At 42.8% G+C, this 117011-nt stretch overlaps 4 protein-coding genes across 7 annotated transcripts; 2 read left to right on the top strand and 2 right to left on the bottom strand.

Annotated features, from left to right (window-relative positions):
* Positions 1-7155: 7155 nt before the first annotated feature.
* HSDL1 (hydroxysteroid dehydrogenase like 1) lies at positions 7156-33686 on the bottom strand. Its single transcript, XM_020989268.2, has 5 exons — positions 33593-33686; positions 13677-13909; positions 11715-12160; positions 11307-11534; positions 7156-8675 (listed from the first exon to the last, which is right to left on the bottom strand). Exons 2-5 carry the CDS (start codon positions 13894-13896, stop codon positions 8577-8579), a joined length of 993 nt encoding a protein of 330 aa, XP_020844927.1. The 5' UTR covers positions 13897-13909; positions 33593-33686; the 3' UTR covers positions 7156-8576.
* Positions 33687-33700: 14 nt separating this feature from the next.
* On the top strand, positions 33701-75626 carry DNAAF1 (dynein axonemal assembly factor 1). The gene is given in 14 exon segments (XM_020989267.2): positions 33701-33838; positions 34327-34458; positions 58668-58803; positions 59856-59947; positions 64181-64402; positions 64521-64687; positions 65315-65436; positions 66166-66332; positions 68013-68201; positions 68204-68281; positions 69525-69625; positions 70147-70209; positions 72053-72413; positions 74294-75626. Coding segments are annotated over 13 exon segments (1929 nt in total). The 5' UTR covers positions 33701-33838; positions 34327-34334; the 3' UTR covers positions 74401-75626.
* A 10401-nt stretch (positions 75627-86027) lies between these two features.
* On the bottom strand, positions 86028-96379 carry TAF1C (TATA-box binding protein associated factor, RNA polymerase I subunit C). Of its 3 annotated transcripts, none has more exons than XM_020989263.2 (15): positions 96031-96379; positions 92611-92788; positions 91892-91985; positions 91429-91526; positions 91245-91334; positions 91067-91140; positions 90420-90658; positions 89991-90107; positions 89732-89849; positions 89581-89652; positions 89278-89413; positions 89020-89163; positions 88715-88889; positions 88486-88623; positions 86028-88368 (listed from the first exon to the last, which is right to left on the bottom strand). In XM_020989263.2, exons 1-15 carry the CDS (start codon positions 96351-96353, stop codon positions 87239-87241), a joined length of 3126 nt encoding a protein of 1041 aa, XP_020844922.2. In that variant the 5' UTR covers positions 96354-96379; the 3' UTR covers positions 86028-87238. The 3 variants fall into 3 exon arrangements, with proteins under 3 accessions (XP_020844922.2, XP_020844923.2, XP_020844924.1); XM_020989264.2 differs by having other exon boundaries at positions 96037-96379; XM_020989265.2 differs by having other exon boundaries at positions 95780-96124.
* An 8858-nt stretch (positions 96380-105237) lies between these two features.
* On the top strand, positions 105238-111967 carry ADAD2 (adenosine deaminase domain containing 2). Of its 2 annotated transcripts, none has more exons than XM_020989462.1 (12): positions 105238-105490; positions 105879-106100; positions 107401-107544; positions 108552-108692; positions 109156-109203; positions 109544-109669; positions 109937-110087; positions 110170-110337; positions 110485-110708; positions 110970-111207; positions 111386-111506; positions 111642-111967. In XM_020989462.1, exons 2-12 carry the CDS (start codon positions 105902-105904, stop codon positions 111744-111746), a joined length of 1665 nt encoding a protein of 554 aa, XP_020845121.1. In that variant the 5' UTR covers positions 105238-105490; positions 105879-105901; the 3' UTR covers positions 111747-111967. The 2 variants fall into 2 exon arrangements, with proteins under 2 accessions (XP_020845121.1, XP_020845122.1); XM_020989463.2 differs by lacking the exon at positions 105238-105490 and adding an exon at positions 105541-105731.
* The last annotated feature ends 5044 nt before the right edge of the window (positions 111968-117011 follow it).

Below are 117011 nucleotides of genomic sequence, written 5' to 3'. Positions count from 1 at the left end.
AGTGAGATAATATAGATAAAGCGCTCTGCAAACTTTAAAGCGCTGTGTCAATATTGTTAGCCATTATTGTTAGCCCAGGAAATTGTGGCAGAATTCAGTTGGAGCTTCTCCCACAGTCCTAATTTTCCAATATTTCCAATATTTTCCACTGATCTGCTGTGTCAACCATTAATCACAAAAATATTTGCAGAACTGTTCTGGGTTAAGTCAAATATATGATTTCTTTAACTTTTTTTTTGTTAAGGTCAACCTTTATTTCTGACCCCTTAGGCCAAATGGTGAAGCCTATGGACTCTTTCTCACAATAATATTTTTAAAGGCATAAAACACAAGTGATTACAAAGGAAGCCAATTATAATGAAATAGTTATCAAAATGTTTAAAGAAAAGGCTGGGAACCTTCCTCCTACTCTAACTCCCCTAAACCTCACAACTGGTAAATTATTCAGATTCCTTAAGAAGTTACTCCATTCCTACCTTTGCAGGCTTCTTACACCTAATTACCAGACATTTATATTCTTTGATAAGGTGACACTGTCCTAGTTTCATGGACAAGACATTCCATCTCTTGTTTCTGGGAATTTTCTCTGGCCCTCTCCCACGCCTGGAATGCTCTCCTCTGCTCAGGACTGCTGACCTCCATGGTTTCCTTTAAAGTTCCAAGTAAAATCCCACCTTGATTCTAGTGCCTTCCCTCTTTTATTTCCTATTTATCCTGCATATAGCTTGCTCTTGTCTCCCCATTAAGACTGTAAGTTTCTTGAAGGCTTGGCCAGTCTCTTACCTGTTTTTGTATCCCCCAGTGCTTAGCACAGTGCTTCCAACATAGAAATCGCTTGAGAAATGATTATTGATTGATTACAAAGGATCCTTATTCCCATTTACAGGTAAGAAAACCTGAGGCTTAGACTTAGCTCAGTTAAGCAGCCCATCAGAAAGGGAGCTGGGATGAGAATCCAGGTTTTCTGACTTCCAAGTCCAGCACTATTTTCTACTCCACCAAAACGTTTTAGTTTTCAAGAGCAGCACATCTTCCACAGCCCTGGCTGGGTCTGAATTTGGCAGCCTGAATCAGATCCTAATAGAGAGCCAGACCTTTGGATACAGGTGTCCATCAGGATTTTAGGTTTGGGTTTTGTTTTTTAAGCATCACCATATTTTATAAGGGTCCTAAGAAGGGGCTCCAGCAGAACTGTGGCTGGTGGGGAGATTGAGAGACCATGACAGTAACTGCAAAGTGAGGAACAGGATTTGGGGGGAGGGGCAGGTTGATGATTTCAGCTGCTAGGGTACCTTACTTGCATTCACAGGATGAAGGAATTGGGCAACTTCTTCCTCTTTCCCTGCAACCACGTTTAAAAATAATAACTGACACTTACAGAGTGCTTGCAAAGCACTTTACAAATATCTGATCTTCACAACATGCCTGGGAGGCAGGCACAATTATTATCCCCCTGTTACAGATGAGGAAACTGAGGTAAAACAGAGGTTAAATGACTTGCCCAGGGGATCACCCAGCTAGTGAAGTGTCAAGAGGGCAAATTAGAACTCAGGTCTTCCTGACTCCAAGACCGGAATCCCTCTGCTCCCACCTGGCCTTGCTAAGCCACTTGTTTCCACCAGGGTTTCTTTTTTTCACACCCCCTGGAAAAGATTCTCTAACATCTTCCCTCTTATCACTTACTATGTGCCAGGTACTATACTAAGGACTTGGCTAGGGTCCTAGCCCTTAAGTAGCTCACAGTCTAATGCAGGAGGCATGCCAATAACTATGCACATTCATATATCAGAGAGAAGCACTAGGACTGGGACTGGGAAAGGCCTCTTGCAGGAGGTGTGATTTGAGCAGTCTTGAAACCCTTCTGCTTATATCATTTTTCCCCTTCCCAATCTTGACCTTATATTAACCAGGTCGGTGTAACACTATATGCTCTGCTGTCAACTCTTTTATCGGCTTGTCCCATGGGTGGCCAGGCCTCGCCAAACCCCATCAGCCTCCTTTGCTTCTTTCATGTCCTGCTGAACAGAGCTGGCAGAACTTATTGCAAACTGTCAACTCTACTACCACAAGGTAAACCTTTTACTCTTTCCCAATTGATTGTTTCACTCTCCCCAACGGCCTTTTTAAAGCTCTTCTCACCAGCCTCCTGCACCTCCGTTCACAACTTTGCCCTATACTTCACTAAGAGGCCTTTCAACCTCAGTGCCTTCTTCCCCCCATACTAACATTTCAAAACCCCTACCCACTCTGTCGTTTTTATAGCCTCAGATGATGTAGCTCTTCTCAACAAGACAGACTTCACCCTCTATTTGTACTCTTCTCTCCACCCCAGACATCCTGGGGTGCCTTGCAGCTGACCCTCTCCCCAGCTAAGTATAGCACCCTCTGGACCAGAGTTTGAGACAAGATGTGGGTTAATCTGATCAATTTTAGAATTCAAGGCAGGGGTGGAGCTATCTAGTCTGCCCCAGAGCATGCTTCTCACATACATACCCCATCATCCTGCTGCAGCTATCTGCCCTGCATCTGCATGCATGCCTTCAGTAAAGAACAGCATTTATATGGTGCCTACACAGCTAGGCACTGTGCTAAGTGCTTTGTAAAAACAGAAAGGTAATCAAATCAACACTATGAGAATAGGGTGCTCTATGAGTCTAAGCTCCATTCCTATGACTTCTCAGTCCAAAACTCCCCTACATGGCCACTACTTCCCCTACCCACCTTACCCATGTTGATTCCCCAATTATCAATAAACATTTATCAAATGCTTGGTGTCCAACAAACATTGTGCTATATGCTTGGGATAAAAAAAAAGTAAAACCATTGCTGCTCTTGAGGATGTATATGGTGTGTATGTATATAGTGGTCAGCAGAAGTTTCAGAGGAGAGAACGTGAAGGAAATCAGACACAAGGAGGTAGAAATAAGGAGAAAGGGTATTCTAGGCATGGGAGGAGGCAGTACAAAGGCATAGAGAAAGAGAATAGTGTTGTCAAGATTGGTCAGCAAACGTTTATTAAGTGCCTACTACGTGCCAGGTGCTGTGCTAAGTGCTAGGGATAAAAAGAAAGGGAGAAGCAGTTCCTGCCCTCAAAGAGTCTGCAATATAAGGGAGGAGACAACTTGGAAAAAACTATGTACAAGTAAGATAAGTATGAGATTAATCGGAGAAAGGTCCAGAGGGAGGGCACTAATATTAAGGAGGACCACTGTTATGTATGAAGAACAACAAGAAAACCAGTTTGGCTGGAATCTGGAGTTTGGGAAGAGAGTAATGTATAATAAGGCCAGAAAGAGTGGGGGCAGCTTGTGAAAAGCTTTAAATGTGAGAGTTTACATCTGACTATAGCGGCAATAAAAAACTAGTGGAATTTATTTACAAGTAGTGACATTGTCAAACCCGAACTTCAGGAAAATCATGAGCAGTTGTGTGGAGGATGGATTGGGCTGAGGAATGTGAATGGGTGCCCAATGGGAGGCTTTTGAAATATGAGAAGTGATGGAAGACCTGAACCAAGGTGGTGGTCCTGAGTAGAGATACATATTCAAGCTATGAAGATTTAGCCACCCATTTCATGTGAAGAAGTAAAGGCAACAAGCATTTATTAAGCAACTGCTAGATGCCAGGCACTGTGTTAAGCCCCAGGGGATACAAAGAAAGGCCAGAAAAAAAAAAGAAAGAAAAATCATCCCTGCTTTCAAGAAGTTCACAGTCTAATGGGGGAGACATGTAAAACAACTTGCACATGAGATACAGACAGATAAAGTGGAAGTGATTTCAGAGGGAACATACTAGAATTAAGAAGGATCAGTAAAGACTTCTTACAGAAGGCAGAACTTTACCTAGGGCTGGTAGTAGACAGGAGATGGAGATGAGGAAGATGAGCATTCTAAGGATGTGGGCAAAGAGCCAGTGAAAATGCAGAGAAAGCGAGAGAGAGAGAAACGGGGCCAGTGTCACTGAATTAAAGATGTGAAAGGAAGGTGAAAAGTAGGAAGGAGATGACATATGATGGGCTTTAGAAGACAAATGGGAGATTTTCTATTTGTACTTGGATGCAATACGGAACCACTGGGCAAGAGGCGGGGAATGGTTTGGTGTTTGACACAGCCATATCTGTGGTTTAGAAACATCAATTTTATAGATGAGTGGAGGATACACTGGAATGGGGAGAAGACCAACCAGATGGCTATTGCAATAACCCCGAGAAAATAACTGAATCTATAGGAGGTGATGAGATCACCAAACAAAATCGTATAGAGGATAAAGAGGGTAAACAGGAAGCTATCATTGGGGTATTGCCATTTTGGGGGGGGCACAACTTTGATAAAGATCCAGCAAAGGATGCAGAAGGAGCAATCAGACAGGTAGCAGGAGAACCAAGGCAAAGCAGTGTCCCAAAAACTTAGGAAAAAAAATATCAAGAAAAGGGTGATCAGCAGTGTTAGGCTGCAGAGAAGTCAAGAAGGATAAGGACTGAGTAAAGGCCAATGGATTTGGCAATTAAGAGATCACTGGTAACTCTGGAGAGGGCAGTTCCAGTTCAGTGATGAAGGCGGAAGCTAAACGTTTTTTGTTTTTTTAAAGGAAAAAGGAAGGCAGCTAAGGCGGCCTAGTTGAGATGTTTTTTCTCAAGGAGTTTAGCCATGAAAGCTTTGGAGGAGAGATATAGGATGATAGCTACCAGACACAGATGGATCAAATAAGGATTTTCTGATGATGAGAGAGACAGGGGTATATTTGTAGGCAGCAAAGAGTAGGCCAGTCAACAGGCACAGATTGAAAATCAGTGAGAATGGGAGTGACAGAATAGGCAACCTGCTGGAGAACAGTGGATAGAAGGGATCACTTGTGCACAAAGGGGTGCCTTGGTGAGGATGAGGGCCATCTCTATCGTGAAGGAATGGAAATAGATAGTGGCAGAAGGCATTCGAGTGACGTGAGATGAGGATGGAAGAGGGAACTCCTGGCAAATGGTCTTTTCTAATTTTTTTAATTGAAATATGAGGCAAGGTTCTCAGCTGAGAGAGGAGGGGGAGTCATAGGGCTTGAGAAGGGATTAAAAATTTTGGTAAAGTCAGGGGAGAGTGGAAGAGGCAAGGCAAAAGCCAAGGTTGTAAACCTGGATGACTAGAAGAATAGTGGTATCCTCACCAAAAATAGGGAAGTTCTGAAGAGAGGTGGGTCTGAGGAAACTGCTTCATTTGTATTTGTATCCTGGATTTCTGGCAGTTCTTGACTCACGATGGGCACTTAATTAAAATGCCTATCATTCATTCATTCCCTGATGCCTATAAACATGATCGGGTCTCCACCCACCCCTAAAAATGCCTCACTTGATCCTCCTTCCTTCCTTATTCCTCCTCCCTTTCTTAACCAACTTCCTAGAAAAAAGTTGTCTAGTTTACATCTGCCTCTCATTGCTCAACCCGTGTCAAGATACTGTCCTCTCTTGGTTCTCTCTGCCTGCCTATCTGATGATTTTTTTTCAGTCGGCTGAACCTTCCTCCTGTTTCCTACCTTGTATAACCCAAAGCTCTTCTCATCTCTCTCTCCACTTTCTTGCTGATCTCATCAGTATCCATGGGTTCAGTTCTGTGTGTTTGGGGGGGGGGGCAGCCATCATCTCTCTTGATCTGTAGTACTGCAAGACTAGCACATATTTCAAATACTCACTCAGGACTCAAAATACCCCAAAATGTCTGATTATCTTTTCCCTGAAACCTAAGCCCTCTTCCCTCCTGGTTTCTCTCAAAGCTACCATTTCTCTAGTCACACCCAATTTCTTATTCTCTCTCCCCCCATATATCCAATCAGTTACCTCCACAAAATCTCTCCATGCTGCTTCTCCACTCTACAGCCAGGTCCTCACCCTGGTTCAGGTTCACATCATTGCTGGCTTGGATTACTGCAACAGCCTTAGAATTTATCTCCCTTCCTCCAGTCTCTCCCCTCTCCAATCCAACCTCCTTCCCGCTTCTACAGTTACAATCCTAAACTTGAGGTCTCACCATGTTACTCCTCTGCTCAATAAACTCCAGGGGCTCCCTATTTAATCTTTAGGATCAAACACAGACTTCTCTGTTTGGCATTTAAAGCCCTGGCTCCCACCTACCATTTCCAGGCTTATTATAGAATACTTTCCTCCGTGGACTCTGTGATCCGGGTGTGCCTTCTTTCTCGTCTTTATATACTACATTCCGTAGCCCCAGTCTTTTCTATTAGGCTGTCCTCCATGCTTGAAGGATGTCCTTACTTCCCCTTAGAATCCTCTCCTCACCAAAAAAGTTACCTTGTATTTGTTTTGTGCGTACTTATGCAGCGTTTCAAAAGTCTTGGTACAGTTTTGTACTATTAAAACTTAAAACCGCAAAACGACTTTTGGGACACTTTGTATATGGACGAGTTGTTTTTTCCAATAAAATGTAAACTCAAGGACATCAGCTTTCATGTTATGCCTTTGTATCCCCAGCACCTACGTAAAACAACAGGCACGTGGTAGGTGCTTAGCACATGAATAAATAAATAGTAGCTGCTTTTTGCTTGTAGTAACTAAGATGTAAAATGATCTCACCTTGTTCCCCTTTCTCCTTCTTCTCCTAGGTCCTATAGAAAAAGACCAACCCTGCACATAGGTAATAATTGGTGAATTAACAGAAGAACTGGGGGTCAGAGGGAGAACAGGGGAGGTCTCAGGAAAAGGGAGACAGTGAGTGTCATAGAAGCTTCCAGTGGACCTGGACTGTAAGAATTAAGGAGTGGGAGATCAGTATCAGATGGCAATGGTCCAAGGCAGCTCTTCAGAAGAGATACATCCATGTGTATGAATAGGCAGAGAGAAGGTGCAACTTAGAGCCTTAGGCTATGAAACAGATAGCACGAAAAGGTTTATCTGTCCAGGGTCACACCCTCTATAAGTCTCAGGCAAGGCTTGAACTCAGGTCTCCTGGTAACAATTATTACCCTGTACAGCAGGTATATGACCTTTTGCCTATATATGCACATATACTTATGTGTACTTATAACTTCATATTACTTCATGAGAAAACAATTCCACAAGAGTCATGATTAGTAAGTAATTTTGTATATATGCATGTGTGTGTGTGTATACTTGATTGCATATTACTTCATGAGAAAAGAATTCCACAAAACTCATGATTCTTGAATAATTTTACCAGGCTTATGAATACTCAATATACACCTGCACTGGAGTCACAGAATGAAACGCAGAATTATCAACATGTAAATAATAACAACACCTCGCATTTGTATCGAGTTGCACAGTTCTGACAGTACTGGATAGTTCTCACAAGAGTTTCCAAACAAGACACTGTGATCTGAACCCAAAACATCGCGCGCACACAGTATCTCAGAACTAACCCTGCCTAAGCAGGTTAGTCATTTTCACTCCGACACAATTGTTCATTTTATTCATTACAATCATTACACAAACTAAGATTACACTTCTAAATCTGTTATTATTTCATCAGATACAATACATAGTACATAATTACTCCACATTTTAACTACCTCAGCAAACAATTTTGTTTATACCAATAAATGCCATTGGAACTATCACATAGAAAATTGTGAGATAATTTTCTTTCTAAAGGGCAAGATTTAAGTTAAAAAAAATGACACACTAAAAATAAGTGTATTATCCAAAAGAATTGTATAAATTTTAAAAAAATGCTTGAAAAACTTCATAATGTATTTGCAGCTCTGGCAAAGGGTTAGCTCTAAAGTAGGTAAGAACTTAACAGAAAGTAATAACTTGTACTGCTAAACTATGGAGGATCACAAAACTAGAGAGGCTTTTCTTTTGGGTTGGATTTAAATACTTTTTAAAGTCCCATGAAGCTCTCACTCAAAGCCATTTTACATATATCTTTTAAAAACTGACTTGCCCATTAGTTATAAAGTTGCTCATACAGATCTCACCATTTTCTAAATATGATCAACTTTCAAATTTGTCTAATACAAGTCTGTTCTTGGATGGAAAAGCAGCATTTTCATCAAAAGAGATTCAAACTACAAGATCTATGTAATACAATACACACAGGGAGTTGGATTTCTACAGCTACTAACACCAGCCATTTTTAGCTTCAAAATAGTTTTTTAAACACACCTTTTCCAGTTATTTTTTTAGAAGAGAAATTACAATTCTTCAAAGGAAACACATGACCACTCTTAAAAGAAGATTTAAAATTAAAAGACCCAACAAATCAAATTGTGAGTACATTTCAATTTCAGTTCATCTTGGTTCATAGCACAACACTGACTCACTGACATAGTTTTTCCAGTAGCTTATGTTAAAAAAAAAGAATACCCAATTCTAGGCTTCCTAGATCAGTTCTCATCACATTCAATATTAACCCTGTGTCAACGCCTTCAGGCAACTCCCCAACAGATTCTTTAAAAGTACCATGTCTGTTTTATCAATGATGCAACAATAAGGTGCCAGCAAAATAGTTAAGAGCAAATACACAATTAAAATGAAATGCTGTTCTTCCAATGCTCTGAATACTGTAGGTTCACATAATTTGGCAACACTTCCTAAGGTGGTATATCCAGGTTCACAATCTATGGGATAAGGCCTCATGACGCAATGAATTGTTGATAATATTTGCTCCCCATGCCCAGAGCCACTCTGGCATATACTGCGCAAAAAGAAACTAAAAAGAAAAAGGAGGAAAAGTTACTAACAATACTAGAACCCCACTCCCCCCCAAAAAAATACATACAAATACTAATCATACAAAATACTGTAAAACAAAAAGCATTTCCAGAAAATACTGATCAATCCTGCAGTTCTGTGCTCAATACTGATGGTCACCTAGGATCATCACTACCTAGAACCTGGAACATCAGGGGAATCTCACTTAATTGAAAAGTTTAATCCTTTATTAACATCCTACTTTGATGCCTCAATGTGATATATTAATGACCCTGAGTTATCAAGTTTATGCCAATCAATTTTAAAAAGTGGCAGCTCTGAAGCTAAAGAGGCTTCTGGTATGAATTGGCATTAGACTGTGTGTCTGTCTTCTTAGGATCAGCTCAGTTAGCTAAGGGCAGAAATATTCTTCACTGAAGATATGGCCATTACATGACGGACCCTGGGGGCAAGAGCAACCCATTACACCAAGTAAGGAAGTGGTCTGCAAATTTATTTTTGCTCCCAGTACAGTCTTCTTTGAACTACAAGGAAAGGAGGTTCACTGAATGTTTACATTCAGTTTACATTCGAAGTCAAAACACTAGCACATGCAAAGTTTCTCTTTAATAAGAGAGGCCATTTTTGCTGAATTCTTCCCCACCCCCTTTTTTTTTGCTAGGCAATGGGGTTAAGTGACTTGCCCAGGGTCATACGTGTAACAGGAAAGCTATTTATTTTTCAAATATTACACTTACCACATTATATATGTAAGGTAATTAAAATTTATATTGAACAAAAATATTTATAAATTTTATCTTTTCTGCATTAATAGAAATTTCAGGTTTTCATGGCACACCCTTTGAGAATCACACATATAGAAAAGTGGCCGACTACATGAGTAGAGAGCTTACTCACATGATAAAATTATGAATCCTCAAAAGTATTAAATACTGAAGTAAAAAGCTTAATATTGACCCCATCGATGAAAAACAGAATACACACATCTTCCTCTAAAATATCTGGGACCAAGTGGATGGAAATATATACAAGTTCAAAATTGAATAAACATTTCTCCATCCTGCTCTGCCAGCCTGTCCTAACTAAAGCGTGGTTTTGGTTTTTCAACTACTAATACATGGTGGCACCATTTCCTAATTTTTATAGTAATTAACCCTAGGAAAGGTATTTATTAAATTAATTTGTTTTTCAATCAGTTCCACCCCAGAATGTGTCTGGTATCTTTTATTAAATGTCATAGATGGAAAGCTCGTAATGAGAAGGCTGCTCTTTTCCTGCCAAACTGGTAGCATGTTCTGAGGCTAAAAAATTTTAATAGCTACAATGGGTAAAATGAATATTGTTTCCAAGTATGAGGAGAAATGCTTTCCAAACCAATATTAATAGTCTGACAGTATCAATGGTAATAATTCTTGCACACTCCCTTTCTATCTGCATTGCAGGCTAGAACCATTTTTCCACTTTTATCTGGACAGCTAATATAGCACACAAAAAACCAGGCTGACACACTAGAATGCTGAAGCCCTAAAAGTCAAATACAACCATGATTGATATATCTCTTCTAATTCTGCTTCTATTTAGAACATTATATCCACCATAAAAGCTAAAGATATTTGGGATGGAAGAAAGTTTTAAAGAACTTGGTTCCCTCTTTACCTAAAAGAACCCTGAAAGCATGGTATACTTACACATACTTGTTTGAGAAATCCAAGCCCATAATAAAACCATGCATGTGTCTTTCCCAATACTTTAATTAAATTCTCAACTATTTCACTAAGCTATTTACAAAGATATCAAAAGATTTAAGTATTTTAAGCATGTTCCAATATGTAATTTTTCATTCTTTACCTCTTAAAAATGCCACAATATATTGTGCAATTTCATCATTAGGCATAAAAGTCTTCAGAAATAAAGAAATATTTTGCAGGTTTACATTGTTCAGATGACCCTGTAAGCTCCAGTACCCACTTGTATAAGCATTACCAGTTAGTGGTTACTAGATTTACCAGTTAGATGCCAATGAAGGTATTTAGCAATTTTTACAATTATGCTCCAATACTGCAAGAATCTGAGATTTCATCAATGTGAGTACTCCCTTTCCTGATGTAGATGACAATTCCTTTATAATTTACAGACAGGCCTTAAGAGTCATTGTGTCTTTTAAAACTCATCACCTTGTGGACAAACCAGTGATGAGCCCCTGCAGGCATGGATGGACTCTCCTTAAGATGACTGACATTCAGCCAGTAGGCTTATATTCAAAACATGTCCATCTTTATAGGAACTGCCTGGGTGTGCAATGCCCTGGCATAGTCTTTTGAGAAACAAAAGAGCACCTCTACACAACAATCTGGTATCGAATTAAGATGTGTTTTCTGCTGTCACTTGCATTTATGTAAATAAGTCCTTCTCATCTTATATCCATTTTAATTTTCAACAATTTTAATGCAAATATTAGTGAAAGAGAAGCTTCTGTGACAACCAAAAACACTGAGGAAATCAATGTAAGAATCAAAACTTTCTGCTTCTCAACATTAGCCTTCACTTAAATTTAAAAAAAATTTAAGAATCATTAAAAAAAATTAAGGTTATGCTGACTTAGGTGAGATAAAGTTCCCAATATTTTTACCTGAATTGAATGAAACCAGTACCCTGTGGTCCTTTTTGAGATTCCAAGAGTAGCAATTGCATGATGTGCATATACTTTTGGTGATGGCACCAACCAAGAACAGCCATATAGAAAGCTACTGCATGCTTTCGCATTTGTAGCTACAGAGAATGGGATTAAGCTCTGCACAAAAATTCCTTTAGAAGCATATTCATATTGCAATGCTCTGCTGAAGTGGTCTAAGTAAGCCTGTTTAAACAGAAGAAAAAAAAAGAAAACATTAATTTATCAGTTTTCATTAAGAGAAAAAATAGTAGTTTAGAGTACTCACAGCTGCAGTCAGAAGGACAACAAGGTTTTGCAATCCAATCAAATATTACAGTGTATTTTTATGCTAGGGCTCTTTTCCCAACCCACAATGATCATCACCTTCGACGCCGAGTATGCAGTCATCTGGGGAGTGGGTTTGCAGCAGGAGCCAGAGGAGATATTCACAATCGCACCCTTCCTCCTTGCCACCATCCCTGGCAATACTATATGGACCATCAAGCTGGCAGCTGCAATGTTTACATCGATAATGTCCCACAGTTTGTCCTCAGAGACTTGAGTAAAATACTGTGGGTAGGGATAAAACACTCCAACGTTATTCACCAAGATACCAATGTCTCTGTCTTGTAGGGCTTCTCTAATAAGTAAGTAAATTCCACGGCCATTGGAGAAGTCCGCAACTATAATCTCTGTTTCAACTTTGTAGGTCTCAGCTAAGGTCTTAGAAAGCTTATGCAGCTTCTCTTCATTCTGGCTGATGAGAACAATGTTGAGACCCCGGCTTGCTAACTCTTCTGCATACGCTTTTCCAATACCATCTGTGGCACCTGTGTTAGAAATAGAAACGGTAATACAGAATCTGAGTATCTTTATCTTGTGATGTGCATCATTTGGCCTTGGAACCATCCAACAAGGATATCAAAGGAAATCATGTAGGTAAAAAGAGAGAATAAGACCTGAACTGCCTTATCTCACATGTTACCATAAAGTGATGATGTGCTAATAAAAAAAGGTGGGTCAATATGCTGAACAATACATGACTGGAACAAAATTGTAAAATTACAAAATTTTGATAAAATGTATTTAAAGCTATTTAAACTGACTGTGTAACACTGAATATTTCTATATTTTTTAATTTTTAAAAAACTTCAATAACTCATCCTTGAAGGGCAGCTAGGTGGCACAGTGGATAGAGTTCCGGCTTGGAGGCAGGAGGACCTGAGTTCAAATGTGGTCTCAGACACTTGATACTTACTAGCTGTGTGACCCTGGGCAAGTCACTTAACCCCGACTGCCTCACCAAAAACAAAAAACAAACAAAAAACCCCCAACCCTCATCCTTGAGTGTGTATATCATAAGAAGGATCTTTCCCACGTTGCAACAAAGTGACTCTACAAAGGTATAACTCCCCAAACTCCAAATTTCATAAAGCTGAGGCAGTAGCCAATAGCCATTTCAGAAAATGAAAAGAATCAGGATAAAAAAGGAAGAATTACATGAGAAGTAGCATGGTACCATGGGAAAGCGCATAAGACAAGGAAGGACTGAGGACGTTCCCCTTCCATTCTAGTTCTGTTTCTTCAGCCATCTGGCAGCTGGGTAACCTTAGGTAAGTTTTTTCCCTTCTCTTAACACAATGTTCTCAGCTGTAAAATGAGAGAACTGAATGAGGTCATTTCTGAGGTCCTTTCCAGCTTTTATATTCCATGAAAATCTTTAAAAAATTTTTCCTTCTAAAAATGGAATAGAGGGGGATATATAAAAGAGAACAATATGCATGTAAATATACATGACTTTTTAAATAGCATTTTCCCATTAAAGTACCAAAATTAGTTAAAAATAGCCGTCTAAATAAGATAAAGACTGACTCTTGATTTCATTGGTCTAGGGCAGTGGTGTCAGACTTAAACAGAAACAGATTAAATTGACTTAGAAAACCATAAATCAATGTTATCTATATTGTAGTGTATTTTTAATTCATTTTGTTAAACATTTCCCAATTACATTTTAATCAATTTAATCCCAAAGCCACTTGGGAATGAGTTTGACACCTATGGTACAGAGAACTCCTAGGTAAGCAAACTCCCTTTACCAATTAGGTTGATCCCTTCTCTGCATCTTATGGTTTCAAAGTTCCCTAGAAACCTGAGAGATTAAGCAGTTTGCCCTGGGTTACACAGCCAACACGATACGTCCGAAAAAGAACTTCAACTTATATTTTCCTGACTTTAAGGTCAGCTCTTATGTCATACTTAAATAATACTTATAATTTAAAATTAGATATTAAGTTGCTACTTGGATTTTAAATGCAAAGTCAAAGTACTGAGAATTTAGTTTCTTACCACTGACAACTGCCCATCTTCCATACTGCTTAATGAGATCTGCTCTGCTCACCAATCTAGGAATGAAATGCAGTCTGATCAAGCTGTAAAAGTCACATATGATGGTGATGCTTTTTCTGGCAGTGTACCAGGCTCCAACCAAAGCTAAAGCTTCCATGTAGCAATTGCAAGACCGGGCAATTTCCCTGTATAAGAGGTAGAAACTGTCGACAGCAGCCATGGCTAACAGAACCCTGAAAAAAGAAAAAAAAAAAAAAGAAAAATGGCATCAATGAGAAGCACACCTCTGCCTGATAAATTAATACCATATATGTTTCAAACAAGAAAGATATCTTCTGCTTCATGGGGAAAATGAGAATGTGATTCTTTGGCATGAAAGTAACAATGACTTTTTAAGATGTACCTAGCCCATGCAGCCAGTTCATTTAGGGCATGATTGCTTCATAATTAGTGTTTTAAATGTTTCTCCTTCCTCAGAGGCAAAATCATTTAAAAAGTTACTTAAGACTGAAAGAGTGAAGCCTACTGCAGCACCCCTTCTCCCAAAAACAGTGAATGAAGGGATAAAGACCCTTGCTCTGGAGTGTGGCATGAGGAAGAGGAAAGGGGTGGTTACCCTCATTAGAAAAACTGTACAAACCCAGTGCAATTTTGATTTACTTGATGAAATGGCATTATTGTCCTTTGACTAGGGAAGGCAATGTTATTACTGGAAATAACAACTCAAACTTACATTGCATTTTCTGGCTTAGAAAGACCCTTTCTCACAAGAACTCTAGCAGAGCCATGGTACAACTGCTACTGACCCCATTTTACAGAACAAATAGAAGAAAAGTTGACAAGATTGATCAAGGTCACCAAGTCTCAGAGCAAAGATGTGGAACCTAGACCTCTCCTGACTTAAAATCTAGCCCTGTTTTCATTCCCACTCCTACTCCTCATCCAAAAGTGCTACACTTGGAGCCAAAGGGTCTGAGTTTTAATCCCAGATCCACATCTACCTGTGTGATATGATGCAAGTCACTTAACCTCTTTTGACCTTCCAAGCAATCTATCTGTAAAATCAAAGGCAAGGCTAGGTACTTTCTGAGGTCTCTTCAAGCTTTAAAACCGATGATCCACAATTTAATAGCCTCCAAAAGTACATTTGTAAATATATACAGTCATCTAAAGAATTTCAGAACAAAAGCATAATTAAAATCATACTTAGAATTGAATACCTAATGGAATGATAATTTTCTGATAAAATATTACAGTGTCAGTGAGAAACAAACTGGCAGACTAGACATTTTATTCTATCTCCATGACCTCTCAAATCTCTCCAAAACAAAAACGATGCTTCAAACAGAAGGCAACTTCAGCTATTTCAATGCTCTAGGACACTCAAAATCCAAAACAAGGTTAAAAAAAACCCCAAAAACTCCGCAAGCGCAAGAACTGGCACTCACTGACCTGGCCTAAGCTCATTCAGCACCTCTCCCCTACTTCCCATGCTACAATAGCAGACTCAAGAATGTGACCCAAGCTTACAACAAAACCCACTTCTATCATATCCCCTCCATCCTTCCAGTGCCATGGAGACCTAAGCTCCAGGTTGTAGAAGTTTACTTGGGCCTTGACAGCCAACTTGGCCACAGCCTTTCAGAAGCAAGAGCCTGCTGAGGGCGGCACCCTGAAAGTACAAGTGCTGCAAAGTAATGAACTGCTGGTACAAGGGAGTGGGGCAGGTCACCAGGACAGCACACTGTGCACGTGAGAATGTATGCAGCACTTTACCAAGGCTATGGGAAAGAGCACAACACCCAGCTAGGGCCAGTTCTAACCACCTAAAAGTCACCTGGGGCAGAGACTGAGGCTGGGGTACCATAAGTTGTAGAATTCGAGGAGAACATGGAGCACAACATACTGTTCCTGAATGGTTTAAAAGAGAATGAGAAGCATGAGAGCAGAATTTATGTCCTACACAGCCAAAATAGTGAGCAGAATCCCAAAACTGTAAGCTGTAATGGCAAGTCTCACCAACGAAACAAAAGAAGGAACAACAGCTTGGGCATGCGAAAACAAAAAGTAAAGGACAATCCAGAAGAACAGAAGAAAAAACAGTAACATGAAAAGAAAACACGTTCACCATGCAAGCAAAACATACCGATCTTGGGACAGCTAGGCGGTGCAGTGGATAAAGCTTTGGCCTTGGAGTCAGGAGGACCTCAGTTCAAATGTGACCTCAGACACTTGACACTTACTAGCTGTGTGACCCTGGGCAAGTCACTTAACCCAGACTGCCTCACCAAAAAGCAAAAAAACAACAACAAAACATACTGATCTTAAAGGGAGTACTGTGTACAGACAACCTAAGGATTATAAGTCTCCTAAAAGAAAATGGTAAGACAAAAATTCTTAACACCATAATGCAGGAAATAATAGAAGAGAACTGCCCATGAGTTCTGAACACAGAAAATGAAACTCCAATTGAAAATATTCAGACTGTCCCCAGAAAAAAAATCCAAGACACCCAGTGGTTAAATTTAACAATTCAACTCAGAAACTACAAGTTCTGAGCCATCAGGAGAAAGACCTTCAATCACAAAAGAAAGGGCATTTGAATAACGTGCCCGATCAGTGCCCAACAGAAAAAGAAGGAGGGAATGGAATAACATGTTCCAAAGAGCAATGCAGCCCAGAGTGACCATACAGGACAAATAAAGGATGGATGTTTAATAATAAAGAATGTGAAACACTCATAGCAAGAAAATCAGAACTGCTTATTGAACACACACACACACACACAAAAGCAGGAAGAGTGAATAAATGGACAAAGCAACAGCAACAGGGTCACAACAGAAAGACTTCTAAGTGTACAAAAGGAGACAGGTGAAGGTGAAAATCTAGTGAAGAGTCAGACAGGGCATTATGAAGGGGACCTAGTGACACCCTGCCTTCAGGTGAATGCTTCTTTTGTGGAACTACATTATAAGATGAGAGGGTACCTAAAAAGGGTGGGAAAGGGAGTGGGGGATAGAGAGAGAATGTGATGCACCTGGGTCTTATCAAGGGTGAGCAGTGAGAGGAAGGAGACTCCTCTGGTCTCTGAAAGGGAAGAGTCTACAGGTAAGTGAGGGAAGAGGAGGAGGGAAAAAAAGGAAGCCTTACTTTTGGAGGTGGGAAGGGGGTTTCACCGATGAATACTCCTATGGGTAAAGAGAGATGGTTTTTGAGGGTGATGAGGATTTTACTCTGGATGAGGCCTAGAAGATTTGGTGCTTGAAGATTTGGGCAAGGGAGGGGAGAAGTTGCAACCTCTTGGGGAAACTGGCACCTGGAAGAATGGGAAGTTTTCCAGGCAAATGTCGGGGGAGAGGGAAGGTCAACCAGAAAAGGTATAAATCAGTGGTAGGGGAGGGACTCTACATGGGGTAGTGTCTTCTCTGACACTTATACTAATTGGCATTGTTTTGGGAATAAGGCACTATGGAAAAGGGAAATCCATAGAATAAGCCCTACAAGGCAGTGACAGAAAGTGCCTAGAAAAGAGAACCTAAATGGATACCCTGGAAGGACTGGTTGCATGAAGAACACAGAGAAAAGAGAAACCAGATTGATACGGGTTATGAATCAGAGAATAAGGGTCTAGAGAAAACAGAAAGAGAAAATGGATAATGAAGAGAGATAAGTCCTTTTTGGCAAGTGGTGCATAAAAAATGAAATTTTAAAAACTAATGAACAGGGCTAGCCAAAGGAGAGGAGAGGAAGAAAAAAAGAGAAGGAAGAAAAATATCCAGACAAAAGGAGGAGAGAAAAAGGAACTAATAAACAAAACCCTAAAGGGAAAAAGGTAACAAATGAGGGGATCAGGAGTGTTAGTGGGAACAGTGCCACCTTAAAAAAAGATAAAAATAAAGTAACTGAATGAACATAATAACTGTGCTTACAGAAGGAGGGGGAAAAACGTCAAAAAAATTATAGAGACTGATGGAAGAAAATAAAAAACTAATTCATAACTTTAAATGTGAATGAATTAAACAATCCAATAAAATGAAAAAGTGACAGATTAGATAAGAAAACAAAACCCTATGATCTGTTGCTTACAAGAAATATGTTTTAAAAAACAAAGATATACACAAAATAAAACTGAAGGTATGGGAGGAAAATTACTATTCATCAAGTGAATCCAAAAAAGCAGGAGTTGCCATCATGCTATCAGATACAGCAAAAACATTCAAAAAATAAAAATGGATAAACAAGGAAATTACATTATAATGAAAGGAACCACAGACAAAGAATCAACTAGCAGTAATAAACATGAGTTCCACTGTGTCCAAAGGGCTAGAAAAACGTGCATACCCTTTGACCCAGCAATAGCACTTCTAGGGCTACATCCCAAAGAGATCATACAAATGGGAAAAGGATCCACATGTCCAAAAATATTTATAGCAGCTCTTTCTGTAGTAGCAAAGAATTGGAAATTGAGGGGATGCCCATCAACTGGGGAATGGCTGAACAAGTTGTGGTATATGAATATAATGGAATACTATTGTGCTGTAAGAAATGATAAGCAAGCAGACTTCAGAAAAACCTGGAAAGACTTGTATGGTCTGATGCTGAGTGAAGTTAGCAGAACCAGGAGAACATCGTACACAGTAACAGCCACATTGTGTGATGACTAACTTTGATAGACTTAGCTCTTCTCAGCAATGTGAGGATCTAACACATCTCCCAAAGTCTCATGATGGAAAATGCTATCCACATCCAGAGAAAGAACTATGTAGTTTGAATGAAGATCGAAGCATACTATTTGCTCCTTTTTCCCTCTTCTGTTTTGTTTTGTTTCTTCTTTCTTGTGGTTCTTCCTATTGGTTCTAATTCTTCTTTACCACATGACAAATGTGAAAATATGTTTAATAGGAATGTATATATAGAGCCTATATCAGATTGCATGCGGTCTTGGGGAGAGAAGCAGGAAGGGAGTGGGAGAAAATCTAAAACTCAAAAGCTTATGGAAGTGAATGTTGAAAAGTAAAAATAAATTAATTAAAAAAAATAAACTTATGAGTTCCAAATGCCTTACCATCCAAATTTATAAAGGAAACATTATCTGAGCTTTAAAAAACTCAAAGACAGACAAAGACAGTAACTCAATATCAACAGGAGACTTCAATATCCCTCTATCAGTTTTGGACAAGCCTAACAGAAGGATAAACAAAAGGAAAAATATAAAACTAAACAAGTTTCCGGAGAAGTGAGAGTTAAAAGACTTATTGGCATCTTCTAACTGGAGCACAAAAGAATATATATTTCATTTCATTGCATGAAAATTTTACAAAAATTGATTACGTATATTGCAAACAAATGTAAAAAGACAGAAATAGTCAACACATCCTTTACAGACCATGATACAATAAGAATAGAAATCAGTTTGGGGACCACAAACAAGAGACACATATTCCAAAGAGACTTAACAATGAAATCTTAAATAATAAGTAGGTCAAAAAACAAATCACAGAAACAATAACTATATAAGATAAAATGATAATGATATAAAACAACATACCAAAATTTCTGGGATGTAGCTAAAGCAGTCCTCAAGGGGAAAATCATATCCTTACAATCATACATGAACAAAGTTGAAAAAAAAAAGAGGATTAATGAACTGAATATGCATTTAAAGAAATCAGAAAATCAACCTAAAGAACCCTAAAATAAACATAAAAGGAGATATTAAAAATTAGAGAGAAAGTACATAAATTGGGAACAAAAAACATAAAAATGATAAAACTAAAAGCTGGTTCTTTGGAAAGACTAATAAAATTGATAAATCCTTGGCTAATTTCATTAAAAAGAGCAGAAAATCAGACCAATAAAGTAGCAAATAAGCAAAGTGAAATCACAGCAAAATCAGAAGAAATAAAAAGAATAATCAGAACATATTATACACACTTACATGCTAACAATACTGAGAATAGAAAAGGAACTGAGGAATACCTTTAAAAATATAAAATATCCAAACTACCAGAAGACCAGATAGAGATGTTAAATAACTTAATCTTGGAAAAAGAACTAGGTCTAGTTATATAGGATTACTAAATGGAAAAAAAAAACCCAACTCCTAGTTCTTATGGATTCACAGCAGAATTCTACTAAACTTTTAAAGAACACTCAGTACCCACACTTCACAAATTATTCTCAACAACTGAGAAAGAAAACACCCCACAAGAATCCTTTTGTTAGATAAATATAATTCTAATACCAAAACCAGGGAAAGATAAAACATAGAAAAGAAAACTATAGGGCAATATCATTCATGAACAGTGACTCAAAAATGCTAAAATTCTATTAAACAGACTACAGCATAAGACTGGGAAGATAGGAAAGAACAAGGAAATGAAGGACTTCAACATCAAAACTGAGGATTTTATATTTGATCTTGGAGGTTATAAGGAGCCCCTGCAGTTTACTGTGGGGGTCCTGTGACGTCCCTCTTCCTAGACTGCCCTTTACATATTACTCCTTAATGTGTCTCCCCTCCCTCATCATATGACACATGTATGAAAATGGCGGCTGTCTCCTCCCATGGGGTAAGTTAATATGCATGAGGCTAATTAAGCATGTGTGTTAGTGAAAAGTCAGTGACTGTCCCTTGAGCCTGACCAGCTTGAGCAATTTATTCAAATCATTAACCCAATTATCTAAATCATTAGGTGACAGAGGGAGTCTGGATGTGGTAACGTGGAGCAAAGAATAGTCTACCTTCCCCACTGTGAGAATAGTGAGTTGTGAGGTATGAGCTAAAGTCAAGTCAACAAGCACTCAAGAAGTTCACACTCTAATGGAGAGACTACATTCAAACACGATATAGACATGATAAACTAGAGATAACTTGATAGGGAAAGCACTAGTATTAAGAGGAAACAGGAAAGGCTTACTTACAGATGGTGATTTTAGCTGAGACTTGAAGGAAGCCAGAAGGCAGACATAAGGAAATAGAGAATTCCAGACACAGAGCACAGCCTGTGATTTTGTATAGCATGTTTTGTTCCAGGAACAGCAAGGAGGCCAGTATCTTTGCCAAAGAGTATATGGAGGTGGAGTGAGGAGTAAAATGTAAGAAGACTGGGAAGACAGGAAAGAACAAGGAAATGAAGGACTTTAACATCAAAACTGAGGATTTTATATTTGATCTTGGAGGTTATAAGGAGCCTCTGCAGTTTACTGAACACAGCAGGTAGGTGACATTGTCAGACAGGAGCTTTAGGAAGACCAATTTGACTGCTGAGTGGAGGATGGACTGGAGTGGGGAAAGACTTGAGGCAAGAAGATTAACCAGAAGGTTACTTCAATAGTCTAGGCATGGTGATGAGAATCTACTCCAAGGTGGAAACAGTGTCATTGATGAGAAGGGTACAAAGATGAGAGATGTTGCAAAGATAGAATTGACAGAATTTGGCAACAGATTGAACATAAGAAGCAGACTAGAGAGAGTTGAGAATTACACTTCAGTTGTAAGCTTCAGTGACTGGAAGGATGGTGGCACCCTTCACAGTAATAGGGAAGTTAAGAAGAATTTTCTCAATGAATGTCAAAAGCGTAAGAAAAGGTTTGGGATGAAAAAATATATGTTAATTATAGAGTAGGCATTCCAGAGCTTGTAGTGGAAGGGTGTTAGGTAAGTACACTGTGATGGAACTTTGGGCAAGGGAAGTTAAGGCTGAAGTAGATGAGAGTAAAGGAGTGTGTAGCTAGGGTTTGTACATATGCATCTAAGGGGCTCAGTATAATCAAATACGGTGAGTATAAGCAAATAGTATATTCAAAGGACATAGATAGTCTAGAAATAAAATAAAAACCCCACCAGACAGGGATGTCCCGTCTGTCCCTCACCAGTGGATGAAAGGGAGGGTGGGACAAGGTGGGGTTAAAGCTAAATAATCCTGTATAATCGACTGTTCTGCTTCTGTACGGATGCCTGTGGGTCCTGTGACGTCCCTCTTCCTGGACTGCCCTTTACATATTACTCCTTAATGTGTCTCCCCTCCCTTATCATATGACACATGTATGAAAATGGCGGCTGTCTCCTCCCATGGGGTAAGTTAATATGCATGAGGCTAATTAAGCATGTGTGTTAGTGAAAAGTCAGCGACTGTCCCTTGAGCCTGACCAGCTTGAGACAGTTTCAGCCTGGGACCCCTTCAAGAGGAACTTACAGAATTCTTCCAGCTATATGATTGGAAAGGGTTGTTCTACCCTCCCTTTCATCTGTTTCATACATTTCTGCATGTCCTGTATTCCTACCAAATATGTAGGAACCAAACTGTTAGCATTTCTCACATAGGCAAAGACATGGTTTGTTGATTCATTTAATTATTTTATGAGACCCTGATCTACATGATGCTATGAACGAAATTTGTAAAGAAAAAGTTAGAGTGAGAAAACCATAGGAAAGGGATGAGATATGTTGAGAGTACATCTTTTAGTAGGGGGAAGATGGATTATCCTAAACAGCAGGAAGAACAGAATCATGTGCCACTTAAGTTTCTTGAAAGAGGGGCTGGTTAAATTTGAATGTTTCAAAAAGATTAAAAATAATAACAACTAAGAAAAGAAGTTGGAGCTCAAGAAGTAATAGGGTGACTTTAAATGGCAGTTTTAGTTAACAGTGTGGGAGACAGAAGCCAAATTCCATAGTTTTCCTGAGATAAACTGGAGATGGTATAAACTAAGTTTCACAGCTATTTTAATCAAGGGAAAATGTCTTAAGGCAGGAAAGACCCGTGTGTATTTGTAGATAATGGTGTCATACTGTTACAATAATCAGCTAACTTTAGTGTTAGGGACAATATAATGGCCCCAAAGGTCCTTGAGGTTCTCTCCTCTTTGGCATCAGGGAATTATTTTATTTTATTTTAAGGTTTAGAAAGGACTTTTTAAAAAAATTTTTTAATTTATTTTGAATTATTAACAATCACTTCCATATGCTTTTGAGTTTAAAATTTTTCTTCCTATCCCTCCCCACCACCCTCCCCAAGACGGCACACAATCTGATATAGGCCATATATATACATTCTTATTACACGTATTTTCACATTAGTGATGTTGTAAGAATTAGAAACAATAGGAGGAACCACCATAAAGAGGAAACAAAACACAACAGAAGAAAATAAATAGCAAATAGTATGCTTCAATCTGCATTCAAATTCCATAGTTTTTTCTTCTTTATGGATAGCATTTTCCATCATGAAGCCTTTGGAGATGTCTTAGATCCTTGTATTAATGAGAAGGGTTAAGTTTATCAATATTAGTCATCAATGTGGCTGTTATTGTGTACAACGTTCTCTTGGTTCTGCTCACTTCACTCAGCATCAGACCATATAAGTCTTTCCACGTTTTGCAGAAGTCAGCCTGTTCATCATTTCTTATAGCACAATAGTATTCCATTACATTCATACACCACAACATAGTTCCAAATTGTTCTCCAAAATGGTTGGATCATTTCACAACTCCACCAACAATGAATCAGTGTTTCAATTTTCCCACATCTTCTCCAACATTTTCCTGTTTTGTCATCTTGGCCAGTCTGATAGGTTTTGATTTGCATTTCTCTAATCAATAGTGATTTACAGCATTTTTTCATATGACTATATATAGATGGCTTTAATTTCTTCATCTGAGAACTGCTGTTCATATCCTTTGACCATTTATCAATTGGGGAATGGCTTGTTTCTTATACATTTGACTTAATTCTCTATATATTTTAGAAATGAGGCCCTTATCAGAGAGTGGTTGTAAAAATTCTTTCCCAATTTTCTACCTTCCTTCTAATCTTAGTTGCATTGGCTTTGTTTGTGCAAAAACTTTTCAATTTAATGTAATCAAAATTATCCATTTTGCTTTTCATAATGTTCTCTATCTCCTGTTTGGTCATGAATTCTTCTGTTCTCCATAGATCTGATAGGTAAACTATTCCTTGTCTCCCAGTTGCTTATGTATCAGCCTTTATATCTAAGTCATGAACCCATTTTGACTTTATTTTGGTATATGGTGTGAGATTTGGGCTATGCCTAGTTTCTGCCATACTCTTTTCCAGTTTTCCCAGCAGTTTTTTTCAAAGAGTGGGTTCTTATTCCAGAAGCTGGGGTCTTTGGGTTTATCAAATAATAGATTACTATAGTCATTGACTACTGTGTCTTGCATATTTAACCTATTCCACTGATCCACCATTCTATTTCTTAGCCAGTACCAAGCAGTTTTGATGATTGCTGCTTTATAATACAATTTAAGATCTGGAATGGCTAGGCCACCTTCCCCTGCATTTCTTTTCATTAGTTCCCTTGATATTCTGGACCTTTTGTTCTTCCAGATGAATCTTGTTATTATTTTTTCTAACTCTATAAAATAATTTTTTGGTAGTTTGATTGGTATGGCACTGAATAAGTAAATTAGCTTAGGTAGAATCATTATTTTTATTATATTAGCTCAGCCTACCCATGAGCAACTGATGTTTTTCCAATTATTTAGATCTGACTTTATTTGTGTGGAAAGTGTTTTGTAACTGCGTTCATACAAGTTCCTGGGGTTGTTTTGGGAGGTAGACTCCTAAATATTTTTCAGGGAATTATTTTAGATGAACAACTATAAGTTTAATCACAATTGCTCCTAGTAAGGAAGATTCCTAACATTTAGGCGAAGATTGGGCACTCTCCTTAAATTTACACTTAAATCTACCTCTCATTAATCTCTGACCTCTTCATGGTTGCATCAAAAAGTTTACTATAACCATTTGGGTAATGAAACAACACATTATACTATAGAATCTGTAGACAGACAGCAACTTGGAGGGAGTTTCCCTGAGAGTCTTCTTGGCCCTGGTCTTCTATTCTGAAATGTCTGCCAATTGCCTTCTCTGTCTCTCTTCCATGACACAGCTTATTCCTACCTTTGCTCTTCAGGAGTGTGCTGCAATTGCTCAAACTTTCCAATTCCAGCTAACTCAATGCTTTTAATACACAACTCAGAGGGTGTTGAAAAAACTCCTTGCCCACACTTCTTGTCTGGTTTCATTTCACGTCATTAAATGTCTTTCAAATACTTCATCTAAGGTCTATGAGTAAGACTCATTAATTGGTCATCTTATCATTTATTCTAAGTGGTTCAAATCCAGCCTAAGTATGAAGAAAGGATAACAGATGAAAGCCCTGGGAGATGAAGAAATAGAATGAAAAACTTGGGGTGGGCGGGGAATTATCCTTGGAAAGGAGGAAGAACACTTCTTTCTCTAAGAAAGGAGGCTGGGGAGAAAAAAGTGAAGATAAATTAAATTTCTGAGGTGGTGAGGTTGATGTGGCTGGATTATGCGATCCTTCAAAGCCACAGGGAGTCTGATTTTCACAGAATTATAGAAATCTACAACTGGAAGGGATTTAGACTCTCATTTGATAGATAAGGAAGCTTTCCTTATCTATTAAAGGATACTTGGCTATGTTAAGGAGCCAGACAATCTTCATCATGTTTGAAGGACACCATCTAATTCAACCCACACCAGTGCTGAATCTCCTCTACAACAGCCCCAATCACTGGTCATTTAGCCTTTGATTGAAGAACTCCGGGAAGGGTGACACTACTTCTGAAGACAGTCTGTTCTGCTTGGATAACTTTAATTGTCGTGAAGTTTTTCTAACCTCAGAAAAAAATCTGCCTCAAGAGGTAACTTCTACCTAGTGCTCCTGGTTCTTCCCTCTGGGGCTAAACAGATGAAGTCAAATCTCTCTCTAAATACACAAAAACAGCTATCACAGCCCTCAGGTCTTCTTCAGGCTAAACGAGTCCAGATCCTTCAGCAGATTTTCACATGGCATGGTCACAACAGTGGCCAACGTCCTTCCCAAAACTGAGCACAACAACTACAGGTGAGAAGGGCAGAATACAGAGTGGTTATGGTGTAGCAGTTAAGGTGCTCACGTTAAAGGTAAGACCTGTTTTCAAATACCTCTTGGGATTTATCCATTAAACATGCTGGGGAAAAAAAGGCAAGAAAAATAAAGTGAAAAAAGTATTCTTCAATCTGCACTCAGAATTCTTCCATTCTCTCTGGAGGTGGATAGTATTTTTTTATCATGGATCCTTTGGAATTGTCTTGCAATGTTATCTTGATCAGAGTAGCTAAGTCTTTCACAGTTGATCATCCTTACAATATTGCTATTACTGTGTACAGTGTTTTTCTGATCCTGCTCAATTCAGTTTGCATCAGTTAATGTAAGTCTTCACAGGTTTTTCTGAAACCATCCTGCTCATCATTTCCTATGACACAACAGTATCCTATCATAATTATATACCACAACTTGTTCAGTCATTCCCCAAATGATACAGTTTCCAATTCTTTGCCACCACAAAAGAAATGCTATAAGTATCTCTGTACAAATAGGTCTTTTCCCCTTTTATTTGATCTCTTTAGGATATAGACCTACGAATATCTAGAATCTTTTGCAATAAATGGAGATGGAAGCAAAAATACTCACTCTCCCTACTATTACTTGATATAGTTTGGAAATGCTAATAATAGCTATAAGACTAGAGAAAGGAATAAATAAATCCTTACTTGCTGATGATATGATAGTTTACTTGGAAAACCCCAGCAAATCAGCAAAGATACTAATTGAGACAATTAAAAGCTTCAGCAGGCTACAAAATAAATCCTCAAAAATCAAAAGCATTTCTATATAATAATTGCAAACATAAGAAGCAATAACAGAAAGGGAAATCCATTTCCAAATAACTGTAAAATATTTCAGAAACAACATTCCAAAACACACAAAAGACTTATACAGAAATAGAGAACAACCTAAGTATCTGGAGAAACATTCAGTGCTCATGGCTAGGCTGTGTTAATATAACAAAAATGACAATACTACCAAAATTAATTTGCACTTTAGATGCTATTCCAATCAAATTACCAAGGGGACACTTTATAGCATTTGATGGGGAAAAAAAATAGTAAAATTCATTTGGCAAACAAAGGTCTAGAATACCAAGGGAAATGATGAAAAGAAGTAAGGACAAAGGGGAAATAGCACTTCCAAACTTCAAACTATATTATAAAGCAGCAGTTATCAAAACCAATGAAACAAACTAGACAAGGAAGATTCTGAAAACAGAATTCAATAATCCAGTGTTTGATAAGGTGCAAAACACAAATTAGCTAGAAAAAACTTCCTATCTGATAAAAATTGTTAGGAAAACTGGAAAGCAGTCTACCAGAAATTGGGCTTAACTCAACATCTTATAACACACTCCAAAATACATTCTAAATGGATACATGACCTTACTATTAAAGGTCATACTATAAAAAATTGGAAGAGAAACAGATCATTTACCTCTCACAGTCACAACAGATGTAGTCTTAACCAAGCAAGAGATAAGGCAATTACAAAGGATAAAATAGATAACCTTGATTTCTTAAAACTGAAAAGCTTCTGCACAGATAACATTAATACATCTAAGAAAACAAAGGAAGTGGGTGAATGGGGAAAAAAATCTTTGTTATCAAATATTATGGTGTCTTGCATTTTTAAGTGTTTCACATCTGTCTATAAGCTCCCTCACAGCACGAGACTGTATTTTTTTTTCTGTTTCACTATGACCGCTAACACACAGAAGCTAAATTGAATTACGTGCTAAATTGAATTATGCAAATATACTAAAAATTAGTGGTTAAAAAAATAACACAGCAGTTGAAGCCTGAACATATTCTGGAATGTATTATATGAAAAAAGATATAGATTCCTATGACTTAGAGTTGGTAGAACTCTTAAGAGAACATCTAGTTCAACCTCACTTGTAGATTTTTTTTCCTCCATCCTCCACTCTTCTTAACTTCTCTTAAGCTTTTTGACACTGCTAACTAGCTCATCCTCCTCTCACATACCCTAACACTGTTCTTTTCTGGGTCCTCTACATCTCGTCTGACTGTTCCGTGTCAGTCTACAAGTACATCCCAGGTTTCTGTTTCAGCGGCCCTCTTCTTTTCTTTCTTCATATTCTCTCTCTTGGTTACCTCATCACTCCCATGGCTTCAATTATCATCTCTCTGTATATGACTACTACAATCTACATACCCAGTTCTCATCTAGTTCTTGAGTTTCAGTTCTATGTTACTTACTACCTACTAAATGGTTCCACCTTGAAGGTCCAGGAGAATCTCAAAGTCAACAGAAAGTCCAATATGGTATTCATTATTTTTCCCTCAATCTAACTCTTCCTCTTAAATTCCCTATTTCTGTTGAGGGCACAAGCATCCTTCCACGGTCACTTAGTTTCACAACCTTAGACTAATACTGAACTCTTCATTCTTATTCACCCTGCCTCCCAACAGCAGTGGGTCTCTACTAGAACTCAGGGATAAAAAGCTCTACAGAGAATCTTGTAAGAGCAATTTCCAATTTACTGGCTAGACTGTCATTTGGAATTAGAATTGTTTTCCCATAGAAACATGGAAAGACAAAGTTGCCTTAAAACATAGTCATTTTTGTTTGAAGTAGAATAGTATTGCAAGTCATAACCACTACTAGTAATTAGCATTTTTATAGAATCTTAAGACTTGCAAAGAACTTTACAAATATTGTCTCACTTTAACTTCACAATAACCCTGAGAAGTGGATACTATTATTATCATTCCCAATTTTTTTTTTTTGCTTTCTGGTGAAGCAATTGGGGTTAAGTGACTTGGCCAGGGTCACACAGCTAGTAAGTATCAAGTGTCCAAGGCTGAATTTGAACTCAGGTCCTCCTGACCCCAAGGCCAGAGCTCTATCCACTATACTACCTAGCTGCCCCATCATCCCCATTTTATTAATGGAAAGTAATGTCAGACAGTTAAATGCATAAATACATTTGCAAAAATGAAGATTTGCTCAGGGTCACATAGCTAGTATGTGGCTGAATCTGAATTCAGATCGTCCTGACTCCAGATCCAGCCCTTCTACAGTACTACCTAGCAGCCTACAGAACTCAACTACCATGTGTAACAAAGTTTGTGTGGAAAAACATGTTCAGACTGCCACCTAGAAATAACCTAGCAATCAGTGTTGAGTGGATCGATGAACTGAATCAAATGCTAGGGAAAACAATTTTAAACTATGTGAGAAAAATTATGAAACTGTTCATATCCTTTGACCATCAATGACTCTCCCATGTACTCCCAAGGGTGAACAGCAAACACAAAGAGCATTTTAAGATTTCCAAAGTGCTTTACATAAAGTATCTCATTTGCCCCTCAAAACCTTCCTGTGAAGTAGATATTAGAGGCTTCTTACACCCCTTTCCTTCATCGAGGAAACTGGAGCTGAAAGAGAATAGGACTTGTGCTGGGTCCTACAGCTCAAGACCCCAAGTGGGCTCAGCCTTAGCTCTCACCTAACTCCAGTGAAGTTCCCTATCAAAGCTAAGCCTTTCATGCAGCAGCACATGAAGAAAAATTAAAACCTGGTCTTAATCAAAAGGAAATATCCATTATGTCTAAATCCTGGAACAACACATACTTTCTACTAGGATAAAAGACAGACCCCTTGCCCATAGATGACACAGCAAGCATTGTTTTAGTTCACTGTATTTCTTTGCAAAGACAGTGTTATAACTCAGCATTATTTAAAATAGTAAAAGAGCAAGAGAAAATCCTGGTCACTAATGGAATATAGTTGTATTAAACTAGTAAGCAGCGTGATTTTTTTGTTTTCTGGTCTATGTTATGAAAATAATAGCAAACAGCCAAATAATTTACAGAAGATGAAAGAAATTATTAATACCAAACCAAGCATGATAAATAAAAAGGTTTTTTTAAAAACCTTATGATTTAATAGAATTTAGACCTTAGAGATGCTGTCCAGGCCCCTCATTTTACAGATGAGTAATCTAAAGGCTAGCTAGAGAAAAAAAATGACTTGCCAAAGATCACACAACTAGTTAGTAGCAGAACTTAGTTACAAGAATCCAGGGATCTTAACTCTGAGTTCACTGGTCTATCACACCCTTCACAGATTATTTTTTTCCCTTACAGAGAGCAATACAGAACTATATTTCATCAAGTTTACAGGTTATGTGAATAGAGAAAAATGTAAGGATCATGACAAAGTCTACAGGTAGGAAAGCCAAACTTCCTAGAATCCCATTACTCCCAGCTTGTTGTTTACTTGGCTATCTCTCAGCTAAGCAAGGTATAAAGTAGATAAAGTCAATACAAAATCATGTGGGATAAAATTCTGGAGGAAGAATCACTGAACAAATTTATTGTACCAAAAGGAGTGAAAAAAATTGAACAGCAAAGAGGCCAAGAAGGAAAAGGGAATTAAACAATGACTATTTTCAAAAACTTTTTAACACTTGTATTAAACTGAAGAAATTTGGAAATGATTTGATGGCCCCATCCTTCAAATTCCTCATTTACAAGAGAACAAAAGAAAAGGAAAAAAAGGGGCCTTATCTTAATTAACCCAACAAAAATTATTACAGAGGGTAAAGAATTAAAGGAAAGAAAAACTGTAAATATAATATTTCTTAGAATCCTTAAATAACTAGAACCCTCAACTGTATTCAAAATAGTGAGTTTTCAATGCACTTGGATGTGAAAGGTTCCAGGGTTGAAAAAAATAATAATAAACCAGGAAAAGGAGGTAAGGCCGTCATAGCAAGAACAAGGAACAAGTTATGTTCTTCACTGTATCCACACTAGAAGAACTTACTCTGCACGGAGGGGAACTAACACCTCCCCAGGAAGCCCATTCCACTTTGGGCAGCTCTCAATGTTACTGTATCCTGACATCAAACTTAAATGTTCCTCTTTATAACTTCAATCTGCTGCTCCTGGTTCTGACCTCTTGGGCCAAGCAGAACAAATCTACTACCTCCCCCTCCACATGCCAGCCCTGAAATAACTGAACACAGCAATCGTGGCTCCCCTGAATCTTCTCTTCTCCAGGCTTAACATGCCCATTTCCTCCTCTGCTATGACATGACTTAAGGCCCGTCACCATGCTTGCTGCTCTCCTCTACATACTCTACAACCTATCAGTGTCCTTCTTAAATTGAGGTACCCAGAATTGAACAATATACTCCAGATGAGCCCTGACACATGCCTTATCTCCCCAACTAGACTAAAAGTTCCTTTTGGCCAGGGGACCATGTCTTTTATTTCTTTTGTTGCTCCCCTTATCACCTAGCACAGCACTCTCTGTATATGATAAGTTAATAAATACATTCAGTGAATAAACTTAAATATTACTCAATGAGGAATGCTGCAAGAAGGTCCTAATCATCTAAGTCATTTCTCTAATCTTTGAGTGAGGACAAACTTATAATACCGAAAAAAATAAATAAAGTCCTTGGTATACCCTCGCTTACTGAGGTTTCTTCATTTCCCTTTGCCAAATTTTGATGTGTCAGTGACTGGGGAAGGTTGAGAAACAATAGCTTATTTATCGAGTGGAAAGAGTAACAGGATCAGAGATGTGAGACCTGGATTCTAGTCTTAGAGGAGACACCCACAAAACCTCTGAGGTAAGTCATTTATTTCTCTAGTTTTCTCTATTTGTGAAATTGAGTTAAAATTATAATAGTACTTTTTCTTAGCCAAAAGTCATGTTGTGAAAACAAATGAGGTAATACATACTATATATGAATATGTCTAATTAGGAAAGTTGCTACATAAATTCAAGGTATTTATCTTCATTAAGCCTACATAAAACATTTGAGATCATACTGAAATTTATTTGCAAGATCTTACAAATTCTTAATCTAAGAAATGCTACCCTGGTGCATTAGCATCCTTTCATCTTTTTATCCTTAAAAGCCATTTTTAAATTATAAAACACTCATTATAAAAGTTTTTTTTTAAATTAAGTAAATAAAAAGCTTACAAAGATGAGCCAAGGAACCTGAAGCTCACCAACCTCCAAAAGTGGAGACCAGAGCCTCAGGAATTAGGAGGGACAGCCTGATCCACAGAAAAACTAATTTCTGGGATGGACTGAACTCCTGATGGTGGGGAGAGAATAGGGTAGAGAGGGATGGGGGTCAGAAGGGACAACACTGAACTTGAAGGAGGAAAGGGATGATGACTGCCTGAGGGTTTCTGAGGCAGGGATGTACTCACTGCAGCTGGGCCAGTCAGGCTTTAGAAAGGCCCTAATGGAAAAATGGGGCCAGGATAGGGTCAGCTTGAGGCCTAGCTTGAGAAGTTGCTAACATGGATGATGTGGCCAGGTTTTGTTTGACTAGGGAAGAGATGGGGTCTCTATTCAAGGAGCTAAAATCGGGATGGGGCCGGGTAGAAAGTAAATGAAGAATGCATAGGACTGGTAGAGATACTGAAAAAGAGAGAAAGGAACTGGACAGGAAAGTCAGAGGAGGATGGGAAAAATTCCGGAGGAAGGGACTGGGACTTGATTTGGATGGAAGGAATGGAGAAGGATCTATGGAGGGATCAGGAGGAAAGATAAGGATCTAAAGGAGCTCAGGACAGGATGGTGCCTGATCAAGGGAATAGTGGCCATGAGGGACAAACGGGCCTGGGACCTGGGAGAAACTGTCAGATTGTTAGGGGTGGAGAATGCAGAGGGAGGAATGGGTCTGAGAGAGAGGATGGAGCTAGAATCTGGAAGGGGGAGGGAAGAATTCAGGAAAGAAGGAAAGCACTGGAAGGTATGGAATCAGATTTTGGAGATGAGACTCTGTGGGAATGAGAGGGTTGAATTCTGGGAGGAACCGAGTCTGGATATGAAAGGATGGGACCTTAGTGAGGGAACGGGCTTGGACTTGGAGTGAAGGGAGGAGGAGGGCAAGGCATGCAGGTAAGGGACTAGGCCTTGAAGGGAGTAGGGCTCTCTTGCAGGGCTGGGAGGGGAGGCTCAGGTAGGGACAGGGCTTAGGAAGGAAGGGGGAGGAATGGCACTGGGGAAGGAGCTCAGGGAGGGATGGGGGAGGGGAAAGTCAATAGGGAATAAGGCTGGGACGGGGAGCTTCTACAGGGGGTGTTAGAAGGGGCTGGGGCTAGGTGGGGACAGGCCCTAGGTAGGATACGGCCGGAGGAGGAAAGGGCTCAGGTGGAGATGAGGCCAGAACCCAGGGGAGAGGAGTGCTCTGGAGATGAGGTTGCGGAATGGGGGAAGGCTTCAGCAGCGATGGAGAAGGGAGGAGGATTCGGGAGGGGGTTGGAGGGGCTCAGGAAAGGGCTCAGACAAGGATGGGGCTGGTACCTGGCTGGGGGTAAGGCTCAGGAGGAGATGGAGGGGCTGGGGGGGGCCCCTCAGGCCAAGAGATCAGGGGATTGGGGGTGGGGGGAGAGGATGGAGGGATGCTCAGATAGGGACTGGGCTGGAACGCGGGTGGGGGAAGGTAGAGGACTCAGGAGAAGGCGCCCCCTCAGAGAAGAATCAGGGAGGGGTGAGCGGGTGAGGGAAGCGGGATTCTCAGATCAGGATGGGGCCGAGACCGGGGGGGGGGCTCAGTAAAGGAGCGGGGCTCAGGAGGGGAAGGAGGGCGGGAACCAGAAGAAGGTTCGGGAGAGGATGGAGGGAGCTGCGGGGGGGGGCGCCCTCAGACCACGAGCTGGGGGGGTGGAGGGAGGGGCTGGGGGTGGAGGAGCTCAGACTGGGATGTGGCTGGGGGGGCTCAGCAGAATAGGAGGAGAGATGAAGGGGGCTCCGGCGGGGAAGGGGACGGAAAGGGGCCTAGCCTGGGATGGGGAAGACTCGGGGAGGACGGGGTGGGGGGCGCTCATGACGGGCTCACACTGGGATCGGGAAGGGCTCGGGAGAATATGGAGGGGGTCAGGCGGGGGGAGGGGGATGCTGAGGCGGGGATAGGCCGGCGCGGGGCGCTCAGGAGGGGCTAGGCCGTGGGGGGCGGGGGCTCCCGGCCGGGGTCGCAGCAGGCCCTACCTGCAGACGCGAAGGACCCCTCCAGCAGCGGCTCCCGCCAGTCCAGCCACGGCGCCACGCCCAGCCGCGCCGCGTCCGCCCGCGCCGCACCCCCCACGTGACCGCGGCCGTCGCGGGGCGGAGCCGTTGGCGACACCGGGCCGCCTGTGGCGCGCGGCTGCCGCGGTTGCCTTGGCGACGGAGGAAGCGTTAGGGCGCAGCTGCGGCGGAGGCAGCGCTGCGGGAGGAGGGAGACCCAAGTGAAAGGTTTGGCGAGCTGGCCAGCCAGGGTGGGGGGACCCCGCTGGCCTGGGAGGGGCTGGGCCGCGCCGGGGTCTGTTCGAAGGGGAGGAAGGGCAGAGCGCCGCTCCATTACCACTCCCCTCCACTCCCCCCGCAGTCCGTCTGGGAAGGGGCTGCGGGCAGGGCTCGGGGCCGGGGCCACCCAAGGGGAAGTGGCTCATGGAGGAGAAAAAGCGCTAGGGCCGAATCCCCGTTTTCTGTTTTCATACTTACCGTGTCACCTTGGACAAGTCAGTTCTCTTCCCCAGGCCTCAGTTTCCCCATCTGTAAATGATGGGGGGAGTTTCGCAATTGATCTCTAAGGTCTATTCCTACAGTATTTTGACTGGTAGTGGGCTTCTCCATTGGAATGGTCTCAGTCCTGGGGAGCACTTGCTTAAATCATAAAAACTGTGCCTTTGGGGTATAATTTCTAAGATGCTTGACCACCACACACATATATGTGTTTGCAGAACTGAAAATGCATCCAGAATCCGGAGCGCCTGGCCAGGAAGATGGAACTGAGCATGGGAGTGTGCCAGAGGAATCGGAAGAGTCTTCAGGGGACTGTAGAAATGGAGAGGGTGTGCTGATAAACAGTGCAGGTAACCCCTGCGCAGAGGGCCCATGCTGCTCTCCCAGCTCAAACTATGCAGTACAGTTCAGCTACTAACGAGTGACCTGGAGAAGCAGTAACAACAGCTCTCATTTCTGCAGGACCTTGAGGTTTTTAAAGCACATTATTGCATCCCAGAAAAAAAAAAAGTCAATCAGTAAAATATTAAGCACTTACTCTTGCCAGGCACTGGGGATCAAAAAGAGGCAAACAGAAGGACCTCAAGGAGCTCACAGTCTAATGCAAACAAAGATATACAAGCAACCTACATACAGGAGAGATAGGAAATAATTAATAGAGGGAAAGCACTAAAATTAAGAGGGGCTGGGGAAGGCTTCCTGTCAAAGATGAGATTTTAGTTGGGACTTACAGGAAGCCAGGGAAGTCTAGGCAGGGTTGAGGAGGGAGAATGTTCTAGGCATGGGGGACAAGCCAGAGAAAATGCCCAGAGCCAACTGATGGGGCATCTTGCTCATGGAACAGCCAGGAGACCAGTGTCACTGGACTGAAGAGTATGCATTGGGGAGTAGGTTCTAAAAAGCCTAGAAAGGTAGGAGGGGGCTAGTTTATTAAAGGTTTTGAGTGCCAAACAAGAATAATTTGTATTTGATCCTGGACGTGATAGGGTGCTACCCCTTCTGGCCTAAATCCTATCAAAACCACTTCTCGTTGTTCCCTCTGATGTATGTAAACTTTTATTAGTCAGCCAGAAGAAATAGTCTAAAGCAAAGGCATATAATTATAACCTGTGGCCCAGAGTCTCTCAAACTCTGGGCTTACATGGATGTAGTCCCCAAGACTAAGCCCAAAGATTAGTTTCTCTTAGCAAATATATGTTATTATTGTTCAGTCATGTATGACTCTTTGTGATCCCATTTGAGGTATTCTTGGCAAAGATAGTGGAGTGGTTTGCCAGCTCCTTCTCCAGATCATTTGACAGATGAGGAAACTGAGTCAAATAAGGTTAAGTGATTTTCCCAGGGTCATACAGTAAGTATCTGAACTCAGGTCTTCCTGACTCCAGGCCCCATGATCTATCCACTTCACCACCTAGTTGCCCCAGCAGATATATACCCACTCAAGTGTTTTCGCTGGGAAATCTCCCAATGTATGTTAAGTCTATGTTTCCACAGGTATAGGCAATCACCTACCTAGCTGCTGTTCAAGCAAGTACCTAGATTGTTAACCTAACTTATGGTAACAAAACACTGCTAATGGGTGGACCCAAAAGATTTATTTTTTTTTAATAAATTTTAATTTGATTTAACTTTGATCCCAAAGGCAATGGAGAAGATGAACTCTATAATAAATGTGGAGAAACTCTTAAAAGCCTATGAACAATCAGCACAACTGTCCCTCTCCATGAGTCCCATTTTTCTTTAAGATTCTAGGTTCTTCAGATTTAGCTCTACGTCATGTTTTGGACTCTGGAAAGGAACAGAACTTGGATTAGCCAGAGGGATGCTAGTTGTCTAAATTCTAGGATTCCACTGCATTGGAGATCTTCATCTTCTAGGTAGGAGGCAGAGATTCAGGAATGAAATTGTGCATGCATTCTTCTCAAGACATGGGACATGGGACAGAGCAGAAGAGAAAGGGTAAAAAGTGGTCAGAAGGGCCTGAGCACTTCTGCTGGATCCGTGTCTGATCAAGGAAGTGAGCTGTTGTTTGGAACCTTTGATTGGGATGTGGTGACCATTTTCTCCTTGTTAGAAGACAAAAGACAACTATTGGTTTCATTGTGAACAAGGTTTCAGTGAACTAGGGCTGGACACCTGTGATGAAATGGCTTATTTAGACTCTCTGGAACACTGTTGTCAGAGAAGCCACTCCTTCAGGTTGGCCTTTAAAAAAGGAGTCTTCACTGAAGACTCAGTTCCTTTTTCTTTTCTGCCTTATAGAGATTTGAGTGCAGCTGGTAGACAGTGGAGAGAACTCCTTTGATCAACCTCATCTATAATGAAATGGCGTGGGAAGAAAAGTAACAATAGAGCATTCTCCCTTACAGACACATATTCCATCGATGGCAACATGTGGCTAGGGACTCTTGGTGAAGGGGAGGATCAGAATGGTTAAGTGACTTGCCCATGATCACAGCATTAGTAAGTGCTGGGATTCAAACCTGTGTCTGTAGACTCCCAGGCTAGCACTCCTCTGGATACTGCAGGCAAGGCTTCACCTTTCTAGAGGAGCCTCAGTTTCCTTACTCATTCACTGAGCCTAGTAATACTCCCTACCCCAGGGGTTGTTGGGAGGATCAGATGAGATAATAGCTTTATAGGTTTTAAAGCCTATATAAATGTGAGCTATTATTGACTCCTACTTTTTGATTAGTCATAGTATACAGTTGAAGGGGAAAAAGTAATACTGTCAACTAAGCCTTTCATTTTAAACAAAAGTTTTAATCTCTTTTCTCATCAAACCCTGTCTTTAAAGTTCTACTGATAAAATTGAAATGGACTGCCTTTGTGTTTCACCTCCTTATATTATTTCCCATTTCTCATGTTCATTCTTTAGCAAGAAAATATGTGAAATGTAATTCACGAATTAATATATATACAAATGTTAGCTGACACTATTACTAATGTTAAATAAGTTATCCAAAAGGCAAACAGCAGAAGAGGCATAGGCTCTCAAATTGAGCCCTAAATAAATTGTGTTGGCCTATTTTTCCTAAGTAGTGTTTTCAGGAATGCTGATCTTCCCCTGTAATATAAGTAATGGTTTTGTGAGAAAGTATTAATGATGGAAATGTTTTTCCCATTAAAATATTAAAGAGGAAATTGTGCATATATCTGAGATACTAATTTTGTACAGTAATATTTTTTTTTTCAGCATGAAAGGGAGTTTAATTTTCCAAATTTGATCTGACTTCCCTTTGTCCCAGGGATATCTCATATCCACACACCTACCAGACCAGCATTTATGGTTTATATTGATATATTCCAGCCCTCGAAGTGTTATCGTATCATACATAGCCAAATACATAGTACTGTAGTACTATAGTTCTATAGTACTAGTTTTTCACCTCTGGATAGGGGGAAAGAATGTGACAAAATGTAACAAATTTTATACACATGAAAGTTTAATTATACTTCATTCACTGCCATATGCTTCTTTTTTGTTTCTTTTTTTCTCAATTACGTGTAAGCAAAAAATTTTTAACACTCATTTTTTTAAATTTTGAGTTCCTTCCTCCTTCCCCTCCCCCTTTCTTGAGAAAGCAAGCAATTTGATATAGATTGTACATGTGCAGTCATGCAAAACATTTCTACGTTAGTCATGTTGCAAAAGAAAACACAGATAAAAAAAAACAAGAATAATAAAGTTTAAAAAGTATGCTTCAATCTGCATTCAGACTCCCATCAGTTCTTTCTCTGGAGGTGGATACTATTTTTCATCATAAGTCCTTCAGATCATTGCATTGCTGAAAATAGCTAAGTCATTTATAGTTAATCATCATACAGTATTGCTGTTACTGTGTACGTTGTACTACTGGTTCTACTTACTTCACTTTGCATCAATTCATATAAGTCTTCCCAGGTTTTACTGAAAGCATCCTGCTAGTCATTTCTTAAAGCACAATAGTATTCCATCATAATTATATCCCACAACTTGTTCAGCCATTCTCCAATTGATGGGCATCCCCTCAATGTCTAATTTTTTGCCACCACAAAAAGAGCTACTACAAATATTTTTATACATGTATGTCCTTTTCCTTTTTCTTTTATGTCTTTGGGGGTACAGACCTAACAGTGGTATTGTGGGGTCAAAGAGATTTGTAGTCATTTGGGCATAGTGCCAAGTTGATCAGTTCACAGCTCCACCAACCATGCATTAATGTAACTATTTTTCCATATCCCCTCCAACATTTGTCATTTTCCTTTTCTACCATATTAGTCAATCTGATAGGTGTGAGGTAGTACCTCAGAGTTGTTTTAATTTGCATTTCTCTAATCAATAGTGATTTAGAGCATTTTTATATGACTATAGATAGCCTTAATTTCTTCATCTGAAAACTGCCTGTTCATATCCTTTGACTATTTATCAATTGAGCAATGAATTGTATTCTTATAAGTTTGACTCAGTTCTCTGTGTATTTGAGAAATGAGGCCTTTATTAGAGAAATTTGCCACAGAAAGGTTTTTTTCCCGGTTTCCTGCTTCCCTTTTAATCTTAGCTGCATTGGTTTTGTTCATGCAAAAACCTTTTTAATTTAATATAATCAAAATTATCCATTTCACATACTGTAATGCTCTTTATCTCTTGATTGGTCATAAAGTCTTGTCTTATTCACAAATCTGACAGGTAAAGCATTCTATGCTCTCCTAACTTACTTATGATATCACCCTTTGTGTCTAAATCATGTACCCATTTTGACCTTATCTCTGGTATATGTTGGTTTTTTTGCTTTTTGGTGGGGCAGTTGAGGTTAAGTGACTTACCAAGGGTCACACAGCTAGTAAGTGTCAAGTGTCTGAGGCCAGATTTGAATTCAGGTCCTCCTGATTCCAAGGCCAGAGCTCTATCTGCTGTGCCACCTAGCTGCCCCATCTCGGTATATATTGTGAGATGTTGTTGTATACCTAGTTTCTGCCAAACTGCTTTTCCAACTTCCTCATCAGTTTTTGATAAATAAGTTGTCCCAGAATCTTGGCTCTTTGGGTTTGTTAAACACTAGATTTTTATGGTCATTTACTACTGTGTATTATGTACCTAATCTATTCCACTGATCTACCACTCTATTTCTTAGCCAGTACCAGATTGTTTTGATGATTACCACTTTGTAATATAGTTAGAGATCTGGTACTGCTTAAACCACCCCCCTTCACATTTTTTTTCATTGATTCCCTTGATATTCTTGACCTTTTGTTCTCCCAGATGAATTCTGTTATTATTTTTTTGTAGGTCTGTAAAATAATTTTTTGGTAATTTGATTGAATTGAGTAAGTAAAGTAAGTTAGATAGAATTGTTATTTTTATTATATTGGCTCGACCTACCAATGAACAATTAATATTTCTCCAATTGTCTGACTTTATTTGTGTGAAAAGCGTTTTGTAGTTGTGTTCATATCGTTCCTGGGTTTGGCTTGGCAGGTCAACCCCCAAGTATTTTACGTTGTCTGCAGTTATTTTAAGTGGTATTTCTCTATCTTTTCCTGCTGGACTTTGTTGGTAATATGTAAAAATGCTTATGATTTATGTGAGCTTATTTCATATCCTACAAATTTGAAGTTATTATTTCTAGTAGTTTTTTAGTCAATTCCATAGGATTTTCTAAGTTTATCATCATATCATCTGCAAAAGAGTGATGGTTTTGTTTCCTCATTACCTATTCTCATTCCTTTAATTTCCTTTTTCTTGTCTTATTGCTATAGCTAGCATTTCTAGAACAATATTGAATAATAATAGTGGTAATGGGCGTCCTTGCTTCACCCCTGATCTTATTGATGGTTTTAGATAGATACTACTTACTGTTTTAAGGGAAGCTTCATTTGTTCCTATGCTTCCTAGTCTTTTTAATAGGAAGGAGTGTTGCATTTTGTCAAAAGCTTATTTTGCATCTGTTGAAATAATTATATGGTTTATGTTTGTTTTGTTATTGATGTGGTCAGTTATGCTGATAGTTTTCCTAATACTGAACCAGCCTTGCATTCCTGATATAAATCCAGCCTGGTCACAGTGTATGACCTTTGTGATATATTGCTGTAATCTCCTCACTAGAATTTCACTTAAAATTTTTGCGGCAACATTCATTAGGGAAATTGATCTATAGTTTTCTTTCTCTGTTTTTGTTCTTCTTGGTTTAGGTATCAGTACCACAGTTGTGTTGTAAAAGGAATTTGGTAGGACACCTTCACCTATTTGTCCAAATAGTTTATATGGTATTAGAATTAATTGTTCTTTAAATGTTTGATAGAATTCACTTGTGAATCCATTTGATCCTGGGGATTTTTTCTTAGGGAGCTCCTTTATGGCTTGTTCAATTTCTTTTTCCAAGAGAGAGTTATTTAAATATTCCATTTCCTCTTCTGTTAATCTGGGTAATTTATATTTTAATAAATATTCATCCATTTCACTAAGATTGTCAGACTTATTGGCATATAACTGGGCAAAATGGTTCCTAGTAATTTTTTAAATTCATTTTCATTGGTGGTGAATTCACTTTTTTCATTTTTGGTACTGGTGATTTGATTTTCTTCCATTTTTAATCAAATTAAACTATGGTTTCTCTCTCTCTTTTTTTTTTTGTTTCACAAAACCAGCTCCTACTTTCATTAGTTCAATGGTTTTCTTACCTTCAATTTTATTAATCTCTCTTTTGATCTTCAGAAATTACAATTTGATGTTTGATTGGGTATCTAAATTTTGTTCTTTTTTTGGCTTTTTTAGTTGTATGCCCAATTCATTGATCTTCTTTTTCTTTATTTTATTGATGTCAGTTTTTAGAGATATAAAATTTCCCCTAAGTACTGCTTTGGCTGCATCCTATAAATGTTGGTGTGTTGTCTCATTGTTATCATTCTCTTCAATGAAATTGTTTATTGTTTCTATGATTTGTTCTTTGACCCACTTATTCTTTAGGATTAGATTATTTAATTTCCATTAATTTTTAATCTGTGTATCCATGGCCTTTTATTTAATATATTTTTATTTCATTATGGTCTAAAAAGGATGCATTTTGATATTTCTGCTTTTCTGAATTTGGGTTATGACGTTTTTATGCCTTAATACATGGTCAATTTTTGTGAAGGTGCCATGTACAGCCGAGAAAAAAATATATACCCCTTTCTGTTCCCATTGAGTTTTCTCCAGAGGTATGACATATCTGACTTTTCTAAAATGCTATTCATCTCTTTAACTTCTTTCTTGTTTATTTTATGGTTAGATTTATCTAGTTTTGAGAGGGGAAAGTTGAGGTCCCCCCACTAATATAGCTTTACTCTCTATTTCCTCCTGTAACTCATTTAACTTTTCCTTTAAGAATTTGGATGCTATGCCATTTGGTACAAATATATTTAATATTACTTCATTGCCTATGGTACCTTTTACCAAAATATGGTTTCCCTGTGTATCTCTTTTAAATAGGTCTGTTATTGCTTTTACTTTGTCTGAGATAATTATTGCTACCCCTGCTTTCTCAGCTGAAGCATAACTGATTATGCTCCAGCCCTTATTTTAACTGTGTGTGTCTCTCTCACTTTGAAGTGTGTTTTGTGTGTAAATAACATACTGTTGGGTTCTGGTTTTTAATCCATTCTGCAATCCACTTCCATTTTATGGGTGAATGTATCCCATTCACGTTTACAGTTATGATTATTAACTGTGTTTTTGTCTCCATCTTATTTTTTTCCCTGTTTATCTTCTCTCTCTCCTTTTACCTTTTCCCTCCTCTTAAGTCTGTTTTGTTTCAGACTACTATCTCACTTAATCTGCCCTCCCTTCTATCAGCCACCCTCCCCTTTTCTTATCCCTTTCTCCTGCTTCTTCCCTATGGGGTAAGATAGACTTCTTTACCAAATTGAGTTTGTATGTTATTGCCTCTTTGAGTGAATTCCGATGTGATAAGGTTCAAGTGTTGCCCACCAACCTCCCCATTCCATTTTCCCTTCCACTAGAAAAGCTCTTCCTTGCATCCCTCTTTTATGTGAGATAATTTTCCCCATTCTTCCTCTCCTTTTCCTCCTTTCCCAGTGCATCCCTCTTTCTCATCTGTTAATTTTTTTTATATCATCCTATCATAGTCAACTCACATTGATGTCCTCTGTGTATGTATACTCATTCTAAGGGCCCTAGTAATAATAAAGTTCTTAGGACTTAAAATTATCATCTTCTCATATAGTAATGTAAACATTTTAACCTTATTGGTTCCCTTATGATTTTTCTTTCATGTTTACCTTTTATGCTTCATTTGAGTCTTGTATTAGAAAGTCAGATTTTCCATTCAGTTCTGGTCTACTCATCAGAAAGGCTTGAAAGTGCTTTATTTCCTTAAATGTCTATTTTAATCTCCTGAAGGACTATACTCAATTTTGTTGGATAGCTTATTAGTGATTGTAAGAATAGTTCCTTTGTTTTCTGGCTCCTTTGCCTTCTCGAATATTATATTCTAAACCCTCTGATCCGTTAATGTGGAATCTGCTAAATTTTGTGATCCTGACTGGCTCCACAATATTTGAATTGTTTCTTTCTGGCTACTTGTAATAGTTTCTCCTTGACCTGGGAGCTCTGGAATTTGGCTATAATATTCCTAGGAGTTTTCATTTGGGACTCTTTCAGAAGTGATCGGTGAATTCTTTCAATTTCTGTTTTACCCTCTGGATCTAAGATATGGGAGCAGTTTTCCTTGATAATCTCTTGAAATTTGATATCTAGGCTCTTTTATTTTTGTGATGGCTTTTAGGATGGTTCAAGAATTCTTGAAATATTTCTCATCTCAATTTATTTTTCAGGTCACTTGTTTTTCCAGTGATATATTTCACATTATTATCTATTTTTTTCATTCTTTTGGTTCTGTTTTACTCTTTCTTGATATTTCATGGAGTCATTAGCTTCCATTTACCCAATTCTAATTTTTAAGGAATTATTTTCTTCAGTGAGCTTTTGTACGTCTTTCCATTTGGCCAATTCTCATTTTTAAGGAGTTCTTCTTTTTAGTGGATTTTTTGTGCCTCCTTTTACTATTTGGCCAATTCTGTTTTTAAAGATGTTATTTTCTTCAGGGTGTGTGTGTGTGTGTGTGTGTGTGTGTGTGTGTGCGCGTGTGTGTGTGTGCGTGTGTGTGCGTGTGCGCGCCTCTCATTTACCAAGCTGTTGACTGTTTTTTTATAATCTTCTTGGATTACTCTCATTTCTTATCCCGATTTTCCCTCTACCTTTCTTATTTGATTTTTAAAATCCTTTTTGAACTCATTCAGGAGGTTTTTGTTGGCTTGTATCCAATTCCCATTTTTCTTTGAGGCTTTGCTTATAGCTGCTTTGATATCATTGTCTTCTTTTGGGTTTGTGTCTTCCATCTTCCTTTTTCCATAATAACCTGTTATGGTTAAGTTCTTTTTTTGTCATTTGCTCATTTTTTCCTCTCTCTTAGTTTTTAACTTTGTGTTAAAGTTGGACTCTGCTCCCAAGATGGAGATGGCACTGTCCTAAGCTTCCAGCCTATCTTACTGGTGTTTTCAGAGCTAGCTCTGGGGGTCTGTAGGTTTTTGGTGCTTCCAAGGTGGACAGGGAGAGGTGTGGTCACTGCTCTCCTGGCCTGTGCTCTAGTCTTTACCCAGGAAGGGGCTTTATTTCCCTGTAGCCACAGGGCTAGCATTCCTCTCGGCCCTGGAAATGTAGGCATAATTGCTAGTGCTTTCCTCTGTCTTGGAATTGAGACCAGGGTCTCTACTCCCCCATGAACAACCACAAGCATTCCTCTCTGCCCTGGAATTGTGACCAAGGTCCCCACTCCCTGGCAGCGGCAAGTGCTGTGGGTCCTTTTAGACCTAGGATTGCAACCAGGATCTGCATATGGTCAATACAACAGGGTCCTGAACCCAGCAGCAGCACAGGGTCTCCTGAAATCTCCTTCTGACCAGTTGTTCAATCCCCTACTGTTTGTGGGTTGCGAGCTCCTGAAGCTCTGCCCCTAGTGCAGCCACCCCACGGCATTGCTGGTGCTGTGTTTCCGAGCCCAGCAGCACCCTGTGAGACAGACCTTTCCTGTCAACCTCCTAAATTGTCCCAGGCTGGGAAATTGTTTCACCCCATCCTTTTATGGGTTTTGCCACTCCAGAATTCAATTTGAGGTGTTGCTTTAGAATTGTTTGGAGGGGAATTTGGGAGAACTCAGCTGAGTACTTCTCTCCCTCCATCTTGGTTCTTCCTCCACTGCCTTAAGTTTCCATGTAGACCTACATCAGACCAGTTAAACACGTGTCCTTTCACCTTCTCCACATCCTTCCCATGTGCCCAGTTTCCAGCATCACAAGGCTAAAGACAGAAGCAGAATTTCTGCATAGACATGGATGTCTATCATACCCTACACAAGGAGATTAGAAAAGGGCAGATATGTTTGCTTTAAGAGTCTGCTTTTCATCAGACAACACTCAGTTTTTAAAAGATTATCTGGGAGGAGACCTGGGTTCTTGGATTAGCCCTGTCATTAACTGGCTCTGTCACCACACACAAGTCACATCAGCGTTCTCAGCATCATTTTTCTGATGTGTACCCTGGGGGGGTTTGACTAGATGATCTAGCATTCTGTGAGCTTATTTGTAGGAATATTTGAACCCAACCTTTAAGAGATGATGTTTTGTCACATAAAATTGATGTGATGTGATATTAGCTTATTCTTATTTCAATACTTAAAGAATCTGTAATTTAGTTGGTTTGGGATACTCCTTTCACAATTTGATATAGGATCTTTTTTGAACAAATATGAACTTTCCCTGTAATTGTGTAGGCTTTTATGACCTTTGTATGTATCTTATGATCTTGATTCTGTCATCTAGCATGTTAGCTCTCTTTCCAGACTTCTCTTCATCTCCATATTTGACAAGTGTGCCATGCATGACTTCATCCAGGTCAGTGATACAGATAATGAAAAGCACAGTGCCAGTGATTGATCCCTGGGGCTTTCCATCAAAGACTTAGCATCAACCCAGTAATGACTATTCTTTGGATCCAGTCATTCAACCAGTTCTGAATTTCTGACTTTTCTGTCATCTAACCTACATCTCACTGTCCTCTCCACAACTGTGCAAGGCTTTTTCAGATGATTTTTGGAGAGCAAAAGAAGAGAGATTGCACTTTGTAGCAGCTTTCTGAGATGACAGCTACCCCGCAAACTGAGAAGTATGGCATCTGTTGATGGTATCACAACATAATATCAGTTCTAAGAGACAGTAGAAGAAGAGAGATAAAATCATTATCCATGCCATAAATTCTGAATAGATCAAGAACTGGAGTGGACTGGAAAGGAAAAGAAACAGAGTTCAGGGCTTGACAGATCGTATCTGCATAAAGAGTTCATAATCTGCTTCTGCTGCATGGCATTTGCAGGATGGACTGAAAAACTTCACACAAGTACAAGGCAGAGGATTTCTGGTTAGACAATAATTTGCCTTAAAAAGGTCTGGGTCTTGGTGTGACTTAATGGCATGATGTGGCAGCCAAAAAAGTTAATGCTGTCCCAGGCTGAATTAAAAGAGGCATTGTGATTCCTCCAGGGATCATCCAGGAGGTGACAGTCCCACTTGTACTGTGCCCTGGTCAGAGCCTACCTGGAGTATCATGCTCCATTCTGGCGCCGCATTTTAGTAAAGGCATTGATAAGCTGTAGAAAGTCCAGAGGAGGGCAGCTGTGATAGGAGGGACCTTACCTTCAGAATTGAAGGAACTAGAGATATTCAATATGTACAAGAGGTTTGAATATGTTTGAAGAGAGGTAGATAGGATCTGTCCTCCAGTATTTGAAAGGCTGTCATGTGAAAGAGGGATCAGATTTGTCCTATTTGGCCCCCAGAGGACAGAATTAGCTAAGTTGTCGAGAAGAATTTAGACATTAAAGCTGTCCAAATAGGAAACAGGTTTCCTCTCACCAGAGGTCTGCCGCGAAGGTTGGATGGCCTCTTACCAGGTTGTCAACATTGTGAAGATTCTTTTTCACATATGGATTGGATGATATGGCCACAAAGGTCTCTACAACTGGAAAATTCTGTCCTTCTACAAAATCCTCACACTTGTAATTCTGAGAACATTTGAAAGTGATAACAGCAGCCTGCACTTCAGTAGCCCCTCACAGGGCTCCTGTAGCTTTCCTCACAGCAGCCTGGTGAGGTGGTCAGCACAACTCTAATCGTGCCTATTTCAAAGAGGAGGAGCCTGCGCCTTACAGAGATTGTGACTCGCTCAGTCACAGAGCTGGTAAGCAGCACAGCCACGACTTGAACCCTAGTATTCGTTCTGTCACACCATGCTGCTCTCCTAACTAAGCCGATGGAATTGGAGCTAAAAGGTTCATCCCAAGACCATTGTAGAGACCTCTGGTCTATTTTTTTTTTTGGTGAGGCAGTTGGGGTTAAGTGACTTGCCTAGGGTCACACAGCTAGTATGTGTCAAGCGTCTGAGGCCAGATTTGAACTTAGGTCCTCCTGACTCCAGGGCTGGTGCTCTATCCACTGCGCCACCTAGCTGCTCCACCTGTGGTCTATTCTTAATCTCATAGAACATTACCTTTCATCTCTATAAAGAGGAAATAAGTACTACTTGTGCTGCCTACCTTACAGGAAAGCATTTTTGCAAACCTTAAAGTGCTGTGGGAATGTGTGTTGTTCCTCTCGTGTTCCCCAATGATATTTTCCCTAATGTGCTATTCTAATCAAAAAGACCAAGAAAATGCAGGAATCCATCTGAAAAACAGAATATATTTTCCTACCCTTGTTATGAAACCATTGAACCTCTAATATTTTATTCACTTAGCACCATGCATGATGCATGGGTCTCCTAGTAGAATTATGTTTTTAGATGCATGTTTTCCCAGTGGTCTGAGTTAGCCTCACTTTCCTGTGAAGAACCACTGAATGCTAGACACATAGTATTTCCGAGATGGAAGGGACCTTAAAGGTGCTCTAGACCAACACTTCCATTTGACAGACAGATGAGAAAAGCATACCCTGTTGAGATGGTAAAGGGGTTTCCCAGGGTTTCCACAGAGGTTTAGTTTCAGAGGGTAGGTCTTGAGCTCAGTTCAACTGATTAATGCCACTGCTCTTTCTGCTATTCCATGCTGTATCAGAAGAAACAGCAGTGGCCTGCTGCAGCCCCTAAAACTACTCCCTAAAAAACACACGCAGCGTGCTTTTAGAGACAGCTCTGGTTATAGAAGGAAAGAACAGCTCAAGACAGTTTAGAGTGCTGTCTGCTCTGAGCAGGAGAAACGGGAAGGAAGAATGTGTATGGGAAAGTGACCGATGTGTCAAAGTTAAGGAAAAGTGGTTGCAGAAGAAAAAGGAGGCTTAGCATGGATAAGTTCAGAGGGAGAAAGAATGGAGCTAGAAAAACGAGTCTGTGTTGTTGACCGGTCTAGAGTTTTTGTGTTATGTGTGTGCAGCCAAACAAAGAGGGAGGCAGCGGGTAGTGATATCACCAGGTTGGTGGTCAGAGAAACTCTCAGTGTCTAATCCTAGGTTTACTGACAGGGCAGAGATCTGGGGCTTGATCCCCATGGATACTGCTCTGGATGAGGAGTCAGGTGACCTGGCTTGGATCCTTACTGCCTCTGTGGTCACGGGCAGGTTACCTAGCCTCTGGGTGTCACAGGTACCTGTACCACCAAAGCAGTGTGTAAGTGTGTTGTTATTAATGCTGCATTATAGATTCATTTGTAAAGTTTTACTGAGGAAAGTGAGCAATTAGGAGCAAGATCTCTCAAATGATGAGAAGCAATAGAATGAGAAACAAGTTTAAAGAAATGTGGGTGAGAAACTTGACTAATTCCAAGTCACACTGAGGATGCTTAAGGATGAAACTGGAAGGAAAAGAGACTAAAGATAGAAAAGATCCATAAAGATTTTTACATCGACATCTTTTACCATCAGGGACAGTGGAGCCACTGCATCTGCACTCTCCACATCATGCTCCAGGTACGGTTTTTGAAGAAGCAGAATAAAACAAAGGGAAGAGCGTCTGAACTAGGTCAAATGTATAGAAATGAGGCACTTGCTAGATGCGACACGGTTTTGAGGGACTGATTCTCAGGGTATATGAAGGAGAGGGGAAGATACCAAAAGGGTGAAAAAATCTTAGACTTTCTATTACCACTACAAAGTAATTGAGAGATCCTCAGTACTCTATATGCCAATTCAACAGGGAGCAAGGAGGTTTTTTCAAGTGATACTCCAGTAATACTCATTTTTACCATCACATAATTGATACAACACAGTGTAGAGAATACAAGATCTCATTAGAATTAATGTTTGTTGACTATTAAAAACTCTGATTCAGCCAAGTAAAATGCTACTGTAAAGGCTTGGGAGGTGGTGGAGGTGGAGAGGAGTAACATGGTTGGACTATGCGAGTGGACTGGGGATTGGAGTGGGGAAAGATGAGGCAGGGAGGCTAACCAAAGAGCTGTTGAGTAGTCCAGGCATGAAGGGATGAAGGCCTGTCCTAGGTGGCAGCTGTTGAGGGAAGAGAATGGGATGCGTAGGAAAGGTGTTGTGAATGTGAAAAAACTTGGTAACAAATCAGATATGTGGGTGAAGTGACAATAAGAAGAAGAAGGCGTCCAAGACTGCAAGCCTGGGTGAAAGGAGAATGGTCAGCGCCCTCAACAGTAATAAGAAAGTTGTGAGGGTTTGGGAAATAATGTGCTCTGCTTTGGACGCAGTGAGTTTGAGATGCATAGGGGGACACTCTGTATGAAATGTCCAGAAGGCAAGTAATGGTTAGGACTGAGGCTCAGGAGGATTTTAGGGCTGGATATGTAGACCTGGGAATCATCTACATAGGGATGATCATTGAATCTGTGGGGAGACGATGAGATCACCAAGTGAAAGAGTATAGAGGGGGAAAAGCAGAGGTCCCAAGACAGATCCTTGGGGGACAGTCACAGCCGGCACAGCCCAGATGTAGACCCAGCAAAGGAAACTGAGGTTCCATCAGAGAGCAGGATCCCAAAAACCTAGAGAGAAGAGGGTGCCCAGGAGAAGAGTATGGTCAGCAGTGTCAGAGGCTGCAGAGAGGTCAAGAAGGAAGGGGAGTGAGAAAAAAGGCATTAGATTTGGTGATTAAAAGAGCATTGGTAACAATGGAGAGAGCAATTTCACTTCTCGATGAGGTCAGAAGCCAGACTGAAGGGGGTCTAGGAATGAGTAGGAAGATAGGAGGCAGAGGCATCTAGCAGAGATAAATTTCTCAAGGATTTTAGCCAGAGAAATGGAGGCAAGACATAGATAGGATGATAGTTGTCAGGGCTTTTTAAGGGTGGGGGAGAGGAGGGCATGTCTGTAGGCAGCTAGGAAGGAGCCAGCAGAGAGAGAGGGAGTGTGATTGAAGATTGGAGAAAGAGTAGGGCTCCTAGAAGGCCTGTTCTTTGTCTATCCAGGATTGCTTACTCAGTGCAGGTGTCATTATTTAAGCCTCAGTGAATGCCAGACCCTGATTTCTGAGAGATGGATGCAGTTCAGTCAAGGGAACTGCCTTCCAATCTCTGTGGTCCATTTCCCCCTCCTCACCTTCACCCCATTCATTCGAGTTGTCTCTGGAAACTTGAGAATCTGGCCTATGTCTCTTAAAAAGGTTCTTGACGGGGCAGCTAGCTGTTGCAGTGGATAGAGCTCCAGCCTTGGAGTCAGGAGGACCTGAGTTCAAATCTGGCCTCAGACACATGACACTTGCTAGCTGTGTGACCCTGGGCAAGTCACTTAACCCCAATTGCCTCTCCAAAAAAGATTTTTAAACAAAGGTCCTTCTAAGTGATGAAGCTAACAGAAGGATTAGCCACAGAGTCAGGTTATGAATGGCAGCGTAGAACGGTTACTGACACTGCCCCTCTTCAGGGAGGCTCAATGGCCCTTTCCCCCAGATGTTTCATCTCAGTCCCCACAACTTCACAGCCGTGATTAGTGAAGTCCCTGCCTCGTGCCCAGTTGTTGGCTCTCCTCTGCCCTCTGGAGTCTGGGCACTCCCTCCCTCCTGAGCGTGTCGATGCCTGTCATCACTGTCCTACCGTCAGTGTGTGGCCTCTCATCTCAAAGGTCAGCCCCATAGGACCACACGCAGCACTGCCAGACATCAGCGTGCACACAGCTCACAGTGTGGCCTTGGGACTTCTGGATCTTCCCAAGGCAGAGCAGTCATTTTCTCCAAGTCACACTGAATTACTTATGGCCCTCTACCTAGAAACTCTAACTTGCTAAGGCCTGGGTACGTTCTGCTTCCAGCTTCCCTATGACTAGGGAAGGCACTGCCTTTCCCTAGTCACCCAGGCTCCCAGTCGAGGTTTTCCTCTGAACTCATCACCCTCTCTCATACCCTGTATCCAATCTTTTGACAAGGCTTGTCATTTCTACCTTTGCACCATCTCTCAGATATGCCCCCTTTTCTCCTCTGATACAGCTACCACCCTGGTGCAGGCACTGGGCTCTATGCCACTTCTCGTCTTTTGATGTCCATACAATCCACATCTTCTCCCCAATGAAAATCCTCATGGCTATTTTTATGGACTCCCAGGTCTCCCCTTCCTTCCTCGATGAGTCCAGTGCCTCGCTCAGTCTTTCCCTCCTCCTCAACTCCTGCCTTCATACTAGGAAACTTCAGCATATGTATTGGCTCTCCTTCAGACACCCCAAGCACTCCTCACCTGCTCACTTGCCATGACCACCTCCGTCACTCCACCTCAGCCACACCCAAACATGATCATACCTTTGATCTTATCACCTCTTGTGCTGTGTCACCTCCATGTTCAAGAATTCTGAAATTCCTCATATGACCGTAATCCATTCTTTCCACTTCTCCCTCTGCCTTCCGTTATCAAACCCTACGTTTTGTCCATACCGTGATCTCCAATCCCTTGTCCTCTCGATTCTCTCTGACTCCATCTCTTCTGAACTAGCCACTTTCTCTCCTTTTCTCCGTCTTCACCCTTGGTGAACCAGTGAACACTGGTGAACACTGCCTACTTTCCTTGAGTCCTGGCTCTCTTGTATCACCAGTTATGCTGTGCCAAGCCTCAGAACTCCAACCGTCCACCTTCGCTACAGAAGGTATAGGGCTCCTGTGCTGACCTTAGTGCTCCATGCCTGTGAAACCTGGACAGTATACCAGTGCAATGCCAAGAGACGGAATTGTGCTTCCATTTGAATTGTCTCAGGTAGATTCTGAAGATCACCCGGCGAGATAAGGTACAGGGCACAGAGGTCGTCCGCCAAACGTTCAGACTCTCTGAGCAGAGAGTGTAACTGCCATGGGCTGGCCACATGGGAGGACTCGCACTAGGCAAGAGCACTTTCAAGGCCTCTCTGAAGAATTTGGGAATCAAGTGGGAGACGCGGGAGACGCCGGGAAGCACAGGACTGCCCAGCATGGCGCGCCCTCATCAGAGAAGGCGCCGTGCTCTAGGAGCACAGCAGAATCGGAGTGACTGCCCAGCATGGCGCGCCCTCATCAGAGAAGGCGCCGTGCTCTAGGAGCACAGCAGAATCGGAGTGACTGCCCAGCATGGCGTGCCCTCATCAGAGAAGGCGCCGTGCTCTAGGAGCACAGCAGAATCGAAGTAACTCAAAAGAAACGCGCAAATTTAGAGACATCTCCCCCCAGATGTTCACGTGGACTATTTGTGCCTGACCTGTGGCAGAGCCTGTACTGCTCTGATCAGCCGCAGTCGGCTCCGTTGTGACTTGACCTCGCGTGTTGATGTCATTTTGGTCCTCTTCAGAAATGAAGGACAACAGACAACCTGCTGCCTGGCATCCTGTAGGTAGCTAAACTCCTTTAGAAGGTCATCTATGATAGGTGCTTCCCTCTCTCCTTAACCCCCTGCGTTTGGCTTCCAGCCTCCTGCTGAGTCTCTCAAACCTGGGCCCTCTCCTCTCCTCCCTCTGTACTGTTTCACTTGGGGACCTCAGCAGCTCCCCTGGAGTTAATGACCACCTTTCCTGCTCTAACCTCTCTGCTGATCTCCAGTCTCGAATCTTGAATGGGAAGACATCCAATAAATATCTTAAACTCAACCTATCCAAAACTGAACCCCCTGTCTTTCCCCCTAAACCTTCCCTCCTTCCAGACTTCCCTGTTATGGTTGAGGGCACCATTATTCTCCTGGTCCTCCAGTTTTAGGACCTAGGACTCATCCTGGATTTCTCACTGTCTCCCACCCTCCATGTCTACTCCGTTCCCAAGGCCTGCCTGTTTTACTTTTGTGACATCTCTCCCGTATGCCCCCTTCTCTCCTTTGACACTGCCACCATTCCAGTGCAGGCCCTGATCACCTCACACCTGGATTATTACAGGAGCCTCCTGGTGGGTCTACCCACTTCAGGTCACTTCCCGCTCCAGTCCATCGTCCAATCAGCCACCAGAGTGGTTTTCTTAAAGCAAAGGTGTAACCATGTCATCCCCCTCCGACTCAGAGTTTTCTCCAGTGGCTCCTGATCACCTTCAAGAATCCTCTGTTTGGTGTTCAAAAAGCTCGTAGCCTCACCCCCTTCCACCTTTCCAGTCTTTTTGCACATTATTCCTCACCGTGTACTCTTTTGTCCAGTGACCTTGGCCTCCTGGCTGTTCCATAAACAAGACACTCCATTTGTTGGCTCTGGGCATTTTCTCTGTCTCCTATGCCTGGAATATTCTCCCTCCTTATCTCCACCTCCTGGCTTCAAGTCCCAAATAAAATTCCAGGAAGCCTTTCCCAACCCCCCTTAATTCTGGTGCCTTCCATTTGAATATCCTGTTTGTCCTGTGTGTGGTTTGTATGTATGTTTGCTTCTTGTCTCCCCTGTTAGATTGTAAGCTTCTTGAGGGCAGGGACTGCCTTTTGTCTCTTCTTGTTTCCCCAGTACTTAGCACAGTACCTGGCACATGGTAGGCGATTAATAAATGCTTATTGACTGGCTGACTATTGAAATAGCCTGCTGTTTTGTCTCTCTGCCACAAGTCTCTCGCCACTGTAGTCTGTCTTCCACTCAGCTGTCAAATTGATCTTTCTAAAGCATAAGACTGACCATGTTACCCACCTCCCTACTCAGTTAACTCCATTGATTCTCTATCTGTTCCACGATTGAATATAAAATCCTCTTTGGCTTTTCCTTCCTTCCTTCCTTCCTTCCTTCCTTCCTTCCTTCCTTCCTTCCTTCCTTCCTTCCTTCCTTCCTTCCTTCCTTCCTTCCCTTCTTCCCTTCTTCCCTTCTTCCCTTCTTCCCTTCTTCCCTTCTTCCCTTCTTCCCTTCTTCCCTTCTTCCTTCTTCCCTTCTTCCCTTCTTTCCTTCTTTCTTTCTTTCTTTCTTTCTTTCTTTCTTTCTTTCTTTCTTTCTTTCTTTCTTTCTTTCTTTCTTTCTTTCTTTCTTGGCAGTCGGGGTTAAGTGACTTGCCCAGGGTCACAAGCTAATAAGTGTCATGTGTCTGAGACTGGATTTGAACTCAGGTCCTCCTTATTACAAGGCCGGAGCTTTATCCACTGTGCCACCTAGCTGCCCTCTCTTTGGCTTTTTAAAGCCCTTCAGAACCTATCCCCCTCCTACCTTTCTAACCTCTTTTTGTTTTGTTTTTTAATTTTAAAATTATGTCCGTTTTTTCAGTCAGCAAAAATCTGCCTTCTCTCCCTCTCATCCCCCAACTGAAAACAAAATAAAAACAAAAGCCTTGTGACAAATATATGTATGTGTATGTGTATACATATACTTGTGTATACACACACACACACACACACACACACACATATAATTAGTGAAACATGATAAATTTCCACTTTGGCCATGTCCAAAAAATGTCTCATTTTTTACTCTGAGTCCCACACCTTCCTATCAGGAGGTAAGGGAGCCTTTTTTATCATTAATCCTCTGGATTTGTGTTTGGACACTGATCAGAGCTTCTAATACTTTCAGAGTTGTTTATTTTTATCATATTTCTTGTCACCATAAATTTTTTTTTACCATAAATTGTGCCCCTGATCACTTCACTCTGTATTAGTTCGTATAAGCCTTCCCAGATTTCTTTGAAATCATCCCCTTCATCATTTCCTATGGTACAGTAATATTGGTTCCTTTTTATGTACCATAACTTACTCAGCCATTCCCCAATTTATGGGCATCCCCTCAGATTCCCGTTCTTTGATACTTCAAAAAGAGTTACAACGTTTTTGCACATCCTTGGAGTTTGTTTTGCTTAGGACTAATCTCTCCTTTAATTTACTATTCCTCTATTTCCCCCTTCCTCCCTTTCTTTTCTGTTTCTTTGTAGAATAAAATACATGTTTGTACCCAGCTGTGTACATATGTATTCTTCTCTCCTTTGACCAGTTCATATGAGAGTGTGATTCCAGCGTCAGCGATTTGAACCTCGGCTGCTCTCCCCACCCCATCCTCCTTGCTTGTAAAGATGTCTACTTAAGCACCCTGATTATGGGAGATTTTTTCTTAATCTTCCTTTCATTTCCCTCCCAAGTATACTTCTCTTTCCCTCTCTTTATATTCTTTTTTCCACTTAATAGGATTTTATTTTTTCCAATTACATGTAGTTTTCCACATTCACTTTTATAAGATTTTGAGTTCCAAATTTTTTTCTCCTTCCTTTCCTCCCCAAAACGGCAAGCTATACATGTATAGTCATATTAAACATATTTCCACTTTAGTCATGTTGTGAAAGAAGAATCAGAATGAAAGAGAAAAACCATGAGAAAGAAAAATTTAAAAAGCCTCTCTTTTTATTCTTAAGATCATCAACATATATAATAGAACCATTCCCAGGCCTTCTGTCCAATTAAACTCACTCTGTGACCCCCGATGATGATAGGGTTCAGAGAGGATACTCATATTGTCTCCTTATATTAGAATGTAAGCAGTTTATCTTTAATTCCTTATCATTATTTGACCACATTTATCTTTTTATGGTTCTCTTAACTTCTGTGTTTGAACTTCAGTGTTTCTATGCAGCCCTGGTCTTTTCAGCAGGAATGGTTAGAAGTTCTCTGTTTCATTAAAGGTCCATTTTCCTCCTGTAGCATATTCGGTTTTGCTGCCATAAGCCTGTATCTTTTGCCTTCTAGAAATGTTGTATTTCATAATGGTGACTGCTAAATCGTATAACTTAGCAATAAGTGCCTAGGGGTCTGACTGTGGCTTCTTGGTACATGAATTCTTTCTCTCTGGCTGTGCTTGAAGCATTAAAAATAAAACTTTTACCTGCAGTCTCTGGATTTTGGCTATAATGTTCCTGGGAGTTTTTATTTTTGAGTGTTTTTCAGGAGGTGACTGGTGGATTCATTCTATTTCCAATTGGCCCTCTGATGTTAAGAGATCTGATTAATTTTCTCTTAAGAGTTATTGAAAAATGATGCCTGGGCTCTTGTTTTGGTCATAGCATTCATGTAGTATGATAATTTTAGATTTTTTTTCTCTTCACTGTGTTTTCTGTCAGTTTTTTTGGTCTGAAATTTCTTATATTTTATTCATTTATTTTTTAGTCTTTTGATTTTGTTTTATTATTTCTTGTTGCCTCATGGGAGTCATCCATTGGCTTCTATTTGGTCCGTCCTAATTTGCAGGGCGTTCATTGTTTGGGCAAGATTTTGTACTTCCTGTGCCAAGCTGTTAATTCCCTTTCCAATCCTATGTTTCGTAGTTCACGTTTCTTTTTTACTGTAGTGCTCTTATTTCATTGACAAAATGTTCTTTAACTGTGGTTTAGGAATTCAGTTTGTGCCCAAGCTATGTTTTTCTCTGAGGCTTTACTTGTAGATGTTTTGAAGTTACTCTCTTCTGTGTTTGTGTCTTGAACATCCCTTGCTCATCATGGGGGGGGTTCTTTTTTGTTTGCTCATTCTTCCAGCCTACTTCTTGGCTCCAGATTTGAGGTTGGGTCTGGGGCAGTTATGGAGGCAAGGACTGCAGTGGTCCTGTTGCTGCTTTCTTGGAATATTGTGTGTTGTATTATTCCAGGATCTCAGCGACAGCTCAGTCTGGGTACCTGTAAGCTTTCAGTGCTCCAGGAGTAGTCTGATCCAGGGCAAAGTTGGATTGTTGTCCTGACCTGGGTTTGGGTCTGAGAAATAGGAAATGCTATAGGACTCTGCCCGCATCAGCTGTGGGAACTTCTGCAGGTTCATCTTGACAACTGCAGGCTCCCCTTTGATCGAGATTCCTGCCTTGCTTATTCCTGTGCAGGCTTCAGACTGGGCAAGAAGCTGGGAATGAGACCCTGCTCCTGGGATCAGAGCCACACCACTGCCGCTGACTTTTGAACTGTTCTCTGCAGGAGTGAGGGGTGCTGTGGGGAGTGGGAGGGGGAGGGAAGGCGTAGGTCCCCTTCTCAGTCTGTTCTGGATCTGTGATCCAGGTAATGGGCAACAAAGCCGTCTGCACCTTTCTGAGTTGCCATGCCCTATGAGGGTGTAGGGGTATGTGGGCGTGGTTCTGAGGCCTCCTCTTGCCCTAGTGCACAATCTCTCCTTATACTGGAGTGGTCTGGGCACCCACACTTCTGGCCAGACCCCGTCTCTGCAGTGTCCACAGACCTCTTTTCCTGTTTCCCAATGCAGACCTGGGCTGGAAAAATGACTAACTGTGACTTTTTCTTGGATTTCTCCATCAGGATTTGATCTGGTGCATTTTGTGGGTCTGTCTGGAATTTTCAGGGGCAGCTTGCTGTGCTGTTTCCTGATGCTCTGCCATCTTTCCACCTTATAGCCCCCCCCACACACACACAGTGTGATAGAGACACTGGCCTCCTGGCTGTCCCTCACACAAACTACTCCAGCTCCCAGCGCTGGGCCTTTTCTTTGGCTGTCTTCCCACAGAACAGTGTTCCTCCTCATCCTGTTTCCTGGCTTCCTTCAAGTCCCAAATATATATGTGGATGTGTGTGTGTGTGTGTATAAATAAATAAACGAGCAAATAAAGACATAAATATGTTGTATATAAGTGTTTGCATGTTATCTCCCCCTCACCTTAGACTGTGAGCTCTTTGAGGATGGGGACTATGGTTTTTGCCCTTTTTTTAGATTCCCCCGTGTTCAGCACAACACCTGGCACTCAATAAATGTGTATTACCTATTGACAGTTAATTAGCCAGGCCTTTGCTTTAGGGGTCCAGAGTTTTGTCAGTGATTTTAGTAGTGGGCGCCTTCCCTTCTGAGAAGCAGCTCTGAAACCCTTTCCATAGGAGTATGACCTTATAGAATCTTAGATGGAGATTGGACCTGAGAGGTCATCACTTGATGGGAGAGACATGTCGCCCACGACTAAGTGTTGCATCAAACGGAGAAGTGTGCAATGAAGAGATGTGGGCCAGGTGGGTCAGTGAGAGACTGAGCCAATTTATTATTTTGAGGGTCCAGTTTAAATAGTGAAAGCCAACAGTCATCCCCAAGGCGTTCTCACCATTCTTATGGGACTAATCCTAGCCCTTAGGTGCATCCTTAGTTATTCACACCTCCTTGCCATCAAGGTTCAAGGGGCAGAGTATTCTAACACCTTCCAGGCATGAGAAGTTGGTGAGCCAAATATTCTAAATAAGTAAGTCCTTACAGGTAGGAAAAGGAAAGAGTCAAACTCTAACCTAAATTCCTTATCCCATGTTAGACTCTTCAGCTCTGGCCCTCCACAGAGACACTAAATGACTGACCTGGCATCACACGGGTGACCAGAGGCAGAGCTGGGATTCTAAGCCACTTTGTCCAACTCCAGACCTAGCCCTCCTTCCCTGTATCGCCCTGTTGCTTCTCAGCACACCATTCCTTGCATGTTTGTGGCCAAAAACGTTCACCGCCTCGTGATCAACCTCTCCACAAATAGCTAGGTTTGTTATTGGAACACAAACAGCACCCACTCCCTGCTGGGACTCTTGAACAGCTTGGATGTCGGCCCCACTGGAGTTTATGTTGTGCTACAATAGCTTCCAGAGACCCCAGATGAGTTCAGCTGTACAGCGTGATGAACATCAAACCCAGGGCTGTACAGGAGCCGCACCAGCTCCTGAGAGCTGATGATGAAACCTTCAGTGGGAGCATTCATACTTCAGCAAAGCTACAAACCAAGGCTTGCTATGCATTGTTGATTGTCTAGAGTCAGGGGTGGGGAACCTGCGGCCTTCCAGGTGCTTGGGGGTGGCCTTTTGGCTGAGTCCAAGTTTTACATAACAAATTCTGTTATTAAGGTGATTTGTTCTGTGAAGTTTGGATTCAAAGGGCCGCACTTGAGGACCTAGAAGGTCACATGTGGCCTCGAGACCGCAGGTTCCCCACCTTTGGTCTAGACAATGATGGAGAAAACTGTAATAATGCAGATTAAATGTAAAAGTGTCCATGCGTGCATTTTTTTCTGGGGAGCTCTCAATTAAACATTTACCCATTTTCTTTGTTTTTTCTGTTAGAATGCTGACGTTAACTGCAAACAGACTTTAAAATGCTGACATTAACTTCAATTAATGATTGGAGTCCTTTTTGTGGAAATTATTGCATATAACTTTTGCTTGTATTACAAAGAAATGTCTCTCTTTCAGAGATTAAACCTAAGGAGAAATCAACAGATCCTTCTTCAGAAAAATGGTACCAAAACGAGCAGAAGCAGAGTGGTGATCAGAGCTCAAAAGCTCACTTACCGAGCCAAAAAGCTAACGAAAAAGACAATTGTCATAGGTAATGTCACATTTAATGATAGCCTCTTGATATTTTTTGTGGAAGACTAGGACAAAAGAAAGTAGTATGGAATGAGCTCCTATCTCCTTAGATAGGATAGAATTATCCTAAAAAGTATTATTGGAAGATGCTCTGTAAGCAGTGTTAAATAAAAATGTTAAAAAAAATTTATTGATCCTAGACATCAGTGTTATCAAACTCAAATCCCTGGGGCTCCATAATGACTTAGAAAACCACACAGTATCATTCATTATGGATATTCTATTGTATTTTTCAATTATTTTCTTAAATATTCCCCAATTACATTTTAATCTGGTTCAGGTGGCACTCAGAAGGGTTGCCTGTAGAGTATTTGATATCTCTGCTGGACACATTCAAAAGGAAAGAATTAAACAGTTCTCTTTCAGGCATCCAGTTTCCTAACTATTTCAGTATAAATACTTTGGGACCATGTCTCATCACTCACTTTTTTCTTTTATTCATCCTGATTTTCTGTTTCTTTTTAAAAATTTATTGTTACATTTTCTTTTCATCTAGCAATCACTTCCCAACAATGCCCAAACAAGAGCCCACCCTTTGCAAAAAGCAAGGAAAGGAGTGGATGTAGCCTTTAATTTGAACAGTACGTGACTGTTGGGACCAACTAGAGTTCTGTTGCCATGAGTCCATGTCGACCTTGTTCGCGTTGTGGAGTCACAGTGTGGGTGGTTTCTTTGCCCTCTAGTAATCTTCATTCAAAATTTCTCAGATTCCTCCAAATCCTTCCTATTTATCATCCCTTAGGTACAGCTATATTTCATTTGATTCACATGTTTATTCCCTAATTGTTTGGCCACATATTTTATTTCTATCTCTTTACTGTTACAAATAGCACAGTGATGAGTGTTGATATATATGTGTCAATAATATCCTTGAGATGTAGTCCTAGTAGTAAAATTTCTGGATCAAAGGGAATGAACAATTTCATTTAACTTTGTGGGATAGTTCCAAATTGTTTAACAAATCTTATAACCGATTTTAAAATCACTTAATGTACTTTGTTATGATTTCAGAATGACTAAAAGTTTCCTTAGAAAACTTTGCAAGGACCAAAAATTATATATGACTCCAGCATTAAATGACACGCTTTATTTACACTTCAAAGGTAAGGCTTCGGTTTTCAGACAGGCGTGGAAAGTTCACCTGTGAACCTAGCAGGCATCTGGAGTGGAGGGGAAAGAGGGCTGGGCATGGAGTCAGAAAGCCAAGATCTAGGCCTAGCCTTTCCCTTGTGGGCTGGGTGACCTTCCTGCAAGGGATGCTCACTGGGCCTCAGCTTCTTCTCTGAGAATAAAAACCTCGCAATACCTTCTCTGCCCATTTTGAAGATTACTGTCAATGAGATCATGTATATACGTGGTTTGTAGGAAGGAAGGAAATGAACATTTATTAAGCACGTCATATGTAACAGGTACTGTGCTCTAAATACTTTACAGACAACGCATTTGATCCTCGCAACAGCCCTGACTGCTGTTTCCTTAATAAAGGAAGTAGGAATTGGGGCCAGAAGTTTGCTCACTCTGCTCTCCAGAGAGGCAGAGTATTGGGCTGGAACTAGACCTATTTGCTTCCTTAAATGTTATCAGTCTAAGGGATGTTTATCAGATTAACTCTACCTTCTGAATGGTTTCATCAAGGGAGAGAGGGGCATAGTGGGGAGCGGAAGCAGGACTCTCACCTTGATATCCAAAGCTTGACTCCCTTTCCATCAAATACAAATTCCACAATGAAACATGTAGAAATTCGCAAAGAAACCTATTTATCCAATTTGATAGCAAACAGAAATCAGAGAAAGTATACAAAAGAACACACACACACACACTCTCTCTCTCTCTCTCTCTCTCTCTCTCTCTCTCTCTCTCTCTCTCTCTCTCTCTCTCTCTCTCTCTCTCTCTCTCTCTCTCTCTCTCTCTCCCTCTCCCTCTCCCTCTCCCTCTCCCTCTCCCTCTCTCCCTCTCTCCCAGATAACACAGGGTGAAGGCACTCTCCCACGGGGAATGAGATAACTCAGCTCAGCTGAGAGTCTCAGAGCTCACTCAAGGAAAAGTTCCCAAGGTCTCTAGTGTTGCAGTCTGGGGACAGGCACATGATGGAGACTGCCAGCTCCCCTCATGTTGGCTTCCTCCCACAGTCTCAGCAACCTGAAGTGGGACAGGCCTCAGCCGTCTTCTCTCTGGAAGCCCAAAGCACACCAAATGCTTGAAGAAAGCAGAGGAGCTCTCCTCTCCTGCCCTAGCCACCTCTGCTCTGCCCCTCACACAGGCACAAGACATTGATCGTCTCCACTAAAGAGAAAGTCCCATCCCGGTGAACTAGAGTCACTGTGGATTTACACTTTTTGGGAAAACCATTTCCAGTACAACAATGTCAATAAAACCGTAATAGGCTTAGCTAGATAGGGGTTCCTCAAATGCAATGCTGTCATTTTGTGGGCACTTGGTTTTGTCTTGTTCCGATCTCATGGGTTGAACTAAGAGCTGTTTATTTCCAGGTCATTCCCTTCAGACCTGACCTTTCATCTGACCCTTCAGCCTTCCAAGTACCACAACTAGATTATTGTGAAAACTTGCCAACTTCACTATTTCTACCTCTCCCTTCCTGAGTTCATCCTGTATAGAAAGGCCAGACAAAAACTGCTTCCTAAATCTATGTTCATGTTACTGTCTAAGAGCCTGCAGTGACAACTCCTTGTCCATCGTATCCAATCCAAATGCTTCATGTTGGTTTTGCGCTCTCCATAACCTGGTCCCACTTAACCCAATCTTCCAGCCAGGCCAGTCTCCCCCCGCCCCTTACACTTTCATTAATTTCATTAATTGTTTACCCATGGCATTGTTCATATGAGGGATGCTCTTTGATTGTTCAAGGCCCATGTGACTTCCACCTCCAGAAAGCCCTGTAAGCCCATTAAGGCCTTCTCTATTTTCTGACTTCATTTTTATTTTATTCTTTAAACTATTAGTATCTGAACCACACATTCTGTCCCCTAATTATGTGCAATGTAGCAGTTAAAAATGCTTTTTCATTGTTTTCACTAATTATTTCATGCCAACTCCTCTGCCCTCAAAAGACAGAAAGTAAGCTCTCCCTAAGAGCCAGTGTCATCACGTACTTGTGTAACCACCATGACCTCTAGCACAATGCTGAATCATAGTAAGCACTTAATAAATACTTGCTGAATTTTAATTAATTTTCCAGCTGAAATACCTCTCATGTACCACCCACCCTCCCACCCCCCCTCCCCCGTTCCCTCTCATCTCCATGTACTTTCTCCTCTCTACCAGCCTTGGCATTCACCCAGCTTATAAGCACAGGGCTGATACCTTAGACATGAGAACTGTGGGCTAACCCCACTCCACCCCACCTCATTTGAAAGATGAGGAACCCGATGCCTGGAGCCAGGGAGGCAGCTTGCCTGAGATGAGAGCCAGTAAGAAGCCTAGCCAAGGCTATAACCCCAGCAGCCTAGCTCTGGGGCCTGGGGGGTTTTCTACAAAAAAAAAAAATCATAGACCTAAAACAGGATCAATCATGTATATATTTTGCCCATCCTATTATGATCAGCTTTAGGTGATACTAGATTGATATTTGCTTCAGAGCAAGCCAGTATGATAGAGCACTGGGCCTGGAGTCAGGAAGACTTAAGTTCAAATACAGCCTCAGACACAAACTAACTGGGTGACCCTGGGCAAGTTACTTAACCATTGTCTGCCTCAGTTTCCTTGACTGTAAAATGGGTATGATAATAGCACTTACATCACAGGGGTGTTGTGATCAAATGAGGTACTATATTTGCAAAGTGCTCAGGACAGTGCCTGACACATAGTAGGCACTATATAAATCCTTTTTTCCTTCTTTTCCCTTCATTTTTCTCTCTGTTTTATACCTCCTTCATTTTCCCCCAACCATCCTTGGGCACCAGACCTTTCAAACTCTGGTTAGAAAGTGAGGGAACAGGCTTAGAGCAACAGTGGCTGGGAATCCTGGTCATCTGGAGCTAAGAATGGACAAGCAGGTAAAAGAGAAGGGCAGGGGGCATGGACTTCAGGGAAAAGATCCAGGTGGTGGAGGGAGGGGAAGCTAGGACACAGCAGGATGAAGAACTGAGGTGCTAATCCATCCATAAGTGCCTACTGTGTGCCAGGCACTGTGCTAAGCACCAGAGATACAAAACCAGACAAAAGACAGTCCCTGCCCTCAAGGAGCTCACAGTCCAATGGGAGAGACAACACGTAAACAAATATACATATATATATATATATATATATGTGTGTGTGTGTGTATATATATATATATGTGTGTGTGTGTGTATATATATATATATGTGTATATATATATGTGTATATATATATATATATATGTGTGTGTGTGTATATACACACACACACACACACACACACACACACACACACACACACAAAGCAAGCTCTATGCAGGATAAATAGGAAAACATCAACAGAGGGGAAGCACTGGAATTAAGAAGGGTTGGTAAAGGCTTCTTGTAAAAGATGATTTCAGTCATAAATGCTTCTGCAGTCACCGTGGCAGTCTCATTCACTTGCAGGGCCCATCTTCCTCTCTTGTGGCTTTTTTCCCTTTCAGGACAAAAAGATATCTCACTTTATACAACACATACTCAGCATAGCACCTTGCTGCCGTGAGTGGGGGAAGATGGGTTGGAAATAGAAAGTGTTTCCGAAGAGGTTTGAATACAGGTGTTAGAATGGCAGATATAGAATAGGGGAAGTACATTTGGACCTTCCTTTTTACCTTTTGGATTTCAGCATCGGGGAGGTCAGTGATACTCTTCCATAAGTTCTTTTGTTATGCTGTCAAGGGCATGGAACAGTAGGCTGAGTTAGATAGTCATTCATTCCACAAACGTTTATTGAGAGCCTGCTTTGTTCAAACAACAAGCGTGTGTCCTAGAGGAATTACAAAGTTTAGAGAAGACAATAGCCCCTACTCTTGTAGAGCTTATGATGTAGTAGAGTCATAAGACATAAACATAGGTTATTCTCATACATAAAATTTCATCATACCTACTTTAAAGGGATATATCACAAAACGCTATGTCGAGTCCAAGGACATTACAGAAAGCTTCCAAGAGGAAACAGCAGGGCAGAGATCAGTCCAGATTATCTGGACTATAGAGCATGGGGACAGGAAAAATATGAGATAAAGCTGGCACCCTCACAGAGGGCCTGGAGCATCCTACACTGTGGACCAGGCCGTGACCCAGGTGGTAGTAGTTATGCTTTTAAGTGATGTGTCTCTAATTCTCGCTGTGCTGACATCCAGTTCCCTTTAGCTTCATCTGCATGTTCATTTGCTCTAGGTTTTGACTGCATTGAGAACCTGGAAGAGTATACAGGATTACGGTGTCTTTGGCTAGAATGTAATGGGATACAGAAAATTGAGAACCTGCAGGCACAGACAGAATTGCGTTGCCTCTACTTGCAATTAAATTTAATTCATAAAATTGAGAACCTCGAACCCTTGAAAAAACTGGATTCCCTCAACCTCAGTAATAACTATATCAAAACCATCGAGAACCTGTGTAAGAAGTGCCATGTGTTAAGTGTCAATTTCTCATCATGTCCATTACTTTCCTGCTTCCGAACCTTTTCTGTAATCTTCAGTGTTTACCCTTTAATCTGGCTGTAATTATCTTTCAGCTTGCCTACCAGTTCTGAACACACTGCAGATTGCCAACAATCACCTAGAGACCGTGGAAGACATTCAGCACCTCAAGGACTGCTCAAGTATTTGTGTTCTTGACCTTTCCAACAACAGGCTGAGTGACCCGGATATCCTCTGTGTCCTGGAAGCCATGCCTGATTTGGTAACAAAGCCTAGTCAATTAGCCTTCACCCATTCTATCCATCAGCCGATCAACAAGGATCTATTAAGCACCTCCCAAGTGCTAGGGACTCTCAGAGGTGCTGGGATGGAATGAAGTCTTTCCTCTTCTCAAAGGAGCTAAGAATCTATAACTGTAGCCTAATAACATTAAATTTTCTGCAGTTTTATGCATGTTCCCCATTTTAATAGATGAGGAAACTGAGGCAGACAGAGGTAAGTGATTTGCCCAAGGTCACCCAGCTAGTGAGTATCTGAGGTTGAATTTGAACTCAGGTCTTCCTGACTCCAAGCTCAGCTCTATATCCACTTTTACCATTAGATGCCTTAATCATCATTTAGTTATAGAACAGTTTGCATTATTCTTGAAAACCTCATGAATAAAATGTCAAACCATGGCTACACAGTCAAAGAAAGGGCCGTTCAGTTACCTGAAGAATTCTAATAAAAAAGCAATTCCTAAATTATCTGATAAAGGATTTGATAAGACATGACTTTTTTGTGCAGATATATCTCATAAATTCATAGCTTCTTAATGCATAGAACGCAGAACTATCTGAATCATATCAGTTTCATTGCCATTAATTTTATTGTGCTTCTTTGCTCGTAGCGTGTACTGAATTTGATGGGAAACACAGTGATTAAGAACATTCCGCACTACAGAAGAACTGTTACCGTTCGACTCAAGGTCTTGACCTACCTGGATGATAGGCCAGTGTTTCCAAAGGACAGGTAAAAGTGATGATGATGAATTTAATAGACAGCATTGCCTCTTCACCTCATAGTTCCCGTCATTTTCACAAACATCCCATTTGATCTTCCAAACACCCCTATGAAGAAAGGTATGAATACTTTATCCCATTTTACAGATGGGGAAACGGAGGTTCAGAGACATTGCTTAGTCGCTTGTAGTCACGTGGATTGTTAAGTGACTAGAAGTGGGACTCGAACCCAGTCTCAAGTGCTGTATTCACTGGGTAAATTTTAATCTTCGTGCTTTAATAACTTAGCTTTTTATTCGAAGAGTTTGAAATACAGAGCATTTTGAAGAAAGTTTTACTCCACATTTTCAAATACACACTCACTCAAACCAGCTTCACGAAGTAGATCTGCTTTAGAGACTAGTTTAGTGTGTTAAGACACGTTCGCACCATCTGTCACTGGGCCGGCATTCCCTGGCAGGGCCTCCAGAGCCCACCTCCGTAACGGCAGCCTGGGACTTTAAGGAAGATGTGAAGGCAGGTGGCTTTTTGAAAAGGAAAAATTAACCCGTAACCTGTTTTCTTTCCTGTACGCAAAGAATGGCTATAAATAGGTTCACTAGTTTTCCATTGAGAGAAAGCAACCTTTTGGTCGCCCAAATACTTGCTCTTATTTTCTTTTGAATTACAGATTTATGAATCTCACACACCTCACCCCGAAGTTTTTCTGAGGAATTCTGTGCTTTTCTCTTCTAAATAGAGCGTGTGCAGAAGCCTGGGCTAAGGGAGGGAGTGAAGCTGAGAAGGAAGAAAGGAGGAAGTGGGAAACCAAAGAAAGGAGGAAAATTGAGGAGAGCATTGATGCATTGGCCATGATTAGGCGAAGAGCAATGGAGAAAAAGAAACAGAAAGAAATGGAGGAAAAAGGTATTGTGGGTAGAGAAAGTGGCAGTCCCCAACAGGGCCCATTGGGCAGCTTGGCCCGGCAGCTCGCCCCGGACGACCTGGGTTCCCGTGGGTGTGAACATCTTGTGGCTGTGTGATCCTGGGCGTGTCACTTAATTATTCATTGCCTCGGACAGCTTGGGTAAATTGCTGGTGTGCATCAGCGGAGGAATTTGTACACTGAGAGCTCCCTAGACAGATGAAAGTACCCTCTTTCACTGGCTGATAACCTTAACCTAATATGCCTTGTCTTAAGGTAGCCTGTCTGTAATTGCCTCAACTCAGCTCATCTGTAGATTGGCAGACAGGACTTGGTCAGAAGTGGAGAAAAATTTGACTCAGACTTTGAAAAAGAGTTAATTTTTCAACATAACCCTTGTTGATCTAGAAAATAACTCATCATATAATTAAATAAATTGTATTAATTCATTTAAGTTCTTAAATTCATAATTTTATACTAATTTAAGTGCTTTTACCTCACTGAGTTTTTTAAATCAATTTTTAAAAATTATGATGATGATGATGATGATGACTATTTTGTCTTCTCCATTTACTCCCTTCTGTCGGATACTTTTTCCTGACGCAGAAGCAGCCCTGGGCTCTTGAAGGCTATGTCAGGAGCTGACAGGTTCTACTCAGTAAGGTGAAAGAGGTTAGGAGAAAATTCCTCAGATGGCCCTGACCACAAGCTGCCTGGTCCTGCTCCTTGGAGAGAGGGTCCTGGCCAGCTCAGTGTCAGGCCAATCTTGACATTGGCTGTGTCAGAGCAGCTTGTAATTAAGCATTAGGAGAAGTAGTCCCCACACCAACCACCAGCATTCAAGCTCACAGCTTCCTGACTCCACGTCCAACCGTCCTCTACCCACTGTCCCAGGCTGCTCTGACGATCCCTCGCAGTGACCCCTTCACACAGGCGCCTGCATTGGGAGTCAGTGACCTAGGACATTTGTGAGTCATGAATCATGGGTACTTATTATATATTACTTGGTGCTGTTATCAACACCTTCGAGGACGTGTACATCACCTCCCCAGTGAGGTCCTACGCTCCTAGAAGGCTCGGATGTGGGTCTACTTCAGTTTTATCCCTCTTGGTGCCGACTTCCATTTGGGTGTTGGGGTTCTGTGCACACCTTTGGGGCTGACAGACCCCAGCTCCCACTCGGAGCCAGCTAGTGAGTGCTCTGGCCTCCCTGAAGGACACTGCCCAGACCATTGGGCTGGGGTGGTAGAATAGTGGTCACCATCCCCATCATGGCTAGCACCTGTGCATCCCATTTAAAGATTTACAAAGTGCTTTACCAACATATTATCTCATTTGAGCCTTGGGGCAACCTTGGAAGGGAGGTGCTTTTGTGATCTGCGTTTTACAGATGAGGAAGCTGAAGCTGAGGCAAGCAGAGGTTGTGCCTTGCCCAGGGTCACACAGCTCATCAGTGTCCAAGGCCTGATTCCTGAGCTTCCATGTCCGATGCTCGCTCTACCCACTGCGCCTCCTCACAGCCCGTGGTGTGTAGGGAAGTGAAGGAAGTGGGTGTCGACTGCACATTTAGGAGGGCTCCCTGTCTTACAGCTGACGCCCCATCAGATCCCCCATCACTTCCTAACATTTGCCCAGACATAAGCCTGAAATGCTCCTCTTTTTCACTCTCTGACTTCATGTAGGAGAGATTCCACCACCAAACAACACGGTGAGCGCTGATCCAGGCACAGAGGGAGGTCCGCAGCCCCCTGCTGAGGAAGCCAGGAGGCAGAAGATAGAGAAGTTTGTCCAACAGAGTTTTGAGGCCCGGGATGAAGCCTTTCCTGAAGACTCCAGTGTGAAAAGTAAGGCACCTACTGAAGCTCGAGGAGAAGCCAGGAGAAGGGTTCAGACCCAGACTTTCCAGCAAAAGACACAAGACCAGACCCAGACCCCAGAGCTGCACAGGAAGGTAATTGCCAGCCAAGAGATAGCCCGAGCCCAGAGCAGAGCCAGGCCTTACCCCAGTGAGTGATTTAGAGAATGGAACATCTGCTGAGAGATGTCAACAATAAACAGATCAGACCCGAGAGTCAAGTGAAGTGTTCTTTAGTATCCAAGTTATCCTTAAATGTCTGGAAGGTGGGAATGTCCTGGTAGAATAAACACAGGTAGTCAAATGGTACAAAGTGAGCTTGCCCGGTTCTCCAGGTCTTTGTCATTGCCTTAAACTCGGGCTAATCCAGAGCTCTCCCTGAGCAACGTCTTGTTGGCCGTGACCTGGAGAGGTCCAGCCAGCTCCAGGTAATCCCCACCCCAGGCTGCACTCATCCCACCTCTTCCCTCCCTGTCCTCTTGGTCTTTTTAAGACTTCCCCTTCCTCACCCTGCCTGTCAGCCTCCATCTTGGAGGACCCATAGCTGTGCCTGCCACAGAGACCCCCCCCAGGCCAGCCCATGCCCTTCTGGCACTGAGGCCTGTTGAGAGGCAGCTTGGTAAATGCAGGATCAGGGGCTGGGGGGAGGGATGGCCTTCCAGCCATTGCAGCCTCACTTCTGTTCTTGATAACAGCCTTTCATAATCCCTCAGGTTCCAAGGGGGCTGCTTATATTTGTTAGGTTGGTAACATTTTAAATTGGTGGTTTCCTAGGGCCCGACAAGGAGGAGCCATTGTCTCAGTACCAGGTCTCCAAATGACCCTGTATACACTAATACCATCCAAAGGACATGGATTCTTATTAGCATCTGTCCTGGAGGGGCCCTTTCCTTTTTTAAAGATGCTTTATTAGGAGATTAACGTTGATCATCAATACAACCAACTGAACATGCTTAGTGATTTTGACATTTCAGTTCATTCACCACACCAAGCGGCAGGGTAATTCTTGAGTCACTTCAGGCCCTCATCCAGATTCTTTGTTCATCCATACTTACAGCTCCTTCTGTGGGGTCATATAGTGCAGATGTGTCTTACTCTTCTACTCTTGAATTTTTCTCTTTGCCTTATTTTGTACAGCTTTTCCCAGGTTTCTTTTTATGGTGGGGGTGGCCCTTTCTAACCTCAGTGTCTTGTCCTTGTCCACAGTCCCTTCATCCTAGATCTTGGGACTATTTTCCTTTGTCCATCTTACTCTTAGACCTGTTTTCCTCTGTTTAACAACTAGAAAACAGCCTACAAAATTAATTCCAGGATATATGCAATGTTTACTGTTCCTTAGAATCAACATTAAAAGCTCTGACTACAGAAAAGGCAGAAGTGGATGGAGCTGAGGAGTTAGAAACCTTTGAATTGGAGGCAAATGACAAGCTCTTCATTGATGTATGTAATGGTTGCCATGGTGATTAATATTTGTTTTATAATTAGTAGGCTATCTAGTCAAATATGGCTCAGCTCCCAAGTCAGTCTTTCCGTAACACAGCCAACTACTATGTCACTTCATCAGAGGGCACTGGTTGGTGCATTATGGAAAACACAAGACTGAAAATCAGAGGACTGGGTTCTATTCTCAACTCTACCACTAACATGTCATAGGAATTTGGGCTAGTAACTTAACCTTTCTCAGTTTCCATTTTCTCCTTTTTAAAATATAGGGTTGGACTGGATCTCGAGGTCCCCTTCCATCTCTAATATTCTGTGAATATTCAACATTTTTATTTAAAATATCCAGATAGTAGAGGATGGAAGGTAGCGAGGCCATTATTAGTAATCACCCCACTTTTCTACTTCAATTTGCATGGTGGGAATAACCTTGGGAATGTGTTTCTCTGACAAAATTCTTGGGACATTTTTGCCCCACCCCACTCCCTTCCCTGGTGACATTTTGTAATTTAATTCTTCAGGATCTGCCTGATTTAGAAGATATAGAAGTTAATGAGACCTTTCCAGAAAATTCAGATGAAAACGTAAGTGTCATCAATGATATGAGTTTATTTTCCCTTTACATATTTGGTTTAATACCATAATTCTGAGCCATATTTTAATACTTGAGTCTACAAAGTAAAACTTTATAACACAAATGCAGCACAATGAATTCTTTAACATTTTCTTAACTGTGTAACATTTTCTTCATCAATGCATGCCATGTGAATCATTTATTGATCGATGTAAAATAGGAAATTATTTAGTCACTTATAGTTGATATAGTATATTTTCAAATTAACCACTTAACTGAAAGCTGAGAGAAAAGGTGGTGAGCTGAACTTTGGAGTCAGGAGTTTGGAATCCTGACTTTTATGACACCGAGTGGCCTTGGGCCAGTCATTTCAGAGATGAATGAATGAATGAATGAATGAATGAATGAATGAATGAATGAATGAATGAATGAATGAATCGGTAGCATGTTTTCATTTGGGCAGTGCTTTGCTAAGTTTGAGGTATGCAGAGAAAAGTCAGCCAGCCCCTGGTCTCCAGGAACTCTCATTCTAATGCAGGAGACAAGTCAGCTAGGAGGTTCCTGCTGTAAGTTGGATAGAAAGGTCCCGTAGTCCTTAGGATGCAGCAGCAAAGCAGGTGCCAAAAGCGCCTTGGGCGACGGCTTTCCTTTCTGCACCTTCGGGAGCTGTGGCCAGCCTGCGTTGCCAGGGGGATCGCCTCCTGGGATCATGACTGTGGACAGACACGGGGCTGGGAGCATTGCTGCTCCCAAGCCTTCCGGCTGAGTCCTGGGCCGTGTCTTCCTCGGGGTCAGAGGGGAGATGGTGGTCAGGATGTCATGGGGAGGGCCTGACTGGCCTCGTTGCTGCGGCTCAGTTGCCTTGCCCGCCCTGTGAGCGGCACTTGGGTGGCAGATAGTGGGATGGCTGGCCCCTTCCTTACAGCAGCCACCTCGTGTCTTTGAGCTTCACTTTAGGAATAATAACAGGTGTCCTGTCTATCTCTTACGCTTGTAAGGAAAGAGCTATCGTTATGATAATGCAGACACCTCGTGTAATTTTACAATCTATTTTGAAGTAACATCATTAATGCATTGTACCCAACTCCACTGCAATATCATTTGGCTCGTCACTCACTTAGAATACTGTTCCCGTGGAACTGGCTGCCCCCTGTAGTATTGTTTCACCTGATGTGTTTTTGCAGAACTGATTAAAGATATGCCAAGATATGTCTGTTTACTATGTCTCTGTAATATGTGTGTAGCAGTCCTTTATATGTGTATAAGACCACGTGTGTAGAGAGAGTAAAGAGAGAAAGAGATATGAGACATGTGTGATGTGATGAAGATTAGTCAAAACTATTGGTCCACTATGCCATCAGAGACTTTTTGCACCCATATACATAACTTGTAAAGGAAGTATAAACAATCCCCTTGCATTTATTAAGTATCTACTTTGGGTCAAGCGCTAGGTTTTGGGAGGACATGAGAGACTTCATGTAGGAGGTGATGCTCGAATTCATCTTTGAAGGAAACTGGGATTTCTAAGAGATAGGGATGAAAATAGCGTGCATTCCAGGCCCAGGGCTGTACAAAGGGGTGGAGAGGCAGGAGGGGGCAGGACCAGAACAGGAGAGCCACTGGAGTGTGGTAGGTGACAGGAGGTGAGCAATGGGGCTGTGGAAGGCTTTATGTGTCAGCAGTGGATGGGGATGTGACTGCCACCCCGGAGCAAGTGGAGGGGGGCTCCTGGGCCACGCTTTCAGGCCTCGTTCCATCAGCAGATAACACACGCCTCCTCTCTTGTGGTAGTGTCAAGGTAGTGCTACAGTGATAGGTTTTCAAATTGTATATCTTGTTTTTCCTTTTACTAGAAAGCTTCTTTTCCAAAAATTGAAATAATTTCTGGAGCAAGTGATGACAGTGATCCCGAACTGGAGGAAGGCTGCGCAATGCAGGAGAAAATGTCCGCAGATACACTTTCTAATATATTTAAAATTTCTAAAGATACCTCAAAGAAAGCCATCACGCCCCTTACAGAAATACTGGAAGCAGAATCAAACAGGGACTTTGAGACCAAAAATGACCACACAAAGCTGTCAGAACCATTGATTCAGGAGATCAGTAAAAATCCACTAGAGGAGTCACTGGTGTCCCCAGCCTGCAGTGAAGAAAACCAGCAAACTCTTTCCGGCGTAGACCAGAATGATGCTCGGGCTTCACTCTCTTTGCCAGGTAATGTGGCTCTTCCTAGGTATATAAGAGGTTTGTTTTTTCACTGAAAACATACTGGTATAACTTTGAAAACAGTCTCTGAGGGAAGAATCTGGCCATGCTTAGGGGATTTAAAGCTGGAAGAGGTGGGAGCTGAGAGGTCATTTGGTCAGACACCTTCAGTTTATAGAGTGAAGAAGGTAAGGCCGCCAAAGACCCATTGTCCCATAGAGCTGGGCCCAGGCTGCCTGTTACTAATCACAAATGGCTGTCGTGCTGTCCTCTATGTGGTACCTGTAATATTTAATTTAAAATGGCAGATTCTCAGCTGTGAGGTAGAAATCAATGCCCTAATATAATCTAGAGTTTGTTTCATTATGGAATCCTTCTATGCTTCCTATCCAAAAGACAGCTCTTAGTCTGCCATGTTTAAATCTTTATGAAACCCAGTTTAACTCTGTGAGGTAAAATTTAATCCAGCTTTGACATTTCTGTCACTAGATTAGGATTGGGAGTATAAAACTAATACTGTGGACCCTGTTACCCTTGGGTGGTACTTTGATATCTAGTAATAATACTAGGTTACTTAGACTTATCTAGTAATGCTTTAAGGATTCCCTCCTGCTTCCTTCACAGTAACGCCTATGAGATAGATAGTATGTTATTTCCCCCATTTTACAGATGAAGTTACTGGGACTCAAACTGAATAACTTTCCCAGGATCACACAGATAGTGAGTGCCAGCACAAGGCCTCAAACATCTGTCTCCCATGCTAGGTCCCATAGTCTTACCTCTGACCAAGACAGATCGCGTCTACCAGGTGAACGACGTTACTCAAATCCTGGCTTTCCCCTTTGCTGTGCCATTTTGGTGTGGCATCCCTTACTCTGGACCATATGATAATTCCAATTAGAATAGCCATAACACCTCATCCAAAAAGCCTTCCTTTGAGAAGCTGAGCAAGATTACGTCCATTACAGAGCTCTGGTTACAGAGAATATATTACTCCTAGAGGAGCTGGTTCTCTGGGTATAGTAAAACAAAATTCTACTAAAGAACAAAACAAAACTTTTTTAAATCACATACTTAATAAAGAAATAACATGAAATTTTAGTAATCAAATTCAAATTTTTAATAATCATTCACAACAAGTGAAAACATTGAAGATGAAAACATAATACAGTCTAATGGCAGAAATTCTGGTAGTGTTGTCATCTGCCTCACACATCGGTCACATCATAGAAGGAAAAATTGACCTAATAACTTCAGTGATTCTTCACTAACTTCAAATAACTTGAACTTTTTACACTAGTTCTATCCCATGGACTGTCATTCCTACACTCGGAATGATTCTCTTGTTGATGACAAACACATGGACAATCTGTTAAAGTTTTCTTGAATTGGGAAGGATAACAACAGATAAAGCTAAGAACCAAAAATTCATTCAATCCTTGCTGAACGATTCTGATAAATGAGTAAATGATTCCTGTTTGACTTCCACTCTATTTTTTAAATTATGGGCATGCTCATTAATACTGTTAGCGCATCAATATGGCTTCTGTTGAAACTGGCAAAGTGTTGAATATCACTGGACCCTATGAATAGGATGTTGCCTTAGCATGTTATAGGGGCTAACCAACATGGTTAGATGGATTAAATAGCCAGCATGGGATATTTCCAAAGAATAAATCTGTGACTTCATAAATTACTGAAGTTCAGAATTATATTAAACAATTTTCTGTTAAACAGTGAATATGTGTATAAAGATGCCATGAATATCATTGAATCATGAAGTTTCTGTGTATATTAACTTCTCTTTTAACAGAATAAACAGGTTTCAGTAACTATGTCTGAAATATTTTTCAGAAATAAGACTGATATTTTATATTATGTTTCAACAGGAAGTGATACTTCAAAAAATAAGGTGCAGTTTTTGACAGAGACTGAAAATTTCATTGTGCATGGGATCAAGGAAGGCAACGAAGACATTGAATTTGGATTAGATTAAATATCAAAGATAGACAGTGTGGGACAGTTAGCATTTATTTTCCCACAGGTGTATGTGCACACCAGTTTTAAGGTGTGCTGATTATTTGGCATTGCCCCACCATCCAGAGAGTACTATTTCCAGATCAGTAGCGTGAGGGTGGGGAAAAAAGATGCAGCAGTCTTGTTGTTAAGGGAGAGCACCAGGCTTGTCCTCTGACAAGTACCTATAGGTGATAGCTAAAGTTGAATCGATCTGTCTGTTTAGAATGTTGACTTATTCTTTTAGTTTTTGTAGAGTATGTGAAACAGTATGCCCCAAATTCATAGTGTGTGATTTTATTTTTTTCTGTTTAACTTTGGTTTACCATATTATTTAACTATATGTTTTCCTTTGGAACTTTATAAAAATTTCAACATCAATTTTGAGAATCTGTGTTTATTTTCATGTGTACTTCTATCCTTGAAACATACACTGAAGGCATATTTATCCTAACATTTGCTTATAAATTTGGAACAAATTATTATCTTATTATAAACTTAACACTTCTTTAACAGTACAAAACAGTATGTTCAGTTCCATTCAACAAATATTTATTAAGCCCCTTCTGTGTGCAAGATACTATGAGTAAGTCCCCCAAACCATAAAATCTGAACTATTTATCTTTTTGATAAAAATAAAAAAAGAAGAAAAATTGGTAACAGAATGTAAACTTTAACAAAATGTTATAAATAACATTCTCTTCATTGTCTGAACATGTATGAAATATGTTTGGTTTGTGTTTTTTTTTTAATTTAGTTGAACAAAATGGGTATGTTTTAATTGAGCTAACTTTATTTTGTCTCATTTTACATAAAATTTCCATATTTCTTTGTACTCTTCATATTTGTCATTTTAAATGGCACAATAGTATTCTATACTGATATGTCACAATTTATTTAGTTATATCCTAATCATGGACCCAATAATTCAATTTTTTGGTATTACAAACAAAGCAGCCATGAATGTTTTTATAAAGTTAGATCTTTATTTTTATTTTATTTGTTTTTTACTTTTTTTTATAACATCCATTCCCTTGGTGTATGCTCAGTTTTGTAACTATTATTGCACATTGCCAAGTCGTATCGGTATATTATCCCATCCATGATTTATGTGCCTGTTTTCTCATAGCCCTGCTGACATTGAATTCTGTTGCTTTCTAAACTATTTTTACCAATTTTGTGAGTGTAAAACAACATTACAAGTAGTTTTGACTTACATTTCTGTGATTATTAGAGAGCTTGAATAATTTTTCAGGAATTTATATGAACATTAAGTGGTTACTGTGTACAAGGTGCTGGGAATACAAAGACAAAATAAAAACATTTCCTTTCCTCAGGGAGTTTATATTCTACTCTAGTGAGGGAAGTAGAATATTTACTGTGATAAGAGCTATTTCAGGAGGAAGGAAGTGCTAACAGCCTAGAGATGTAGGAAAAGCTTCCTGTAGGGGGTGTGCCTGACTCAAGCCTTGAAGGAAGCTAAAGATTTCAAGTTGAGGTCAGACCTCTTAACTATCCCCAAACCTCATTGGCTCTTGTGAAAGTTACCCATGGGGCAACAAAGGTGAAGGCCAGCATATGCCAACTTAGGAGATCCTGAGGCCTCCCCACACTCCAGCATGTGAATGCAACCCCCTAATTTGACAGAAGGGCCCGGGGTCTATAGAGGGTAAAGGTCACAGGCACATGTCATGCAAGTGACATCCCTCCCTTGAGCTGAAGTCCTCTGACCCTAAACCTAATATTTCCATTTTCTCTTATGCTGATCTTCACTGCCCACCCCCTCCCCCCAATCCCAAGGCAAGGCATCTTTGCTCAGGTGCACAGTCATAGAACATAGGATCCGCCCAGGGTCACACAAGAAGTCGTCACTGGTAGGATTCAAATCCAGGTCTTCTGAAACCAAGACCAGCACTCACTCTACTACACTGCTATGCTCTGCTCTGCTCACCATGCCCCAGACCTGGTTTGGCCACTTCCTGTGACATCTTGGGCGATTCATTTAAAGCCTCTGGCCAGTTCCCTCATCTGTAAAATAAGGGGGTTAGACTAGGTATCATTTAAAGCCTCTGGCCTCAGTTCCCTCATCTGTAAAATAAGGGGGTTAGACTAGATATCTAAGGCCCCTTCTGGCTCTAAGTCTATAAATTTGGTTCTTACAGGTAGCTAGGTTGTGACTTCTCCCAACCCACTGGTAAATTGGATCCTCAGATGGTGGCTACATCTGAGGGTTCTAGGCTGGGTGGTCTTTCTAATACTGTTAGCTCAAGCCCTCATTCTCATGTTCTCTCCAATATTAATCATCAGTGATTGCTGTCCCAGTGTCATTTAGCCAGTTTATTAATGCCCCACCATCAATTTAGCCAGGTATCTCCATTGATTACCAGGAGGCAATTAACAAGTTTTACAAAGGGATATTTACTGAGAAGATGGAACAAGAACAGAAGTCAATCAGTAAAATAAGTCTTAAGCTCCTATTTGCCAAGCACTGTGATAAGGCACAAAGCTGTTCTGTTCTCAAGGAGTGCACAGTCCAGCAGGGAAGAGGTGAAAACCAATAGATACAAACAAGCACGCTGGGGCACACACACACCACACACATACAGGATAAACTGGAGACGATTAACAGAAGGAAGGCGGGTTTCCAGGGAAAGACTGGGATGTTAGCTTGAAGTACCAGGGAAGACAGGAGGCAGAGAGGAGACTGGAGAGAATCCCAGACGTGGGGGATGGCCCAGACCTGGGAGATGGGGTATTGTGTAAGAAAAAAGGAATCCAGCATCATTGGATCAGAGTATGTGGGGGGGAGGGGCATTAAGTAAGGTATAAGAAAGCTGGCAAGGCTGGGGAGCAGGTTATGAAGGGCTTTGAACACCAAACAGGACTTTCTATGTGATCTTGGAGGTGGTAGGGAGCCATTGAATCTTCTTGTTTAGGGGAGTGACAGAGAGATCTGCTTTAGGAAGGTCAATCTGACCGCTGAATGTAGGCTGGACTAGAAGGGGGAGAAATTTGAGGCAGGGAGTCTAACCAGCATGCTCTTGCAATAATCCCAGGTATCAGGTGATGAGGGCTTGGCCCAAGGTGATGGCAGTGTCCGAGGAGAGAAGGGCACATAAATGAGAAAAGGTATGAAGGTAAAATCAACAGGAATTGGCCACATTGGATATGGGGCATGAGAAAGAGGGAGGAGTTGAGGATGACACCAATCTGTGAGCCTGGGTGTCCGGGAGGATGGTGGTGCCCTCAACAGTAACTGGGAAATTCGGAGAGGCAAGGGTTTTTTTGAGCAGGGGCGGGGGGAAGATGTTTTGGACGTGTTAGGTTTAAGATAACTACCGGACATTCAGCTAGAGATGGCTAATAGGCAATTGGAGATGTAAGAGGTTAGGAGAGAAGTTAGGGCTACTGCTGGTGAGTTGTGAATTTATTCAACCGTTCTATAGACTAGTAATTTGGAACTATGCCCAAAGGGCTATAAAACCATGCATACCGTTTGACCTAGCAATACCACTACTAGGTCTGTATACCAAAAGAGATTAAAAACCAAAAAGGAAAAGGATATATATGTACCAAAATAGAGCAGCTTTTTTTTCTGAGGGTAAAGAATTAAAAGTTGAGGGGAAGCTCATCAGCTGGGGAATGGCTGAACAAAGCTGTGGCGTGTGATTATGATGGAATACTGTTTTACTATAAGAAATGATGAGCAGGATACACTCAGGAAAAAAAACCTGGAAAGATTTCCGTGGGCTGATGCAAAGTGAAATGGACTGGGTTCAAAGTAACAGCCATGTTGTAAGATGATCAGCTGTAAATGACTTATCTATTCTCAGCAATACAGTGATCCAAGACAACTCCGAAGGACTTATGATGAAAAATACTATCCATCCCCAGAGAAAGAACTGATGGAGTCTGAATATAAAATCAAGCATTTTTTTTAACTTTATTTTCCTTGAGTTTCTTTTTTTTCTGTGTTTTCTTTAACAATGTGACTATTAGGGATGTGTTTGCATAACTATACATGTATAACCTACATCAAATTACTTGCCTTCTCAATTAAGGTGGAGAGGAGGAAGGGAGATTATTTGGAACTCAAAGTTTTAAAAATGAATGCTAAAAATTGTTTTTACATGTAACTGGGGGAAAATCAAATACAAAATAAAAGCTAAAAGATAAGTTAGGGCTGGATAAGTAGATTTGAGTATCAGCATAGAGATTATAATTGAATCCATGGGAGCTTTTGAGATCACCAAGTGTAGTATGGAGGGAGAAGAGAAAGACAGAGCCTGGAGGGACCCTCCCTGTTAGCAGGTGTTAACAGGTTAAGTGACTTGCCTAAGAAGTAAGAAGAAAAGGAAGTGAAAGCATCAATTGTAGACTGCCTTCTCATGTAATTTAGAAGGAAGAGAGGTATGGGACGGTAGAAAGTGGAGACAGATGTCCCAGCAATACAAGGATCTAAGACATCTCCAGAGGCCTCATGATGGAAAATGCTATCCACATCCAAAGAAAGAGCTAAGAAAGTTGAATTGCTATTTTTTTCTCTTCTGTTGAGTTTTGTTTCTTCTTTCTGATGGTTCCTATTGGTTTTAATTTTTACTTACAACACCACTAACGTGAAAATATATTTAATAGGAATGTAAATGTATAGCCTATATCAGATTGTGCACTGTCTTGGGGAGGTTGGTGGGGAGGAAGGGGGAGAAAAATTTTAAACTCAAAAGCATGTGGAAGTGATTATTGATAAATCAAAATAAATTAATAAAATTTTTAAAAAGTGGAGACAGATGGATCAAGTGAGATTTTTTGGGGGATGTGGGAGACATGGACACGTTTGTAGGCAATAGGGAAGGAGCCAGTAGATGTGAGGGAATGGTATTGACAGAGGAAAGAATCTGTTGCAGAAGATGAGATGGAATGGGATCACTTGGGCATATAGAGGGCTTACCTTGGCAAAAGGAGAAAGGGCCACTTCTTCATGTGAGTCAGAGGTGAAGGAGGAGATGGTGGTAGAGGGCATCTGGGGGATATGAGGGAGGGAAGGAAGAAGAGAGAGCTTTCAGAAAATGGCCCCAATTTTTTCAGTTGTAATATGAGGATATAAACCTCTCAGCTGAGAGAGGTTTAGGGGGAGAGAGAGAGCTATGGAAGGTTTAAGGAGAGATGAAAAGGCCTAGAAAAGCCACTGTGTTGAGTGGCATAGTGGCTTAATTAGAGAGTTGTAAAAGAACTGCCTTGCAGCAGCAAGGGCCCAGTTGAGATTATGTAACATAAATTTGTAGTTGATCCAGAAGTACAAACGTATCTTCTAAGCTGGGTCACATTCTCCTCTCTACCACTTAGTGAGAGTGAGCTCAAATTTAAAGTGCTCGCTATTCATCCATCCCACCAAGTTTCACTTCTGAAGGCAAACTATTTATAGCCTGATTGAAGAAGGTTGCCACATTGGCCATGACTGCCATCACATTTATATGGACTCCATTTCTTGGACTTTTGGTTACTCCTCTGACCTTTCCAAGCTCACAAGATCAGTCTGTTCCATCTCCTACACTTATTCACCTAAAAGCAGGAAAGAGTGAAGCTTCACAGTAACAGAAAACCAACAATCCATCCATTCATGGCCGCGCCTCAGGTTTGGAGGGGAGATAATGGTGTATGGCCTCTCTCCACTCAGAGGCTTAGGAGTCCGTCTTTACTTGATCACTACCAGGAAAGAGATAGACTCTATACGGCCAGTTGGTGCATCCAAAAGGCCATCTTAGCAGTTCCAGTTTCAATCAAAAGCCCCTTTTCCTCCTTTTTCCTACAGCATGCAGTGAGCAGACAGCCCACGGTTATAAAACATCTGCGTGTGTTTGGAATTGGGGCATTCCAGATCATCACATACTTTCACAAACAGGTTCCCCAAGCACCTGTGTGGGTTGCCAGCAGGCAGAGACCCCTCTAGATAGTCTCTGACCTGGGCCTTTGTTGCCCAGTCCTCCTGTTACATGAAAGACATCAACAGAAGACAACCAAGTTAAGTGACACAATCAGAGCATAATCCACTCAGTGGTTCAACAAGCATTTACTAAATGCATACTATGCTCCGGGATGTGCTACGAGCTATGGACACAATGACAAGGAGCTAAATAGTCCTTGCCTACAAGGACGTTTAGCACCAGAAAGACCAGATGGGTCGATGGATGCACAAACACAAATTAGAATTTGACTCTGAAATAAAAATTTTTATCCTTTACTTTCTTTACTTTTTGGATTAAAAAAAAATGCACTGTGTCAATTGGTGTCATTGGTCCTTCAAGATATTGTTAAATTCCAGTCCATGATTCTATAAAAATAATAAAAGGAATAGTAAAGTTCAGGGTGAGATGAGGCTGTTGAGGAAAGATGGCTCAGACAATAAAAAGAGGTTTGTTGGCTTCTTTTGTTTTTAAGCTATATTATGGAAAAGATTAAAGAAGGCCAGGATCACTGCTTAGGATGGGTGGGATGATGGTTATATAACAGAAAAGATGAAGATTCTCAACTTTCACTTTGCTTGTTTTCTCTAACAAGGAAAATGAACTTTGGACTAGAAAAGTCAGAACAAAACCAGTGAACAGGGAGCTAGTACCAAGGATAAGAGGAAGACAAAGAGCACTTAACAATCTTTGATCCAAGTTCAAAGTACCAGACACAGATGAACTTGCTCCCAGGGTACTGAAAAACCAGTAGATGCCATAGCCAAGTCATTTTCAATGATCTTTGAAAGAAACTTTGAAAGAGACTAGAATTCTCGTCTTGATACACCAAGGACTGAAAGTGAAACATGCTATTTACCTCTCTCTAGAGAGGTGATGGCCTTAAAATACAGAGCAGAAATGGTCAATTGAGGAATTTGTTTTGCTGGACTATTCATGCCTATGATGAAGGTTCTGGGTTTCATTTTTGTTGTTGTTCAGTGGGGGTGGGGGGAGTAGTTGGAGGGTCAGATTATAAATGCATGTAAAAATAAACTTATTTTTAAGAGAAAAAGAGATTATGTCAAATGAAAAAGACACTGCAGAATCGGAAAAGACCAAATGTCCCAATTTTCAAAAAAAGAAAGTGAAATCTGCAAACTAAAGGTCAGTGAATTCAACCTGGGGCTCCTGGCAAAGTTCTAGAAGACAAAATTAAAGGGACAATCAGTAGATATTTACCTACATAAGGGTGCTGGGATCACAAAGAGCTAGCAGGAACTTTTGGAGACACATCATAATATATTAATTTCCTTTTTGATAGGGTTTCTGGACTGGTAGAGCAGGAGTATGCTGTAGAAAAATAGTTGACTTAGCAAAGCCTTTGACAAAGTCTCTCCTGATAATCTTGTGGCAGAGGAGAGATATGGTGTAGATGGTAGTAATTAGGTGAGTTCAAAACTAGTTGAACGGCCAGACTCAGTAATTACTGGTTTTGTGTCAACTTAGAAAGAGGTCTCTAGTGGAGTGTTTCAGTGATCTGATTGCTATTTCATGTAAATTTTTACATATTTCTATCTATTTACATAAATTTCATATAAAATTTCATATGCATTTTTACATATTTCTACCTATTTACATAAATTTCATATAAAATTTCATATAAATTTTACATATTTCTACCTATTTACATAAACTGCTGGCATAGATGCCACTTATCAAATTTTTTTTAACATTGAATATAGAATGACAGCTGACTCTTTCCCATCCACATCCAATCATTTGCCAAATTTAGTTACTCCCACATCCCTTGCATCTAGCCTCATCTCCCCACTCACCCAACGTCTAGGTCAGATCTTGACCACTCTCCACTGAGCCACTGTAATAGCCTCAGGATTGCTCTTTCAGCTTCAATCTCCTCTGCTCTCCGAACTGTCACCTATATCAGAGATGTCAAATGGGCAGTCACATGTAGCCCACAATGGTCCAGAGTGCAGCTAAAACCAGATTAAAATATAGTGCCTATGTGACTGATGTATCAAGAAAAAAAAAAAAAAAATATATATATATATATATATATATATAAATGTGTGGTTTTCTAAGTCAATATGCAACCCACAGGGATTCCTACGTATGGTTTCGTGGCCTCTGCTTTTGTTTGAGTTTGATACCACTAGTTGACATGACTGCCATACTGATACTTCTAGAACATAAATCTCACCATTTTGCTCTCCTATTCAAAAAATCTTCAATGGCTCTCTACTGTCTACTGTCTAAAATTCCAAGTTTCCTTCAAAGCACAGCTTAGCTCCTACCTGAGGCCCTTCCTGATCACCTTGTTAATTGTACTTTCTTCTTGAAATTACATTTTATATATTTTTGGGGCAGCGAGGTGTGGTGCAGTGAACAGAGTACCAGCCCTGGCGTCAGGAGGACCTGAGTTTAAATACAGCCTCAGATTTGCTAGCTGCATAACCCTGGGCAAGTCACTTAACTGCAATTGCCTCCAAAATAAAAATAAAAAGAAATTACATTGTATATGTTTTGTATTTATGTGTCTCAATTCCAGCTTCCAGAATAATATAAAGTCCTTTGGGGAGGCCCTTTTCCCTTTTGTCCTCGTATACCACAGGTTTTATCCATCATGCAAAGGAGGACAATTAGAAGAGTGAAGAACCTTGAGGTATACCATATGAGGAGAAACTGGGGATGTTTGGCCTGGAAAAGACTTTTTTTTTGGGGGGGGAGGGAAGGAGGAAGACAGAAGTAGGGAGATAACCAGTCTGTGTCCAATCAGACTTTCTCTGCTTGGTCCCAGAGGGCAGATCTAGGAGCAGCATGGGTTAGATGCAGGAAAATCTTCCTAATGACAAGTTATCCATAAGCAGATTGGGATGCCTTGGGAGACAATTTCGCTAGGGGTCTCCAAGCGAAGGCTGGGTAAGCACTTCTCACGTCCGTAGCAGACTGCATGGCCTCTGAGATGCTAATTTATAGATTCCATAATTATGCTTCACAGAGTTGGACTTAAAAGGATCCATAGGAATTCAATGTGCAAAGATTGACGATGATTCAACAATGGTCTCTTCACACTCCTTGACTGGTTTTCCATTGGAGAATGAATATCGCCATAAATTTCAATCAGGTACTTTTGAGATTCTGGATATCAAGATTCAGAAGAGGTAGTATGGCACAGTAGAATCAGCACTAGATTTGGAAATGGCTTCATATCTCACTCCCATCATCTACTACCTCTGTGACCTTGGGCAAGTCACTTAACTTCCATGGGCCTCAGTTTCCTCATCTGTAAAATGAGGTAGTTGTACTAAATGACTTCTCAGGTCTCCTGCTCAAAATCTGTGACATTTAATAGTTATTTTTCTCAGTCTCTTTTCTTTTTTTCTTTGGAAGCATTGCTTTTCCTATCATAAAATTATTTTGTTTTTTATAATTACCCATTTTGCCTATGTGGTGAGAGTTAACTGTCCTGTAGGTGCCTGTGCAAATTTTTCCCTGACTGGTTCCAGTCCATTGGGATGGCAGAGCTACATGCCCCTCCCTCAAAACTCTGTGACCACCTCCTTCATTGCTTGCCTCTCATCTGGACCACCCACGATAAGAAAGGAGAGGGACAGAGGAACAATCTCATTTGATGCTCACAGCCCCCCTGGAATGGAGGTGCTATGATTATCCCGCCCACTTTTCTCCAACTCCCCTCCTTAAATCCAGGATGGAGCTAAGGACACCACCTCCTCATGGCCATTGTTACTCAGCTCTGGCACTGTCTCTTTATTTCCTTATTATTTTTTTTCTTCCAATTTTGTGACTGATAAAATTATAGAATACATCCAACTAGAATTTATCATAATGTATGGCATAAAGCATGGCTATAAACTAATTTCTTGCCATATTGGTATCCAATTTTCTTGACTATTTTTATTGAATAATGATTCCTCTCCTTTTAGAGGTTTTATTTCTTTAAAGAAGATTGAATAGTTGTTCCTTGATTAGGTTGAAGAATCACCCACTATTGCTATAGAAAGAAAAATCTGAGAATGTTGAGCATTAGAAGCCAGAAGCTACTGAATCAAACCCGTCACAGTGCTAGGCACTGGGGGGATACAAAGACAAAAGTGAAAAAGTCCCTACCCGCAAGGAGCTTACATTGTATTGAGGGAGAGATTTATAACCAATATGTGTATAACCAATTATTATTAATTAGCTCTTATAAAGGTATATTTACTGAGATGTATTAAGAATAGAAATTACAAAACATTTCCCTCCAACATCTAGGGTCACACTCTCTCCTATATCACCTCCATCCTTCAGGCAAGTAGGTTCAGCAAAGCTCTTGCTACAAGTGGAGATAATAAGAGCACCCACCTCCTAGGACTGGTGAAGATCAAATGAGACACATGTATAGCACGTCATGCACCATAAAGCATTAAATAAATGCTTTTGTCATTCAGTCGTGTTTGACTCTAGGTGGCCCCATGGACGTTGTCCATGGGGAGTTCTTGGAAAAACCACTGGAGTGGTTTGTCATTTCATTCTCCTATGTGTCCTGTTTATAGATGAGGAACAAAAATGGATTAGCTGACTTGCCCAAGGTCACACAGGAGCAAGTATCTGAGGCTGGATCTGAACTCAGATCTATTACAATAATATAATAAATATATAATAATATAATATATTACATAATAATATAATAAATGCTAGCTATCATTAACATTATTAAGCTCATTTCTGAATAAAGGATGAGTCCATCAGCAGAGCACAAGTTTGGAAGATCTACAACTCCTTTGTTCAGGTAAAGAAACGTAATCTAAAATAAAACATTTTGACTTGCTCAAAGACAGAGCAAGGTAATGGTAGTTGGCTGTTATCTTATTCTTGCCTGCATTGAAGCTCATTTGTTACTTCTCAGTTTACACACAGAGCATCTCAAGTTCTTTCTGTAGTTTTCCACATGGGTTTGGCATTTCACTAGCTAGAATGTTTTCTACTAGCTTTGAGATTTTGATGGGGCCTCTCCCTACCAAAACATTTACTTCAATTCACATTATCATAGTTGTATCCATGTATTGCTGGGTTTCCCTTTTAAGTTTTATCAGTTCCTTTGGCTTTTTCCATCTTATTTCCCACTATTCTTCCCTGAAATTCCCCCCTCCCATTACTTTTTCTCTTGGAGGAGCGGGCAGCTGCCTGTTCAAGTTGCCTGGATTAGGTCAGTGTTTGATTCCAGCTCTCAGGCCCTCTCCCCTATTCCCACTCTGGGCTCTCACATGCCCCTTTCCCCTCTCCCTGACAGGGGAACGACAACAGAAAAACCACATCAGCAAAACCAAACAACACAGCATGTAAGCGATATTCCAGGCCCACAGTCCCCAACCTCTCAATCGAGATGATGGTACAGTCTGTCCAAGGTTGGCTGTTGGACTTCATCAAAGTTGCGCCTTTTTGAGCTGACTGGAATTGCATTAAATCTGTAATCTAAGTAGAATTTTTATTATATTGGAATGGCCCAATGATGAACTAACTCTTCAATTATTTGTCCTTAGCCATATAGAGTGTTATGTTATATACCAATTATTTTATGTATTTTGTAGTTACTTGGGAATTTCTTTCATCAGATCATTAAAAAAAAAAAGCCTTACATGACCAGCCCTGTCATTAATCAGCAAATATTTATTTGGTACTTTTTATGTAGAAAACACTGAGAAATATAAATAGATATAAGTCTGTCCATAAGGGTTCCCCCTGCCCCAAATTCAGCTTATACTTTTCTTCCAGAGAAGTGTCTTTATCTCTATCTTTTGATACATCAGTCAGTTCCTTGCAAAATATTCCACGTGACAACAAACACATAACTTAGTTTTTAACTTATATTCCTTTGGCTTCTTTAAGGCATTATATATTCATATAATGAAGACCTTCCCCTCCCCCCCAGTAAAATTCTATACTTTTAAGTTACAGCCCCCCGCCCCCACATATCTCAGCTTTTCCCTATTATCAGCCTCTGGTGATATCCAAGAGTACAGATGATCAGCTTAGACACATAAGGAGATCGATGAGCTTGAAAGTTGGAATGTGGGAAGTTCTGAGTCTCGATTATGTATTCATTAGCTTGAAGGTCACAGTGAAGGGATTAGCAGCTCATTCGGAAGAAGGGAGTTAGCGAACAGTAGAAAATTTTAAATTTTAAAGCTTCAGAGTTTGGAAATTGAGTTGATGTCAATGGAGAAACCCGAGCCAGCAGCTACGAGATGGCTTCTCACTCACACTCCTCAGCCTGGCCTTCAAAGTCCCTCCTTCAAAGATATCTATTTTCCCTGGTGAAACTGAGACTTTTCTTGAGGCTGAGTGCCGCCCTTTTAAAAAGCTTCATGCACTGGCTCAGGGGCATCACGATGCTCAATATCATGGCCAACAGCAGAGGGACTCTTCCTCATTTGGCTTTGGCCACTGTGAAAAAGAAATACCCAAGGCCAAATGGTATAGTTACTGAAAGTGTCAGAACCAGGGCACAAAGTGAGGGTAGGCTGCCTTCCAGTGATCTCCCATGAACTCAAAGAGTATTATATAAAGCAAATGGGCCAGATGCGGACTCTTCCGGGCAAAGTGAGCTGAAAACTTTTCCTGAACACCAAGGTTGGTCCAACTCCCTGACGGTAGAGCCAGACAGAGTGAACTTCATCAATTCTGCAAGGTAATAAGGAGGTAGCATTGGGTAATGATCTTTAACGCTTGTGCAAATCTTTCTGGGCCTCAGTTTCCTCATCTGTGAAACAAGGAAGCTGGACTAGATTCCTTCTAGTCTAAAGCTACAATCCTATGAGGTCCAGGGATTTCTGGGGATCCTATGATCCACAAAAGTCCTCAGAAGCCCATGCGGGGTTTCTTCTTGAGCGGTTGTGAGCCTGCAAGGGAAGGAGTGTGTCGGGAGGGCAGGCTCTGGATGCTTGAATTCTGGGAGTGGAACACAGAGCTGAACCCTGGGTCAGGGGAGAAGAGGCTCTGACTATTTGGATTTTGTGTGCAGGGGGCAGAGGAGCTCCCTGGGTGGGGAGAGAGGAGGGTCTGGGTCCTTGGATTCTGGGAGCGTGGCACTGAGCACCTCCCCTGCTCAGAGGTGGGGAAGTTCTGGCTGCTTGGATTCTGGGATTGGGGGGTAGAGCGGCTTCCTGAGTCTAGAGGAGGGAGGACTGCAAGATAGTCTCGAAGCGTCTGTCGCCGTTCACGGGGTACGCTCCGGGCCCACGGCTCCTGAGACAGCTCCAGAGACTGAGAAGCTTCAGATGTCCTGTGGAGGGGGCTAGGAGCCTCATGGTGACCGTCGACGTCAGAGAAGTCAGAGGTGGTTCTGACAGACGAGAAAGAGCTGGAGAGCTGGGTCCGCCTCTTCTCCCGTGACTGCCGCTTTCTAGGTACCTGGCTGCCGCCTTGCTGGCTGTCCCACCAAATGGCTCCCTTCCCCTCCCAGGAGGCTTCCAAACGTTCGGTCAACTTGTCCTCAGGACCAAAGGGCTCGTGTGCAGGGGGAGGCTCTGAGGGAGGGAGGGGTCCCAGGTCCCCTTGTTGCAGCAGCCGGCCTTCAGTCATGGCGGCCCGGAGGCCCTCTCGGACCTTCCCTTTGTCTTCATCCTTCAACCATCGGAGATAGCGTTGGGAGAAAGTAGGGGGTGTCCAAGAGGGGAGAGCTTGGGGAACCTGCAGCAGGGTCTTCAGCCAACGGCGGCAGCACGCAACAGCCCGTGGATTCCAGGAAGCAGCACCGGGGTCAGGAGCTGCGTCCAAGGACGGCAGAGCAGAGGTCTGGTCGTGAGAATCGAGCTCTGGGTCATCAGCGTGGTCAGTGGAAGAGTTACTATCTTGGAGAGAGTCAGCATTTGTGGAAGTGGTGTCTGGCTGGAGCCAGAGACGCTGATAAAAAACATCTCCGGCGGCTGAGAGTTGGAACAGCAGCATGGTGGGACTGGGACAGCGTGGTGGTACGACAGCAGTCAAGCCTGGGGAAAGCCCAGTGAAGAGGACCTCAGATCCCGAGCTGTCGAACTTGGACAGCAGCCCACCAACCTCGAAACATCCCAATCCCCACCCCCTCATCAGCACATCCCTCGACATGCCTGTGAGGGGGGCCTTGAGACGCTCCTGCAGGAGCTGCTGACCGTGCGGCTCGAGGACCGGGAAGCCAGGGAGCGAGTCGCCGAGCGAAGGCAGTGACTGCGGTGGTGCTGCCAGCTGAGGGCTGCGACTGGACCCTCCTGGGGAAAGACGGGAGGGCGGGGAGTGGGCCAGAGACACCAGCCCAAGCGCCGCCACGGGCTTCCCGCTGGTCCCAGCCTCAGACCTCACCTGAGAGATGCAACATCCGCAGGTGACCCCCAAGTCCCCCGAGCAGCAAGGGAAGAGGCGCCCCCGGACGGGGTGGGGGCAGGAGCTGAGCCAGCAGTGGAGGAGACATGAGCGCGTGGGTCCACTTCATCATTGGGACAAGAGGCAGACGCTCGTCCAGCAGGTAGAGAGAGAACTGGGGGAAGCGTGACTCAAGTCAGGCGGGCAGCACCCACTCTGCGTGTACACGCCCTGGAAACTTTGGGGAATGGGGGAAGGGCCATTGGGATGAGAGCAAGGCATCTGCACGGGAGAATCTCCCTTACCTGGGTACAGATGAGATGGAGGGTGGGACTCAGGGAGAGAGGACTGGACGTCCCCAAGTACTGAGCCAATAAGATCCGCTCCCCTCGTTGACACGAGGCTTCAGCCCCTACACGGAAAAGGAGCTCACCACAGTCTGAGGGACCCTGAGGTCAGAGACACGGACGAAAGGTCACATCCCTGTGCCCCAGAGCCTGCGCCCCCATCGACACCCCTGATACCCTATATGGTCAGTGAGAATTACCAGCCTGACCCCGTACCCGAACGTCTGTGAGTCTGACTCCAGTGCGGTCAGCGACAGTCAGCATCCGGGGGTGAGCGGTGAAGTCTGCCCAGCGCCACGAAGAGGGGTCCTTGAACACAAGGGTCTCAGGGTCCTTGTGTATTTGCTGCAGCCTTGGGAAGAGAAGGAGAATGTGCCTTACTCTTCATGGCTAACAGGAAGACGCCCAGACTTACTTGGGGTGTGTCTGACTGAGGATGATGGCAGCCAGGCCTGGGAAAGCCTTTGGAGCGGGGCATCAGGGGAGGCTGGTCAGATCTGACCTAGGGGTAAACATTACCCATTCTGGGGGCTCCAGAGACACACAGCTCCCGAGCGACTGCAGACTGCCAGCTCTCCGGGAAGATGAGGGCTGCAGGGAGGGAGTGAGGGATGTCAGCATGGGCATCCCCTTCCCTGTCTGTGGTACACATCCCAGGTGCCCACCTCACCTGAGGCTGATCCCTGTGGCTCCCTTCTCCATACCCAGCACCTGCAGGGGCTCGGGATGCCCTTGACGACTGATCTTCCACACAGCACAGTGATGATCAGAGCGGACAGCCACCAGAGCTGAGGAGAGCGTAGGGGTTAGCTGAAAACAGTCCCACTCTCTACTGGCTGGGATTGGGGGCAAGGGACACCAGGAGCCAAATCAGTGCAGGCTCAGGGGTGGAAAACGGGGCCATTGAACGAGAGGTTTCTAGGTCTCACCTTCCTCCTGGACTGTGCGGGTCACCACCTGCCGGACTGGTCCCCGGAGCAAGATGCGAGTTGGGTCTCCAAGGGCCTGGGGCTCGCTGGTGGGGGACAGCTTTACCTTCTGGAAATCTGAGCAGCTAGTTAAGGCAGTCTTTAAAATTTAGGACCAACGTCTAGAAAAGATCTTTGAAACCATGTCTTCTAAGCCATTTTAATAGAGCCTGAAATCCCACTCAGGTACTTGGATCACGGATTGAGCATTCTACATCTGGCCAGCTCACTTCAGGCTCATTAGCCCCAGAGCTGGTCCCTCTCAGGCTTCCTGTACCCCTCTCCTTTCCCCCTCAGGCTTCCTGTACCCTTCTCCTTCCCCCCTCAGGGAATAAGTCCCTGGCCAGAGAGGATAAGCCAGTGTCCTCCCTCCTTCCCACACAGGGATACTCAGCTGGTCATAGGCTCGCCCGGCAGGGTAGACCAGCTGCCCAACATGGGGTTTGGCCCCTGGGACCCAACCGAGAGCCCCGCCCGTAGAGGCTTCATCCAGCAGCAGCTCCTTCCAGCGGCCCTCCAGTTCCTCATGCAGCAGCCCCCCAAGCAGACCTTCCACTTCCTCACCCAGCACCGTGCCCCCCAGGAGGGAGAACCGTCGCTGACGGGTGCTCAGGTGCGCCCAGGGGCACCTGGGAGAGGAAAGATCCCATTAAAAATAATACCAGATCACCATTTCCAAAACACAGAAAGGAACACAAAGCACTTTTCTTACAGCAACCTTTCAAGGTAGGCTGTGTAAGGATTATTATCCCCATTTTACAGATGAGGAAACTAAGGCTCAGAGTCACACAACTGATACATGTCACAGCTGGGACTTGAACCCAGGTCCTCTGACTCCAGGGCTTCCATTGTAGCCACTGAGTTAGCCCAGGAGGGCAACTAAGGAGAAAGCTGGTAGATAGCTGGGGGATATTCTGGTCCCACCTCCAAACTCTCCCTTCTTCCCAATCCTACAACCACCTAGTTTTGACTAACCCTTGTTTCTCGACTAACCCCAAACCCCCACTCCTCCCTTTTCTTCTCCTTAGGTCACTTGCCCCTTGGGTTGATGTCCACCGAGGTCCTGGAGCAATCGTTCTGCATTCATCACCGTCCTGCCCTTGCGGGATTTCTGCAGAGAACACTTCAGTTACTTCTTGCCCCTGGCCAGCCTGCCATCACCTCCCCATGTCATCGGGAGGTCACTTTTATCAGTTGTCCAGCACTCAAATTTACCTTTGGTTCTCCCAGGTTAAAATTCTCCTGCAGCAGCTTTCCTAGGGGCCCGAAGGCAATGTCCCCGTGATCCCTCAAGAACTGGTTGAGCTGATGAGGGACAGAGACAAGGACAGTGACCACAGATCACAAGCGCCAAGATCACAGCCCAGAGGAACCCTTGAAAGACTCCATGCCCGCTCACCTGATCTATAACATCTATCGTTGCTTTGGCCCCGAATGGATGCCTCAGTCTCCCCCGGAAGAGCAGATCTCGGGAGGTCAGCTCAGAGTCCCAGGGGTCTGAAGGGAAAATTAGGGAGAAGGGGCCCAAGGTTGGCAAAGGGAGCTGGGTTGGGCAGGAAATATGAGAACATATTTAGGAGGAGGTGCTAAGAAGGTAGATAAAAGTCTAAAAGGCAATCCCAGGAACCTGGTAGGGGGATCATTCTAATCCCTTGTCCACAATAGGAAATGTGTACGTCTGACAATGCTGGGCTTTGAGATGAGAGCCTGCGGTCCAAACAGCTGCTGCTGAATGAAGCTTCCATAGAGGGAGTTTTAGGCTGGGTTCCAGGAGGGAGGGCTTGGCAGGGGCTGGGGGGAGGGGGTATGTCAGAAATCAGCAAACAGGGTTGGGGCAGGAACAGCAAAAAGGGACCTCTCACCAGCACCGGGGCGCAGGAAGGGCAGGGGCCCAGGACTGTCAGACCTCCATCTTCCCCACTTCGTCACATAAGACGCCTCATGCTGTGGGTTAACCTAGGAGACAAGGAAATACTCCAGTAGTCTACATCTGGAGCATCAAAGTTAATCTCCGTTTTGCGGGGGGAGTGTGGTACGGTGAAGAGACCATCGGCTTCACAGTCAGAGCACCATCTTTGCTGCTTACTGCCTGTGTGACCTGGGGAAAGTCTTCTTGCCTCTCTGGTCCTCAGTTTCCTCATCTTGTACTTCCAGAGGCCCAGGACCCATTCAGTGCTCGTAAATTACCACTGCTGAGCTAAGTCAAATCTTTTACATCTAAACACTTTCTGTTCCTCTAGGGAATGTGTGAGCCAGTGATGGGTTTGGAGTCAGAGGACCTGGGCCACTTAGTGGCTGTGTGACTTCAGGCCTCATATTCCTTACTTGTAAAATAAGGGGGCTGGAAAAGATGGTCTCAGAGAGCCCTCCCAGGTCCAAATCTACGATCCCAATGACTTTTAGAGAGCACAGGTGATGCGATTCTTTTTTATTATGGAATTGGGGACAGGGAAAGCTCTCCAAGTCAAGTCTCTGGGGTGCCCAGGACATCAGACACCACTGCAGCTGAGCAGAAGTGAATAGAACCGTTTGTACGGTCCAAACAACAGTTCCCCAGAAAGGGCCCTGGGGCTGCTCCTACCGACGGATCCTGGGTCTGGGGGGGCTTCAGCAGCTGCATATAGTCACTCCAAGCAGGGGCCAGATAGGAGCCGGGGGAATCACTCAGGCCAGGGGGACCAGGCAAAAAGAACGTGGGAAAGAGATCGTCAGGGAAATCCATCTGTGTGTAGGCTGGTGCCCAGTTCTCCGGTCTGTTTCTGTGGAACAAAGATAAGAAGGGCACGTTTTCTTTCTCTGATCAGCAGGACCCTGCACAAAGGATTTCATGGGGCCACAAACCTCCTGGGGAAGAGGTAACAAGGAGTGTTTCTCTACTGGGAGCACAAAGGAATCCAAAGCCAAATCTGTCTTCTGCAATGTTCTCTGTCACAGGAGTCCACCTGCTCATAGCGTGAAGCGAGCACAGTTTATTCATCTATTCATTCAGCTGCCATCTATCAAGCACCTAACACAGGCAGCAGCCGTGCTATTCTTTGAGGCAGAAACAATTTAAATAAACTCTGGTTGCTGCTGCCATGAAACTCAAGTCTAGGATGAGACACAAAAGTGACCAAAAAGCACAATACTGAAAAATGCATTAAGAGATACAAAGTGTTACCTATGCGTGATCCAAGGTGGAAAGTCATTATCTACTTGAGAGATTAATCCTAACCCTGGACCCCCCCCCATCTGCCTCCAACCCCTTTACTGCTGCTACTGAAAAGAGCTAGAGGTGACTACAAAATTGTAGACTGAGTCCACTGCAGAGTTCTGCTAGCTAAACTCAGACGGGCCTTTAATGCTACATACTTTTGTTGTCATCCAGTCGTTTCAGTCTCATCTGACTCTTCATGACCCTATTTGGGGTTTTCTTGGCAGAGATACTGGAGGGGTTTGCCATTTCCTCCTCCAGCTCATTTTACAGATGAGGAAACTGCGGTAAGCAGGGTTAAGTGACTTGCCCAGGGTCACTAGTAAGTAAGTAAGTAAGCTAGTAAGTATCTGAGGCCAAATTTGAACTCAGAAAGATGAGTCTTGATTCCAGGCCTGGCACTCTATCCATGCCACCCAGCCGTCCCAATGCTGCAAGACAATCCTTTAAAATCCTTCCTAATTGATTCCCTATCCCACTCCTGGGTGGCTGTTCCAAACCTTCTCTTCTTTTCTCAAGCTTCCCAACCCGTTTCCAACCCCTTTCAACTGAGAGGCTGAAAAAACCGAGGCCATTCCCAGACAGCTCCCTTCCTTTTCTCCCCATCTCATATTCTTTCAACAATCATCCCCATTAGATCCTCCTTTCCTCCAGTCTGGGATGAAGAGCAGGCCCTTCTTGCCAAGGCCAACCCCTCCACAGGTACCCTCTATCCCATCCCCTTCTGTCTTCTCCAGCTTAGGGGTCCCACTCTCAACCCACTCTGTCTAATCTTCAATTGCTGGCTATTTCCTGGCTTCCTCCCGGCTACCAACAAACTCCCAAGTCTTCCTCAGTCTTAAAAACCACCATCCCTACAATCATTCCACCTCCTCCCCTTCTCGGCTAAACTAGACAAAAGCTGTCTGTCTGCTCTCAGTGCCTCTACTTCCTTTCTTCTCACTTAACTCTTTACAGTCTGGCTCTAGGCCTCATCATTTCACTGAAATAACTCTCCAAAGTTATCAATGATCTCTCTCTCTCTGTTTTTTAAGGCAATTGGGGTTAAGTGACTTGCCTAGGGTCACACAGCTAGTAATTGTCAAGTGTTTGGTCTGAGGCCAGATTTGAACTCAGGTCTTCCTGACTTCAAGGCCGGTGCGCTATCCACTGTGCCACCTAGCTGCCCCATCAATGATCTCTTAAATGCCAAATCTAACAACTTTTCCTCAGTCTTCTTCCTTCTTGACCTCTCTGCAGACTGTGGCACTGTCTACCACCTTCTCCTCCTGGAAACTCTTTCCTCTGGGTTTTCATGAAACTGTTCTCTTTTGGTTGTCCTCTTATTTCTCTGACCATTGCTTCTCAGTCTCCTTTGCTGAAGGATCACCCAAAAAATGACCACTAACTGTAGTGTACCTCAAGGCTCTGTCTCTGATCCTTTCTATACCCTCTCATCTGGTGATCTCAATTCCCACGTGCTCAGTGACCAATGCCTATAGGACTCCTAGAATACCTAAAGGCAGTGAGACAGCTAGCTCAGCAGATAGTGTGCTGGGGTCAGTAAGACCTGAGATAAACTCTGACCTCAGGCATATGCTAGCTGTATGACCCTGGGCAAGTCACTTAGCCTGTTTGCCTTAATCCTTGAGGGAAGGAAATGGTGAAGCACTCCAATATCTTTGACAAGAAATGCACAGTTTGATCCACAGGGTCATAAAGAGGTAGATGACTGAACAACAACATAGTCTATTTTGTGGGGTAAAGGGTTGTTTGTGGGGTTGAGTGAGCCAGTCTGGGGGAAATACAGAATGATAATAACATGTGACCCAGTTGCTGTGTAGCTGAAGTGGGATGGCGAAAGTCAATGATGATGCGAACTGAGACGTCAGCATGTGAGAACAGATGACCAAATTTGAGGAATCTAAAGATAGGAATGAAAGATATAGAATGAAAGGGGTAAATCAGGCTGGAGCATGTCTGAAGTAGGGAAAAGCCTGACATATCCAGGGAGAGTGGGGCTATGGAGAACCTGGGTTATAGTCTATCCAGAACAGATTTGGTTATGAGGAATCACTGAGACAGCCAATGTAGCAGAAATAGGTAGGATGGGGAAGCAAGTCAGGTCAAGTATGCATTTATTAAGTGCCTACTACGTGCCAGGCACTGTGCTCAGAACTGGGGCTCTCAAGGAAGGCAAAAGTCCCTGTTTTCAAGGACGTCAGAGTCTAATGGTGGAGACAACGTGCCAGCTGTAAAGAGAGAGAGGAAGAGAGTAAGTAAACTGGAGATAATTAGCAAATATTAAGGAAAGCTGGGAAAGGCTTCTTGCAGAAGGTCAGGAAGAGGCTCAGAGTTCTAAGCATGGGGGACAGCCAGGGAAGATGCCCCGAGTCGGGAGACGGAGTGCTGCATTCTAGGAACAACCAGGAGACCAGAGTCACTGGACAGCAGAGTACTCGGAGGGGACTAAGATGCAAGAATCCTGGAAGAGTAGGAAGGGGACAGGTTGTGAAGGAGAATGTTAGAGCCGAAAGAGCCTCAAGAAAGCAAAGCCTAGAAAGGGAAGGAAACTTACCCACTGTTCCACAGCTCATCAGTCGCAGACTCGGGATTCAAACCCTAGTCCAACCTGTCTCGTGAAGCGGGCCGGGAACACTGTTCCATCATGGAAAGCACCTCCGACTTGGCAGTTGAGAGCAGGGCCTAAATCCCGGCTTTGTCACCTTAGCCGGGTCCCTACCTGCTTCCTCCTGTACCTCAGTTTCCCCTAGCCTGTAGAAGCCGATTGAATGACCCCCACCCTGCAGAAAAGGGAGCCAAGATTACCCAGACCTCTTCATCTTCTTCAAGTGTAAAACGGTGGTTGTGACTCCATCGAACGCGAAGTCGGTCCCACCAGTCCCCACGAGTGGGCTCCAAAACTCCACCGGGCAGACACGTGCGAAGCCGGAGAAGAACGCCGGCAGAACGAAGGAAACTGACGACTCCCTTACTGCGCATGTGCGGGGCGACGGGTGGCCGGCCGGGGGATTTCCCAGGACTCTGGCGCCAGCCCCAGACCTGAGCACCGGCAGTCCTCCCCCCGGAGACAGCTGCCTTACGAAATATGGCGGCCTTCTGAGTCTCATCCTCCAAGTAGCAGCCGCCATTCTCCTCGGCGCAGGGTTGGTCCCGCCCCCTTATCAGCGGCGTGGATGGTGGCCCACGGGGGCCATTCCAAAACCTCAGGAGAAACGCGGAGCTGGAGAGGAGGAGCCTTCTCAGTAACTCGGAGTCTCTGGGAGGAGAGGAGAGTTCTGACCCTTTTTAACTGCCCCTGCAACGTTCACCCACCTTCCGTTCCCGTTCATTTTGCTAATGCAAAGCACTGTCACTACCATTACGTCATCATCGTCATCCCTGTGCAGAAATTACGCCTATTTTCCATTTATTTATTTATTTATTTTGGCAATTGGGATTAAGTGACTTGCCCAGGGTCACACAGCTAGTAAGTGTCTAGTGTTTGGTCTGAGGTCACATTTGAACTCAGGTCCTCCTGACTTAAGGGCCAGTGCTGAATCACGCCTATTTTGCAGATGGGAAAAACGGTTCAGAGAGAAGAGAGTTGTCCAAAGTGATGAAGCAAATAGGATCATGATAGATCTGCAGTTGGAAGCGGCTCACCATTAGATTGTCAGCTCCTTGAGAGCAGGGACTCTTTTTTGCCACTGGCACACAGAAGATGATTAAGCAAACAATGTTAATTTACCGACTGATTTAATCCAAACCTTTTATAGGCTGCTTCGCACATAGTGCTGTATAAATGCTATTCCTTCGTTCGTTCATTCATTCATGAAACGAGATGTAGAAAGCCCATAGATTGTGAAATCCTTGAAAGTAGGGATTTTTTTTTGCCTTTCTTGTATCTGTATTTCAATGTAAGTGGTTTCCTTTATATATATAATATAATGTATAATTATATTAACTATATTTCAATATATAATGCTTTTTCATATTTAATGCAATATAAAATATGATTCTGAGAAGGGGTCCCTAGGCTTCACCAGGCTGCCCAAGAGGTCCATGGCACAAACAAGATGGAAAACTTTGGACTAAGTGATCCGAAAGGGCCCCTTTAGCTCAGATAGTTCATCAGGGAGAACAGATGAAGAGGAATTTTCTGAATGTTGGCCAAGGGCAACATTCTCAGAGATTCCTGTCTGTTAATTAGCACCTGAATGACCTTGGACCAATAGCTTAACCCCTCTGTGCCCCAGTTTCTCCATCTGTAGAATGGGCTAGATATTGTTAAGGTCCCAGCGACCCCTGATGTTCTGTGACTATGATTTCAGCTCTCAGAAAATGCCTCCCTTATAAAGGAGCAGCTTACCATCATCACCACCCCATTTTCTTTCCCTTTCCTTTTTTCAGGTACGTGCAAGAGAGCCAAGTATCAGGAACTTCCACATCACTAGAGCCTACATTTAATACACATACAAGTTTTTTCAAAAAATAGTGATTATAAACAACATTATTATTTTTAACACTTTGGGGTTGTCTTGGATCATTGTATTGCTGAGAATAGCTAAATCATTCACAGTTAATCATTGCACAATGTGGCTGTTACTATGTACAATGTTCCCCTGGTTCTGCTCACTTCACTGCATCAGTTCATACAAGTCTCTCCAGGTTTTTCTGAAGTCTGCCTGCTCATCATTTCTTCTAGCACAATAGTATTCCATTACATATACCACAACTTGTTCAACCATTCCTCAATTAACAACAACAATAATAATAGCTAGTATTTACACAACTCTTTAAGGTTCGCAAAATACTTTATAAACATAGTCTCATTTTATCCTTACAACAACTCTGGGAGGAAGATGCTATTATTACCTTTATTTTTATATGGTACTTCAAAGTTCTCAAAGTACTTTACATATATTATGTCTTCTGAAACTGATAACAGTGAACTTTGCTCATATAATTCTTGGGTTTGTTTTAACAGGTGTACTCCCAGGTATTTTATACTATCTAGAGTTATTCTAAATAAACTATGAAATAGGTATTGAAGATTTCCCCACTTTACAGATGAGAAAACTGAGACTTAGGTTAAGTGCCGTACCTACGGTCTCACAGTTAAGAGTGTCAGAATCAGGATTTGAGCCCAAGATTTCCAAACTCCAAGCTCCATACTCTGGGCAGTTGGCTGGAGCACTGGAAAGAGTAGCTAGGCCTGGAGGTAGGAAGACCTGAGTTCAAATGTAGCCTTAGACATTTTCTAGCTGTGTGACCCTGGGCAAGTCATTTAACCTCTGCCTTGCTCAGTTTCCTCAATGGTAAAATGGGGATAATAGTGAACGACTATTAACCTCTCAAAGGCATTAATAAGGCAAAAAGGAGAAAGGGACTTTTTCCATATTTGTATCTCCAGCTGCCAGGCAGCCACATGGGCCCAGGACTTAGGAGGACCCGAGTTCCTTAGTCACTTACGAGCTGTATGACCCTAGGCAAGTCACTTTACCCTGTTTGCCTCAGTTTCCTCATCTGTAAAATGAGCTCAAGAAGGAAATGGCAAACCACTCTAGTATCTCTGCCAAGAAAACCCTAGTGGCCTCGGGAGAGTGGGACACGACTGAAATGACTCAATAACCACAACCCACCCCCCAGCTATCAGTAGAACACTTGGCACATAGTAGGTGCTTAATAAATGTTTATTGATTAATTGATTAGCACAGTGCCTGGCACACAGTAGATGCTTAATAAATGTTTCTTGACTGACTGACTACTATTTATAGAGTGCCTGGCATATCACAGGCACTTGATAAATGTTCATTTCCTTCTAGACAGTAAAACAAATATATGGTAAGTTATCCAAAAAAAAAACTCTATACATTTTTGTAAGAAGAATTTTTTTTAACAGTATAAGATCAATGTTTAAAACAAAGAAAAATAAACTGCTGAATCCTCCAAATCTCTGTGAATTTTTTGTTTTTGTTACTTGCGTTTTTGGTGAGCCGACTGGGGCTAAGTGACTTGCCCAGGGTCACACAGCTAGTAAGTGTTAAGTGTCTGAGGCTGAATTTCAACTCAGGTCCTCCTGACTCCAAGGCCAGAGCTGTATTCACTATGCCACCTAGCTGCCCCCAAATCTCTGCGAATTTTAAAAACTCCTTTTTTAAAAAAAAATTTTAAATAGTTTAAAAATGTAGCTGCGGTTCAACTAAATGCTTTTCTTTTTCTGAGACTTGCTTTTCATCAGTTCATATCTTATTGTATGTCCTAGAATTATTGGAAGAGATGGAGAAAGAATTTAAAAGTGCTTTTTAAAATGGAATGAGAGTGCTTGAGGGAAAAATTGGAAAGGAAATGAGAGTTTGTATTTTTCTGTCCTTTGACAAGTTCAAATGAGAGAAATTTAAGGTCTGCTACTGCATTCCATGCCTTTGTTGTTTGCATAGATGACTACTAAAGCACACTTATTACATGATAATTCCTCTCTCCTAGTGGATTCTCCCTCCCTATCTTTCCATTCTTTTCTTATGACCATCAGCATGTAACAGATTCATTCCCAAACCTTGCCTAATCGTACTCCTTCACAAACCCCAATGAATTTGGAAAGGAAAACATCAGTATTTGGCGGGGAGGAAGATCAGTAAGGCTTCAAGCAGAAGGTGATACCTGACTCAAATCTTTATGGAATGGAGGAATTCTGTGAGGCCGAGGTGAGTAGAGAGGGCCTTCCAGGTATGGAGAACAGCCAGTGCAAAGATCCAGAGATGGGAGATGGAGAATCCTGGAGTCAGCACTGAGAGAAGAAGAATTTGTTTGTTTTACAGAGGGTGGGAAAGGGAATTGCAGTTAATGAGGCTGGAAAGTTTGGTTGGGGCCAAACTATATAAGTTGTTTTCTGATGGAAAAATGTTGAATTTAATTTCCTAGACTTTTTTCATACACATTATCAAATGCTTTTGCAAGCTTCCTTTTTGATATCTTAAACAATGACTGACTCAACTTCCTTCAAAAAATCATTTTCAAAATTATTCAGAATAACTTGAGAAGCCACTTTAAATTATTAGGGCACTTAAAAACACCAGTGGCATCAGCAATTTTACGTATGAATTGACTGTCTAAATATGTATGCATATATTTTGGAAAGACAAATGATTCCGATAAGTAAAAAATTTTGTATAGGGCTTTAAAAGCTAAAAAAAGGATTTCATAAATTTCTATTTTATCTTAGAGGTAATGGACAGGCAGAGCCATTTCTTGAATAATGGTATCACATGATCAGATCTGCACGTAAGGAAAATACCATTTGCAGGGGTGGTGAGTAAATGTAATAAAGGTAGACTGAGGCATAGATTCTGAGCTAGATCAGTTTATTAACAGTGACCTGCGTAACTGTTTACAAAGGACGTCCCTCTGGCAACCTCAACAAAGCCAGCAACCCCCGGAGAAGGAGGGGACCCTCTTTATTAATGTACAACAAAGAATGGTCTTGGTAGGTGCGGAGAAAAGGTGATGGGTTATAAAATTGGGGCAGGAAAGTTTCTATTGGCCAAACAGAGAAAGGTGGGCTAGCATTCAGGTAAAGTGGGCTGGCATTCAGGTAAGGCTAATTATACCTCTCTCTAACAATTCAGGTGTAATAATTATTTTATGGGGCCCATCTGAATCTGATAATTTTTGTTAGAGTAATTTTTGCTGTCTCCTTGGAAGAGATTAAAAACTCCCTTAACTACACAAAAACAGGAAAGGACAGACGTCATGTCTTTTGGGGGTGGCGATTTTTTGGCACTAAAGCAAACAGATATCCATGATGTATCCCTAAGGGATACTGGCATGAGACATAACAACCTTTCTTTTAAACTAAACTAACTTTAAGCTAGCTCGGCTGGATTCCTGAGCTCAACACCAGGTGGCTGCAGACCTAGCTGGATTCCTCAGCTTAATTCAAGACAGGTGGATGCAGATCCAGCTATAAATTAATACAGCATAACGTTGGTTACATTGCAGAATCAATGCAGAAGAAATCAGAGAGAATATTAGTTTTGATCTTTCCACACAGGCTAGGGAGAGACTTGAATCAGGGAGACCACTTGGGAGCCTGCTGTATTCATTTAGGTGAGAGCTGATAAATAGTAGCTGTGTGTTAGAGGGATGAGATCAGATCTGAGGGGTGTTTGGGGGGTAGTAACAACAAGATTTGGCCACTGATTGGATATGTGGAGTGAGGGCAAGTGAGAAGTCCAAGATTATGAAGTTATGAACCTGGGTAACTGAAAAAGAATGGTGATGCCTTCAATAGATGCAGGAAAGTTTGGAATAGGGTGGGTTTTGGGGGGGGGAAATGAGTTCAGTTTGGGATTCTGTGAATTTGAGTTATGTTTGAGATGTCTGTGGGACATCCAGTTTGACATAGCCAATGGTCAAATGGTGATGTTGGACTCTAGCCTCAAAGGAGAGACTGAGGCTGTATATATAGACTAGCAGGAAGAGTTTCTGCCTTGCAAAGGATGACCACCAGCAGAACCCCTGACCTGGCTGGCTATAAGACATGAAACTAGAAGGAACTGTTTAGACCAGAAGAGCTGACATTCGATGTCATTTCAGCGGTCCTTCAAACTATTTCATAATCTGATTTCTCAACTTCCCCAGGTAATTATAATAGTACGTCTATGACTGCTGCTGTTTATGGGTCATTGTACATTGAGGACTTTTCTGCTGGTCCTCTTTGGGGTAAATGAAATCTAAGCTTTAAGTTCTTTTTCTTGGGGCTCCAGGTGCGAAAAACCAGAGATAATGAGCCAAGAGAAGAGCCTGGCCCCTCTCTTTGGAGGTTTAGCTCCCCTGGGACTGACCCCCATCTGTACTAATGCGTGCTTCCACCTCTGAGGGGGCCCTAATAGAAAACAAGAAGGTAAGTGTCCTAGCCTCCTAATCCCCACAGTGGGAGCATCCCCTGGTAAAACCCATCTTGTTACACATGTACATATTGTTTTCTTCGGATAGAATGGAAACTCTTTATGACTAGGTGCCTAGTCATAATAGAGTCTTGATAATTGCTTGTTGATTTATCAATTCAATACTAACAATACTGATATTTATATAAAGCTTTAAAATTAGCAAAACACCTTCCAAAATACCATCTGAGCTTCTTCGGATAGAATGGAAACTCTTTATGACTAGGTGCCTAGTCATAATAGAGGCTTGATAATTGCTTGTTGATTTATCAATTCAATACTAACAATACTGATATTTATATAAAGCTTTAAAATTAGCAAAACACCTTCCAAAATACCATCTGAGCTTCTTCGGATAGAATGGAAACTCTTTATGACTAGGTGCCTAGTCATAATAGAGGCTTGATAATTGCTTGTTGATTTATCAATTCAATACTAACAATACTGATATTTATATAAAGCTTTAAAATTAGCAAAACACCTTCCAAAATACCATCTGAGCCTCACCACTCTTCTACCTCTGTGAAGTACATTTCCTACCTATTATTTCCCCCACCTTGACCACCAGAAAGGACCAAGGATTTGCAGTTTGTCTTATCACCCCTCTCTACCCTAACTCACATTGGTCACTGGTCCCTAACCAAAGGCATTCATGACCTGTTTCAATCATGACCTTCAGGAGACGATTTATACTCCATATTGGAGTGAGCCTTAGAGCTCAGCTGACCTGGTTAAGAATAAGGGAGGGAACACTTTAATGCACCTCACTCATTCATAAACAGCCCTAACCTAAGAAAATCAAATTGATATCATATTTCTGTAATTGATTTCATTCTGCATCACTACCAACATTTTGTGTAACTACTGTAAGTCCCATTTCATTGTCTCTGAGTTAAGTTTGGAAGTCCAATTTTCCTGCTAATCACTGTTCTGTTCTTGTGTCCAGGAAATCTGTCATCCTGGAAGGATATAGATGGATATCAGCGAGTGTGGTATGTTATCTCTGCAACACTGTCCTTCAAGAAAATCCGATCTGTTACCACTGTGTCACTAGTTAGCCAGGCAGGTGGATACCACCAATGAGCTTTCCACAGTGACAAGATGGCAGAAGGGGTTGTTGCTAGCCCTGCATTCCAAATTTCCAGACAATTATATTATCTTCCATGTATACGATGCTTCTGACTTTTGTAATCAATCATATTGTTTTTCCCCATTTATGATGCTGCCTTCTAGTTTTTAGATGCTCCCTCTTTTGTCCATGAAAATAATCTATCAACCCTCATTCAGGGTATTTTGGCTTGCTGAGGAGCTAACGACCCCTTTTAATGGTAAAAGCTATTCATACCAATAAATTGAATGTGCTCAGAACTTTGTTGCCTCAGTTTACCTTAATTGCCCTTGCCACAGCACTTAAACAGCAACAGACTAAACTTGCCTCGAAAATCAAACCACTATCACCTCCACCTCCCCTCTGTATCCAAGAGCCCTTTAATAACAACACCCTACCCCAGGTAACCAAGTTTGCTTTTAGCCCCACCAGTTCAGAATTACAGCCCTTGTAGAAACCCCTTTGTCTGACAGTCAAGCAGTAGCATTTGTTAAGCACCTACTAAGTGCTGGGGATACAAAGAAAGTCAGAAGATAATCCAATATGAAGGATCTCACAGAATAATGGACTGTCTCTGCATGCATTTTCAGGTTTTATAACCTTCTCTCTGCTCTGGGCATTTTCTCTGACTGTCCTACATGCCTAGGATGGTCTTCCTCCTCTGCTCTGACCACTGACCTCCCTGGCTTCCTGTAAGTCCCAGCTAAAGTCCCGCCTTTTACTGGGAAGCCTTCCCCAAACTCTCTTAACTCCACTGCTTTCTCTCTGTTAATTATTTCCTATTTATCTTGCATATAGCTTGCTTCTTATAGATTTGTTTCCATGCTAACCCTCATTAGTTCATAAAGTCCTTGAGGGCAGGGACTATCTTTTGCCTATTTTGTATCTCCAGTGAATAGCATGATGCCTGGCACCTAGTTGATGTTTAATAAATGTTTATTGATTGATTGTCTCCCCAGCACCCTGGCACAGTGCCTGTAATATAGCAGAGGCTTAATAAATACTGGTGGATTGAGAGGGAGACTGCAGCCCTTAAGGAAAAGCTGTTCCTCATCTCCCTGCCCAGGGTACTGATTCTACATACAATCTGGTCGGTAGCATGGGGATAATACCACTTGGTGGCTAAAATTATACACTACTCTAGAAGTGTAGGAAGCAGAGAAATGAACCAGGTGTAAGTGGGTACAGCTATGTGATCACCAAGAAACATACACTTGGCTTCTCTTATGCCACTTATCACATGATAATTTTTCAAATGGACTCAGATCCTGCTGTGATGTGATGCCATCATACCAGCCTCTATGTACCTGTTTGCCCAGAGCTTTTCGAACATTTATCATTTTATTTTTTCAATCATCTTTGTCACTCCAATGGATGTGAGATAGAAACTTGGAATTGCTTTAATTTGCCTTTCTCTAATTAGTAGTCATTTTGAGCATTCTTTCATAGGGCTGTATAGGTAGCCTGGCTTTCTCCCTTGAGAGCTACCTGTTCCAGTGGGGGCCAATCAGGAGAAATTAAGTTTGGCTTCACTCATGGGATGAAGATGGGAGTCTGTGCCACGTTAGTTTTAGAACCGGAAAGGACGTTGGAAATCATCTAGTCGGACTGTTTCTTTTTATTTTGCATATATAGATTTTTACACGCTGTCCTTCTATTAGAATAGAAGCTTCTTGAGGGCAGGCACTGTTTTTGCCTTTTCTTTGTATCTCCAGCTTGCACAATGCCTGGTGAGTAGTAAGAACTTAATAAATGCTTGTTGATTTTGATTATGCCTCTACGACTTTTTTTGTTTGAGTCTATGACTCAACGAACAAGATTAAAAATTTTCGCTTCAGAAAACCTGTCCCCAACAGCTTTTCCCAGGCTCCGCGGGGTACAGGGGCTACGTTAAGCAGCGGGCCCTCTGATTGGCTGCAAGCGGCCCCGCTAGCTGGATTCTCATTGGCCTAAGCGCGGCGGAAGAAGGCGGGTCTGGGAACCAAGGGAACCGCCGTAGAGAACGGGCGTCCCACGTGGGTAACGGTCGCCACGTGCAGAAGCCGAGCAGCGAGGTGAAAAGCTGGGGGGGAGGAGGAGGAGAAGTGGGGTGCGGGAGAATCGCTGAACCCCGAGGCTTCTCCTCCTGCTCCGCAGCTTCTCCGTCGTCCCTTCCCCTTGGAAAGCTGGCGGGCTTCCTCCGGAGCCAACCCCCCCAGAAACTTGGAGCCCTGCGAAGAGCCCGAGCTTGGAGGTGGGAGACTTGCTTCGGAGCCCCCGCGGTGCCGGGCCGGGCCGCTTAACCCGCGTGCCCTTGGCCAAGTCCCACACCTGCCCCGGGATAATAAAAATGATAAGGACCAGACGAGGGGGCCCTGAGATTCCCCTCCAGCGCCCTCGCGATGCCTCAGTTTCCTTGCCTGGAAAATGAGGATTTGAGCCCTCTGACCCCTGGGCGGGGCCCTTCACCTCAGCCTGCCTCAATTTTCTCATCTGTAAGATGGGGATAGCCCCCAGGGTGGTTGTGAGGATCCAATGTGATCCTGTTTGTAGAAGCGCTTTAGAAGGCGCTATGGAAGTGCCCCGATTACTGTCGGGTGTGGGCTGTGCTCACCTTGTGCTTGTCTCTCCTCCCTCCCCAGTCCTCAGCAGCTGCTTTCCCAGCATGGATGAGGCCACCCGCAGGAAGCCCCGCCTGGCAGCCTCTCTGCAGATGTCCCCTGGCCCCAGCCTGGGCCCCATTCCCTGGAGACCCTTGGAAGGCTCTGCCCAGGCTTCCTCCGAGCCTCAGCCTTCCCAGGCGGAGGAGCCCCTTAGGGGAGAAGAGAAGAAGAAGAAGCTGGAGGCTGAGGCCGCGGGGGATGGTAGGGCAAAGCCCTGGGGATTTGGAGGGTTGGTGCTGGGAGTGGGAGCAGGAGCAGGGGCAGGAATCAGGTTAAACAATTGGGGATGTTTACTCTGGAGTAAGGGGAATCGGAGAGTAGTTTTCAGGCTGCTAGCTGTGTGGCACTGTGGTTAGAGCAGCAGACCTGGAGGCATGAACACCTGAGTTCAAAGGTGATTTGCTAACCTCTGCCTGCCTCACTTCACTCATCTGTAAGAATGGGGATAATAATTGCACCTCCCTCCCAGGGTTATTATGAAGCTCGAATGAGATCATATTTGTAAAGGGCTTTGCAAGCCTTAAGGTGCTATATACATGCTAGCTATTATTACTAAGTATTTGAAAGGAAGTCATGTGGAGGAGGAAGTAGACTTTATCTTGGCTCTTCTTTTGATTGAATGAGAAATCATTTATTAAGCTGTTATTATGTGCCAAGCACTGGACTGAGGACCAGGTTTACAGATAATAAAGGACAGTCCTTACTAGTCTAACAGAGGAGGGCAACGCATATGTACACAGACCTTCTGTATTATTACTATTCTCATCACTAGTCACTCTCCTCTGAATTTTCAACTTGTTTCCCCCATATATGACAGTCAACATTTTCTCAAGTTGAATCTTAAGTTTTTGTTTTGTTTGGTTGATTATATTTCTTGTTCCTTTATCACTTTCTCTCCCCTATTTTTTGTCTTTGTTGGGTGTTTGTGACTGTCCAAATGGCATTTGTGGAGCGCCATTTTGGTTTGGAAAGTTACAGGGGTGGTGAATAGAGTCACAGGGAAGTAGACTGGCATACCCTTTCTTGGAGTAATTGGTAGTAGTTGCAGAGAGGAATATTTTGTCTTGATGTCAAGATGAATGACTGGCCAGCCTTGTTCAGAGGTGGAACGGGGTGCCTTGGAAGGTGGCGAGTTCTCTCTCGGAGGGTCTTTGAAGAGGAGGGTAGATAACTTCTCTTTGGAATGAGATAGAGGAAAGGCTGATTTCGTCATGGGTCCCTTCCAAATCTGTTTTTCACTGGAGGCAGGCAGGAGTTGGGGAGAGGGTCAGCGAAGGCCCTTGGTGTGAGGGAGGTAATGGGTGGTGGAAAGAGCATTGGGGTGGGAGTCAAGGCCTTTGGCTTGTAGGACCAGCTCAGCCGCTCACTAGCTGTGACCCTGGCTGTCACTTAGCCTGCCTTGGCCCTAGGCTCTTCTTCTGATCAAGCAAGATGTTGGACTAAATGATCTCTCGGGCCACTTGAGCTCTGTGATTCACTGTGCTCCCCTCACTCCTCTTAGGGCTGCTTCCAGATCCTCCTGCTGTGCTGAGGGAGCTGATCCTAGGGCACAGAGACCCTCCTCCAGGCCAGGCGCTGAGCCTCCTCACTCGCTATGCGGAGGGCATGGGCCTTACTCTGTGCTTTGTGGACCATGAAGCCCAGGGTAAGTGAAGGAGGAGGGGCGTGGGTCACTGTGTACTGAGCATTGGGATGGGATGGGATGCAGGAGGACAGGCAGAGAGGTAGAAAGCCAGGCCTCTGACCCTGGGGACTCGGTATTCTGGTTGGTGAGATGGGAACCAACGTGCATATTGCTCCCATCACACTGCCACGTGTGTGAGGTTAGGCAAATTGTTCCAGTACTCTACAAATTAGTCTCCTCTTTTTTTTTATTTTAAATTTTACTTTTTTCTGTTAACAAGTGTTTTTTCTTCTTCTCCCCACCCCCACTTGATAAAAGGAAATCGAACCCCTTATAACAAATATGCGCAGTCGGGCAAAATGCTGCTCCTTGATCCATGTCCAGGAATGTGTTTCTCACTCTGCATGTGGAGTCCATCCTTTCTCCATCTCCATCTTTCTTTCTTCATCCTGAGTCTCCTGGAATTATGCTTGGGGGTTGTGTTGATGGGAGTTCTCAAGGCCTTCACTGTATCAGCTGTTCTCCTGCTTCTGCTTCCTTCTTTGACTGTCAGTTCACACAAGTCTTCCCAGGTTTCTCTGAAACTTTGTCATTTCTTATGGCACAACAGTGTTATATTCATAGGCCACAATTTCTTCAGCCATTCTGGCACTATGTTTGGAACTGTGCCCCAAACATTACTAAAGTGGGCATACCTTCGAACCCGGTGTTATCATTACTAGAGCATCACCCAAAAGGGAGCAAAGAAAGGAAAAGAACCCATATGTATAAAAGTACTTACAGCAGCTCTTTTTTTTTTGTGGCAAAGAACTGTAAACTAAGGGGTGCCCATCTATCTGTTTCTTCTTTTTTCAAATGAGGGGAGAATTAAACTAGGATGTCTAATAAGGTCCTCTCGTAGAATCTATAAATGTGAACATGTGGTTTTGATTTTTCATGTAGAAGCTATTTGGAGGAAGGTCTGAGGGATCTGGGGTGGGGGCTGTGGAGACTCCTCTTCCTGACTCTAAAATCCTCTTCTCCTTCAGTCCCCTTCCGACACTTCTCTGTCCGTGCTGTGCTGGGTGAGGTGTCCTGTCCTGAGGGGACCGGGAGCAGCAAGAAGGAGGCAAAGGGGCAGGCAGCCATCGCTGCTCTCACATGGGTCAGGGCCCAGCTGGAGAACCCAGGTACTCCTCCCTCAGGAGGGGGAAGGGCAGCTCTGTCTCCCACAAAAGGAAGGCTGGTGCTGCTCTGCTGCTGACTGCTCTTGTGACCTTGGGCAAATCACAGCTGCTCTCAGGGTCTCGGTTTTCTGATTTGTAGAATGACAGGGGTATGTTAAGGTCTAAGGACCTTTTCAAACTCAAATGTCTGTGAGGTTAGACTGCCAGCAGGCCATCCCCTAATCACAACAGTAGAGAAGTGAGGCCCAGGCCTGTGGGAGGAGAGGTGACCATCTGCCCTGCCCTCCTCTCTTCCCCGAGCCCAGTCCTGGTTTGTGTGTGGGGATTGGGCTGTGGGCTTCCTGGGTTGTCAGATCATCCCAACCTCGTCCCCTTCAGCTGCCCACTTTCATCTTTGGGGAGAGGAGCAGAGTGTTGTGTCCCAGCTAAAAGAGAGATCCTGCAGCTCCCCTTTTTTCTTTCACAGCACTTTTCAGAGATCCTGACAGCTTCCCGCTCTATTCTTTAACTGCAGGTGAGCCTTCCCTCCTAACTCCTTTCTGCTGCTCCCCAGATTATAGGCTTTGAGTCAGAGTGGTCATATCTGAATGGGAGGTTTCTCTTGACATCACTGCCCATGGTCCTCAGCCTTCTTTGGAGACCTCTAGTGAGGCGGACGCCTTCCTCTCCCAGACAGCCCAGCTGCTCCCAGGAGTTAGCACTTCCACCCATTCTTCTAGTTGAGCTTGGTCCCAGGAGCCAGCCCAAATTCCCCAAAGTGTACTGGATGAAGAAAGGAGACTAGAATCAGCATTGGGGCTGGGGTCCTTCCTCTCCTCTCCTGCCCCCCAATGATATTCCTGCCCTTCCTTTAGAGAACATTGTGACCCATGAGCAGCGTTGTGCGGCTGTGGTGAGCTCTGGGTTTGACCGCCTGATAGGTGAAAACTCCCCTTACCAGGGCTGCAAGCGAAGTATAGCAGCTGTCATCCTTGAAAGGGGTATGGAAGCCTGATACTTTCCTCCCCAGACCCCCCCCATCTTCCATGGTCCCACATCATATTTTGGGAGGGGGCAGGGAGTCCCTAGAATCTCTTCCCCTCCTGGTTTTCCTGTCCTTCCTTCCTCCTAGGGCTCATCTCATGATCTCCTCCATGTCGTCCTTTCCTGTTTCTTTCCCCAGCATCCCCTCCCCTTCCTTCAGGATTCTTTGCCAGACCTCCTCCCACCATCCCCACCATCCCCTTCTCCCCTTGTTCTTCCCACAGAAGTCCCAGATGACAGAGGCAGCTGTAGAGAGACCTATGAGCTGGTTGCTCTGGGTACGGGTTCAGGCGGCTATAGGGGCTGGATTGAGTTCATGGGCCGAAGACTCCACGACACTAACAGCTTGGTCATTGCCCGCCGTGCCTTGGTCAGGTGAGGGGTAAAGAGGGGGCGGTTAGTCGGGGTGCTGATCACGAGATACCTACCCACCGGTCATCTTCTCCATCTTTCTCAGGTTCCTGTTCCGGCAGCTCCTACTGGTGGCCAGCGGGGGCCCAGAGGGGGCAGAACGATCAGTGCTGACCCCTCGGCCAGGCCCCGGGCCCCCTTTTGCCCTGAAGCCCAAAATCTTCTTACACTTATACCTCAGTGAAACCCCCGCGGGTGCTGCACATGACATCTAGTATGCAGGACGTTTGGATTTGGGGGTCTCTGAATGGAGTGGGGAGGGATGGTCAAGGTGGGGAGGGAGGATGGAACAAAGAGATCTGAAGACCTGCAGTTCTCCTGCCTTCACCTCCCTGATCTCTCCCCTCCTCTCCCCCTCCAGCCTCCCTTCCGTAGAGGGCTCTCTCCATAGTCCTTCTCTTCGTCTTCAAGCCCACGCCGGGGGAGAGCTGCGCCCAGTCTGTTACCTCGCCCCGGCGTTCCGGGCAGCTAGGGTCTGTTCGCTGTCGGCCAGTGATAAGGTGGCTCGATGGGTGGTGCTGGGGCTGGGAGGGGGCCTACTGGCCCACTTCCTGCCCCCACTCTATGCAACCAGCCTCATAGTTGGTGAGAGGCCCAGGATGGGAGGATGGTAGAGAGGGGGAGGGTCTTGGAAGGCACTGGGTCTGGGGTGGAAGGACAATTCACTGCCCCTCTCGAGGTCTCAGTTTCCTCATTTGTATAGTGAGGTGGTTGGACTGGATGATCTCGATAAGGGCCTTTCTAACTCTAAGTCTTATGGGGTGGGGGCAGTCTGGAGAGGTGGGTGGGTTATGTTTTGAGGAGAGATGACCCTCATCCCCTGAGACTTCTGTTTTTCCCCCACAGCTGACTCCTGCCATGACCCCTCAACTCTGAGTCGGGTCATCCATGACCGGCCCTGCCTAGAGGGACGGCCAGGTCTGCCGCCTCCCTATGCTCGGAATCCCCTGCACCTGTTTGTGGGACCACCTGTGGCTCCCCAGGATTCCCCACCCTCCAGCTGCCAGGGCCTCAGCCTCAATTGGAGCCTGGGAGACACCAGCCTGGAAGCTGTGGACACAAACACGGGCCGCGTATGGTCAGAGTAAGGCCAGCTGTTGGAGGGAAGGAGGAAGATGTGGAGATGGTAGGAAGTGTGGGGGCGGGGCCCGAGATGGGGAGGAGATGGAAATGGAACACCGACAGAGCTGGTAACTTTGCTGGGGCCTGAAGGTGGCACTGGGGGTGCTTTGGAGGGCACAGCTTCTTCTTTCTCTACCCAGAGGCTCCCTCGGTCCTCCCTCCCGCCTCTGCAAGGCTGCTTTCCTCCGGGCTTTCCGCCAAGCAGCCCAGGCCCTGGGAAGATTTGATCTCTTGGCACTGGACACATATGAGGTGGCCAAGGTCAGTGATCACTCTTTTTAGTTAGCTTGTTCATATTGTGCCTTCCACCAGTAGTGAGGCCTTGTCTTGAACCCCATGGTTTCTTCCTCCTCTCCCTTGCCCTGCCTCAGACTCAGGGCTGTCTCCTCTTTGCAGGCAGGGACGTACTGTGCTGCTCGTCAGGAGTGGACCGCTTACCTGGAACAGCAGGACTTGGGCTCTTGGCCCTCCAAGCCTCTGGTGGGTGGGTTCCATCACTGACCACAGGCATTTGGGCTGTGCCCTGTGTCCTTCCCACAGGGAAGCCTTGAGTGTCGGGTTTGTGTGTCGGGGCTGGGGGAGGGGGCTGTGACAGGGATTAAAAAGTGCTTGGGCATTAAGGCACTGGGCAAGAGGATCTGTATTTTGGTAGTGAGGAAACCACCTGTTGGAAGCTATGTACTTTATGATTTGTCCTGAATAAATTCTTTGTTCTCTGTGCAGTCTTGGTTGGAAATAACGTTCTCTATCTTTTGACTCTCACAACACCCTAGTGAGATTGAGGGGGTAGTAGGAAGTATTATCCCTATTTTATGGATGAAGGAGTGGAAATTTAGAAGTTGAATGCCTTGTGTCATCTTCCTGCTGAAACATGGAAAAGATGATTCACCAGGCGTGGAAAAGGTCCAGAAAGCTCTCAGCCTGCAGGCCAGTGGACCCTCCAAGCCCAGAGGCCAGTGCCAAAGGGAAACTTTCTATTCCCAAATTTTCAGTGGAAAATATTAGCAACCCCAAGGCAGGTCTGGGGCATCTTGGGATGGAAAATGTGATTCTCAGCATGCCAGAGTAAGGGAATGGCTTTGTGCAGTATTATCCCCAGGACCTGTTTGAACTGTCAGTGATAGTGATGATTCTGTGCAGGGGCCAGGGTCATGAAGTCAGGACTGGCCACTTGTTTATATCAGCAAGCATAATATACTATGTAATATTATTGTTCTCTTCAGAGAAGTATGCGGTTCTGTCTGACTTTTCATCCAGTGCAGGTTTCTGTAAACTATTTTCTAACCCTCATGGGTTATTACCATATCATACTGCTAGGGAGTGACAAAAAACAGGGATTCAGAGTCAGGTCTTCTGGCTCCAGCTGCAGTCCTCTACATTTTACAGACTTCTCAGGAGTAAGTCCCGGCCCCTTCCTCTCCAGGCCTGGCCTTCCTCTCTTCCTGGCCTCTCCCCTACCACTTTCCCTAGATGCCGATTCTCTGACCAGTCGAATGTTCCCCTCCACCCCCTCCCTGATGAGTAGTTCCTGGGCATTGGAGAACAGTGAGAGCGTCTGAAAAGTTGGTTCCATCTCTACTGCAGTGGGGCCTGAGAGCGTCTGGCCAGGACTCTGGACAGTTCCCAGCTCGTTGCCTTCAGGCCCTTAGCTCAAGAGGCCTCCCAAACTGTTAGCCTCGGTGATTGGATCAGTGAAGTTAGGGATTGGGAGGCCATGGAAGGAAAACTGTCCCTGGTCCTTGAAAATCCCTCACTGCATCCTGCCATGTCAGCTAGCTGTTGTCCAATTATGTCCGTGGCTAACTTTGGAACGTTTGGTGTCTCTGCTTTCCTCTGTCTTGTGAACCCCCTGCATCTGGCTTCTGGCCTTGTTTGTTGTTTTTCAGTCATTTCAGCCTTGTCCAACTCTTCCTAACCTCATTTGTTTTGTTTTGGTTTTTTCGTTTTTGGCAAAGATACTGGAGTGCTTTGCCATTTCCTTCTCCAGCTCATTTGACAGATGAGGAAATTGAGGCAGACAGGATGAAGTGACTTGCTCAAGGTCACACAGCTAGTAGTGTCTGAAGCCAATTTGAACTATAAAAGAAGAGTCTTCCTGACTTCAGACCTGACGCTGTCTCCACTCACCTTGTCTCACCCCAGACAGGCCCCTCTCCCCCAGCATAGTCAATCAGGTGCCGAGTCTTGTCGTCTTTTCTGGACGTAATTTGTCACAAACATCCCCTTCTCAGCACCCCCACAGCCACCACTTGAGTAGGCCTCAGCCTGATTATTTTCCTTGCCTTAAGTCTCATCCTCCACACAGCCCAGTCACAATAAAAGTGATTTTCCTAAAGGGCATTTTTGCTATTTCACCCTTTTGGCCTAGTTGTCCCGTGTGCCTAACACCTTCCTCTTCTTTACCCTGGCTTCTTAGAATTTATGGCTGCTTTCTCGTGGCTCACAGGCTCTGTCCCTGCCCGAGACCCTTCCCAAACTCTCCGCGTACCAATGCTTTCCACCTAAGCCATTTCCCCTCTGATGCTGCCCTTTGTTTCCTCCTCGAATGTGGTGCTTCCCCCAGGATGAGCATGAACCCCATGTGATGGTGCTCATCACCTTTGCAAGAGGGGCCGAGGACCAGGTACCTCCTTCCCCCACTCACTTTTCAGCTTCCCTCTGTGTGTTGTCTTCCTCCATTAGATTGTAAGCTTCTTGAGGGCAGGGGCTGTCCTGTTTGTATGCCCTGTGCTGGCACGGTAGTGGGCACTTAATAAATGTCTATTGACTATTAACTGTGTGTCTTGCATATGCTGACTTATGTATAAATTGTCTTCCCCTTTAGAACATAAGCTCCTTGAGGGCAAGAATGGTTTTTTACGTTTTCTTTGTGTCCTCAGACCTTAGCACAGCACCTGACACTTAGTAAGCATTTCTAAAAGTGCCTGTCAGGGGCAGCAAGGTGGCACAGTGGGTAGAGCACTGGCCCTGGAGTCAGGAGGACCTCAGTTCAAATCCAGTCTCAGGCACTTGATACTTACTGGCTGTGTGACTCTGGGCAAGTCACCTAACCCCATTGCCTAGGCAAAAATAAAAAACAAGACAAAAAGTGCTTATTAATGAAGACTTGAGTTTGAATCCTGCCTCAAATACACCTAGATGTGTGACCCTATTTGTCACTCTTGTCTAGACCTCAATTTCTCCTCATCTGTGAAAAAAAAGGGTTTGGATTTGCTGGCCTCTTAAGTTCTCTTCCTCTTAGGGCCAGCTGGATGGCTCAGTTGGTAGAGCACTGGGTCTGGAGTCAGGAAGACCTGAGTGCAAATCCAGTCTCAGATACTTACTAGCTGTGTGGTCCTGAGCAAGTCCCTTAACCTCTGTTTGCCTTTATCTATTGGAGAAGGAAATGGCAAACCACTCCAGTATATTTGCCACAAAACCCCCCCATGGACAGTATTGGTGTGCTGTCGTCCACAGGGTCTAAGATAAGACTACAGAACAAGAAAAGGTAGTGTCTTGCAGCTTTGAAAGCTAAGATTTTATTGTCCTCATTATATTCTCCTAAGCAGGGGTTCTTAATTTGGTCCGTGACCCCCTAAGGAGTCCATGAACTTGCCTCAGAAAAATTTATTGAGTTTTATTTCAGTATAATTGGTTTCTTTTGTGGTCCTATCTATTTTACTTTATGTATTTAAACACTATTCTGAGAAGGGGTCCATAGGCCTCACCAGGCTAAGGGGTCCATGACATAAAAAATGATTAAAACCCTGTCCTATAAGATGTGAGTAGTAGTAGCAGCAAGTGCCTCAGATCCCTATGATTCAATTCAACACACGTTTACTGAGTTCCCTCAAAGCTCAGTTTGAGTGCCACCTCCCTCTCCTGTTTGCCTCAGCTGCTTGTACCTCCCTTCCAGATTTCCTTGTGTTGAAATGTGTGTATATATGTATCTAAATATTCTGCATATATGTATATATGTCTTCATGTTATCTTTCTCTAAGAAGGTAAGCTCCTTGAAGGCAGGGACCATTTCATTTTTGTCTTTGTATTGCAGCACTTAAGAGAGATGGTATGGTACAGCAACCAGAGACCTATGCTTAAAACCAGGGAGACTGAGTCCAAGCCCTGTTTCTGACACTGGCTTTTGGATTGTGGTCCAGTCACTTACCCCTCAGTAATGTTGGCAATTCTGTAAGTTGCAGAGAAGGTGCTGACCTGCATCGGTAAGGGGAATTTCCTTACCTGAGATTTCCTTATACCAGTGGAATCAAAGGATCCGCCCCCATCCCAAGCACTTAGTACAATCCTTGGCACATGGGACATGCTTAATAAACATTTGTTGATCAGTTGATTGGCTAGGAGAGATGAAGACACAGCCTAGCCTCAGTGTGTAGTAGATGGTGTAGTGATTGTGTGATATTTAATTCAGGTTTAGAAAGTGGGGGCCATAAATGGAAAGTAGATGAGATTCTAATCTTTAGGAAGTTTAAAATCTATGTCGTCCTCTTCTCTCCCCACAAACATACAGACACATAATAACTGATGTTTATGTAGCTCTTTAGATTTTGCAACACCCTTGACACAGATTTCATTTGGGGCTCAAAACAGCTATGTGAGGTAGATACTGCAGTGATAACCATCTCTATCTTGCAAATAAAGTCAGTAAAATGAGCTCAGTTAAATGATTTGCCCATGATTTCATGGCTAGCAAGTGTCAAGAGTCAGGCTTCATTCAGTAACTAGTATCCTGGACTCAAAGATGGCAGTAGGATAAGATGGGGAGAACAATGGATCAGAAGGCCAAAGCCCAGGATTCTAGTTTCTGCTGTGCCACTATTTAACTTTGTGACCTTGGGTGAGTTGTTTCTCTACTCTGGGCCTCAGTTCCCCATTTACAAAATGAGGAGGTTGAGTCTCTAAGGTTCCATGATGTGGCAGGAATGAAAACAGGTCTGCTTCCCACTCTGGTGTCCTTTCCTCCTAATTCACACTGCCATCACTGTGGTCACGTTTTGGGTTAGTGTTGCTAAAAAACATTTTCCATCTATCCAATGACTGCATTCTGTCATGGCAGGTCGTAGACAAACAAAGCTTTCCTGATTCCATTTGTTCTTACACCCTAATGAGTGTCTCACAAATAAAAAGACAGGTGCTCAAGCTGTTTTCCAGTCCGAGACTTAAAAACTAATGCCCGGATTATTTCCTTCTGCTCTAGCCCTCATTTTCTCCTGGGGGCAGACTCTGTATCTCCAATGACATTATGGGATCTCAGGATGAGACTCCATTTAGTTGTGAAACAGGAGAGATTTCAATTAGAGATCAGCAAAGGAGGAAACACTGAGGGACTATTAATTGCCCTTCTTTGTCCTCCTCTTCCTATTACAAAGATGCCCTTCTTATTTTTCGCAGGCGTCTCTTGTGATGTGTGATGCTCCTGGGGAAAGAGGTGGTGATGACTTGGAATTACTGCTTCAATTTCCAAAAGTCTAATTTTGAGAAACAGTTAAAGTTAGAAGTAGAGATGCCTATGTTTCCTCCATGAGGCAAGGTGTTCTAGGTGATGATGCTGTCGTTGGGGGCATTAGTATTTACAAAGAATTGGCAGGAGGGAGGAGCGAGTCACATCTCCTAGCCAGCCAATTCACCTGTCTAGGCATCAGTTAAAAAAAAAGTCCTTGTACCTCTCCTAGCACTTCATGAGTGATCCAGATCCATCTTTGGAGTTTATTTCAGCAGATATAAAATGAGATAGTTGGACTAAGTGATTAAGCTTGACATGACAAAAAA

The sequence above is a fragment of the Phascolarctos cinereus genome, unplaced genomic scaffold (assembly GCF_003287225.1).
Source record: "Phascolarctos cinereus isolate Bilbo 61053 unplaced genomic scaffold, phaCin_HiC Scaffold_2;HRSCAF=192, whole genome shotgun sequence".
Classification (NCBI taxonomy): domain Eukaryota; kingdom Metazoa; phylum Chordata; class Mammalia; order Diprotodontia; family Phascolarctidae; genus Phascolarctos; species Phascolarctos cinereus.
Note: the sequence above shows the minus strand (reverse complement) of the source record. Positions and strands in the feature narration are given on the sequence as shown.

What these genes read in the sequence shown, in the direction of transcription:
- HSDL1 (XM_020989268.2), bottom strand. Translation starts at nt 13,896, where the DNA reads ATGGCTGCTGTCGACAGTTTCTACCTCTTATACAGGGAAATTGCCCGG. An exon ending in AAGATGGGCAGTTGTCAGTG is followed by an intron (nt 12,161 to 13,676) that starts GTAAGAAACTAA and finishes TTTCTAACACAG; the next exon opens with GTGCCACAGATGGTATTGGA. An exon ending in ACTGGTTTCATTCAATTCAG is followed by an intron (nt 8,676 to 11,306) that starts GTAAAAATATTG and finishes TTTTCTTTTTAG; the next exon opens with TTTCTTTTTGCGCAGTATAT.
- TAF1C (XM_020989263.2), bottom strand. Translation starts at nt 96,353, where the DNA reads ATGGCGGCTGCTACTTGGAGGATGAGACTCAGAAGGCCGCCATATTTC. An exon ending in CTTCCTGCGCCCCGGTGCTG is followed by an intron (nt 91,527 to 91,891) that starts GTGAGAGGTCCC and finishes TTTTCCCTTCAG; the next exon opens with ACCCCTGGGACTCTGAGCTG. An exon ending in TCCATCTCATCTGTACCCAG is followed by an intron (nt 88,890 to 89,019) that starts GTAAGGGAGATT and finishes CGCTTCCCCCAG; the next exon opens with TTCTCTCTCTACCTGCTGGA.
- ADAD2 (XM_020989462.1), top strand. Translation starts at nt 105,902, where the DNA reads ATGGATGAGGCCACCCGCAGGAAGCCCCGCCTGGCAGCCTCTCTGCAG. An exon ending in GGCTGAGGCCGCGGGGGATG is followed by an intron (nt 106,101 to 107,400) that starts GTAGGGCAAAGC and finishes CACTCCTCTTAG; the next exon opens with GGCTGCTTCCAGATCCTCCT. An exon ending in GGTGCTGCACATGACATCTA is followed by an intron (nt 110,338 to 110,484) that starts GTATGCAGGACG and finishes CTCCCCCTCCAG; the next exon opens with CCTCCCTTCCGTAGAGGGCT.